We start from the raw sequence: 144,179 nt of genomic DNA, 5'->3' as shown, positions 1-144,179 counted from the left end.
GACACCAGCTGGGCAGACAAAAAAGTACTGGCATCACCTCTCCACTAATCCCAGGCTGCACAGCTCTAGATTCCAAAAAAGACCCCTTCCTGCCACTTGAGGAGGGAGAGGGAAGAGTGGGGAGGATTATGTCTTGCATCTAGGATACCAACTCAGCTACAGAAGGATAGAGCACCAGTCAGACTTGTGAGGCCCTCCCATTCCAGGCCCTAGGTCCTAGGCAACGTTTCTAGACACACTTTGGGCGAGAAGGGAGCCCACTGCCTTGAAGAAAAGAAGCCAGTCCTGACAGCATTCATCACCTGTTAACTGAAGAGCCCTTGTGCCTGAATAACCGGCACTAATACCCAGGTACTACACTGGGGGCCTTGGTGAGGCTCTGAGACTTGCTAGCTTCAGACAAGACTCAGCACATTACCAGCTATGGTGGATGTGGGGTAAAACTCGTTCTGCTTCAGAAAAGCAGAGGGAAAAGTAAAGGGGACTTTGTCTTGCACCTTAGGTACCAGAACTGCCACAGGGTCAAAGCACCAAGCAGGCTCTTGGAGTCTCCAATTCCAGAACTTGACTCTTGGACAGCATTTCTGGAACTGCCCTGGGGCAGAGGGGAACTACCCTGCAGCTTGAGTCCTGGGCCAGGTAGCATTCATGACAAGCTGACTTAAGAGACCTTAAGGGAACTTTAGTGATAGTCTATCAATATTCCTCATGGCCTGGGATGGTGGTGTCTATAGAGTGAGACTCCTCTGCCTTTGGAAAAAGGATGGAAGAATGGGAAGGACTGTGTCCTGCAGGTTGAGTGCCAGCTCAGCTGAAACACAATTGGACTAGTCCCTGAATCCTGGGTGGCACTTCTGGACCTCACCCCCCAGGGCCTTAGGGACCTCACTGTCCTGAAGGGTAGAATGCAGACCTGACTGATTTCTCGAAAATCCCAGGCCTTTGAGAAAATGTAGGCAGTAGTCAGGGAGTGGTTACAACAGCCCGTGAATGAGACTCAGTGTTGTGCTGGCTGTAGGTCTGACCCAGTGCAGTCTTCGTAGTAGAAACTCAAAGAAATTCAAGAAACACAGAGAAGGAATTCAGAATTCTATCAGATATATTTAACAAAAAGATCAAAATAATTAAAAAGAATGAAGCAGAAATTCCAGAGTTGAAAAATTCAATGTGTCTTTGAGTTGACACAAAGCCTCAAGGGTCCTTGTGTCACTCTACCACTAGCTTTAGGTTGCTCAGAACAGAGAGAGACAGACAGAGAGACTTTGTTATGTTTGGAGAAAGTAAGGGAGGAGAACAATAGTCTTTTCCTGGTAATCCAGAAAATTCTCCCAGATCTAGTAAAGACCATCAAGCCAGTACCCTTACAAGTTCACAAGAACCACAGTGTTACTGGGCTTGGGGTTTCTTCTAAAGTAGATACAGTAATATTGGGGTTTAGGGCTCAGTGGAGCCCTCAGTTCCCCTGAGAGGACGTTTCTTCAGGTTCTTTGTCTATCACTACCCAAGAATAGGAGAAGAGACCACAGCACAGTGCACTCATAAAAGTAAATGCTGGACTCAAAAGTGTTTGTAGAAGTGATTTATTTAGGTAGAGAGAGAAAAAGGAGGAGAGAGAAAGAAACAGCTAGCTCTCACACTGAATGAGAGAAAGAAAAGCTGCTCTCACACTGAGTGAGAAGGGTTCCCAGAGGGAGAAAACCAGAGAAGGAAAACTCCCCTCACACTGAGTGAGAGAATCCAGAAAGATGGAATCCAGGAGAGGAAAGACAGCTTCCACACTGAGTGGAAGGGAATAGAGAGAGAGATGGAGTTTAGGAAGGGAAAACAAGCTTCTACAAGAGAATGTGGAAGGGGACTCCAGAGGGGAAATCCAGGAGAGAGAAAGACAGCTTCCATGAAGGTGGAAGGGGATCCAAACATGGAATCCAAAGGGCTGTAGAAGAAGGGGATTTTTAACCTAGGATGAACTCCCGCCTTCTCCAAGATCTCTGGCCAATGAAAGGAGTTCCTTGGAACTTCCGCTGGAGTGATTGACTTTTGACCCTTTCCCGCACTTGTGAAAATTAAAACGGAGACCGTTAAATCTCCCTGGATGGAGAGAGATGGGAAGGGGGCATGGCGCTGGGAAGTTCTTGCCCTTAAAACTATGCCCCTTTTGGATCCGGAAAGGGAACACATTCCCTCAATACAGCAGAGGTCACAACACCCAAGTCTTTCCAAATATCTGGAAAGCCTTCCCAAAACGGATGCAAAAAAGACCAAACAGTGAAGCCTACAATCCCTAACACTTTAATGCCCAGACATTGAAGAGCATTTACTAACATCAATACCATCCAGGAAAACATGAACTCACCAAATGAACACCAGATGAACTAAGTAAGGCACCGGGGACCAACTGTAAAGAAATAGAGAAATGCGAACTTTCAGACAGAGAATTCAAAATTGCTGTGCTGAGGAAATGCAAAGAAATTCAAGAAACACAGAGAAGGAATTCAGAAGTTTGTCAGATATATTTAACAAAAAGATTGAAATAATTAAAAAGAATGAAGAGGAAATTCTGGAGCTGAAAAATGCAATTGGCATACTGAATAATGTATTCAAGTACTTTAATAGCAGAATTAATCAAGGGGAAGAAAGAAATATTGAGCTTGAAGACAGGCTACTGGAAAATATAGTTAGAAAAGACAAAAGTAAGAAGAATATAAAACAATGAAGCCCACCTACAGGATCTACAAAATAGCCTCAAAGGGGCAAATCTAAGAGTTGTTGGCCTTAAAGAGGAGGTAGAGAGAGAGATAGGTGTAGAAGTTTCACTCAAAGGAATAATAACAGAGAACTTCCCAAACCTAGAAAAAGAAACCCCCAAAAGTCAAGGATAAAAAGGGATCCTAGGCCAGATACAGCGGCTCATGCCCATAATCCCAGCACATTATATTAGCAAGATCATATATATGACGAAGTGAGATTTATCCCTAGGATGCAAAAATGATCCAAAATATGTAAATCAATCAATGTGATACATTATATCAACAGAAGGAAGGATAAAATCTGTATAATCCTTTCAATTGACAATGAATACACTTTTGCTGAAATTCAATATCCCTTCATGATAAAATCCCTCAAAAAACTGGGTATAGAGAAAACATACCAGAGCTTAATAAAAGCCATATATGACAGATGCAATGCTAGTATCATACTGAAAGGGGAATGACTGAAGGCCTTTCCTCTAATATCTGGAACACAACAAGGGTTCTCACTGTTACCACTGTTATTCAGCAGAGCACTAGAGTCCTAGCTAGAGCATACAAAGATACAAAGTGCATGCAGTTGGAAAGAAAGAAGTCAAATTATCTTTGTTTGAAGATAATATGATCTTATATTTGGAAAAACTTCAAGACTCAACAAGAAAACTATTAGAACTTATAAACAAATTCAGTAAAGTTACAGGATACAAAATTAACATACAAAGATCAGTAGCATTTCTACATGCCAACAGCAAATAATCTGAAACAGAAATTTAAAAAGTAATCTCATTTACAATAGCCATAGGTAAAATAAAATACCTAGGAATTAACCAAATAAGTAAAAGATCTCTATAATAAAAACTACAAAACATTGATGAAAAAAATCGAAGAGGATACTGAAAAAAATTTAAAAATATTCCATATTCATGGATTGGAAGAATCAATATTGTCAAAATGTTCATACTACACAAAGCAATCTACAGATTCAATGCAATCCCTATCAAAATGCCAATGACATTCTTCACAGACATAGAAAAAATATCCAAAAATGTATATGGAACCATGAAAGACCCAGAATAGCCAAAGCTATCTTAAGTAAAAAGAACAAAACTGGAGGAATCACGTTACCTGACTTCAAATTACACTACAGAGCTGTAGTAACCCAAACAGCATGGTACTAGAATAAAAACAGACACATGGACCAATGGAACAGACTAGAGAACCCAGAAACAAATCCATACATATACAGTGAACTCATTTTTAACAAAGGTGCCAAGAACATAAGCTAGGGAAAAGAAAGTCTCTTCAATAAATGGTGCTGGGAATACTGGATATATATATGCAGAAAAAAAACCTAGATCCCTACCTTTCACCATATACAAAAATCAAATCAAAATGGATTATAAGACTTAAATCTAACATCTCAAACTATGAAACTACTATAGGAAAGCATTGGAAAAAATCTCCAGGACATTGGTCTGGGTAAATACTTCTTGAGCAATACTTCACCAGCACAGGCGACCAAAGCGAACATGAACTAATAGGATCACATCAAGTTAAAAAGCTTCTGCAAAGCAAAAGATAAAATCCATGAAGTGAAGAGATAACCTACAGAATGGGAGAAAAGATTTGCAAACTACTCAACTCTTATAGCATTTATTTATAAGGCACTTTTCTGCTTGTTTCCTGATAGATGTAGTGCTAGTTATGCCTTTATGTATATGTTTTTGTCACTTGAAATAAATATCATGCTCTTGAGGGAGGGAACACTATTTTATTCCTCTAAATATTCTCTCCTTCACCTACATATGTGTGTTTTTCTCCGTTATAAATAAAATACAAGATCAAGTTTATTCTGCAGAATAATGTTCAATATTTATTTTTTCTCTCACTTTGCATCCAGTATTCTATAATTCTGTCTGATTCCATAGTGCCAATATTAATATTCTATTTTTATGAATGTATTTTATAATACCTTTTGCTTCTAAAGGCATTGGAAATAGTAAGGAAATTTTTTTTTAATTGAGACAGAAATTGGATGACCTAGGGAAACAGGATTTACTTGTTCCAGAACCTGATACTGAAATGCCTATGCCAATGCATTATTGAACTAATTTTTCTTCTTCCTTGTCTCTAAGATGAAAAGAAAACATATTGTATTACTTCTTTCCCCTGAACTGATGAAAGGAAGCTTCTCAGTTTTACATTTTTTTAAATGTGAATTTTATATGAATTTTATATGCAAAACATAATAAGCATTATCCTTAACAGCAGGTATGCAGAAGTTGTACAAATGTTTTTCATACCATTTTGTAGTTGGCAACAAAAACTGGCCCCCATATATGTCTGTGCCTTAATTCCCAGAACCAATGAATATGTTGTGTTAAATGGCAAAAACTATTTCTGGCTTTGAAGATGGAAGAGGACTAGGAGCCAAGTAATAGTGACACCTGGATTTTAGCCCAGTGAGACACTTTTGGACTTCTGACCTCCAGGCCACAAAATAATAAATGTATGTTTTTTTAAAGTCACTAGTTGCATTTGCTAAAGTGTCAATAAGAAACCAATACAATTGTCATGTCTGCTTTAAAAAATTTAGGAAAATGGCACTGTCACAGAGATAATGTTCATCAAATACTCTATTTGCATCCTCCTCTTAACATTTTCCAGTCCTTTTGAAGTAAGGTATTACTAATTTTGGCCAATGAAATGTGAGCAGAAGTGAAATGCCTCAGATGGTACGGCTACAACAAGATAGATCTTTACTCAGCATGAGCTTCCGAGTGAATTTGTATAGCATACCAAACACCCTTAAACCCTTATTAAACATGCACTGGAGGTAGAAATAGTTTTTTTTTTGAATTATTATATTAAGACACCACAATACGAGGAGTAATATGTTACTGTAGTATGACATAATAAAGCATATCCTAAAAAATACAGACATTAAATTATAGCTTATAAAGAAATTTTATTCAGGAGATAATTTCTCTCCTTTCTAGAGTTCTGGCCTGGGAGATGGGGCCTAAAAAATTTAGAAGACTTCATGGTGAACATTCCTATATTTAATCTGTGTTTATAGCACACAGATTTGTAATTCTAAATTGTGTTTTCTGGTTAGTACCTGAAGTGAAAACTGCATATCTCATTTATTATAAAATTATCTTTTTTTTTTTTTTTAATGATGTAGCTATACGTATTAAAAAGGCTGTATATTTTTTGTCTAGAGGTAATCCCATCTCCCCTTGGAAGTACCCAGGGCAGTCTACAACAATGCCTGACAAGGGGCTAATAATTTTCTGTTTTGAGCTTCTCATGCCTAAACAAATATTCATTTGACAATTCAGAGTTACCTCCCAGAGAACTAAAAGTTATTCCTTTTTTTTAAGTTAGTTGTTGTCATTTGACCAAGTCAATTGTAGATCAACTTTAGTGTAAATCTGTTATATAAATGAGTAAAAGATGATCCTTAGTTTGTTTATTGTTTCACAGCAGTCTAAAATTTGTGAGCTCAAAAGCCTACCGGTGGGAAACTCAAATTTTTACATATCCAGTAGTTTACAACATTGCCCAAATAAATTTTTAGCCATTTAGAGCCTGCCTGCTTTGTGTATCACAGGAAACTGTGCCCAGTATCTGCTAGCCATAGATAAGATCAATCTTGTAGCTATAAAATATCCCAAGCTGCTTCTGCCTTTTGCAGCTCTCTGACTCAGTCTCACTGCTGGAGTGTTGCATAACACTACCTACACACACAATGCCTCTGTATGATCGCTTCTCCCCTCTGAGTTTCCTTGCCCTCATCCCGACCCTTGCAAGTGCTATAGCCTCTGGATGGGATCATGCTGCGTGGGACTTAGCCCACATGCCATCTTGTCAAAATGTTGCCTAAATAAGGCTCATGTCATATCATTTGCCTTGATCAACCCTGAAATTCCACTAAATACTACCAACTCTTATAGAATGATTTTATCTATCATTATTAGGCCCACTAAAAGCTAATTTCCAAAAGTACCTCAAAGTAGCTGAGAGTATTTACTAGTTAAGATTACTTAATATTATTATTTGGATTACAGTGATAACCACCCCCCAAAATGTGGTATTACTTTGAGATAGATGTGAAGAAGTATTTTTGTCTGTATTGTTTTATTTTTATTCTTTTTTAAAGATAGGGTCTCTGTCACCTAGGCTGAAGTGCAATGGCATGATTGTAGCTCACTGCAGCCTCAAACTCCCGGATGGAAACAATCCTCCCCTTTCAGCATCTTGAGTAGCTGGGACCATAGACACCTGGCTAATTTATTTTTATTTTTACTTTTGTATAATGGGGTCTTGCTTAATTGCCCATGTTGGTTTCAAACTCTGGCTTTAAGCAATCCTTCCTTCCTGGCCTTCCAAAATGTTGGGATTACAGGCATAAAGCCACTGTGCCCAGCCATATTTTTTTCTTAAATTTATTTGGCAGTAGGTTCAGATGCTTTGTAAAAGTTTATCCTGGGTTAGAACAATTTCACTAGTAGAAATATAACTACCATTGTACAGGGCCTTGTGAGTACATTATAATGCAGCGACTAGGACCATAGACTGTCTCTGAAAGCCCAGGGTTAAATTCCAGTTTGTCACTTAATTATGTAACTTTGGCTAGTTATCTAACTTCTTTAAACCACTTTCCTCATTGTGAAAACAGAGATAATAATTGTACAGAACCATATGTGTTAGTTATCTATTACTGTATAACAAACTAATCTAAAACTTAGTAGCTTAAAACAACAGTTATGTATTACTGTGTAACAAGTTAACCCAAAATTTAGTGGCTTAAAACAACAGTTATCATCCGAGATTTTGTGGATTAGGAATCTGGATGCAGTTTATCTGAGTTGTGTGGCTCTGGGTGTCCCAGGGATGGAATCAATGTGTCAGCTATAAATGCAGTCAGTTTAATGCTTAAGTAAGGAAGAAACTTCAGGCTGGGCGCGGTGGCTCACGCCTGTAATCCCAGCACTTTGGGAGGCCGAGGCGGGTGGATCACGAGATCAAGAGATCGAGACCATCCTGGTCAACATGGTGAAACCCCGTCTCTACTAAAAATACGAAAATTAGCCGGGCATTTGGCACACGCCCGTAGTCCCAGCTACTTGGGAGGCCGAGGCGGAAGAATCGCTTGAACCCGGGAGGCAGAGGTTGCAGTGAGCTGAGATTGCGACACTGTGCTCCAGCCTGGCAACAGAGCAAGACTCCGTCTCAAAAAAAAACAAAACAAAAACAAAACAAAAAAAAAACCTCTTCCTTGTCCACTAATGTGGTTGTTGGAATGTTCAGTTCTTCAGGGTTGTTGGACAGAGGGCCTTGGCTCCTCACTGGCTGTTGACTGGAGGCCTCCTTCAGTTCTTTGCTATGTGGGCCTCTCCATAGGACAGCTTTTATGGAAGTTGCTTCATCAAATAGCAAGCAAGAGCTAGAAGCCAGGAGCAGTAGCTCATTCCTGTAATCCTAGCACTTTGGAAGATCAAGGTAGGAAGGTCGCTTGAGCCCACAAAAGGCATGATCATATAACTGTACTCCAACCTGGATGACAGACTGAGACCCTGTCTCAGAAAAACAAAAACAAACAAACAAACAAATAAAAAACCAAAAAACAAAAGGAAATTGACTTCCCATCACTTTTCTTAAAAAGCTAAATTACAACTTTACTCAGATTTCACCATTTTCTCTACCAGTGGAAGCATTTGTTTTCTGTTCCAAGGATCCAGTCCACATCACATTTCATTTAGTTGTCATGTCTTCCTAGTCTTTCTGATCTATGATCATTCCTGAGTTTTTTCTTGCATTTCAAAATCTTGATACTTTTGAGAAGGACTGGTAGTTATTTTGTAAAATGCCTCTCATTTTAGGTTTGCTGTATATTTTCTCAGAGTTAGGCTGAAATTTTGCATTACAGGAAGAATACCACAAAAGTGATTTGCCGTTTTCTTAGTATCATATTATGGAGTACATAATGTCAATATGTATTACTAGTGCTGTTGACTTTGATAATTGTCAAGTTCGTATCTACCCAGTTTCACATCAATAAAGTTACTTTTTTTTTGTCATCTCACCACTTTTGACATGTTCTGTTTGTTAGAAGTAAGTCAGTAGGTCCAGCCAGCACACACAAGGGGAGAGGATGACACAGGGCATGAGTGCCAGGTGGCATGCTTCATGGAGAACCATTTCAGAAGCTGCTTGTCACATCATAGAAGGTTTAGGGGAAAGGTTAGGATACAATAATACAGATAAAGGACTTAGCATATTGCTGTTGAAATGAATGGTAGCTATCATAATAATTTGTACAATGATACCTATTTTGTGGATCATTTTCACATGGATTCATTTCATTTAACACATGTTTATTGAATCCCAACTGTGCTAGAACTGAAAGTATAAAACTATCCTGGTTTAGGAAAGAGATAATAATAAATAAGTAAAAAAAACTAAATCATGTTAGAAGATACAAGTATGCAAAGTAAGCAGGACAAGACGACAGAGAATGCATGTTTGTGTGTATGTGGTGTGGGGGAGGAGGGGAGGGTGACCATTTCAATCAAGCCAGAGAAAGCCTCCCTGAGATAACATTTATCCTGAGATTGGATTTGAGAAAACATCAGTTTTAGAAGATCCTGAGAGAATAGCAAATTCAAAGGCTACAAGGCAGAAAGAGTTTGTCATGTTGAAGGAAGGAACAAAATATCCTTATAATACAGTATATTGAGAAAAGGATAAAGTAGTATGAGATAAGGTTAGAGAGGTAGGCAAGGGCGAAATACATAGGGCTTCCTAAGCCATGGGAATGGCATTTTATTTTATTCTGTCTATGATGGAAAGAATTGGAGGCTTTTACAAAAGGTCTTTTTTTTCAAATTTTATATTTTCAAATTTTGGTCTAATTGAAAAAAATTATGGAAAAGTTGTAAGAATAGTAAAAGGAAATTTCATATATCATTTACTCAGTCTTTCCAATTATTTATCTTTTTGTCACATTTATAGTTTCCTATTCTTTATCAATACATTAAAAGTAAATTTGAGAGATCACATCTCTTTCCTTAAAAAACTTTAGTATGTACTTCCTAATAACATAAACATTCTCTTACATTATCACAGTATAACTATTAAAACCAGAAAATTTAATCCTATGATTCTATTATTTAATCCACTGTCTATATTTAAATTTTGTCAGTTTTCCCCCTAATATATTTTACACCGTTTTTCCTGGTTCAGCATTGAAAATAGAATTCTGGCTTTGGATTTAGTCGTGATGTTTCTTTAGCCGCCTTCAATCGGAACAGTTTTTCAGTCTTTATTTGCCTTTCCTTGACCTTAACAATTTTGAAGAATACAGGACAGTTATTTTGCAGAATGCCTCTTAATTTTAGTTTGATAATTTTTTATTATTAGATTTAGGCTATGCATTTTTGTCAAGAATGCTACACGGAGGCATGACATCCTTCTCAGTGCATATCAAGACTCTTCAATATCAGTTTGTTCCAAATTTGTGACATTAACTTCGATCACTTAAGTTAATCACTGTAGTATTTTTCCACTGCTATATTTTCTTTTATAATTAGTGGAGGGATGTGTTGAGACTACATAATATCCTGTTCATCTATCTTTCATCCACTAGTTTTAGCATCTTCTGAGTCCATTTTTTTCTATATTATTAATTGGCATTTTATTGTACAGAAGGGCTTTCCCTTTTCCTTCATTTATTGTTGGTTTACTTATGTATATTGGTATAGATTCACAGATTTTATTTTTGCTATTGAATTATAACCCATTGTTAGGATTTTTATATTGATATTTAAATGTTTCTCATGTTTTAAAAGAATCACTGTGAGTTCTATGAGCAAAAACAAAAAACAAAAACAAACTGTAGAATTTAAGGAGAAGCATAGAAAACCACATGAGAGTCCATTATAGTAATTTAAATAGAAGATGGGTGACTTGAAGAGTTTAATGACAGTGAAGAGAGAACAAAGTATATGGATACAGGACATATTTTGGAGCTAGTATAAAAAGTTCTTGTTGATGGATTAATATTAGTCACGGTTCTCTAATCAAACAAAACCAATAGGATCTGTCTATCTCTCTTTTTCTCTCCCTCTCTCCCCCCCCGCCCCGTGTGTATGTGTGTGTGTGTGTGTGTGTATAAAGAGATTTATTATCAGGAATTGGCTCACACATTATGTAGGCTGGCAAGCCCCACATCTGCAGGTTGGGTCATCAGGCTGGAGACCCAGGACAGCTGATGTCCAGTTTAAGTCCAAAGGCAGTCTACTAGAGAATTCTCTCTTGCTTGAGATAGGACAGTCTTTTTATTCTATTCAGGCCTTCAGCTGATTGGATGAGGCCCACCCACACTGGGAATGACAATCTGCTTTACTCAGTCTACTGATTCAAATGTTAATCTCATCCAGAAACACTTTCACAAACCCACCAGAACATTGTTTTTCCAAATATTTTTGCACCTCATAGCCCAGTTAAGTTAGGCCATGGGGTCTCATAAAATTAACCATCACATATGAGATATGAGGAAATACAAAAAGTCAAGGTTTTTTTTTTTTTTTTAATCTGCTTTCTGGCTTCAGTGAGGCCATTTACTGAGATGAGGCTACTGAGGGAAGACTTTACCAAAGTGACTGTTCAGCTGAAGCTATTTGAAACAGGAAATATAAAAAAACATGCAATTTTAAAATAAAGTGCCTAATAAATGTTATTTAAATTTTCTTGATTTTTTTAAAAAATTAAGTTTATGACTTTTTAGGCCTGATCTTTATTCACGTATTTAAAAAGTGAATACCGAGTGTCCTTTTTGAAGAGCTTTAGTTTATGGGCCAAAGTCATTTGCACATCTGTACCCCTGATATCCTACTATTTTGGTTGTGGCGTATTATAAAACCTTAAGAACCTGATAGAAAAAGGCAATATCCAAAGGCGTTCTTTGACCTGGAGGAAAGCTTTCACTTCTTTGTTCTTTCTTTCCTTTTCTGAAATGACGTTTTGCTTGGATGAGAACATTTAGAAAAGAGGCTTTGGGGTTTTGAAGTATCTTCTTGAGAAATATCAGAAATCCAGAATGAGATACAGAAAAGTTTGATCATATCTCAAAACTGGTTCTAAGCCAGTAAATTTTAACTTTTGGAGGATAGAGAGATCATACAACTGAAAAATTTTGATGATAGGTACAAATCTGTTCTGAAAAAATTCACATCAATACAAAGATTTTTATATGACTTCAGGTATTTCCCAGACTTCTTAAATGCCTCTATGTACCTTGGTTACATGAGTCCATCAAAGGAAAGTGAAAGACTTTGGAACTAGGGTCAGTAGGAGGGCCTCACCACTAGGAAGCCTGAAGGACAAGAGAGGCAGTAGTGGTAGTAGGTACTAGGAACCTGCTGGAGCAGGTGGCTACCGATGGAACTGCATCCTTAGGTAGAGAAATGCATTGAATCCCAGTCTTTGTTGTGGCAGGGAGGAAACTGACCTTGCTAGCCTCACTAAAAATATATTTTTGATGAAAGAGATCATTGTCAAAACCACTATTTAAAGAAAAGGCTGGCCTGGCACAGTGGCTCCTGGCTGTTGCAACACTTTTGAGAGGCTGAGATGGGCAGATCATTTGAGCCCAGGAATTCAAGATTGGCCTGGGCAACATGGTAAAACTTCATTTCTACAAAAAAATATAAAACATTAGCTGGGCATGGTAGTGCAGGTCTATAGTCCCAGCTACTCAGGAGGCTGAGGTGGGAGGATCATCAGAGCCGGGGATGGTTAAGGCTGCAGCTAGCAGAGATTATGCCACTGCACTCCAGCCTGGGCACAGAGTGAGACTCTATCTCAAAAAAAAGGGGGGGATGGTGGCAGGGGAGTAATCTGCTGTATAACACTGTACAATCCCAAAGGAGAAATCTGCATCCTACAGCATAGTTCCATTAGAAAGAAGAGGCCCACCCAGCAATCTTTCACCACCACTGTGAATTCTCCTCTTTCAGTCTAAGTTATTATTTTTCACCATCTTCCAAATATAATTTATTCCTTCTTCCTTTGTAATTGAAATCTACATTATTAATGAGCCACATATCTGCTTATAATAAATGTTACCTTGCAGGCCTTCCTTTAGCCAGGTGTGACTGATTTCTGGCTTAAGGGATGTAAACAAATGTGGCCTGTGCAACTTCCAGTTAGTGTCCTTTTTTTTTTATCCTTTTCCTTCTTCCTTTTGGATGAAATTCAGATGTAATTTAATAGCAGGAGCTTTAGGAGTCATTTTGGGCCAAAAATTAATTTGGCAAGTGGAAACCACATATGGTAGAACAATAGGATGAGAGGATGAATCTCTTGACTCTTTGGACTACCATACCACCATGAACTGGTTACCTCTGAACGTCTTGAAAAAGAAATAAACTTATATTGTGTTTCAAAATAATATTGTTTTGTTTCTCTGCTGTAACTCACAACTGAACCTAATACAATTTCCTGATAGTTTCTACCTTTGGCTTCTCAAATCCAGTGCCATTCAGGAGCTGTGTTAATATTTTAAAGCATGAATTAAATAGTCATTTATCTATTTAAAAGCTTCCAAATGTTCCTGTGACCCTAATGGACAAAAATACAGTTGCCTTGGCTAACAAATCCCTTCAGGTTTGAGCAGGCTGTCTTTAAATATTCCCCATTCAGAGCTCAGTTTCTAGACAGGCCTGTCCTTACCACTCCAACTAAAGAAACCATCTGGTCTCTATCTACCACGTGCACCTGTTTTGATTGCCTGCCAAGCAAATACAGTTATCTTCAGATTTTTTTTTTTTACTATTAATATTTTGCCTCTGAACTAGGATATAGAGCTCCACAAGTGCAGGGATGTATCTATTTTATCCTCCACTGTATACCAAGGCCTTGGTAAAACAATTTCCATGTAGTAGATCATGATTTTAAGAGTGTGTGAATAACTGAATGGAGTCTTTCTTACATCTCCGACACTCTGCCAGGCATATTAATGAATTAACTTATTTAATTGTCACACCGCAGACTTATACCACAGCTGCTATTTTCTCCATTTTATAGAAAAGGAAATTAAGAGAAGTGGAATAACTTGCCCAATGTCACAAAGCCAACAAATGGCAAAGCATCAATATTGTAGATATGGAGATACTGCATTAAGACCTTTTGAAATACATGGTGCCTAGTTTGCGTTTTTAGCAAATTCAAACAGATTTTTAAAAATCTTTTTTATTTAGGTGTAATTTACACACAAAGCTCACCAATTTTACGAGTATAGTTTGATGAAATTTGCAAGAATACAGCAGATCCTGGAATAATGTCACTTTGTTCAACATCATTTTGTTATGACATTGATGAGGAAAAGAAAAATGCCCAGCTGGAGGCCCTGTCTGTGTGGAGTTTGCACATTCTTCCCATATCTGCTTGAGTTTTCTCTGGGTGCCTCTATTTCCTCCCACATCTCAAAGCCCCGGGGGTTAGGTGAACTGTCCTGTTTCAGTGGTGCCTGTCTGAGTGTGAGTGAACCTTCGAGTGCGTTCTGCAGGGTGACGGAGTCCTGTCCAGGGCTGCTTCCTGCCTTGCCCCTGTGATGCCAGGACAGGCTCTGCCCACTTACAACCCTAAAAAGAAATAAGCTGTCAATAATTATCTTGTTTTTTAAATTAGTTTTTCTTAAATATATGTATAACTCACTATTTTTTTCAGTGTTTAATATTAGAAATGTTTTGGTCTTTAGAAGTTTGTTGATGTTTTTATAACCAGAAATATGTGCACGAACTTATCACTTGTTTATATCAACTAGCCTAAGGTAAAACTGGTTTCTTTATACCTCCTTTAGCTTACAGTCAAGGTTTCCAAGGGCTAATGGACAACACTAAGTGAGGATTTATGCCACTGTGGTTACACAGTCATGCAACCACCACAATTGTGACACAGAACATTTCCAACACCTAACTGTATTGGTGAGTATTGATAAATGTACAACTGCTTAATAAGTGTGTATTACTGAATAGCTAGGTACAAAGACATGACATTTCTTTCTTCCTTCTTTCTTTGTTTTTCAATTTTATTTATTTTAAGTTGAAAATCAGTGAAATTGCTATTTGAGTGGTATGTTTACTTTCTTTGTGCAACTAGATCTGAGATTTAAAAAAATTTATTAAACCTTAATAGGTTTTTAAGTATTTGTGTTTTACCTTTCATCAAAACAGCCATATTAAAAAAATCTTGACATTTTTATGCGAGGTTCAAATTATATGACAATGCCAGCTTTGTGTTATTCTCTTTCTTCAATCTGTTCTCTTCAAAATATCCAAACTGGTATTCTGGTCTTTACTTTTTCAGGACTCAAAAAACCCCCCATTTCTGTATCTACTACATAAGAAGCAGGGATCATAATAAACGGGTCCTTTTCTTTCTAAATATCCAGATACTAAGTGCAAAAATGTTTGGAGATTATTGAAATTTCCTCTAGGGCACCTACTGGCAGTAGGAAACCGTCTTCCAGACCAGCCTCTACTGACTGGTATCATTCCGACTATCCAGTAGGCAGTTTTATTTTGCTGCCTTAACTTCACTTCAAAATTTGGGCTATATTCTTGATTTTTTTTTCAAGGAAATACAGTTATAAACATCTGAACCATGAAAATCTTAAAACAATATGTAAATGATTCCCAAACATTGACACAACAATCATGCTTGGATATTATGACAAATACATCACAGTAACTAATTAATGTCCATGCTTACAACATTTTTCGTGCTCATAAAATTCTATATTCACTGATTTCTTTAGGAAGTCTTGCAGAGCATCTATTTAGTATACCTTTTATATTCAGGCCTGTTATTTTGGGAAAGTATTTGTTGGTGTCCAATTGTATGTGCCTTAGTGTTTTATAACATCCCATCCAATAGATCAAGGGTCCCCAACCTCAGGCCAGGGACCAGTACAGGTCTGTGGCCTATTAGGAATAGGGCTGCATGTGAGATGGTAGTGGCGAGAGACCTAGCATTACCGTCTGAGTTCTGCCTCCTTTTAATTTCTTACATTAGAAATTAAATGAGTTGTTTTAATACTAAATTAATTCATTAATAATAAACCCATTATATATTAACACTTTTTTTAAATTAAAAATATGTTTTCAAAAATTATAGTGAGAAGAATGGAATGGTTTACCACTTTAAAAATTTCTTAAATTTCCATCTTAATAAAGGGTTCTTTTTTCTTTTTTTTTTTTTTTGAAACTGAGTTTCGCTCTTGTTACCCAGGCTGGAGTGCAATGGCGCGATCTCGGCTCACTGCAACCTCCGCCTCCTGGGTTCAGGCAATTCTCCTGCCTCAGCCTCCTGAGTAGCTGGGATTACAGGCACGAGCCACAGTGCCCAGCTAATTTTTTGTATTTTTTTTTTTAGTAGAGACGGGGTTTCACCATGTTGATCAGGATGGTCTCAGTCTCTTGACCTCGTGATTCACCCGCCTCGGCCTCCCAAAGTGCTGGGATTACAGGCGTGAGCCACCGCTCCCGGCCCCATAAAGGGTTCTTATGTTTTCTTTTTTGTGACACAACATGTCAGGTAACCCCTGGAAAACTCCACTGCACACTTGTAAGTAAATGATTGTTTTGTTGTTTTTTAAAATTTTTCACTGCAGACACTACAGTGACTTATGTAAGAAAATGAGAGTCTAAAAAGCAAATAACATCCTAATATTCTTTTTAATATAGTTATGAACTTGCAGACCCCTTGAAGGTCTTAGTTGCCTCTGGGGCTTCTGGATCACTTTTTGAGAACAATTGCTCTATTTATAAAGTAATTTTCTTTATATTGAGCCCATATTTTCCTTCTATATGCAGGGTACTTGTACTAATCCTAAGAAGCATAAAAAAATAAGTCTGATCACTGTATTAAATGATGCCCATACTCAAATACTTTATGACAGCTATCACGTTAACCACTACACATTTTCTTCAGGATAAAATTTCAAGTTATTTCAACTAATTTTTATGTGACAATTTTCAGGTTTTCTTTTTCATTTTAACTATGTTATTATTGGACCCACTCCCATTAGTCAATGGTTCTCTTAGTGCAACATTTATAATTCAATATAATATTTTGAGATAGTCTGAATAGCACAGAGAGAAAAATAATAAACTGGAATGGATACTTCAATTAATGTCCTTTACACTCATTTATTTTTGACCTATATTTTAACTTGCTGATGTTTAGATAAATCTCCCTTATCTTACAGTTTTGATTTAAGTTGATTTGTAAAAATTTTTTTAGCCTGTGTCAGCTAAATATGGATCATGGTTTTAGCTTGTTTGGTCCTGATGCTGTTATACAGAGTATTCATAGTATTTATGGCCGATACACTGCTATGTGTTTACCAAATTATTTTACTTTCCTCCTGGTGTACAGGACAACTACATAACCAACCCCCCTTGTATCTTGGTAGGGGAAGGGACTAAGTTTTGCTCAGTGGCTTATGGACAAAAATGCCATATGATCTATTTCAGTGTTGGGCAGAAACATCTAGCACAAAGATCTTCATCCTGTCATCAATTTACTGCTGGAAGAAAATAACTCTGGAATGAAAGAATCAGAAAACACGAGGGACTTGGATCCATGCATTCATAATTTGAAGGAAAATGTTCCAGGAGAGCCGTTATTTATTGTTTTTACCACATGGGACCTTTTGATAGCCTGTCCTTGAGAGCTTGTTTGGAGGTTCTAGCAGGGAAGCACAGCTACTTGTATCCTCTTGAAAGAAGACATTCTCCTCTACTGGAGATGATTGTCCTCTTAGACCCAGGACGCAGCTTCCAAAGCAACGCACATGGAGCAGTGAGGGAGGAAGGGCACACCGCCCCCCTCAGCCAGCCACATCAGCCAAATCAACCCTGGTGATCAATGAGGTGAAAGATGTTGCAGCCGGATGGCCCTTACATTCTTGATATCTTATCCTACTACATGTTCTCATTGTTTATTAAAGTTCTCTCTCCATGTTGACACTGATCTGCTATTCAGTCACTGTTTTGTTACAGTCGTTCAGTCAAAAAGAATTGTCTGTCTCAACTGTACTAATAGCTACTGTCTTTTAGCACACATTTATTTATCATAACCACAGGATAAAAGGTAATTTTGGGCGGATACTACGATGAAGTCCAGACAAATGATGAGTAATTCTGGCACCATAGAATGAGTTGGAATCACCTCTGATTTTCTGAAAGAATTTGTTTAGAATTGGTGTTAGTTCTTTCTTAAATGCTTGGTAGAATTCATCATTAAAGTAATCTAGCCTAAGGCTTTCTTTATGGGATGGTTTTAAACCACAAATTCAATTTCTTTAGTAGATAAAGTCTCATTTAAATTTTCTATTACCCACAGAGATCTTTGATTTGTCTTATAAGAAATTTGTCCATTTCATCTAACTATCAAATTTCTAGGCCATTTTTAATGTAAGCATGATTTCCCACTCTTTTACTTTTAGCCTATCAGCCTTTATACATAAAAGGTGTTTCTTTATTCTTTTTTTGGTTGGGTGGGGATGGAGTCTCACTTTGTAGCCCAGGCTACAGTGCAATGGCGCCATCTTGGCTCACTGCAATCTCTGCCTCCTGTGTTAATGAAATTTTCCAGCCTCAGACTCCTGAGTAGCTGGGATTACAGGAATATGGCACCACCGGGGCTAATTTTTGCATTCTTAGAGACATGGTTTCGCTATGTTGACCACACTGGTCTTCAACTCCTGACATCAAGCAATCCACCCTCCTCAACCTCCCAAAGTGCCGGGATTGCAGGTGTGAGTCACTGTGCCCGACCTAAAATGTGTTTTTTATTGGTAGTATTTAACTGGTTCTTGCATTTTATATCAGATCTGACAAATTTTTCCTTTTAAATAAAATGTTTACACTTTTTACATTTAGTGTGATTATTAATATGGTTAGGCCCAACTTATCATCTTACTACTGATTTTCTCTTTGTCCCAAAACAGTGTTTGTTCCCTTTGTCCTCTTTTGCTGCCTTCTTTTGGATTACCTGAATATCTTTCATAACTCCACTTTATCTTTTTTTCTGACTGTTTTTTATTTTAGCCATTTTAGAGGTTACTCTAAGGCTAATAGTATAAATCGTTATCATATTCGACCTTTGATATTACATCACTTCACTCGTAAGACACATATATCACTTTCTGTATAAGACATTTACCACAGCATACCTCTATTTCTTTTTTCCTGGCCTTTGCACTATTGTTGTCACACATTTTACCTTTACAGATCTTATAAACCCCGCAGTGCTTTATTATTATTATTATTATTATTTTGTGTATTATTTTTCTTTTTTTAACAGTGGCCACAGCCAAACTTATCCCCAGGTCTCAGAGTGGGCGACCCAGTGCTCATGAGCTGTGGAGCTTGCTGTGGCAGCCCCCACTATGACAGGTACGGGCACTGAATTTGACTTGACTGCATATTACTATTTTTAAGCAGTGACTTATCTTTTAAAGAGATTGAAATGATAAGAAAAAATCTGACATATTTATCTATGCATCTTTTGCTCCATCTCCTCATTTCTGGTGATCTTCATTCTTTCATATAGGAAAATATTCCTACCTGGTATCATTTTCATTCTGCCTGAAGGACTCCTTTTAACATTTCTTGGGTGTAGGTGCTTTTGGTTATTTCAGTTTTTTTTTTTTTCAATGTGTGAAAACTTCTTTATTCCACCTTCCTTAGGCCCTGTGTGAGTAAGCACTAGCCACTACTCCTTTAATGCCTTCAGATGACTCTTTCCTTGGACTAGAATAGTTTCTTCACAACCATCTGCTATCCGTATCTACTGAATACATGAGGGGACACTCTGCACATCCCCTTTACACAGCTTTCTCTTTTTTGGTGCTCTGCTCTGCAAATTCCAGCTGTCTTACTCTCCTTGGACGTTCAGCTCTGTCTCCTCAACTCAGAGAGTCTTCTGGGCCTTCTGCAATTTTTACACTAGTGTTTTACTATTTACTTTGTTTAGGATTACTGCATTAAATGTGGACATGTTTTTATTTCAAATAATTACTATCAGCCATGTTTATGGGTTTATTTATTTATTTATTTTTGTGAGACAGAGTCTTGCTCTGTCACCCAGGTTGGAGTGCAGTGACACAATCTCTGCTCACTGCAACCTCTACCTCCTGGGTTCTAGCAATTCTCCTGCCTCAGCCTTCAGAGCAGCTGGAACAACAGGTGCACACCACCATGCCCAGCTAATTTTTTGTATTTTAGTAGAAATGGGGTTTCACCATGTTTTCCAGGCTGCTCTTGAACTCCTGAGCTCAGGCAATCCACTTGCTTTGACCTCCCAAAGTGCTAGGATTACAGGCGTGAGCAACTGCATCCAGCCTACATATTTATTTCTTAATGATTTGTGATTAATAAGATGAAAAGAAAAAGGATAGTTGCATTTCTTCTCAATATGATTATATATTTATGTGTAATTACAATTTAAAACAATATTAAAAATAATACAGTTCAGTGTTAAATTTTTTTTCTTAGATTTAATTTATTAGCTATGTGTTTTGTAAAACATTTAAAATTGAAAAGATAAATCAATAATACTAAGATGGTCACTTAGATTGTCTGGTTGCTTTTATTTAGTTAATATAAGATGCTGTGATATTAATAAACCTTTAATACTAGGATTTGTAATGAACCGCAATAATATTCACATTTGACCATGTTTGTAATCAGCCACTGTCAAGATCCCTCTAATTTTAATATTCTGTGAGCTCATAGTGTTATACTGCTAAAGGATTCACATTTAGTCTAAAACCAGAAGGGAACTAGTAAAGTATTAAAAACATAGAGAGGAAAATGATAACGTACTCAAGATAGGCATATCAATACACTTTCATCCAGTATACATATCTACATAGAAGGCCCAAATCATAAGATTGCTCTTAAGCCTGGAATCAGAGCAAGGGGAGTTAGCAGGGCAATCTTGATGACTGCTGTCATTAAGCCACTTCATCTTGATTCATCCAATTCCCGATGGCAAAGACCTACTGCACATCCCAGAGAATGATATCCACAGGCAAGGACTGCTTCTGTTTACAGTGTTGGAGCTTTACTAAATTTTGGACATTGTTCTTTCTCTCATTCTCCACTCTTTAAAAACATAGTAAATAAAATGTACTACATGAAGAGTAACCTATCAATTACCTTCTGAAATTTAACATGGTATATTTTGACTGTGCTCATTAGAGGCAGATTTAACCTAGATTGACCAAATAATTAATTTTAAAATGGACCTTTTCCCATAGAATTACCAGAGGTGAAAACTACCAAGTTTTCTTTTCTATTTTTCTTTTTTTGTTTTTTGTTGTAAACCTGAGCCTCTTCCTATCATCATTGCAGCACAGAGAATGTAAGGGAACAGGAAAGTGGTGTTGGTAACACTTTGAGTAAGAGCAAGATGTATTTAAGATGAAGCAATAGTAATTTTGCTAATCTTTCAGCAAAATTCTTCCTCTAACACTGTGAGAGTTCTCCTTCGTATGAATGTAAGTGCATGATGATTATGCCACTCTGATTTTGATAATAGAGCATGTGTTTATTAATTCATAGCTGCAAAATAGTCTTAAGCCACGATTGTATGTAACCACATCTCATCAAAACAAAATTTGCTGGTTGTGTAAATTACTTCACATTCCATAGATAAAATGGCAATCTAAGTAGTTACCTACTCTGAGTCCATTTTTGTCAAAAGAAAGCCTAAGAGGATTACATACCATGCTTAATCTGAATGCCTCCAAAATCTGAGGTTTTCAAAGCAGCATTAATCTTCTAAACCTCACAAATATCAGAGACTTTTGAATTTTGATCTCTTAAAATTGGTATGTAATAATTTAACCTGATGGAGATACACTATCGTAATTAAAAGACAGAAAATGCAAAGTTCAGGGAAGATTTCTGGCTAAAAGAGCTGAGTTCATATCCTTAAATGGCAATTCGCTTATTAGGTATGTGATTTTGGGACAGTTACTAAACTTTTATGGGATGTGGTTTTCTCGATATGTAAAGTATACATGACAGTGCAGTTGCTTTTGTAAAGATTTTAATAATAGGGCATATAGCAGACATTTAAAATGTTAGCTCCTACTTCTACTCTATCTTTATGTTTTAGGCCAATCTATAATTTATTTTTATTTTTCTTCTTCTTTCTTTGAGACAAGGTCTGGCTCTATGGTGTGGGCTGGAGTGCTCACTGCAACCTCAGCCTCCCAGGTTGTAAGTGACCCTCCTACCTCAGCCTCCCCAGTATCTGGGACTACAGACGTGCACCACCACACCAGGCTAATTTTTCTATTTTTGGTAGAGACAGGTTTTGCTGTGTCGCCCAGGCTGTTCTCAAACTCCTGGATGCAAGCACCTGCCTTGGCTTCCCAAAGTGCTGGGATTACAGGCCCGTTCCTCCATGCCCAGCTGGCCAGTCTAGAGTTACTTGATTGTGAGGAAACAGAGGACAGAATGTACCTCTGTCCAAAGTAGGATGCATATTTTATATCTGTCTCTCAACTCAGTAAACACAGCACATATAATTGAAACGAAAGCTTCACAAAACAGTATTTATCACATTATGTGCCATGTATTATATATTATTACTGTCTGTTTCCTATTAAAACATAAGCACCATAAAGGTAGGGGCATTTCCTAGTTTTTGTTGACTTGTGTACTTCTAGAACCTAGAACAGTGTTTGGCACCCAGCACACAAGTATTTTTTGTGTTAAGTGACACACACAAGTATTCTGTGTTAAGTGAAAGAATGAATGAATGACTAAATTGTAACTATCATGACACAATGGTGTTAAGCTCTTCAAAGTGTTTTTCTTATTTATTCAGCAGGTAGAAATGTTTTATTATTATTATTGAGACAGAGTTTTGCCCTTTCATCCAGAGGGAAGTGAAACAGCACAATCTTGGCTGACTGCAACCTCCACCTCCCAGGTTCAAGCGATTCTCCTGCCTCAGCCTCCCGAGTAGCTGGGATTACAGTTGTGCACCACCATGCCTGGCTAAGTTTTGTATTTTTAGTAGAGACAGGGTTCCGTGTTGGCCAGGTTGATCTTGAACTCCTGACCTCAGATAATCCGCCCACCTCGGCCTGCCAAAGTGCTAGGATTACAGGCGTGAGCCACTGAGCCTAGACCGGTAGAAATTATTTACATGATTGTCATTGTTGTGTATTTGAGATATGCAATATACAGCAGAGAGACAATTTCTAGTCCTTCGGTTTCCGAGAAGTAAAACCAAAGCAGTAGTTATGTTGTGATGTTCATCATAGTGGTGACGGGGGTGGGGTGGAGTGGATTTCTTTTTCTAAGGAGGATCCAGGGAGGAAAATAGAGTCTGAAGGTAGGAAACATTCACACTTCAACTATAATAGGAAATATCCTCTTCATAGGGCGTAGGCCATAAATGACTTTGCAACTTAACTTCATCTTCTCCATTTACATAGAGCATACCCAAAGTAACCAATGGAAGAATACTCTAGGAGTTATTTAAACTCCCCCAAATTCTGTAATGGTCCCTTGAGCTCCTATGCTCGCCCGCTCCCACACTGTGGAGTGTACTTTCATTTTCAATAAATCCCTTCATTCATTCCTTGCTTTGTGCATTTTGTCCAATTCTTTGTTCAAGATGCCAAAAACCTGGACATCTTCTACCAGTAACAGGATGACAGACAAAAAGTCTTATCAAGATGCTCATGAATCCAAAGTATACCTCCAACATCTTGAATCTTGGAGTCCAAGCTTAGCCTGGTTTGGAAAGCAGGAAAGGAAGAAAAACGCAAGACATTTTCTTGAACAATCTTCTGATGCAACTGTGTTTACAGGTTTCACGCCAGCACCCAGGGGGAGCTTTTGGAAAGAGACTCCCACAATCTCTGTGTGTTACCAGCTCCTGGGCTTCAGGGAAGCGCGCTGGGGCTGGAGGCTCAGGTCAGAACCGCCCGAGCTCGGGCAGAGGCGGACTTCGGTGGACGGCGGTGAGCTGAGAACTCTCGCCCCCTCCACGGGGCAGCGGCCGGGTGGCACGCCCACACCGCGCCTTCCGGTTGGCACCTGCGGCAACAGGTGAGACACAGCTGAGCGTCAAAGCCACATCCTGTGGCGCTGACGCCCGGGCTCCGCGCTTTGGGCTCCACGCGGCCACGAGCTGGAGTAGGAGACTGGAGGGCCGGGAACAAGCACGCTCCCCGCACGGGGGCGCTGTCACCTGCCGGTGGGAGGAGCCACAGAGGGACCTGGCTCTTTGCTGCTCTGAAGCGCCGGAGTCGGGAGAATCCATCCAGACATGAAGAGCGCCAAAGGTATTGAGAACTTGGCTTTCGTCCCCTCCAGCCCAGACATCCTGCGCCGCTCGTCTGCGTCGCCCTCCCAGATCGAGGTCTCTGCCTTCTCCTCCGACCCCCAGAGAGAGAATTCGCAGCCACAGGAGCTTCAGAAGCCCCAGGGGCCCCAGAAGTCAATGGAGCCACCTCTGCCTTCAGCGCCTCCCAATGCCTCCGAAGAGCAGCCCCGGTCACTGTCGCTGTCCGAGTTTGAGGAGGGGCCTTGCGGGTGGAGGAACTTGCACCCCCAGTGTCTCCAGCGCTGCAACACGCCTCAAGGCTTTCTGCTTCACTACTGCCTCTTGGCCGTCACACAAGGTAAAGTCTAGCGCCCGCTCGAGGGGACGTTGGTCCAGCGGAGAGCTAGGTGGGCACGGCGAGCCGGACGGGGGAGAGGGCAGGTGCGCGGGGTCCGCGGGGCGGTGGACGCGCCCTGCAAGGTGGCCCCGGGTTTGGAACTTGCGTGCGTTCTCACGAACGTCAACCTACCCGCCCAGCCAGCCTTCCACAGTTCAGCTTCTCCTTTATCCCTACCGTTCAAACTTGCTATACAAGCCTTTTTCTCTTTTGTGTGTTATCTGTTTAGCGGATTCAGTACCTCCGGGGAAGATTACAAGAAGCTTCCTTTGGGAAAGGTGTACCCTGGGGGAGTTTATTTTACATAGACAGCAATTTACCAAGCCCCTCTTTAAAGGGATTTTACTTTTACATTTGTTTCGTTGCCTCAGGGGAAGGAGTAATACACTTGCAGGTGAGAGTGGTATGCCTTGCAAAGGAGAAAGCTATGCAAAATCTAGTGTATAAATTAGATACAGACATTCATCTTTTGTCAGTGTATTATTTAGTTTGAGAGTATGTGGGCACCAGAGCAGCCCACTGAGTAAATTAGCCAAGGCTCCCGACGTTGTTGAAGGGGAGCCTTAATCTTCATTGTGTTACGATAGTTATCCAGTATGTTTTGTTCTAGGATCTCTTTTAGGTTCTCTTGGGAGTTACAGATTAAGTTCAGATTTATACCCTCAGGGCTTTACAATCTAAGCTGAGTTTGGAGGAGTTATATCCCCGAGGGAGAACAGCTCCCTTGAAAGAAAGCACAGAGAAGGTTAAAGCTGCTATGATGTGTTTAATATAGAGGTTGAAAGAAAATAGGAAGTTATCCTGAGGTCACTTTGACCGGCCGAAGCTTAGTTGAATTGGCACGTAGGTATTTTTTGGTCACTTGAGTCATAGTCTGAGAATATTTTCTGTATAATCAGTCAAGGATTAATTGGAAGAAATACAACCTTAGAAATATTTTTGTAGAGGGCTGGAAATAGCTCATTTTTTAAGTTAATAGAAAACTAAGTTAAAAGCGTAAGTATACTTCTTGTTCTTATTCTTCCTCTTAAGGAACCCTGGGCCCCTTGCTTTGCACATTAGATGCTAAGTAACCATTTGTTGATTGCAAGTCAGCTGCAGCTCTTCTACTGAAGGTAGATTTCTGTTGAAGAATTGTTTCCCTGTCCACTTTTCTTGTCCCCACCAAAGTTCCCCTCCATTAATGCCTTGATCATACTTTTCCGAAATTGGTGAATGTGAAGCATCTCAGTGTCAAAGGAATGCAAAGGTAAAAAAGTTGGATACAAGTAAAAAAAAAAAGTCATATCTTTTGTGTATCTTAAAATTCCTCTGAAATTTCAATATTATTCCAGAATATATAATTTTATATTTAATATAAAATACTGCTTAAAATTGTTGTCAAATATAATTGTCACTTCTAGAAAATTGTGTCACGTTTCGTCTGGAGCAGCATCTACCCAGAGGTCCCCAATTTAAGAAGCTTAATCAGAGATAAAAGTGACCAACTAGGCCGGGCGTGGTGGCACACGCCTGTAATCCCAGCACTTTGGGAGGCCAAAGCGGGCGGATCGCCCGAGGTCAGGAGTTTCAGACCAGTCTAGCCAACAGGGCGAAACTCCATCTCTACTAAAAATGCAAAAATTAGCTGGGCGTGGTGGCACATGCCTGTAATTCCAGCTACTTCTGGGGCTGAGGTAGGAGAATCGCTTGAACCCGGGAGGCGGAGGTTGCAGTGAGCCCAGATCGTGCCATTGCACTCCAGCCCGGACAACAAGAGCGAAACGCTGTCTCAAACAGAAAACAAAACAAGACAAAACACTGCGCACATGTAGTTCCGGCCACTTAGGAGGCTGAGGTACCAGAATCACTCAAACCCGGGAGGTAGAGGTTTCAGTGAGCCGAGATGGCGCCACTGCACTCCAACCTGGGTGACAGGGTGAAACAAGGTCTAAAATAAAATAAAATAAAATAATAATAATAAAAAGTGTGACCCAATAGATTATTAGTTTATGTTTCAACTGAAGTTTGAATGGTTGAAAACTTTATTGCCATGTTTCTCAAAGGTGATCCTTAAGAAGGTCATTTCCATGGTATATTTAAATATACGTTTAATTGGAAAGAGAAGCAAAATTTGTCAAATGAATTTGTTTAACTCAGCATTTCTCAAAGACAAACAGGAGGTCTCTAATATTAATTTTCTAATGTACTTCCTATTGCCATTCATTTACAATAGAGAGAGGTAATATTCAGTGTTTCTTGATTTTTTGTTTTGTTTTGTTTTAAGTAGTGTTCTTGGAACCTGTATAGCATAGAATCCACTTTAAGAGTCATTGGATTAATGTGCTACACTTCCAGAGGAGATTACAAATTTTTTTTCAAAGAGAAGTTTTACCATAAAAACGCTTTCTAATAACTTTTTTTAAATCAGTATGGTAGGTGTTAGAAAAGTTGATTTTATTGAATGGGGAAAATTTTAGATAACTTATAAAAATGTCATCCCCAGGTACTTTAGGCACATTATTTTGAAATCCCAGGAATTGTAAATTGGCTTATAGTCTTATTAAGCTGTTATAAAAGTAAAAATTATGTTAAGAGTTTTGAAACTTGTTAAACTTGTTGGATTTATTTTTTTTTTTTTTGAAATATATTTTCAGCTATGGTCTTGATAAATCAAAATTTAAAGAGATTTGTGGAGATCATGACTTGTATGTGTATACTCATTATGTTATTGAATGAAAACAATTTATCATACCTAAATAAAAGGAGTATCTAGTTAATTCAATCAGATGTTTTTTATTTTCAATTTATAGTAATGTTTAAACTCTTGCAAGTTTAATCTGTACTGTTAATGAATAAAAGCAGTTTATTATAGCTAAGTAAAGGAATCTCTAGTTAATACAATCAGAGTTTCTGAATTTTCAATTTATAGTAATGTTTAAACCTTTGTAAGTTTGATTTGTATCTGGACAGGACATTTTTAAGTAAGTCAAAATTTTCAGATTTTCAGTCTTACCTTGTTTACATTCTATTCCTTCACTATAGTTATAATAAGTATATGGTTTTTTCTTTTACTTTGCATATGATTTAGAATGCAAGTGGTTGAAAGACTTATGTTTACTTTTGCTCTAAAATCTTTCACATGGTAACTTTAATATCTGTAAAAATGTTAGGAAAAAAGTAGGGGTTTGCTCACTTTCTCCTTCCTAAGACTAAATCAAGCTTGTCTCTTTTTGGGGGGATAGGGGAAAGGAGGAAGGAGATAAAGTAATAGTCAAAGTTATCTCTTGTCATAGATGAGTATGTTTAAGGATTGAGTAATTTGGGAAGCAATTGAGTCTAACAGTAATGACCTATTAGTGCTCTTGTGTCTTTTGTAGTCTTCTGATTGAGGTCCATGGGAGTATGACTTATTAATACCTGGAAACTCTAGCAAAATGGCTTCATGGGACTTTACCAGTCTGACTTTGTCATTTAAAGAAAAATGAATAAAGGCTAGTTAACTATAATTTAGTATGTAGCAAGCATGAGTTTTGTTGGACACCTGAAAATTCACAAGTGTAGAATTTAAAAAGCAAACTGATTTTTAGGTTGCCTAACTTTGAAACTTTACGACTTTAAATACTGGTACATTTAAAAAAAACCAAAAGAAGCAAATAACCAAACTCTACTCCCTTGTGTTAATAATCTTAAATCATATGGTAAAATTTTAATGATGTGCATACATTTTTCTCTTTTTTAGGCATGGTAGTTAATGGCCTAGTAAATATTAGCATTTCCACTATTGAGAAGCGTTATGAAATGAAGAGTTCCCTGACTGGCCTGATTTCATCAAGCTACGATATTTCATTCTGTTTGTTGTCTTTATTTGTATCATTCTTCGGTGAAAGAGGACACAAGCCGAGATGGCTTGCATTTTCAGCCTTTATGATAGGACTGGGAGCACTTGTATTCTCATTACCACAATTTTTCAGTGGAGAATATCAACTAGGGTCTCTTTTTGAAGGTAAGTTTCTATTTGTGTTAATGTTTGCTTTAATCTAAAGATGTGGATAAAAAACTAGGTCATTAACTTTATATTGCAATTCACTTATACAGTATGGTAAGGGTTTACATCTCTTTCACTGTTCACTGCTTTGTTCATTGTGTGAACCATGTGAGATAGGAGATTAGAGAGACTGTATATTATTCATTGTTTCAGTGGTTCTCCAAGTTTTTAAGCCTCTGATTCTTATTCTCCATGTTATACACGGTCCTCCTCAAAAAGAGATGACTTGTTTTCCTTTGCAGGTTGTGACCTCATTGGAATTCTGAGATCTTTAGTTTTTCCCTTTGTACTTTTATTTATTTATTTATTTATTTATTTATTTATTTTGTAGAAAGTGGTTTATTTAGAGAGAGAGAGAAAAAAAGAACAGGAGAAGGAGAGAGAAAGAAACAGCTAACTCTCACACTAAGTGAGAGAATCCAGAAAGCTGGAATCCAGGAGAGGAAAGGAGCTTCCACACTGAGTGGAAGGGAATAGAGAGAGATGGAGTTTAGGAGGAAGGAGACTCCAGAGGGAAAATCCAGGAGAGAGAAAGATGGCCTCCACGAAGGGAGTGTTCGTGGAAGGGGATCCAAACATGGAGTTCTTGTACTTACATTTGATGTGTTTACAGCTCTGCACCCTGGACGTGTTGATTCCTGATCTGAGATAGAGGTGACATTTAGAAAAGTGGAACTTACTCTAAGAAATGAAACCAGCTCTACCTTTGGACTTAGATAAGAAGCACAGAACTTTAGAGCAACCTACAGTATAGGTTGCTCTAGTTAGATGGAGAAATATATTATTAAAGGCTCAAAAAGGAAATTTGATGATATATTTTTTTTCCAAAATAGCATTTTTAATAAAAAAATAAATGTAGTATAGCCAGAAGAGTGGACTAATGAAAGTAGGCCTTAATATTTTTATGTCCTTTCTGGGAATTCTAATAGCAAATATTGAAATAATTAGGAATAAATTCAGATGGTTACCAATTCAGAAGCTTTATTCACTTACTTAACCCCTGAAAATAAAAGGAGAATTGGAGCCTGTAATGCTATAGGTATTATTTTTAAAAAGTTAAGATTGTTAGATTTGTGTGTTAATATTGAAAATTAATATTTGCTATAGTGTGGATGTTTGTCCCCCTAAACATTGATCCTAGTGTTGGAGGGAGATATTTGGGTCATGGGGGTGGATTGCTCATGAATACATTAATGCCCTGGGGATGGGGGTCAGTGAATTCTCACTCTGTTCCCAAGAAAACTGTTTGTTAAAGAGAGTTGGAGCTAGGTGTGGGGGCTCATGCCTATAATCACAGCACTTCGGAAGCCTGAGGCGGAAGAATCCCTTGAGCTCAGGGGTTTGAGACCAGCCTGGGCAATATAGTGAGACTTTCTACAAATAAAAAAATGATTCCAGCCCCTCCCCTATAGCTCTCTTGCTTCCTCTCTCCCCATGTGATCTCTGTGATCTCTGGCTGGCTACCCTCTGCATTCTGCTCTGAGTGGAAGCACCTGGACACCCTCACTAGAAGCAGGTGCTGGCATTGCGTTCTTGTACAGCCGGTAGAACTGTGAGCCAAATTAATTTATTTTCTTTATAAGTGCCTCAGATGTTCCTTTTTAGCAACAAAAATGGACTAAGACAATATTAAAGTATTAATCTTTCCCAAGATCAATTTTCCAATTCTAAAATGATAACAAACAGGAAAATATTGTCAATAATAAAGTACATATTATGTAGCATAGTTTTAGAAGTGCACTTACTTGGTAAGTAGACTTCATTTTGGAAGTAAAAATAGAATATGTAAGTGGATGAATGGAGAGTATTTTTAAAATGTGGTAGAGTTTGGAATGAATAAGATAGGAAGAATATGTTATCAGCAGCAAAACCACTTACATAGATTCTAGCACATGATCCGAGATTGGACAAGACGCACAAGGCAACTTGAGATAATTTCACTGGGAGTAGTTTTAGGAACAAGCCACATATTGCAGCGTAGGCTTTAGGATAACACTATTGAAATCTAAACAGTAAGGGAATACCTAAATTTTAATCTGCCACACAAGAAAACATGATACTGATTCTATGATGGTTACTGGTTTATAGCATTTAGGTGGTAATCTTTGTGCTGTATCTAGGTCCTCACTCACCTTTCAGTTGCTCAGATACCTTTCTTGTTCTCAAGTACACAAACCTTGCTCAGAATACTATGACTCTCTAAACTGAAACATAAATACTTCTTCCAGTACAAAGCCTGATCTGTCTTCCACAATCTTCTCAACTTCATCTCTTGTCATTTATACTTGGAGTTATGGCCATTCTAAAGAACTTATTTTCTTAAAGGAAAATTGCCACAAATTAAAGTGTTTGTATGTGACCAGAGACACAGCCAAGATCGTTGAAGCGATTGTAAACTTTTAGTACTTTAGTATGTATTGTGCAGGTTTCACCAAGTTCTTGTTGAGCTAATTGACATTTTTCATTACTTTAGAAGATTATTGAAGTAGGTTAGATAGAGGAATTGGCTAATCTAAGATTTTTACTTAGATTTACTTTTATTGATTCATAATTTAAATAATAACTTGTATGTGGCAAATGAAAGCAAAAACTCAGCTTGCCCTTATGTTATTCTGCCATTTATACAACATATATTGATTGATATGTTGAGATAATACCAGTAAAACAGTTCCATGTCATGTGGATTTTACGTATTAGTGGGAAGAAATATGCAATTAGTAAACAAATGAGCAAAGTAAGTGAAAATTGAGGTGAGTGGCTAAAGGGGCAAATAGTATGAAATAATACTGTGTCAAAGGGTTAATATGTGGGCCAGGAAAGACTACAGTGATAATATCTGAATAAAGAAGAGCTAACCTTGAAAGATGCTTTCCAGGCTGTAGAAAAATATGATTAAGGGCCTTAGAGCAGAGGAGGGCTTGGTAGGTTTTAGGAATTGTCAATTTTGGCCAGCATCATCAAAGCAAGAGAGGCTGTTTTGGAGAGGCACGTAGGCACCAGGGAGGCATTTAGATTTTGCTTGAAGTGCAGTGCACAGTTGTGGAAGAGTTTTACACGGGAAAGTGCATGATCTTACTGGAGTTTGAGAGACAAGAGTAAATGGGAAGCAATCACTCTGGAAATTTGTATTGTAGTCCAGTTGAGAGATAAATGTGGCTGAAACTGGGGTGGTAGCAGTAGAGATCCAGAAGATGACTGATTCTCAGTGTGTTTTAGAGGAAAAAGAAATAGGACTCTGTTGGATTTATTGCAAAGGAGGAATGAAGGACTCTGGTATTTTGCTTGACCAGCTGGGGCCATTTTTACTAGAAGGTGGAAGACTAGGCAGAATAGAATTGGAGTGGAAATTAAGAATTGGGGTTTGGAGTTTTTAAGTATGAATCGCATATTATATATCCAGTGTTGCAGTGTATATCCTCAAACATATGTGTTTACATAAATGTGCAAGTCCTTCATTTGGTTTGATTCCTAGAGTTGCAAATATTGGATTTGAAGGGCTTCCTTATTCTAGTTTTTGGTAGATAATGTCACACTGACTTTCAGGAAGGGATATATTAGTTACTCTCCCATTGCTGGTAAATGAAAATGTATCACTGTTGTGTTGAATTTTTGCATTTTTTTCCCGTGTAAGTTTTTCTTGTGGTGTGCATAGGTGTTTATAATAATATGACAGACACAGAATTCAGGATTGAAATTACGTTATACGTTTTAGGGAATCCAGACATTTAGAAATGGAAGGGATGTTAAAAATGATAAATCCCTTATTTTTATAATGTAAGCCTTCCGGAAAGAAGCGAAGTGATTTCATAGACGGTCAACAACAGCTAAAACTAATCCTAATTTTTATGGTTTCTTTACTGTTTTTCAAATTTGTACGCTTATGACTCATACTAAGTTATGACTATATTGAATTTTTTTTTTTAATGAATTTAAACCATTTCTTCCCCTATTTCTAGTAGTTAGGTACAATGGTTTGTATTAATCTACTTTTGCAAGTATAGGAATCTTTAATGAAAAATCTGAATTATTTGTGAAACTTTAAGGAGAGTAGAAAAGAAAACTTATGAAAAGGAAACTGGAAAAGGAAAACAGATTAGTTGAAAGCTTCCTGTAAATTAATTAGAGGCAAGAGGATATATAGTCTTCTTAAGTAACTTAACAAAACATAGAGCATAATATTAATAAATCATTTTATTTGAAATTACACATGTAATTTAATTTAAAATGGACAGTGAGAAAATTAACATACCCTTGTGTACTTTTTCTGTTGTTCTTGTGTTTTGAACTTGAGGGAAACCAAAGTCGAGGCTCACTTTGGTTGGTATAATCTCTATAAGAGGAGACTAAAGTAATGTAATATAGTTAGTAAATAGAAGAAAACAAAACATACAATATGATAAGCACATATAATTTCTACAGGTGTGAGAATAACACAAAAGAACGTTAAGAGCAAAAGTTAGGAAGGTATATTTTGAAACAGCTTGGATTTTCTATTGTGTTGTAAACGATACATTTAAGTAGGTTGGAGAGAAAGTTTCTTTTAAGGGAAGCTTTTAGAAACACTTATGCATTCGAGGTGATTAACTTTGGAGATGATCAAAGGGAAGTTGTGGTTGTTATTAGGTTAAAAAAAAGAGGTAGTATTAAAATTAAGAGGAACAAATACATATTATTAAGGGCTATTTTTTTTGTACAAGTTAACCTGAAAGTAGAATAGTGTCAAAACACTTTCAAATGAGTCATATTTGACATTCATTTTTGACTGACTTTGACATAATATTAATATGACACAGCATACTGCAATATGACTTTAAAATATTTAAAATGCAATAAATAAATCTTTACCACATAACTTTTTTTAATCTAAGCAATTTTAATTTCTTTTAGATGAATATTATTTTAATTTACCAAGCAAAATAATCTTTATGTCTCTTTGAGACTTTGGGAGAGAGGTCATTATTAAATACTGAGGAACTGTAGAAAAGTAGTTACTAAATCCAGTAAAGCTCTTTTTATTTATTGACCAATAATTGGATAATTTTTCCTACATTACACCATTTCTTTGTTTTTCTTTTCTATCCCCTTTCCCTCAAAAAAACCGTCAATGACAGAAATTCACATTAGCTGTAGCACTAAATTTCTAAGGTTTTTTTATTTTTTTTTGATTGGCATTTCAGAGAGAATGCTTCATCAAAGGACTTTGGTTATGCTTGGTAACTACTTACAGAAGCTGTGTAGGAAAATGATTAGAGTAGGACTCAAAGTGGACTTTATTTCTAGTTATTATTTTATCTTTTATTCTTAGAATACTTTTTTTTCTTTAATGGAATGCTTGCCTAGATTTGAGAAGACCTAGGACAAAGAATCTTAGAGCTTTTCAACCGCAAGTTCAATACAGGAAGCTTTAATTTTGCTTGGCTTTCGAGTATTTTTCCTTTTTTGATATTTTTTCCTTTATGGAAATCACTTATTTTTCTTACATTTTGCTTCTTTGTAACTGAAATGAATGAAGAAATAATGAGGAGAGGTGATTTAGGTTAGAAGTTACAATGGTTTAATAAAACAAATGATTCCAATTTAAATTCAATATATACAGTAAAAGGCCTAGAGCTACCTTTTAGCAGTAGTCAATGCTAGATGAAACTATCACAATTTTTTCTAGCAGAGAATTTTCAGTCTTTCCCATACTTCCTAGATAATATGAATTACCCTGAGCTGGGCAACGTGGCTCACACCTGTAATCCCAGCACTTTGGGAAGCCGAGGCAGAAGTATCACTTGAGGCCAAGAGTTTGAGACCAGCCTGGCTAACGTGGTGAAATCTTCTCTCTACTAAAAAATACAAAAGTTAGCCAGGCGTGGTGGCGGGTGCCTGTAATCCCAGGGTAATACTACAAAGTGGAAAGAGAAAAAATCCAATTCACTGTTATTCTTTTCTCAAGGAACACAACTCTGGAACTGTCTTACTGTTTTTCTGTGCCTATTTTTTAATAAAGTCAATAAAATATATTTCAACCTGTGAGCATTTTTATTCTTGCATAGCATTCTGTTTTACATTTTAAACATTCTCATAGAACAGGATTTTTACATATAAAAAGATTTTTTAAATTATAAATTAATTCATGATAAACATTTTTATGGTTAAAGGTTTTACTATAATTCAGTAATATCAGTATATAAGATTTTGGGATTGACTTTTTTTAGTCTGAGTAATTTTCTGAATATTCATCAGGTTACTGTATATATCAGTTGTTCTGTTCTTTCTACTGCTAATTAGTAATCCATGGTATGGATGTACCATAATTTGTTTAATCACTTGCCTATTAAAGAACATCTGGTTTGTTTCCAGATTTTGGTTATTACAAATAAAGCTACAAGTATTAGTATGTAGATTTTTGTGTGAACATAATTTTCATTTTTCTGGACTAGATGCCCAGGAGTAAAACTGCTGGGCCATATGAAAATTCTACATTTAGTTTTTTGAGAAACTGCCAAATTGTTTTCCAAATTCACTGTATCACTTTATACTCCCATCAGCATTATTGAGTGACTCTTTATTTGAATCCTTGCCAGCATTTGGTGTAGCCATTCTAATAGGTGTACAGTAAAATCTCATCGTATTTTAATTTGTATTTCTCTAATAGCTGATGACACTGAACGTCTTTGCTTGTGCGAATTTGCTATCTGTGTATCATCCTTGGTGAAATGTCTTTTCATGTCTTCGGATTTTTGTTTCTTTACTGTTGAGTTCTGAGTGCTATTTGTCTTCTAAGTACTAGAACTTAACAAGCTAGTTTGAAAATATTTTCACCCATTCTTTAACATGTCTTTTTATCTTCTTAACAGGGTCTTTCACAGAGTGAAAGTTTTCAATTTTAATAAAGTCTAACTTATCAATTTTTCTTTTTATAGATTATGCTTTTATTGTCTAGACTACAAACACTTTGCCTAGCTCCGATCCCTAAGATTTTCTTCTATTTTCTAAAAAAGGTTTATAGTTTTCTATTTTACATTTAAATCTTCGATATATTTTGAGTTAATTTCTATAAAAGATGTGAGGTTTAGATCAAAGTTCATTTTTTGTCTATAAATGTGCAATTGCTCTAGCACCATTTGAAAATTCTATTCTTTGACCACCGAATTGCTTTTATAGCTTTTTCAAAATCAGTTGGGCATATTTGTCTATCTATATTTCTGGGATCTCTACTTTTTTCCATTGATCTATGTGTCTCTCCACCAATATCACATTCTTGAGTATTATATAAGTCTTGAAATCCTATAGACCTTCCTCTCGCTTCGTTGTTATCTTTCCATATTGGTTCTCCTCCTTCCTTTACATTTTCATACAAATTTTAGAATAATCTTGTCTATATCTACAAAATAACAGGATTTTGATGGTAATTGTATTAAACCTGTGATATGGTTTGGTTTTGTGTCCCCACTCAAATCTCATCTCAAATTGTGATCCCCATAATCCCCACACGTCAAGGGAGGGACCTGGTGGGAGGTTATTTGATCATGGGGGTGGTTTCCCCGATGCTGTTCTCCTAATAGTGAGTGAGTTCTCATGAGAGCTGATGGTTGTATAAGTGTTTGACAGTTCGTCCTTCACATGCTGTCTCACCTGCCACCATATAAGATGTACCTGCTTCCCATTCTGGCATGATTGTAAGTTTCCCGAGGCCTTCTTAGCCATTTGGAACTGTGAGTCAATTAAGTCTTTTTTCTTTATAAATTACCCAGTTTCAGGTAGTATCTTTACAGCAGTGTGAAAATGAACTAATACAAGCTGCATATTAATTGGGATTGAATTGCTATAGTTAGTATGTTGGATCTTCCAATTCATGAATATGTATGGATTTATACTCCATTTATTTAGATTTTTTTAAAATCAGTATTTTGTATTTTTAGCATACAAGTTATGTACATGTTTTGCTAGATTAACATCTAAGTATTTCGTTTTGCTTTTTTTTTTTGAGCGATTGTAAATAGTACTGTATTTTAAATTTCAGTTTCCATATGTTCATTGCCAATATATGGAAATACAATAGATTTTTGTATGTTTCATTGTGTATTCTGTGAACTTATTGAACTACTTGGTTCTTGACATATTTTGTGGATTCCTTGGTGTTTTCTAGGTAGACAATCATGTCTGCTGCAAATAGAAACAGTTTTATTACTTCCTTTATCTTCTGTATGGCATTAATTTTCTTTTTTCTTTTTTTTTTTTTTGCTTTATTGCACTGGTTAGAACTTCCAGTTCTGTTTTGAGTAAGAGTGGTGAGAGTGGATGGATGTTCTTACTTTCTTCCCTATTTTAGGGAAAAAAGCTTTCAGTCTTTTACTACTGCTGCATGTTTTCATAAATACTCTTTATCAAGTTGGAAAGTTCTACTTTATTCCTCTTTTTCTGAGAATTTTAAATCAGGAATCATTGTTGAATGTTGTCAAATACTTGTTCTGTATCATTGTTCATGTGATTTCTGATCATGTGATTTTTCTTCTTCAGTCAGTTAATATGGTAGGTAACTTTTTTTATTTATTTTGTTTTTTTGATGCCAGCCTTGCATTCGAGAATAAACCTCACCTGGCAATGATGTACAATTCTTTTGATAGGTTTGTGAATTCTGTTTGGTACTATTTTGTTAAGCACTTTTGTGTCTGTACTCTTATATTAGTTTTCATTTTCTTTTTTGTACTGTCTCTATTTGGCTTTGTAGTTTTTGTGAATTTTAAGGGATTACAAACTTCATACAATAAATTGAGAAATGCTGCTCCTCTACTATTTTCTGGAATTGATTTTAATTTTTCATTATATATTTGTTAGAATTCTCCAAGTGAAACTACTTGGGCCTATAGATTTCTGTTTGGGGAGTTTCTCAGTTAAAAAGTCAGCGTTCTTAATAGTTATCTTTAATAGTGATTCAAATCTAGTAGGTTGGTGCAAAAGTAATTGTGATTTTTGTCATTACTTTTAATGGCAAAAACTGCAATTTCTTTTGCACCAACCTAATACTTCACTTTGGGTGAATAGATATAATGTATGCTTTTTATGGAATTGCTCCTTTTCATGTAAAGTTTTCAAATTTATGTGTATGGAGTAGCTGTTCCTAGTATTTATTTAGTATGTTTTCTTTGTCTGCTGGATCTGTCATGAAATCCTTTGCTTGATTCCTGGTATTGATAGTATTTGTCTACTTTTTCTTATTCTTTGTCAGCCTGCTAGATGAAGCCAATTAAATTCATCTTTTCAAAATATGAACTTTTAGTTTCATTGATTTATCTCTATAGTTTTCTGTTTTCCAATTTATTGATTTCTGCTCTTTATTTACTTCCTTCTGCTTGTTTTAAACACATTTTATTATTATTTTTCTTTAGGTGGCTGACATGGGAGCTTAGATTATTAATTTTATTTTATTTTTTTATATATGCATTTTAGTGCTATAACATTTTCTTTCAGGTCTACTTGAGTTGTATTTCACAATTGTTATATATTGTGCTTTCTTTTTTTATTTTTAATTTTTTCCCTACCTCCCTCCAACTTTTTTTTTTTAATTTTTGTGTTTTCATTTTTACTTAATTTAGTGTATTTTTAAAATCTCCTTAGAGACTTCCTTTTTGACCCATAGATTATTTGGAAGTGTGAAAGCATGTTGTTTACTTTCCAATATTTGGAGATGTTCTTGTTATCATTTTATTAATAATGTTTAGTTTGATTCAATTTTAGTCAGAAAACATATTATGTAGGATTTGAATTTTTAAAAATTTATTCATGTTTATGGTGCAGGATGTGGTCTATCTTGGCATATGTTTGCTGGGCAGTGGGAAAGAAAATGTATTCTGCTAGTGTTTCCAGCGTGTTTAGAAAATGTTGGTTAGATCCTGTTGGTAGATGTGGTTAAGTTAGTTTATGTCCTTGCTAATTTTCTGTTCTATCAGTTGCTCAGAGAGGGGTTTTGAAATCTTTAATTGTAATTGTGGGTTTAATCTGTTCCTCTTTTCATTCTTTAAATTTCTGCTTCATGTTTTACAGCTCTGTGTTGGTGAATGTGTGTTACTATGTCGGTAAATGGACTATTTTTTCATTATGTAATGTCTCTCTGTGTCAAGTAATTGTTTTTGCTCTAAAGTCAGTTTCAACTGATATTAATATGGCTATTCCTACATTATTTTGATTAATGCTTGGATGATTTTTTTCCCCCAATCTTTAAATTTCAGCCTGCCCACATTATTGCATTTGAAGTGAGTTTCTTGTAAATGGCACATAGTGGGGTTGTTTGTTTTATTCACTCTGTCAATATCCTTTAATTGTAATATTCAGACCATTTACATGTAATACAAATACTAGTATGTTAAAGTTTAAACCTGTACTTTTAATATTTAGTTTTGTGTTCTGTTTTTGTTTCTCTATTATCTGCTTCCTGCTTTTCTGAATGTGGGTTGCTTGAACATTTTTAGAATTCCATTTTTATTAATCTATAGTGTTTTGAGTGTATTTTTTGGTGTATCTTTTTTAAAAAGTGTTGTTTTCTAGATATTGCATATGTACATAAGTATAGTCTTGGTATATTATTAGACTCTTGCTTCTTATTTAAACCTTCTGTCTTAACTACTTGATGTTGCTCTGATGGCTTTGAGGTAGGGGTGGGTGTTGTCTTGTTTGCCAGGTGGCATTGAAGTCCAAGTTCACCTCTTGGCCTCAATTGACACCTGGGAAGAAGACAGCCTCTTTGTTATTGTTGGGTGGTGGTGGCAGTCCTGGATCTTCACTAGAACTCCACTGATATCACTTTCTCTGGGATGGGTAGAAGTGACTTGTTACTGTTCTACTGACACCACAGAGGAGAGATATGACCTAATTCTAAGTGGACTAAAGTTCTGACTCTTCACTAGGCCTCCTCTTGTACTAGCAGAGAGGGAGAGTGGTGCTTCTGGGTTTCCACAGAGCTGGAAACCCAGACTACCTTCTCTGACAACACCCTGGAAGGGGGAATTGGGCACCTTGTTGCACCGTTCTATATTGCAGGGGTGAGTGTGGGTGAGACTGCAGGTTTTCTCTGTGGTATTTGACTAGAGTAGCATGGTTACTAATTTTTCTGCCTTGCCAAGCTGCTTCTTACTTAATCTTTTGGCTAGAATGATGAGAATTTTCTTGTGGCCTTTTTGTTTCCCGTCTGCAGCCTTTGGCATTTGAGGGTTGCTAGCTTATTCAGCTGCAAATCTGGGATAGATTAAACAAAAATAAAACCCAGGAAACTCACCACAATGTCTGTTGGGTACTGTCTGGGAACTAAGGAGGAGCATTGGATTGGTGCTTTTCACTACTGTATCTAATAATCCAGTTAATGAAATTCTTACTTCCTCCCTTGTTGAATTCTAGTGCCCAAGGGATGCAAGTTTCCATCAAGGCAGTCATTATTTCCTTAAATTCAAAGCTTAACTATAATTGTTCCCTAATCTTTTTTGATCTCCTCATAGTAAATATTCAACAGGGAGAGAAGTTCACTAAATTGGTAGTGCTAATGGATCCTAGTTACCGAGGGAAAATTGAGTTGTTCTTTTTCAGTTGCAAGGAACAGTGCATTTTTGGACTGCAAGATTGACTTGAGTGCCTTTTAATACTCCCATACCCAACAGTACTTGTTAAAAGAAAACTTCAGTAACTCAATAGAGAAAGAACAGCTGGAGACTTTTAAAAGACTGTACAGTACCAGACCAGTTAAGCAGTGGCAAAGGGAACAAGAACTGGATGAGAGAAGGAAGTGATGCTTATCACTCAGGCTGTCTGACCAACTATAGAAAGAGAATTACAGAGCTGGTTAATTGCTGCCCTGCTCTTGTTTTCCTCTGCCACGCTGGATGCAGACCACTGCTGCCGCTAACACTTCAGTGTTGCTTTCAGGTGGGAGAATAACTTAATGGATGTTACCTCATGACGACATTTTACTGAGAGCAAAATGCTGATAGAAATTTTGCTGACAGCTTTTTGTGGGTTTCTTCTATGGGACATACATAGATTTTTAAGTTCAGACAAAGATAAAAGTGGATGCAAGGTACAAAAAGGAGAGGGAGCTGTGTTGGATATTCTGTGTCCCTCCAGAGCCAATATTTATTATTTATCACTTTTGCTTTGCGCTTTAGTAGAAAAACCTGACAGGCTATGTCAATCTGGCACTTTTCTCCCCACTGGATTGTAGTTGGGTTTAGCTAACAGGAATCTGCATGTTGGGAACAAAGAGGTCCTAAGTGTGTATTTTTCTGGTGTCCTCCCCACTGGTGTGGTTTGGAGTGGCTGTGTGCCACTGTAACCCTCTCGGATTTAAGTCTGTTTGTATAAGGGCTAAATTTAAATATTTTTAATGACCTAGGGATGGTTTGTTTCTTTTGTTATACTTCTAACCACTCTTTTTCGAAAGTGATTTATAGAGCACTGGTTCTGGGAGATGTTAGACATTAATGAAGAAAAAATCTAACTTGAATACATGATAGATGATTTTTTAAGGTAACATTCTTTATCATATTACATATAAATATGTACATTCCATTGTTATATTCTCCAAGAAGGAAGATACAAAGCACACAAAGCCTTTGTTTGCCTGTGCATTCTGAAATTATTTAGAAGTGCTAGTGACACTTGATATACAGTGTACTGCTGGTGTTCGTTACAAAGATTCTCAATAGTGCAAGTGTGTGTGCAACTTGGAGTCTCTCTTCACAGTCTACTCTAAGCTATGTCCTGGTGATGACCATTCATGTCATAGTTCCCTGGCCTCCAGTTATGCAGGTTGACCCATAGAGATTTACATACATATTTTTAAATTACAGTGACATTTCCTTAAATTATATGTTTCGGTATTTTGTTCTACGATTTTAGTTTTCTTTCTTAGGTACTTTGACTACGTGCATATATTCACCTTTGGCTTCCTTATATTAACACTTCTTTTTTTTATCATTGATCTTGCTCACTTTGCTCGTTTGTGTTCTTTATGCCCATAGCTGTGTTTTCTCAGTTTACCCATGTGCTCCTTTCCATTGTATCTTCATTTCTATGAGGTTTTAATTTTTTCCTTTTACTTTTTTCTCCCAGCATGTCTTTGATCTCTTTCTTTCATCATTTCTTTTCTGCTCCTTCATTTCTTTATATAAATAATTAACTCATTTCATGATGAATTATGTGTTCACACTTTTCATCTGCTTCACGAAAATATTTTTGTGGTCAATGCCCTAATCTTTTCTTAAATAAAATTATGCTGCTTTTTTTTTTTTCTTATGACATCTTTCTGTAGATGCTGTGGTAGCTCCTTTTGAAAATCACTTTATTGACTCTGTTAGGCTCCCATAGGAGGAGAGTGACTTATCTGGCATCCCAGGCAGGTTGGTTGCACAGGTTGGTTACACAAACTCTTGGCTTTTCAGTTCCCATAAAGAGGACTGAATTGTCTGTAAGAGTCTTTGTGCAACCTCTTCTCACCCTACCCTCTGTTTTTATGAAGCACAGCAACCCAGAAGGTCCCTACTGACACCTATTACAGGCAAGAGATATAAATCTTAATTTAGAGTGTTTCTCATCACCTTTAGGAGGAGTATTTTTCTTGGTGCCTTCTTGGGTCTTCTACCACCAGCTGACATGAGGCCCAGATAAGAAGGGTCCTGCCCTGAGCCAGAGGGATCAACATTATCACAAACATTGAAACTTGAAGATACTTTGCTTTGTTTTCTCAAGGTTTTATAAGAGGGGTTTTTGAAAGATTGGTAACAGGGTAAGTGAACAGAGATGACAGGAGAGGAATGTAGGATTAAGCTAAATTCTCCAGGCCAGAAGATGCTGTTTAAACTTGGGAGTGGTCAACTATAAACAAAAGCAGCAGCCCTTTCTGCTTCCTCAGAGAAGTGGTTAGGAGATTAGGAGATGAGGAGTGAGGCTGAGGGAGGAAAAGTACAGCTACCCCTTGGGAAAGGTAAAAGAGAGATTGCGTTTTTTCAGTTAGCTACCTCAAAGCACCTGATGCAGGTAATTGGGGAGACTAGATTCCCTGAAAACTAGACTTTTTCACTCCCCTCTCCAGGATGCATAGATAGGCATGTTCTGGGAATCCTATCAAATCTGTGGCTGGGGAAGTAGAATCACATCACAGTAGAGTCCACTCTGCTACCCCCGGTAGCAGGATAGGCCCAGGGGAAAAGAGGTACATTTAGCCTCTAGGTCTTTAGGGCAGATGCCTGGAGAGCAGCCGGCTGTGGGTCTTTGAGTGGGATTAAGCATTTGGCTGAGCTTGGTATTTATCTTCTAAGTATTTTGACATATGGTATGTGGATTTTCTTTTGTCCTTTTGTCATAGCCCTGCTAATATTAGTGGGTAAGACTGGCCATCTCTTTGTTCATTAGGTAAAGTTCTAGTCCTTAATTTTATCAGCAATGTTCCTCTAAATTTATAAACAACATAGGAGCTTCCTCTTGTGGTGTATTGTCAAATCACTTGCCTTTTAATTAATGTCGAAAGTACAGTATCCATGGGAGATTGGTGCCAGGACCCCCATGGATACCAAAATCTGTGCATGCTCAAGTCCCTTCTATAAAATGGTGTGTTATTTGTATACAACCTACCTACATCCTCCTATATATTTTAAATTATCTCTAGATCGCATCTAATACCTAATGCAGTATAAATGCTATGTAAATAATTATACTATATTTTATTTGTATTTCTTTTGTTGCTGTATTGTTATTTTTCCTCCCTGAATATTTTTGATCTGTGGTTGGTTGAATCCACAGTTGTGGAAACTGTGGATATGGAGGGCTGACTATATTTGATCAGAAATTGTTTGATTTTTCATTAGAAGTTGAAATTCTAGGTTCAAATAGTTTCTCAACTAATAGTCTCACAAAATTCATTGAATAGGTAAATCTAGCTATTTTATAAACTGTATTATAAAAGTAGAATTTTCTTCAGATTATCTTGAGGTACACATGGTATCTCTGAATGAAGTTTTTCTCCATCGGATAAAATGTACCCTTTAGTAGTATTTTCAGGACAAGTTCATTTTCTGAGATTTAGTATATTTAAATAATGTAGTCTTAAATTTTTTTCTTTGTCTTTATATTTGAATGACAGTTTGGCTAAGCAGCATACAATTTGAGGGTCACATTATCTTGTACTGGTTACTTTTTTGGCATTCCTTTACTGCCTCTATGGGGTTAATATTGCTTTAGAGAAGTCTGAATGTAAGCTTACTGTTTTTTATTTCTCTCTACATAAGTGACTTATCTTCTTGTTTAGCTGTTCAAAAAAGTCTTTTCATCTTTAAAATTCACAAACTTTACAAGAGAATATTTTGGTACTGAAAGTCCTGCATCAAATTTTCCTGGGATCTCTATATCTTCTAAAATTATATATTAATCTTTATTTTAGAAAATTTTCTGTAACTTTACCTTTAAACATATTTATTATTCTATTTTGGTTGATTATATTCAATTGCCTTTGTCTGAATTCTATAATTTTCTCTGTAACCTTTTAAATCTTGGTGTCTTATTTTTTCCTTTAATTTTGTTCATATTTCTCAAGTCTATATTCTCCATCATAATTCTCACAAGTCTCTGGTTTTTTTGGTCCATTCCAGGGTGGCCTCCCTTTCTAATAGTTTTGTTCTTTTATGTTTCATAGAACAAAACATGATAGTCTTTGTTGAATTATTTTAGCCCAAGTTTGTGTGTGTGTGTGTTTTTCCTTTCTTTATTTCACCACATTTTTTTTTTTTTTTGAGATGGAGTGTCACTTTTTTGCCCAGGCTGGAGTGCAGTGGCACATTGCAACCTTCTCCTCCCGGGTTCCAGCAAATCTCCTGCCTCAGCCTCCCAAGTAGCTGGGACTATAGGGGTGCACCACCACACTCAGCTAACTTTTTGTATATTTAGTAGAGACGGGGTTCACATTTTGGCCATGCTGCTCTCGAACTCTGACCTCAGGTGATCTGCCCACCTTGGCCTCCCAAAGTGCTGGAATTACAGGTGTGCACCACCATGCCCCACCTCACCACATTTCTATGAGCTTATTAAATCTCTGTTGCAAGCTCTGGAATTTCAGAAACAATTGTTTTCATTCCTTTTTTTTTTTTTTTGTATCACAATACAGTAATTTTAAAATCTACATTAATTATAGCACTTTTCTGGGACCATTCTCCCATATTAGCCATTTGCGTTTTTTGTTGTTGTTGTTGTTATTATTCACCTTTGAATGAGGTGAATGATTCCTTGGCAGCTTTTTATGAGATGTTTGTATTAGATTTCATAAGACAGCACTGCCTGTATTATGAAAATGGATCAATTAATGAAGGGCTTTAAAATGGGTTATAGCTGGGTTGACGTATTGATGCCTTTACACCTTAGAAAGCTGAAGTAATCACAAGAGATTTGTGCTGGAGTGGGATTGCAGAGATTAGTGACATAAGATTAAATAAACACACACATAATAAAGTTAGTAAAAGATGTGGTTTTTGGTTAATGCAACAGAATGCTAACAGAATGCTGGATCTCTGTCTTCTCCCACTGTAAAATATTACATATGAATTAACGTAACACTTCACAGCCCTGCTTCCTTTTTCAATGTATGCCTGTATTATTCACATTTTCTTTCTTTCTTTTATATGTGTGTGTGTGTGTGTGTGTGTGTGTGTGTATTTTTTTTATTGCACTTTAGGTTCTGGGGTACATGTGAAGAACATGCAGGATTGTTGCATAGGTACATACATGGCAATGTGGTTTGCTGCCTCCATCCCCATCACATATGTCTGGCATTTCTCCCCATGTTATCCCTCCCCAACTCCCTACCTGCCACTGTCCCTCCCCTAGTCCCCCTCAACAGACCCAGGTGTGTAGTGCTCCCCTCCCTGTGTCCATGTGTTCTCATTGTTCAACCCCCGCCTAGGAGTGAGAACATGCAGTGTTTGATTTTCTGTTCTTGTGTCAGCTTGCCGAGAATTATGGTTTCTAGATTCATCCATGTCCCTACAAAGGACACAAACTCATCATTTTTTTGTGGCTGCATAGTATTCCATGGTGTATATGTGCCACATTTTCCCTGTCCAATCTATCATTGATGGGAATTTGGATTGGTTCCAGGTCTTTGCTATTGTAAACAGTGCTGCAGTGAACATACATGTGCATGTGTCTTTATAATAGAATGATTTATAATCCTTTGGATATATACCCAGTAATGGGATTGCTGGGTCAAATGGAATTTCTATTTCTAGGTCCTTGAGGAATCACCACACTCTTTCACAATGGTTGAACTAATTTACACTCCCACCAACAGTGTAAAAGTGTTCCTATTTCTCCACATCCTTTCCAGCATCTGTTGTCTCCAGATTTTTTAATGATTTCCATTCTAACTGGCACGAGATGGTATCTCAATGTGGTTTTGATTTGCATTTCTCTAATGACCAGTGATCATGAGCATTTTTTCATATGTTTGCTGGCCTCATATATATCTTCTTTTGAAAAGTGTCTGTTCAAATCCTTTGCCCACTTTTGAATGGGTTTGTTTGTTTGTTTTCTTGTAAATCTGTTTTAGTTCTTTGTAGATTCTGGATATTAGACCTTTGTCAGATGGGTAGATTGCAAAAATTTTGTCCCATTCTTTTGGTTGCCAGTTCACTCTAATGATTGTTTCTTTTAGGGTTTTTATGGTGTTAGGTCTTATGTTTAAGTCTTTAATCCATCCAGAGTTAATTTTAGTGTAAGGTGCCAGGAAGGGGTCCAGTTTCTGCTTTCTGCACATGGCTAGCCAGTTTTCCCAACACCATTTATTAAACAGGGAATCCTTTCCCCATTGCTTGTTTTTGTCAGGTTTGTCAAAGATCAGGTGGTTGTAGATGTATAGCATCGCCTCTGAGGTCTGTGTTCTGTTCCATTGTCTATATCTCTGTTTTGGTACCAGTATCATGCTGTTTTGATTACTGTAGCCTTGTAGTATAGTTTGGAGTCAGATAGCGTGATGCCTCCAGCTTTGTTCTTTTTGCTTTGAATAGACTTGGCTATGCTGGCACTCTTTTGGTTCCATATGAAGTTTAAAGTGGTTTTTCTAGTTATGTGAAGAGGGTCATATGTAGCTTGATGGGGATAGCATTGAATCTATAAATTACTTTGGGCAGTATGGCCATTTTCATAATATTGATTCTTCCTAACCATGAGCATGGAATATTTTTCCATCTATTTTTTTCCTCTCTTATTTCCTTCAGCAGTGGTTTGTATTTCTCCTTGAAGAGATACTTTACATCCTTTGGTAGCTGTATTCCTAGGTATTTTATTCCCTTTGTAGCAATTGTGAATGGCAGTTCATTCCTGATTTGGCTTTCTTTAAGTCTATTATTGGTTTATAGGAGTGCTTGTGATTTTTGAACGTTGATTTTGTATCCTGAGACTTTGCTGAAGTTGCTTATTAGTTTAAGGAGATTTTGGGCTGAGACAATGGGGTCTTCTAAATATTCAATCATGTTGTCTGCAAATAGAGACAATTTGACTTCCTCCTTTCCTAATTGAATACCCTTTATTTGTTTTTCTTGCCTGATTGCTCTGGCTAGAACTTCCAATACTATAATGAACAGGAGTGGGCATCCTTGTCTAGTGCCAGATTTCAAAGGGAGTGAGGGCATCCTTGTCTAGTGCCAGATTTCAAAGGGAGTGCTTCTAGTTTTTGCCCATTCAGTATGATATTGGCTGTGGTTTTGTCATAAATAGCTTTTATTATTTTGAGATACATTCCATCGATACCTAGTTTACTGAGAGTTTTTAGCATAAAGGACTGTTGAATTTTGTTGAAGACATTCTCTGTATCTATTGAGATAATCATGTGGTTTTTGTCTTTGGTTCTGTTTATGTGGTGAATTACGTTTATAGACTTGCATATGTTGAATCAGCCTTGCATCCCCGGGATGAATCCTACTTGATCATGATGGATAAGCTTTTTGATGTGCTGTTGCAATCGATTTGCCAGTATTTTATCGAAGATATTTGCGTCTATGTTCATCATGGATATTGGCCTGAAGTTTTCTTTTTTTGTTGAGTCTCTGACGGGTTTTGATATCAAGATGATGTTGGTCTCATAAAATGATTTGGGAAGGATTCCCTCTTTTTGGATTGTTTGGAATATTTTCAGAAGGAGTGGTACCAGCTCTTCTTTGTATGTTTGGTAGAATTCGGCTGTGAACCCATTTGGACCTTGCCTTTCTTTGGTTGGTAGGCATTAATTGCTGCCTCAACTTCAGCCCTTGTTATTGGTCTATTCAGGGTTTTGGCTTCTTCCTGGTTTAGGCTTGGGAGGGAGCAAGTGTCCAGGAATTTATCAGTTTCTCCCGGGTTTACTGGTTTATGTGCATAGAGTTGTTTGTAGTAATCTCTGATGGTAGTTTGTATTTCTTTGGAATAGGTGGTGATATCCCCTTTATCGTTTTTTATTGCATCTATTTGATTCTTCTCTCTTTTCTTTTTTATTAATCTGGCTAGTGGTCTATTTTGTTGATCTTTTCAAAAAACCAGCTCCTGGATTTGTCAAATTTTTGAAGGGTTTTTTGTGTCTCTATCTCCTTCAGTTCTGCTCTGATCTTAAGTTATTTCTTGTCTTCTGCTAGCTTTTGACTTTTTTTTGATCTTGCTCCTCTAGTTCTTTCAATTTTGATGAGAGGGTGTCAATTTTAGCTCTTTCCTTGCTTCTCATATGGGCAGTTATTATTATAAATTTTCCTTTAGACACTGCTTTAAATGTGTCCCAGAGATTCTGGTACATCGTGTCTTCATTCTTGTTCGTTTCGAAGAACATCTTTATTTCTGCCTTTATTTCATTGTTTATCCAGGCAACATTCAAGAGCCAGTTGTTCAGTTTCCATGAAGTTGTGCAGTTCCGAGTTAGTTACTTAATTCTGAGTTCTAATTTGATTGCACCATGGTCTGAGAGACTGTTTGTTATGATTTCCATTCTTTTCCATTTACTGAGGAGTGATTTGCTTCCAATTATGTGGTCAATTTTAGAGTAGGTGTGATGTCGTGCTGAGAAGAATGTATATTCTATAGATTTGGGGTGGAGAGTTCTGTAAATGTCTATTAGGTTTGCTTGGTCCAGATCTGAGTTCAAGTTCTGGATATGCTTCTTATTTTTCTGTCTTGTTGATCTGTCTAATATTGACAGTGGAGTGTTAAAGTCTCCCATATTATTGTGTGGGAGTCTAAGTCTCTTTGTAGGTCATTAAGAACTTGCTTTATGTATCTGGGTGTTCCTGTGTTGGTGCATATATATTTAGGATCATTAGCTCTTCTTGATACATTGATCTTTTTACAGTTATGTAATGCCCTTCATGGTCTCTTTTGATCTTTGTTTGTTTAAAGTCTATTTTATCAGAAACTAGGATCGTAACTTCTGCTTTTTTTTTTTTTTTTTTTGCTCTCCATATGCTTGGTAAATCTTCCTCCATCCCTTTATTTTGAGCCTATGTGTATCCTTGCATGTGGGATGGGTTTCCTGGATATGGCACACCGGATGGGTCTTGACTTTTTATCCAATTTGCCAGTCTGTGTCTTTTGATTGGGGCATTTAGCCCATTTACATTTAAGGTTAATATTGTTATGTGTGAATTTGATCCTGCCATTTTGATGCTAGCTGGTTGTTTTGCCCATTAGTTGATGCAGTTTCTTCATTGTGTTGATGCTCTTTACTGTTTGGTACATTTTTGGAGTCACTGGTACTGGTTGTTCCTTTCTATGTTTAGTGCTTCTTTTCGGATGTCTTGTAAGGTAGGCCTGGTGGTGGCAAAATCTCTCAGGATTTGCTTGTCTGTAAAGGATTTTATTTCTCCTTTGCTTATGAAGCTTAGTTTGGCTGGATATGAAATTCTAGGTTGAAAGTTCTTTTCTTTAAGGATGTTGAATATTGGCCCCCAGTGTCTTCTGGCTTGTAGGGCTTCTTCAGAGAGATCTGCTGTGAGTCTGATAGGCTACCCTTTGTGGGTAACTGACCTTTCTCTCTGGCTGCCCTTAGCATCTTTTCCTTTATTTCAACCCTGGTGAATCTGACAATTATGTGCCTTGGGGTTGCTCTTCTTGAGGAATAACTTTGTGGTGTTCTCTGTATTTCCTGGACTTCAATATTGGCCTGCCTTGCTAGGTTGGGGAGGTTCACCTGGATAATATCCTGAAGAGTGTTTTCCAGCTTGGATTCATTCTCTACATCACATTCAGGTACACCTATCAAACATAGATTAGGTCTTTTCACATAATCCCATATTTCTTGGAGGCTTTGTTCGTTTATTTTTACTCTTGTTATCTAATCTTGCCTTCTCATTTTATTTCATTGAGTTGATATTCAGTCTCTGATAACGTTTCTTCTGCTTGGTCAGTTCAGCTATTGAAACTTGTGTATGCTTCATGAAGTTCTCGTGTTGTGTTTTTCAGCTCCATCAATTCATTTATTTCTTCTCTAAGCTGTTATTCTTGTTAGCATTTTGTCAAACCTTTTTCAAGATTATTAGTTTCTTTGCATTGGGTTAGAACATGTTCTTTTAGCTCAGAGAAGTTTGTTATTACCCACTTTCTGAAGCCTGTTTCTGTCAATTCATCAGACTCATTCTCCATCCAGCCTTGTTCCTTGCTGGTGAGGAGTTGTGATCCCTTGGAGGAGGAGAGGTGTTCTGGTTTTTCATCCTTTTTGCACTGGTATCTTTCCATCTTTGTGGATTTATCTACCTGTGGTCTTTGTAGTTGGTGACTTTCAGATGGGGTCTCTGAGTGGACATTGTTTTTGTTGATGATGAAGTTATTTCTTTCTGTTTTTTAGTTTTCCTTCTAACAGTCTGGCCCCTCTGCTGGAGAACTGCTGGAGGTCCACTCCAGACCATGCTTGCCTGGTGATCACCTGCGGGGGCTGCAGAACAGTAAGGGTTGCTGCCAGTTTCTTCTTCTGTTATCTTTGCCCCAGAAGGATACCCGCCAGATGTCAGCCTGAGGTTTCCTTTATGAGGTGTCTCTTTGGATATATAGGGGTCGTGGAGCTGCTTGAGGAGACAGTCTGTCCCTTATAGGAGCTCAAGTGCTGAGCTGTGAGCTCTGTTGCTCTGTTCAGAGCTGCTGGGCAGGTGCATTTAAGTCTGCTGCAGCGGAACTCATAACCACCTTTTTTCCCAGGTGCTCTGTCCTGGGAATGTCGGGCTTTATTTATAAGTTTCTGATGTATTGCTGCCTTTTTTCAGAGATGCCCTGCTCAGGGAGGAGGTAGCCTAGTCACAGTCTGCCAGCATAGGCGGTGCTGAGCTGCCATAGGCTCTGCCTAGCTGCTGTGTGAACTTCCTTGTGGTTTTGTTTATAGAGGTATAGTTTGAACTGCCTCAGTAATGGCAGACTATCTCAGTAGTGGCGGAGTGCCTCGGTAATTGCAGAGTGCCTTGGTAATGGTGGACTGCCTCGGTAATGGCGGATTGCCTCGGTAATGGACTGCCTCTGCAATGGCGGACTGCCTCGTTGGTTGTGTATTGACTTGGTAATGGCAGACGCCCTTCCCCCCACAGAGATGGACCATCCCAGGTCCAGCTTGCTGTGAAACTCTCAATCCAGAGAATTTAAGATTGCTGGTCTTTGTGGGGATGGGACCCACCAAGCCAGATCACCTGGCTCTCTGTTTCAGCCCCCTTTTTTTCAGTTAAATGGTCATCTCTGTCTCCTAGGCGTTCCCAGCACCAGTTGAAACAGCGCCCACATTTGTGTGAGTTTTTGTGTGGAGATCCACTGCGTTGGCTAAAATAGCCATGCTGGAGACTTGTGGCACTTTTCTGCCTGGGAATCTCCTGGTCTGTGGGCAGTAACAATTCATTTGGAAATGCAGTAATCACTCACCCTCTGCATTTTCACTGGGAATTGCACTCCAGACCTGTTCCTATTTGGTCATCTTGGATCATCTCCCTCACATTTTCTACTTAGGGCCTAACCTGGATGCCTCTGCTTTCAAAAGTTAGCTAATTGACTGATTATATTAACCTGAGCTTATCTAATTGGCTTATTGCAATCACCTGGGCTGAGCTAATTGGCTTAATACAATCACCTGGGCTGAGCTAATGGGCTTAATGTATTTGCCAGAGCTGCAGAAGATGACCTCTGACCTACTTTTCTTCTAAGGCTTATTTTGCTATATATGCATACGGATTACATAGACATAGCCATGTGATCCATTCCATTTGTATATGTTTATCCACCTGTCTTATATTTAAATAAAATAATAAAAATGCTAAAATAAAACCATTGTGTAATTATGGAATAGGAAGAGTCATATAGCAAACTCAGAACCTAGGAAAATTGAACTAATTGAAAAATTAGTTCATAGAAAAAAATGCAAGTGATAACAAATGTATGGAAAAATGCTTAATTTCAGATGATTTTTAAAAAGGAAATGAAAAAATTATATATATATATTTTAACCAATGTGATTGATAGTAATTTAAGTTTTATTATGTAAAGTGTAAATGACTTGTTGGGGGATTGTATATTTGTATGACTTTTTGATAAAGCAATTTGGCAGTATCAAAATACAAATATTCATTCACTTTGACCTAGCAGTTTCACTCTTCATAACCTGTCCTATAGATAGGCTTGCACAAAATGTACCAGGGTAAACTTAAAAAAATATATACATCACAACATTCTAATAGAAATAACAAAATGATCTAAACCTATGTATAATACAATATAATATTAACAATATTTATTATTAGATACATGTGTTGGACTAAGTAATAAAATTACAGGACATTTATGCTGTGGAATATTATGACAGTGCCAACAAATAAATTTAAATACAGGTTTAAGTGCAAATATCAAAGATGCTCAGGACATAATGAGTAAAAAGTAAACATTGTTGAATATAAAGATAGTGTGTTTTATTATGACTACAACTGTGTAAAAAAAAATTAAAGGGGTATACAACATGTAAATGTGTGAGTAAATGTCTGAAAAACTGAAAAGAACTCTTAACAGTGGTTACTCCCATCTAACTGACAGAGACAATTAGGGGTTACCTTCATAAAATGAGGGTAGGCTGGGGTAAGAAAGTATATTTTTCTTTCCATGTATTTTTTAGTAGTTTAAATCAAAGTAAAATGATTGGAAGAAATAAATAATGTTATATTATACTAGGCAAATATAATTTATATGATAGAAATTTAAAGTATTAGCTAAATTTCTATAAATTCACAATTTTATTTTATTTTTCCTCAAAGACACTTGCATAACAACAAGGAATAGCACCAGTTGTACCTCTTCAACTTCTTCACTTTCTAACTACTTGTACGTCTTCATCTTGGGACAACTATTGCTGGGGGCAGGAGGAACTCCTCTCTATACTCTGGGAACAGCCTTTCTTGATGATTCTGTGCCAACACACAAATCTTCCCTCTATATAGGTAAGTTTACTCTCTAAACTGTCTTAGTTTCACTTTATCTTATTATTTGTTTACTTTAGAAGTAAAGTATAACATATGCTTATTAAAAAGTTAGTTGTAATGCCATAGGCATTCCCAGTAAATAAATGCAGTATTCCTTTCGTTTTATTTCCTGCCATATAATGTCAGTAAATATAAATCATAATAATTTTTGTTGATGCACTGCTGTATTTTTTGCTCTGGGCATGCTAGCTTTGCAGAATAGGAAGAGCCATTTAAGTGGCATTCTCTCTTGATCACTTGAATCTCTGGGTAGCAGAGCATTCCAAAGAATGAACCAAGTAGAAACCTCTGAAGGAAAACCTCTATAAACATTCCATTTGGCTTATGAGGAGCTTCAAATTTAGCTCCCAACTGAAGAATTTGTTTCACCTTCAGTACCTGGTTAGACTTGCATTACCTTACTCCAAGGACCTCTTCACCCCTTTGGCAAAGTCTAAATTTCTCACAGATGTGGGACATAGAAGTGAATCTCTACAAGGTGTAAAAATTCAGCTCTGCCATTCTATGTGATTTATTATATCCTATATTGACTTACAGTCCACAAAAGAAACCATAAGATAGTACCCAGATACTCTGTGGCATTTTCCATTTCAAATAAACCCTTATATATATATATATGACTCAATTTTTTCTCCTTTGTGATCTAATTCCTGGTAGCATAAGCTTCTTGTAAATTCCTTCTTATATGTTCCTGCCAGGTAAAGCTAACTAGACAATGTACAGCCCTACATCTAATTATTGCATACTTAATTTATGTATGAGTTTTCTCTTTATCAGTCTGTTAATCTAACATAGGAGATTCATTGCCACAGCATTTGGAAGACAGTATGTTCAGTGCAGCCTAAGACACTGAGGAACTCACAGATACCATTGGCCTTGATTACAGCCATAGTATTTAAGTGGAGACTACACTGCTACACCCACCCAGAATCAAACTCAGAGTACCTACCCAACCAATACCATAGATATATCTATAGGAAAATGTCTTACCCTGTGAAAACTACTCAATAAAATTGGAAGGGTGACTGTTACTCCAGCTGTGTAGACATCAATATAGTAACAAGCCAAAAGAAAAACATGAAAAAGCAAGGAAACATGTCACTTTGAAAGAAATACAATAATTATTCAGTAACAGAACCAAAAGAAAGTAAAAATCTGTGAAATGCCTGAAAAGGAATTTGAGCTAATGGTCTTAAAGAAACTCAGTAAGATATAAGGGAACTCAAATAAACAATACAAAGAAATCAAGGAAACAATTCATGATCTGAAAGAGAAATTCAAGAGAGATAGATATTATTAAAAAGAACCAAACAGAAATCATGCAACTGATGAAATAAATGAATGAAATTACAAGTAGTTGAAAGAAAAATTCCAGTTGAGAACTTTAACAATAGACTAGATCAGACAGAAGGAACTTCTGATCTTGAAGAGAGGTCTTTTGAATAACCCAGTCAGAAAAAAACAGAAAACAAAATGAAAAAAAATAATAATAAAGAAAGGAAGCTTATGTGACATATGGGCACTATTAACTAAACAAATATTTGAATTTTAAGAATTACAGAAGGAGAAGAAACAGGAAAAAGTATAGAAAATCCATATAATGAAATAATGCTGAAAATATCCCAAGTTGTGGATGAGAAATTAGACATCCAGATACAGGGAGCTCAGTGATTCCCAAATAGATTCAACCCAAAAGGGTCATTTTCAAGGTATATTTTATTCAAACTGGCAAAAGTCAAAGAAAAAGATAATTCTGAAAATAGCAAGAGAAGAGTATCAAGTCACATATGGAGGAATTCCCATCAGAAAGATTTCTTAGCAAAAACCTTACAGGTCAGGAGAGAATTGGATGATACATTTAAGAATGCTCAAAGGCAGGGGTCTGGGGGTTGGGGGAACACAGCTGTCAGTCAAAAATACTATATCCAGGAAAGCTATTCTTCAGAAATAAAGGTGAAATAAAGTCTTTCTCAGGCAAGCAAAAACTGAGGGAGTGCATCATTACTAGACCAACCTACAAAAAATGCTTAAGGGAATCCTATATCTGGAAGCAAAAGGGTAATTACCATCCTGAACACAAGTAAAAGTATAAACCTCAATGGCAGAGAAGATACTCAAGAAAAAGAAAGGAATCAAATATGATCACTGCAGAAAACTGCCAAACTACAAAGATGAACAAAAGGGGAAGAAATGAACAAAACATATATAAAACGATCAGAAAACAATTAACAAAATGACAGAAGTCCTTACCTATCAATGATACCAACCTTGAATGTAAATAGTTTAAATTCCCTGATTGAAAATATACATAGGCTGAATGAATTAAGAAAGCATATCTAACCATATGCTGCCTAGAAGAAACTCATTTCAACTGTAAAACACACTTAGACTGAAAGTGGAGGGATAAAAAATATATTTAGTGTAATTGTAAACCAAAAGTTTGTGGGAGAAGTTATACCTAAATTAGACAAAATAGTCTAAGTCAAAAAATACAAGAAACAAGAATGTCATTTTATAATTACAAATTGATAAATTCACCAAGAAGATATAGCAATTATAACTGAATATGCACCCAACACCAGAGAATGTACATATATAAATCAAGTATTATTAGAGTTAAAGAAATGGACCCCAATATAATAACAGTTGGGAACTTTAACATCCCACTTTTAGCACTGGGAAGATCATCTACACAGAAAATCAGTGAATAATATTGGATTTAAACTTCAATATAGATCAAATTGATCTAACAGGTATTTACAGAACATTTTATCCAACAGCTACAGGATACATGTTCTTCTCTTCAGCACATGGAACATTCTCTTGGGTAGGCCATATGAAGCCACAAAACAAGTCTCAACAAACTTTTAAATATTGATACTATATCAGGTATATTCTTAAACTACAATGAAACAAAACTAGAAATCAATGAGGAACTTTTGAAACTGTACAAATACATGGAAATTAAACATCATGCTCCTGAGCAACCAATATGTTGATGAAGAAATTAAGGAATTCGCATGAAAGTAGAGATACAATAAACCAAATCTTATGAGATACAGCGAAAGCAATGGTAACAGGGAAGTTTATACCAAGAAACACTGACATCATAAAAATGGATTTCAAATAAACTGCCTAATGATGTACCTCAAGGAAATGGAAAAGCAAGAACAAAACAAACCCAAAATTAGTAGAAACAAAGAAATAATAAAGACCATAACACAACTAAATGAGAGTTAAAAAAAAATACAGAAGATCAAAGAAATAAAAATTGGTTTTTGGAAAAGATAAAATAAAACCATTAGCTAGACTAAAAAAAAGAGAGAAGACCTAAATAAGTAAAATCAGAAACAAAATAGAAGGGATTATAAATGATACCATAGAAAAACAAAGGATTATTAGTCTTATGAACAAATACATCCAAAAAATTGAAAAACCTGTAGAAAATGGGTAACTTCCCAGATACATACAACCTATCAAGATTTAACCAGGAAGAAATAGGAAACTTGGTAAAATAACATATAATGAGATTGAATCAATAATAAAACGTCTCCCAAGAATCGAAAGCCCAGGGCTGTATGGCTTCCCTGCTGAATTCTATGAAACTTGTAAAGTAGAACTTAACACCAGTTCTTTTCAAACTATTCCAAATTGTTGAAGAAGAGAGAATTCTTAATAACTTTTTCTAAGGCCAGTGTTACCCTGATGACAAAATCAGAGAAAGACAGAATGTAAAGAGGAGCTACAGGCCAATATCCCTAATCAACATAGATATAGAAATCCTCTACAAAGTTATAGCTAGCCAAATTCAATGGCACATCAAAAATAATATACTGTGATCAAGTGGAATTGATCTCAGGGATGCAAGAAGTAGTTCATCTTATGGAAATCAATAAATGTGATATATCACATAAATAGAATGAAGGACAAAAAATATCACATGATCATCTCAATAGATGCAGAAATGTTTTTGATAAAATTCAACATTCTTTCATGATGAAAATTCCCAAGTATAAAAGGAATGTACATCAACACAATAAAGATGATATATGGCAAACCCACAGCTAACATACTGAATGGGAAAAAGCTGAAAGCCTTTCCTTTAAGAACTGAAACACAAGAAAGCCCACTTTCTTTTTGTTTTGTTTTGAGATGGAGCCTTGCTCTTGTTGCCCAGGCTGTGGTCCAGTGGTGCAATCTTGGCTCACTGCAACCTCTGCCTCCCTAGTTCAAGCAATTCTCTTTCCTCAGATTCCCAAGTAGCTGGTATTACAGGTGTCCACCACCATGCCTGACTATTTTTTGTATTTTTAGTAGAGACAGGGTTTCACCATGTTGGCCAGGCAGGTCTCAAACTCCTGACCTCAAGTGATCTGCCTGCTCCGGCCTCCCAAAGTGCTGGGATTACAGGCGTGAGACACCAGGCCTGGCTGAAAGCCCACTTTCATCACTTTCATTCAACATGGTACTGGACGTTCTATTCAGAGCACTTAGGCAAAAGAAAGGAATAAGGGGCATCCAAATTGGAGAAGAGGAAGCCAAATTATCTCTCTTCACAGATGACATAATCTTATATAGAAACATCTAAAGACTCCAACAACAACAAAAATCTTAGAACTATTAAATAATTTCAGTGAAGTTTCAGGGTACAAAGTCACATAAAAAATTGGTAGTGTTTCTTTACACCCATGGTGAACTAACTGAAAAAGAAATCAAGAAAGCAATCTCATTTATAATGGTTACAAAGAAATGCAAAGGAATAAATTTAACCCAGGAGGTGAGAATTGTTAAAGAAAAACTAAATTACAAAACATTGATGACAGAAACTGAGGACAGAAAAAATGGAAAGGCATCCTGTGCTCATGGATTCAAAGAGTGAATATTGTTTAAATGACTGTATTACCCAAAGCAATTTACAGATACAGTGCAATCCCTATCAAAATTGCAATGTCACTTTTCACAGACATGGAAAAACAGTCCTAAAATTCATATGGAATTAGAAAAGATGCCAAATGGCCGAAGCAATTCTGAGTACAAAGAGCAAAGCTGGAAGCAACACACTGTCTGATTTCAAATTATACAAAGTTTTAGTAACTAAAAAAGAATGGCATTTGTATCAAAACAGACATATTGATCAATGAAACAGAATTGAGAACCTAGAAATAAATCCATGTATTTATGACCAACTGATTTTTACTAAAGTTTCCAAGGATATACACTGGGGACTCTTTAATAAATGGTGCTGTAATAACTGGATATCAGTGTGCAGAATACAACTAGACCTCTATCTCACACGATATTAAAAAAATCAACTGAAAAAGGATTCTAGACTTAAATGTAAGACTCAAAACTACAAAAATTACTGGAGGAAAATATAGAGGAAACACTTTAATAATTGGTCCGGGCAGAGATTTTATGGTTAAGACTGAAAAAACATAGGAAGCAAAAACAAAACAAGACAAATGGGACTATATCAAGCTAAAAAATTGCTGCACAGCACAAGAAACAATCATCAGATCAAAGAGACAACCTATAAAACAGGAGGAATTATTTGCAAACTGTTCATCCAACAAGGGACTAATATCCAGAATATATAAGGAACTTTAACAACTCAAGAGCAAAAAGTCCAAATAATCTAATTTAAAAATAAGCAAAGTCTACGTAGCCATTTTTCAAAATAAGATATACAGATGGCCACCAGTTATATGAAAAAATGATCAACATCAATTATGATCAGGGAAATGCAAATCAAAGTCGCAATGACATTATCTAACCTCAATTAGAATGGCTATTATCACAAAGACAAAATATCAAATGCTGGTGAAGATGCACAGAAACGGGAACTTTTTATACACTGTTGGTGAGAATGTAAATTTGTATAGCCATTATGGAAAATAGTATAGAGATTTCTCAAAAACTGAAAGTATAATTACCATATGATCCAGCAATCTTACTATTATGTAAGATCCAAGGGAAAGGAAATCAGTGTATTGAAGAGATAGTTGTATCCTCATGCTTTTTTCACAATAACTAAGAGATGGAATCAAGCTATTCATCAAGAGATATAGAATAGATAAAGAAAATGTGAAATGTGTATACAACAGGATACTATTCAGACATAAAGAAAAGGAATCCTGTTATCATAGTAACATGGATGAGCCTAGAGAATATCCTGTTAAATGAAACAAGTCAGGCACAAAAGATAAATACTGCATGTTCTCACTGATCTCTGGGAGCCAAAAAGAAAAATAAATCAGCTTATAGAATTCAAGAGTAGAAATATGGTTACTAAAGACTGGGAAAGATATGGGAAGTGGGGGTATGTAGCACCAGTGTTCCATGTAGCACTACAGATTGGATATAGTTAACCATTACTTATTGTATATGTTCAAAAAGCTAGAAGAGAGGATGTTGAAAGTTCCCAGCACAAATCATAAATGTATGAGGTAATGGGTATGCTAATTAGTGTGATTTGATCATTACACATTTTACAGATGTGTTCATACATAACTCTGTACCCTCTAAAATGTACAATGGTTATGTGTCAACTAAAAAATAAAAGGAAAAAAAGGGAAACTAGATTCAACAGACTTTCCAAGATACTTGGAAGCTTAAATAAACAGCAACAACAACAATAAAAAGACATGAGTGATCAAATAAGTTTTGTTTTATAAAAATTTAGAGTTATATATGGCAATATTTAAAATATCTCACAGATAGAAATAAACTCCATTTAATTCTACTGCAAGTAAAACTGGGGAAAGTCCCTAAGAGAAAAAGTTTAAACTAATGGCTTACTTTTAAGAAAGGGACTTCTCAGCAGATCCAGATTTGAAGTCAGCTGCTATAGTGTAAAATAAAAAATTCTGTCTGAGTTCTGCAGAGTGGAAAAGGCTTCTTGTTTCAGTTTGCTCACATTGTTTTCTTCCATGATATTATAAACAGTACTTATGATCACTATCAGTAAAGGAAAAATATACCACTTCTACCACCAGTTACCAACACTTTCCATGGATTTGTAATTTTCAGTTTTGTTCTAATTATTACTACAAATAACTTTTACCCTGAGTTATATATTTTAGGCTCCTTTATCCTGATTCAAATGGTATTGTTTTAGTGAAAGTATGTGTGATTTTGATATGTTTAATTGTTTATATTTTTCTACTGTAAAACATTTGTTTTCATTGTTAGGCATGAAAAGTGAGGTTGTACATATGACTGTATTCAATGTCTTTGTTCTTCTTCTAGGTACTGGTTATGCTATGTCAATCTTAGGCCCTGCTATTGGCTATGTATTGGGAGGACAGCTGCTAACCATGTACATTGATGTTGCTATGGGTGAAAGGCAAGGCGATATCAATTTTTCTTTTATTTAAATTTATTTTATTTTAATTATGCTAACATCATAGACAGAACATTTTCACAATACTTGCTTCAGCACAGCATGAGAAATTATTCAGGAAACAAAACTAAATACAAAGAATTCTTATATTTGGCTGCATTGCCTTTTGGATCAATGCCATACCATCTTTTATTATAATAACATTTTCATAAATAAGGATGTTTAATAAAAATCATCTGGTGAAATGTTAAAAAACACATATTTAGGACCTAATGCATTGTTCAAAAATAAGAATTCAATAGAAATTAATAATATTTTCCATAGATTTAGTTGGGACTAGATAGTCTGGAGAGTCTCAAGAGTTTATGATCCTTTCTTCCTTCCTTCTTTACTTCCTTCCTTCCTTCCTTCCTTCCTTCCTTCTTTCTATGGCATTATCAGAGTTACTGTGGAACAACTCTGTTAATGCCATAGAGATCACAATTACACCATTTTAACAACAGTGACAATGAAAGATAATAATATAATAATAGATAATATTTATTTGTCCTATACTATGTACCAGACACCATATGTTTTGTGTGTTAATGTATTTTACGTGCTATCTTATTTAATGATAGTTGATACACACAGGTTGGTAAGTGGCTAAGACATAAAGTGATCTCTTTGATTCCAAAATTCAACACTGAGTTAGTTACCTTCTCCATTTTTTGGTTAGAGAAATTTGTGCCTTTGCTGAGGTCATATTTTTTTCATTTTGCCACTGGGAATAATAACTGTACAATCCTCTACATGACCTGCACTGCAATTCACTGTATTGCAGTGAATACAAAAATGTGGTCATAGGTATGTGATTTGTTTTCTAAAGTCTTAGTCCTAGGTTAATCTTTCACAGCCCTTAAAAAGGCATGCAGAAGAACTCTTGAAGTAGTAAACCCGGAGATTTAAGAAAGGATATTTTAATTTTAGTGGAAAATTACATGAGTTGTAGGATTAGTGTATTTTTGGAACGGGCCAAAGTATATTAAAATATAAGACACCTGGCTAGGCATGGTGGCTCATTCCTGTAATCCTAGCATTTTGGGAGGTCAAAGTGTAAGGATCACTTGAGGCAAGGAGTGGTTTGTAGCTACAATAGCTTACAAGCTACTTGGGAGGCTAAGATGAGAGAATCACTTGAGCCCAGAAGTTCAAAGCTACAGTGAACTATGATCATGCCATTGCACTCTAGCCTGGGTGACAGACTGAGACAATTTCAAACAAATATATAGATAAATAAAGTCACTTTAAGAATAATTTTGCATTAAAAAAATGCACCAGTTGAATAAAGCACACTCTATGGGCTTTTAACATAGATCAGTGATTGCTGTGATATATATTTAATTTAATACAGTAGAGATGAAAATTTAGCCAAAGTTAAAGAATGTTGAGAAATTCTATGTATCTTTCCAAATAGTTCTCAATTTACTATTAGATATTTTAAACTTTTATGGCATATTTGCCATTTTTAAACATGTAACTCTCATTTATGCTTGCTAACTATTTTCTGATTCTTCACAATGGCACCATTAAAATGTTGAATATTATAATAATATTCTATTAGATGAACTTGAGTATAAAGTGTATAATTATCTTAACTGAGTTTTAATAAGGTAGAGTGGACTTTTACCTCTTGTTTTTCTATCATATAGCACTGATGTCACTGAGGATGATCCACGATGGTTGGGAGCTTGGTGGATTGGATTTATTCTATCATGGATCTTTGCTTGGTCTTTAATAATACCTTTTTCTTGCTTTCCAAAACATTTACCAGGTAAATGTGCTTTCTTTAAAACCAGAGAAATTTATTTTAATTGTAGGCCAGTTGTTATTTTCCATATGATTAATAAGAACTGTAGATTCACCCTGTTTGTTTTATAGAATCTCAAGTGTCTGCCTTTGAAAACTTTTGAATATTCTTCATTCTAGAAAATATTGGGTAACAATTTTAATATTCATGGGGTTTTTCAATTCCCAATTAATAATGAAACTATGAATATTCATCTTCTTAGTACTTAATAAATTTGTTTCTTATGTTTTATCTGGAATTCTGCTTTATGTGTATGCAAGGTACAATATCTTTTAAACTAGTAGTTTGTATTCAATTAGTCATTAATTTCAATCTGCTTTAAATCATTCATGTTAATTACTTGTAGTTAAAAGTGCAAGTGCTTATTTTTTTTCAATTATCACCAAAGTCATTCTGTAGCGTACTTATTTACTTTTATACTGTATGTAAATATTAAACATCACTTTCTTTCTTTCTTCCTTTCTTTCTTTGTTCTTTTTTGTTTTTTTGAGGCAGTCTCCCTCTGTTGCCCAGACTGGAGTGCAGTGGCGCGATCTCCGCTCACTGCAACCTCTCACTCTTGGGTTCAAACAGTTCTCCTGACTTAGCCTCCCGAGTAGCTGGGACCACAGTCATGTGCCAGCATACTCGGCTAAATTTTGTATTTTTGGTAGAGACGGGATTTTGCCATGTTGGACAGGCTGGTCTCGAACTCCTGACCTCAGTTGATCTCCCTGCCTCAGCCTCTCAAAGTGCTAGGAATACAGGCATGAGCCACCACGCTTCACTTGAATACTGAACATTCTATATAACAAGAAAATGTTAATAAAAAAGAATATTAATTTTTCTCTATGAGCTCTTACTTCTCTATAATGATGAAGTTAAAATACATATCTGTAGAAGTATTTTTCTTTAGATTGAAGGTATTTAGTTGTTTACATTGTTATTTGCAACAGGATAGATGATTACCTTTTGGAAATGGGCAAGAGAAAATCTGACAGACTATGAGTAGGTAGACTTATTAACTTATTTCTACCCTGAGCCATTCATTTATAATTCCATATGTTGACTATTTTCTCAGATTTATTGGCAGTACCATTATTAAAAATCCAAGGGACATGGTAATAAGATGGTAAATATTTCATTTGTCAAACATGTTAGGATTAAGAGAGCAGAGGAAAAAAGCCACAAAAATACTTTAATATGTAAAGGATCAAAAAGAGAACCACTTGAAAGGAAGAAAAAATGTTAAGAGATTTTAAATGAAAAGCATAGATACGTGATTGGAGCAAAATTGTCTCATTTTAATGTTTAGACCGGTTGGAACTTCCTTAACAAGTGGTAATGGATACAGTTCTTGGGGTATCCTGATTACAGACATAGATATTTGAAGAATTTTATTGACAGAGAAGAACTGGCCTCTTATAGCATTTATATACTAGTGGAAGTCTATGTCAATTAAAAGGTAAGCACTTTTTACATAAGGAATAAAGTGATAGAGTAAGTTCATTTACTATTGTTTTTTTCTTTTTAGGTACAGCAGAGATTCAAGCTGGGAAAACTTCCCAGGCTCATCAGAGTAATAGTAATACAGATGAGAAATTTGGAAAAAGTATTAAAGATTTTCCAGCTGCTCTAAAGGTAAAATAAAACTCTTCTCTGTCTCTCTCTCTCAGTCTTATACACACACACATACACACACACAATCACATGTACATATGTGTAGATGTGTGTATGTATTATATATACACATATAACCACACATGTATACATACATATAAACACCCACATAAACACACACACACACCATCTTTTCATAATACAGTTTTGTTTGCTTATTTACAATAGTTTGAGCTCTTATAAACAACTCTTTGGATTCAGTTGTATTGTCTTTTGAGTAAATGAAAACTATTCCAGGGTAGAATGGTTGAAAGAGCATGAGTTGTTTTATTGGCAGTATCAATATTCACTGATTCCTTGTTAATACTAATAGCCCATTATTCCATGACATTTTCCTTATGAAATTGATTTGTCAATTATCACTGAATTGTAAATATATTTGAGAATTCCGAACCAATATTTTTATTTTGTGAAAGAGGTAGTTAATGGTAACTTGTTTTGAATTTGATGCTAAAGAACAAAAGTGTTATGGTTCATTCAGTTGCACTCAGCAGAAGAGTATTCTTTCTATTTAGTGTTATAAAAATTTTATTCATAAGGGACTTTATAATTTTTCTTTTTCAAAAGGTGAAATTGTTTGCTTTTCATTGTTTTTGGCTTCTTGTCAAATAAAAACCTTAAAATGTTTTTACTTCTCCACTTAGCCCATCTTTCAACTCTCCCCACCATACATGAGAATTCTTGTGTTTGGCTGATATTGTTTGTGCTTTAATTGCAACTACTGTTATTTTCTCCTATAGTAGTTCTGTTATATTTCATCATTCCTATTTAATTTATCTTATAAACTTTAACTAGCATTACTATTGAGAGTCATTACTGACCATTACTTTTTTTTAATCCTTATGTCCTCCTGCTTAGAGATTTCTATTCTGATTTCAATCTCTATGAATTCAAGATTTTGTTGGTAGTTTTCCTTAGATAAGATACTGCCTACATATCCTTGAATGTCTGAATAATATATTTGACTAGGTGAATACCTTTGGATCATTCCTCTTTAATCCCAGTTGTCTATGGATATTGTTTGCTTTTTTCTACTTAATTGTGTTGTATTTGAGAAGTTTCATGTTAGTGTGATTCTGACATTCTTTTCATCTGTATGTTGGTAAGTTTTTTCATTTATCTTTGATTACAGGAAATTTATTTCATTATGTTGAAGTATATGTCTTTTTTCATTAATTCTTCTCGAGAATCCATTATTTTCAATCTAAAGACAATTTTTTAAAATATTATTTTAAGTATTTTAAATTATTGCATATTTTCAGGTACTTTTCCCTCCTTTTGTCAGTCTTAGGTTATGTGGCTCTGACTTCTAATGCTCTCATCTTGCTTTGTGACCCGTGTGTGTGTGTGTGTGTGTGTGTGTGTTTTGCTTGGTTTTATGAAAAAATTTTTGGCATTTGATATTTGAGAACTATAATTTGGTTTTCATTTTCTGGTTAAATACATTCACATAGTTAACCTCCAAACTTTCCTTTGTCAATAAATAAGATTCTGAGAGGTCTAGCCGTATAGACATCTATTTAAAGTTGCTTAACTGTGTTTCTAAGGTTCTTAATTGCTAAGTCTAATCATGGAACAATACTATGAATTTGATGCTTAGAGACCATTCTCATCTGTGCTCATAGTCTCAAATTCTTTGTTTACTGGACATAGGAATTCAAAACACAATAAAACACCAAATAGGTGGTAGATTTATAGTGTGAAGATTTACAGTAAGACTGGGGAAGGGAACTTTTCCAAGAAGGCCTTTACCTTCTTTCCCTGATCCTTTGAATGCAATAAAAGCATAACCGCCATATTGAGGAATCATCTATCAATTTTCTATGTATTCCACATATAAATTTTCTCATCATGTATATGTAAATCTATTAATTATCCATTGTTATATTTTTGTTCTAGAGGAAATGATGAAATTTTATAGATGATTGTATTACATTTATTAAAAATTTGCCATGCTAACCTTCTGACTCTGTACTTTGCAGTATAATCATAGCTATTCATTTGAGGAACTATATCTTTTTCTTTAGAATTTGATGAAGAATGGTGTCTTTATGTGTTTAGTTCTATCAACTTCTTCAGAAGCCTTAATTTCTACTGGATTTGCTACATTTTTACCTAAATTTATAGAAAATCAATTTGGATTGACATCCAGCTTTGCAGCTACTCTTGGAGGTAAAACATTTTCTTTATTTGAACTTAATCTAAAATTTTTACTTTACCATATTAAATGTTTATTAGGATAATGTATAATTTGGGATAGCCCCTCATTGAAATTTAAACTAAAACCAGCCTGGCAATCATGGTGAAATCCTGTCTCTGCCAAAAAACATAAAAATTGGCTGAGCATAGTGGCACATGCCTATAGTCCCAGCTTCTCGGAAGGCTGAAGTGGGAGAATAACTTGAACCTGGGAAGTGGGAGAATGCAGTGAGTTGAGCTTGTGCCATTGTACTCTAGCCTGGGTGACAGAATGAGACCCTGTCTGAGAAAAAAAAAATTAATTTTGGTAAAAATTTCTGATTTTCTGACATTTGGCAATCTATTGTATGAACTAGAGAAAGACAAAGGCTAAAATGACTAAAGAGAATGTGTATTAATCTTAATGTTCAATACATTAATTTGATTAATTCCCTATTGATGGACCTGTTAAGTCATTTGTACACGTATTTCTATATCAGGGGAATACTTTTATGTGTTAAAACCATATTGGCACTTGTTTTTGATGTTTTCCAATGTCAGTATGGGTGAGTTTATGTTTTCTCACAGTCTACATTCTTTTTTCTTATTAGGGGCTGTTTTAATTCCTGGAGCTGCTCTCGGTCAAATTTTAGGTGGTGTCCTTGTTTCAAAATTCAAAATGACATGTAAAAACACAATGAAGTTTGCATTGTTCACATCTGGAGTTGCGCTTATGCTGAGTTTTGTATTTATTTATGCCAAGTGTGAAAATGAGCCATTTGCAGGTGTATCCGAATCATATAATGGGTAAATACATTTCAGTGCTTTTTGATAATAATACCAGAATAATAGACTAAGCATTTCTAAGCATATGTTTTCTTTAATGGTGAGAAACTGGAGTTTTAAAAAATTGGAAGGCTTTTTTTCCTATGTGAGAACATGTAGTTTTGTTTTTAGTTTAGATAATTGATGTATTATTAAAAGTTGGGAATATTTATACAAAGGGCATTTAAGAAGCAACTTTCATATACTGGGTACTATACTTGCTGAGGGATACAAAGATTAACACAGTGGGATTTTTGCTTCTAAGGGATTCATATCCTAGGAAGAATTTTACTTTATATGTTTTTATTGGTTTAAATTTTAAAAAACTGAAATAACTCCCTATGATAAAAATTCTCTTATTAAGTTGGTTGCAAATAGGCAAGAAGAGAAATTAGAATAAAGCTAGTCCTAGCTAATACTAATTGTTATTGTATCTACTTAGAAGGTTATGCTTGTTGTAGATAAATAAATAACTTGTTCTCACCTGTACACGTTTCTAGCTATAATTGATTTGATCATTTATATTTCTTTGTTTTGCTTTGACATTTTAAACCATAGTAGGTGGTCAGGCAAGAGGGTGTTGCACAGCAGTGCATTTTATACCTCATAGTGCTGCTTTCATTGTTTCATTACATGTGTTTGAGGCTGTTAGGTAAGGTGATACACTAGGTCAAGACTCCATAATTTTGTATAATATGACATTCAGATGATATAAATATAATCTACTTTGTTCATTTGCCAGTAGTGATGATCATGATTTTTAGTTACTACTAACATATCTGTGATTCTTTTACATTAATGCTGAGCATGATAAAGCAGTGTTTGGTTAAGCTCCATTACATTTCTTTTCTTTTCTTTTCTTTTTTTTTTTTTTTGAGACAGAGTCTTGCTCTGTCACTCAGGCTGGAGTGCAGTGGCATGATCTTGGCTCACTGCAACCTCCACCTTCTGGATTCAAATGATTCTCCTGTCTCAGCCTCTGGAGCAGCTGGGGCTACAGGTGCACACCACCATGACTGGCTAATTTTTGTACTTTTAGTAGAGATGGGGTTTTTCCATGTTGGCCAGGATGATCTCAAACTACTGAACTCAAGTGATCCACCCACTTTGGACACCCAAAGTGCTGGGATTACAGGCATGAGCCACCACACCTGGCCAAGCTCCATTACATTTATTCAACATTTGTTGAATACTTCCTTTGGCAGAACTTTATAGCAAAAATCCCTGTTCTAAAGGAGAAATTGCAAAAGAAAGAAAGAATGAATAGTTAACTTGGTAATGGGAAATATACAAAGTGCTATGGAATTGAAAAGAAGGTGAGCTTTTCGATTTTATTTGATTAGAATCTGGAAGGGCTTCAGAGCATAATAGTGAAATGGGGTTTAAAAATACTTCAAGGATACAGAGTTTTGAGAAATAAGATTTGAGAAGAGAGAAAGGGAAAGGGAATATGCTAAAACAAGGTTTTAAATGCTATAAAATAGGAAGGCTAGATTCAGGGACCAGTTTGAATGGAACTTAAACTATGTGTCTAGAAATAGTAGAAATATATTTTGGAATGTTGAAAGGTAGGTAGAGGCTAAATTGTGTAGACCTGACTTTCAGTCCTTTAAACTTCATCCAGACCTATCCCAGGAAACTTTTTCTGTATGATCCTTTTAGAAAAAAAACAAAAAAGGAAGTTCTGGTTAGTGTAGCACATGGTTTATCACCTTGAGTAAAAAAGTACATTGTCTACCTTAAATAAATAAGAGTTACTGCCAGGTGTGCTGTCCTTAGTGTAATCAGAAAGGAAGGCACATGTGATAGGGTAATTCTGAGGTTCATGTAGGGTTTGGCCATTAAAATATATTAAGATCTGGGACACAGTGTTTCATACAAGTACACATTTCTTATTGATGACAAGAACTGAAAGTTAATACACATACACACACATAAATATCAGTAAATGTATGTGGTTTTACTCATATTTACTCATAAATATTTACTCATACTTATGTATGTGTGTGTGTATATATAGATAGAAATAGGGACAGAATTTAATGTCACTAAATAGGTATGACATTGTCAGATCATTTTTTCTCATGGCCCAAATTCTTAGTTTTAGCTTCTGTACCCTAAATATAAAAATGTATATATTACAAAAAGGTCAGTCAAACTAGTCTAATCTAAGAAACATGTATAAAAAAAAGTCCAGACATAGGTTGAGGATATTGTGGGTTTGGTTCCAGACCACCAAAATAAAGCATATATTACAATAAGCAACTCAAATGGGTCTTTTGGTTTTCCAGTGCATATAAAGGTTATGTTTATCCTATACTATACTATATTGCCTATGCAAAACCTTATGTCTAAAAAAGCAATGTATAATGTACATACATTAATTAAAAATTATTTATTGCTGAAACATGCTGACAATCATCTGAGCTTCCAGCCAGTTGTAATTTTTTTGCTGGTGGAAGGTCTTGTCCCAGTGTTGATGGCTGCTGACTGACCAGGGTGATGGTTGCCAAAGGTTGGGGTAGCTGTGGCAACTTCTTAAAGTAAGACAATAATGAGCAGTCAGAACACACACAGCATTCACTGATTAAGTTTTACATCTTAAAGGAGCATGGTTCATGGTGTCCCAAAACAATTTTAATAGTAACATCAAAAACCACCTATCACCGTAACAGAAATGATAGTGAAAAACTGAAATTTTGCAAGGTTATCAAAATGTGAAGTAGACATAAAATGATCATATACTCTGGGAAAAATGGCACTGATAGACTTGCTGAATACTATCACTATCACTAGGTTGCCACTAACCTTCAATTTGTAAAAAAAAAACACGGTATTTGCAAAGCGAAATAAAACGAGATAACTCTATATCCTCAGAAACTCTTCTGTCTCTCACGCCCTAAAAAGGTATTCCTTGAGCTTCTTAGAGTGTTCTTTCCATTGTTGCCAGTTTTATTCCATGAGTACTCAGTGATTTTTAAGTGAGGGCATGTGGTATTTGGTTTTCTGTGCCTGTGTTAATTCGCTTGGGATAATGGTCAGGATATTTTTCAATAATACTTTAATTTATTATTAAACCTTTAATTGGGCACAATACTAAATTCCATTGCATGAAGACTGTTTATTTTCCCACTGTTTCGCACTGTGTTTTTGTTGCCTTGACAATCTATAGGAACGTTGAGTCTTGTTTTGGTGATCAGTGGTGGTAATAATGACTTTTGTTTTACTTAATAATTAAACCTCATAGAATATAGAAATACCATAGTATATACATACAGTATTTTTTTCTGTATCTGGCCTTTAGCTAGAATTTCATTGATTATATGAAATAATATCTTAAAGAGGCATATTAATATTTTGCAATGGTTTTAGGGAAATTTTAGCTTGTTATGGAGGTATAATTATAGAATAATACTTTGTATTTAAATAAGAAATTAATGTTTGAATACTACTTGTGAAAACCATAAATGTTTATACACATACTTTTATTTTATTATATTAAAAAAGCTATTAAACCTTTTAAAATATATTATAAATATTTTTTAAATAATATGGATACACTAAGAAAATTTAATAATCTTCACAAGCATCTGCTATTTCTCTACTAATAGTTTTCTACTTACCTCATGAAGTAAACCTTTGTAAAATACGTAGACTAATGTGACCAACCCTTGATATTAGGGAATATAAGCTATATTTCTTTGTTTCTACTATAATTTGCATCATGCTGTCTTAAACTATGATCTCAGTAATTATTTATCAATAGTATGAGAATTATACACTGGGAACTTTAAAAATTATTGTGTAAAGGCTATTTCTAGAGTTGCAGGGATGGTTTTCCTCTACTTATCTTATTTCTGCATCTATGTTATGAGCTCTGTGAGCAGACACTCTAGTGATTGCTTTTGTGAGTAGAATCATCACACTTGATAAAGATAAATCTGGCAGCGTCCTGTGGAATAGATTTGAATAAGATGAGACTGCAGGCAGACTATTTTGATCACTTTTTCTTCAGACGCCCTACTGATTTAGTCATTTCTGTGTTTGATCCCTGATACAAGAAAGCATCATGGTACAGGAGTTTCCTTCTCTCCCTCCCTCCTTCCCTTTTCCTTTCTTTTTCTCTTTCCCTTCCCTTCCTTTTCCCCCTTCCTTTCCCCGCCCTCTTTCCCTTCCTTCTCTCTTCCTTCCTGCCTCTCTTCCTCTCTTCTTCTCTCCTTCTCTCCCTTTTTTCTTCCTTCCATCATTCTCTTCCTTCCATCTATTTATCTCTCTCTCCTTCCATCTGTCATTTCTTGTTCTAGCTGTAGCTCCTTCTTTCTTTTAAATATAATTCTACCACTTTGAGTAGACTAGCACATAACTGGTGTTCATTATATGTTTATTAAATAAGTGGACTCCCAAGACCTCAGTACTCTTCTCATTCCACACACTATATGGCTGATCTTATAAATGCTTATGGTTTCAGCTACATCTATGTCCAAAAGGTTATTAAGAAATCTAGCTCCATGCAAGATTTCTTTACTAAATTTGAGAGACTCTTAATTTTAATATGTACAATACCATACTCATCATCTCTTCTCCAAAACTTGTTCTCCTGTACCTAAACACCAAGTTAGATGCTAGCAGTCATCCTTGACTCTTCTATTTTTCTGTTTTTTTTTTTGAGGAGCAGTGGCACAATAACTCACTGCAGCCTCAAACTCCTAGGCTCAAGTGATCTTTCTGCCTCAGCCTCTTGAGTACCTCTTCCATTCTTAACAGGAAGAGTAGTCTTCAATCAATCCATCACCAAATCTTACTGATTCTATGTCTAAAACTTTTTAAAATCTGCTTCCTAGGTTCTGTTTTAGTTCTCCTTTATATTGTCATCACCTACTGTCTGGGGGTATGGTGACTGGTCCCCTTTCTTCAAATTCATACTCTGTACAACTCCTAGAATTATTTCTTTAAAGCAAACTTTTGACAGTGTCACTTTCCAGTGTAAAAACACCTTAATGATTGTCTTTTGTCAGGCCTATGTTGCTCTCAATTAAACTGGTCCTTATCTCCTCTCCAGCTACATTTCCTGTCACTTGGCCTCAGATATCATTCACATTTCTGCACAGAGGATGCTGTTTCTATACTCTATGCCTTTGTATCAGCTTTTTCTGAAGTGTGTTTCCCTTTTCCCATTTGACTGGCTAACTCTTACTCATTCTTTATTTTTCATTTTTTTTTGAGATGGAGTCTCACACTGTTGCCCAGGCTGGAGTGCAGTGGTGTGATTTTGGCTCACTGAAACCTCTGCCTCGTGGGTACAAGAGATTCTTCTGTCTCAAACTCCCAAGTACCTGAGACTACAGGTGCCTGCCACCACACCCAGCTAATTTTTGTATTTTTAGTAAAGACGAGGTTTCACCATGTTGACCAGGCTGGTCTCGAATTCCTGACCTCGAGTGATCCGCCCGCTTTGGCATCCCAAAATGCTGGGATTACAGGCATGAGCCACTGTGCCTAGCCTTTTACTCATTCTTTAAATCACATCTCAGGCAGTAGCTCCTCCTCCAGCCCCTCTTCTTTAAACTTTAGCTTGTGTTAGGTGTCCTTCCTTTGTACTTCTAAAAGGCACTTTGCAGATATCTGTAACCACCCTTGGCATATTAGTGAATAATTTTCTATGTCCATCTCTACTTCTACACTGTGAAATCCTTGAGGATAGAAACTGTCTTATTCAGCTTTGTATTCCTGTTACCTAGCATAGGGCCTAGCAGTTGCTCAATATTTGTTGTTTGAGTGTATAAATAAACAAATGAGTTACTAGGGATGCATTTTTGATTAGTGTAACCCTTTATATTAGAGAAGGTGTTTTCTGTAAGAGGCAGTTTGAAATGATACTGGGCCTGGGGACCTAGAAAATTTTATTTGATAGGGAAAGAAAAGTAAGTTAATCTCCTTGGACCTCAGTTGATGAGATGATTATAATCAACAGCATGATTTTGTTCATCCTTCCCAGTTTAAACACTGTCTGCATCCTGGAGCTATTTGGCATTGTGTGGAGACATTTTGGTTGCTGTAATGAAGGAGAGTGCTACTGGCATCTGGTGAATGTCAGGGATGCCGTTAAACATTTTACAGTCCACAGAACCAATCCCACAAGAGAATTATCTGGCACCAGATGAGAATCTCTGTTTTCTTCACTTATTCTGTCTTATATTTTTGATTACTGACAGATACTATACTATATGACTATTGTTTTTACTGCTTTTCTCTGACAAGAAGTTAAGCTTTATGTGCAAAGGAAGACTTTTTATTTGCTTTATTTGTTTAGTAATTATGTGTTGAGTGAGTGAATAAATGACTGAATGGTAAGATATGACAGTGCTTCTAAACTGTTAAAAGTTATGACATAGCTCATTTACCCTTTTTTCATTTCTTATTTACAGGACTGGAGAATTGGGCAACTTGGTAGCTTCCTGTAATACCAATTGCAACTGTTTGCGATCATACTACTATCCTGTCTGCGGAGAAGATGGAGTCCAATATTTTTCTCCCTGCTTTGCAGGTTGTTCAGACTCAGTTTCACATAGGAAACCAAAGGTAACTTATATCTCCTGCTTTTCCCTTAATGAGGCAATGTGTTTCTGGATCTCTATCTTGACTTCTCTAATGGGGTTATGTAATGCCTGTTCTTGCCTTCCTGCTCCACTGCTTCCATGAAGCAGCTCATGATGTCTCCAGCTGAAATAGACTGTTTTTTCTTCATGCTTCTTGCAGTAATTGTTGAAAAGTCAATTTGGAAGTTACAAATATTTTAGTAACATCACTTTGTTGCAGTTGTGAAATATCTTTTATCTTTTCGTATTGTTTTATGGTCATGCCTCAGAATACATGGGGGATGGGTTCCAGAACCCCTGCACATACCCAAATATGCCATACTTCAGTCCCACCAATGGCCTTGAAGAACCCGTTTTAAGCCAGTGCCTCATTATATGTGGGTTTTGCATCTAGTGAATACCATATTTTCGATCCATGTTTGGCTGACAAAAGTCCACATGTAAGTGAACTGGTGCAGTTCAAACCTGTGTTGTTCAAGGGTCAATTTTATTTTTCTTTAACTATACTTTAAGATCCTTGAAGGCAAGAGTCTTTTCCCATTTTTGCTAGGTACAGTTTTTACAGTAGAAACAGTATTTGTTTTATTTGATGTATCATGAATACATTTAAAAATACTCAAATCAATTTATTTTCAAATACAAATTCATGTCTACTTCTGGATCTGAATACTAATCAATGTGCCCAGATGTTATTTCTTTTTTAGTGTAGTTAAATAGTTTAAAAGAACTCAATACAATTTGATTGTACTATATCTTACAATCTAATATTTCATCTTAGCTAAATTTAAGAGCCTTATAAATGAATAGTATTCAGATTATGAGTAGTGCACAGTATATTATGCATTGGTAGATAATGTTATAACTTTAAAAGAATCTGCAGGAAGTATATACTGTGGTGTAAATGAAAACAATGAATAAGATGTGTAAGAGTTACGTGACAATTTTGAATATTTGAATTTTTTTCTTTATATATGACCAATAAATGCTATGGCTAGCTTGAATTAGAAGTAGATTATGACAAGGAGTTATTAGAAGGATTTTATTCACATAATATGTATAGACACAAATATCATCCTACACAAGGAAATAACACAGGAAATCTAATACCCATAGTGTACTTAAAATAGTTTTGGTGATTTTGATATGATTAATTTAATATTTATATTTTTCACCAAATGCTAAGGTAATTACTGTCTTACACAGCATGTTGTCTTCTAGAATTTTTTAGGAAGAGCAAATGATTTTGACTTGTAACTTTTCTATTTGTCCTGACTGTTTTATGTCCAATCAGTCCATGGAATAATCATTGATTCACAATATGTTTTTCTCATGAAATATTTCAGATAGGCAATAAACATTTATAATACTTTAAATAAGCATCCATATACATTTGTTCACAGCAATACTGTTTTAATCTTGTATTTCACACCAGTGATGCAAACTACAAAAACGGACCTTAACTAACTGCTATATTGCAGGCAAGACTTGTAAAGTTTCATTAAGATAGAAAATGCTCTTCTCAGTTGCTCTCTTTAAAATTTGTAAAGGCTTAATTACCTCATTATTTGATATATCTGATTGCTAAATATGTAATAGTCAATTTTGGAGGTGTCATCTGCATATATGGTTTTCCTGAATCAGTACCAGTTGTCTTGGAATGGCTTTAGCACCAAAAAATAATAATAGTAAGTTTCTAACCTTTGCCACAATAAAAGTACTGCTTCTCTATGATTTCTCTGGCTCTGCTCTGATTTCATTGAGGACTTAATGTCTGAAAAAGATTTATAGTAAGGATAAAGGCTATGGAAGGATTCAGTTGAGATGTAAAAATGGGTTTAAGAAATAATTACTGTTGAAAGAAGTCTGGAATGTGCAAGATCATGTAACTTATATTCCCATTCAATTGTTTTGTAAGTCAGTAATTACTATAGCAGGTTACAAGCTGAAGTAATGGCCACAATAGTCAAATACAGATGTTTCTACTTCATAAATATGGTTTGTTTCTACTTGCTTAATTTCTTATGGGTTAAGTATTCTCTCAGTGCCATTTGTTGTATGTTTAAGTCAGTATGAGTGTGTTCGCCATGTCTAGAGAATACCTAATTTACAATAATTTATTTTCTGAATAATCACTTTCATTATTTGTCTATATTTTTAGGTATATTACAACTGTTCCTGTATTGAAAGGAAAACAGAAATAACATCCACTGCAGAAAGTTTTGGTTCTGAAGCTAAAGCTGGAAAATGTGAAACTCATTGTGCGAACCTGCCCATATTTCTTTGCATTTTCTTTATTGTAATTATGTTTACATTTATGGCTGGAACTCCTATAACTGTATCTATCCTAAGGTAAGTAGTAGGTTGAGAAAGTTTCATTCACTAAGGCAATATGTTGATGGAAAGAAAATGGACTCTGGGCTCATTTGGGGTTTATATTGATAATTAGTTCAATACCAATCTAGTCCTTACAAGATCATTAGTTCTGTAGCATTGGATAAGCTCCTCTGTAGAACCCCAGATGTAGAGATTTAAATGATACGCACTTGAAAGTGTCTTCACATTGCCTACCTGGCTTGTGCTTGGTATTTTTTTCTGCTTCTTTCATGAAACTTCAGTTGTGAGCTGGAGATAATGTTCTTTTGAGTATCACAGAAATAAAATGCATTCCAATATGCCAGAATCAGAATGGCATGCATTCTACCTTATGCATTAGGTACTGTGACATTAAATCTTTAAGCAGTGCTAATCAATAAGAAACAGGTTGTCACCTGGTTGTTCACCTGTGTTTTATGTTTCCAGTTGCTTTTCCTTCTTCTATCCCAGTATACAAACACATTTCATACCTGTCCTTCCATGGAGTCACCAGTCTTTGTATATCTTTTCTAATGAATTCTAGCTTTTTTTCTTTTTTTGTTCCTTAATATTTACCCACTATCTTTTCTTTTTTTGTTGTTTATTTAATTTAAGTTCAGGGGTACATGTACAGTTTTTTTTTTGTTTTGCTTAGGAAAGCTTTGGCTATTCTGCAGTGAAGCCATTGGGTCCTGGGCTTTTCTTTACTGGGAGACATTTTATTACACCTTCAATCTTGCTACCTGTTATTGGTCTGTTCCGATTTTGGATTTTTCCTGATTGCATCTTGGTAGGTTGTATGTATCTAGGAATTTGTCCATTTCTTCTAGATTTTCCAATTTATTGGCATATTGTTGCTCATAGTAGCCACCAATGATCCTTTGAATTTCTACAGCATCACTTGTAATGTCTCTTTTTTTATTTCTGATTTTATTTATTTGAATCTTCCCCTTTTTTTCTTAGTCAGGCTAAAAGTTTGTCAATTTTGTTTAATTTTTCAAAAAACCAACTTTTAGTTTCATTGATCTTTTGTATTGTTTTCTTCATTATTTCATTTATTTCTGCTCTGATCATTATTTCTTTTCTTCTACTAAATTTGATTTGGTTTCCTTTTGTTTTTCCAGTTCTTTAAGATGCATCATTAGATTGTTTATTTGAAGTTTTTTTCTTTTTTGAGGTATAGCTATAAACTTCCCTATTAGTACTTTTTTGCTATATCCCTGAGATTTTTGGCGTGTTGTGTTTTCATTATCATTTGTTTCAATAAATTTTTCAATTTCCTTCTTAATTTCTTCATTGACCCACTAGTCATTCGGGAGTATACTGTTTAATTTCCATGTATTTGTATGGTTTCCAAAATCCTTTTGTTATTAATTTCTTGTTTTATTTTATTGTGGTCAGGGAAGATGGTTGATATTATTTCCATTTATTTGAATGTTTTAAGACTTGTTGTGTAACCTAACATATGGCCAATCTTTGAGAATTATCCATGTGCTGAGGAAAAGAATGTGTATTCTGTAGCTTTTGGATGCAATGTCCTGTAAATATTCATTATATCCATATTGTCTCTAGTACAGATTAAGTATGATGTTTCTTTCTTGATTTTCTGTCTTGAAGATCTGTCCAATGCAAAGCATGCGGTGTTGAAGTCTCAAGCTATTATTGTATCAGGACCTTTCTCTTTAGCTCTACCGATATTTGCTTGTATATCTGGATGCTCCAGTGTTGGCTACATATATATTTAAAATGGTTATATCCTCTTGCTGAATTCACCCTTTTATCATTATATAGTGACCTTCGTCTCTTAAAGCTTTTGTCTTAAAATCTATTTTTTCTAGGTATAGTGATGACTCCTGTTCTCTTTTGATTTCCGTTGGCATAGACTATGTTTTTCCATTTCTTTATATTCAGTCTATGTGTGCCTTTATAGGTGAAGTGTCTTTCTTGTTGGCAGCAGGCCAATGGGTCTTGTTTTTTCATCCATTCAGCCAGGCTGTGTTTTCTGATTGGAGAGTTTAGTCCTTTTGCATTCAATGTTATTGATAAGTAAAAACTTACTCCTGCCATTGTATTATTTGTTTTCTGGTCGTTTTGTGGTCTTCTTTCTTTTTTCTTTTCTTCCTACCTTCCTCTAGTGAAGGTGATTTTCTCTGGTGATCTGATTTAGTTTCTTGCTTTTATCTCATTTTTTGTGTATTCATTGCATGTTTTTTTTTGGTTTGAGGTTCATGAAGTTTGCAAATACTATCTTATAAGTCTTATTTTAACCTGATAACAACTTAACACTGTTTGCATAAACAAACAAGTGAAAAGAAAACTAATAAAAACTCTACATCTTAACTTTTTCTCCTGGCTTTTTATCTTTTTTTTCTGTTTCTGTTTATATCTTATTGTACTGACTTTGTCTTGAAAAGTTGTTGTAGTTATTTTTTTTTATTGGTTCATCATTGAGTCTTTCTACTGAGGATAAGGGTGGTTTACACACCATAGTTACAGTGTTATAATACTCTGTGATTTTCTTTGTACTTATCATTACCAGTGAGTTTTGGACCTTCAGGTGATTACTTACTGCTCGTTAATGCTCTTTTTGTGACTGAGGTACACCCTTTAGCATTTCTTATAGGACAGGCCTGGCACTGATGAAATCTGTATCTGGGAAAGTCTTTATTTCTTCTTCATGTTTGAAGGATATTTTAACTAGATATACTACTCTAAGGTAAGAGTTTCGTTCCTTCAGCACTTTAAATATGTCATGCTGCTCTCTCCTGGCCTGTAAGGTTTCCACTGAAAAATCTGCTGCCAGATGTATTGAGGCTTCAATGGATGTTATTTGTTTCTTTTCTCTTGCTACTTTTATGATCCTTTCTTTATCCTTGATGTTTGAAAGTTTGATTTTTAAGTGGCTTGAGGTCTTCTTTGGGTTAAATCTGCTTAGTGTTCTATAACCTTCTTGTTCTTGGATACTGGTATCTTTCTCTAGGTTTGGGAAGTTCTCTGTTATTATCCTTTTGAATAGACTTTCTAACTCCTCTTTTTCTCCACCTCCTCTTTATGACCAATAATTCTTAGATTTTTCCTTTCTAGGCTATTTTCTAGATGCTATAGGCATGCTTCATTGTTTTTTATTCTTTTTTCTTTTGTCTCCTATGACTGTATATTTTCAAAAAGCTTGTTTTCAATCTCACTAATTCTTCATTCTGCTTTATCAGTTCTGCTATTAAAGGACTCTGATGCATTATTCAATATGCCAATTGCATTTTTCAGCTCCAGAATTTCAGCTTGACTTTTTCTTCTTTTTTTTCTTTGAGATGGAGTCTCTGTCAGTCTATTGCCTAGACTGGAGAGCAGTAGCTGTGATCTTGATTCACTGCAACTTCTGCCTCCCAAGTTCAAGCAATTCTCCTGCCTAAGCCTCCCAAGTAGCTGGGATGACAGGCATATGCTACCGTGCCCAGCTAATTTTTTTATTTTTAGTAGAGATGGGGTTTTGCCATGTTGGCCAGGCTGAGTCTGAAACTCCTGACCTCAAGGGATACACGTGCCTCGGCCTCCCAAAGTGCTGGAATTACAGACATGAGCCACCATGCCCGGCCAATATTTTTTCAGTCTTTTTGTAAAATATATCTGATAGAATTCTGAATTGCTTCTCAGCATATTTTGAATTTCTTTGAATTTTCTCAGCACAGCTATTTTAAATTCTCTGTCTGAAAGGTCACATATCTCTCTGTTTCTCAGATTGGTCTCAGGTGCCATGAGCTCATTTGGTGAGTTCATGGTTTTTTAGATGGTGTTGATAATAGTGGATGTTCTCCATCATCTAGGTATTTAAGAATTAAGTATTTATTGTAGTCTTCATTGTTTGGGTTTATTTGTAACCTCCTTCTTCGGATGACTTTCCACATATTTGGAAGGACTTGGGTGTTCTGATTTTAGTTGTGTCTGCTTTCGGGGGCACCCCAAGGCCAGTAATGCTGTGGTTTTTGCAGAGTGTCTCACTCTGTTCTGAGCCACCTAAAGCTGAGGGTGGAGCGACACAAACACCTCTACTGCCACCACCACTATGATTGCACTGGATCATACCTGAAACCAGCACAGTGTTGGGTCATTCCTAAGGCCTTCTGTAACCACTCCTTGGTTACTGGCCCTGTTTGCTTAAGTGCCTGGGGCTCTACAATCAGCAAGTGGGAATGCCAGCCAAGCCTGTGTCCTTCCCTTCAGGGTGGGGCGGTTCCACAGGTACTGGTGGATCTAGAAGTGCCACCCAGAAGTCAGAGACTAGAGGCAAAAACCTTAGACTCTTGTATTGTATTGTGGCTAAGCTGTCATGGAAACCACGCAACGTAGTCCTTCCCACTCTTCTTTCCTTCGCCTCTGCAAAGACAGAGAAGCCTCACCCCATAGACACCGCCAAGCCAGGCCATGAGGAGTACTGCCAGATTACCACCAATGTTCCCTTAAGGCCCACTGCCTCTTTAAGTCAGTTTGTCGTGAGTGCTGCCCGGCCTGGGACTCACCTTTCAGGGCAGTGGGCTCTTCACTGGCCCAGGACAGGTCCAGAAATTCTGTCAAAGAGTCAATTTCTGGAACTGGGGACCCCAAGGGCCGACTTGGTGCTCTACTCCACTGTGGCAGTGCTGGTACCTAAAGTGCAAGACAAAGTCCCCTTTACTTTTCCCTCTGCTTTTCTGAAGCAGAATGAATTTTGCCCTGTAGCCACCACAACTGGTAATTTGCTGAGTCTTATCTGAAGCCAGCAAGTCTCAACCAAGGCTCTCAATGTAGTACCTGGGTATGGGTGCTGGTTATTCTAATCACAAGGCCTCTTCACTTAACAGGTGATGAATATTGTCAGGACTGGTGTCTTTCCTTTAAGGGAGTGAGCTCCCTTCTGGCCCAAAGTGTGTCTAGAAATGTTGTCTGGGACCTAAGGCCTGAAATGAAAGGGCCTTACAACTCTGACTGGTGCTCTGTCCTCCTGTAGCTGAGTTGGTATGCTAGATGCAAGACAAAATCCTCCTCACTCTTCCCTCTCTTCTCCTCAAGTGGCAGGAAGAGGTTTCTTTTGGAACCTGGAGCTGTGCAGACTGGGATTAGTGAAGGGGTGATACCAGGACTCCCTTATCTGCCCCAGCGGGTGTCTCAGTATGTCAGGTGTGCCTCCAGTCCACTGTCTTTAAGCCTAATTCACTAAGACTTGCCCAAGAGTTGCAAGTCCTATGGCCTAGTCTGCTTTTCAAGTTAACTTGGAGACACAGTGCTGTAGTCCTGTGGTGAAGTTGTTTCTTAAGCAGTCAAGTTTGGACTGCTGCATAGAGGATTACCCTCTGGCTAGGGCTGGTTTAAATGCTCCCTCTCTGGGCAGGTGTCAGGTGAGTTGGTCTGGTTTTCCTTTCTGCTCTAATAGGACAGCACCAATTTTATTGTCTCACAATTGCTATGTTCTCCCTCCCCACCCTCAGAGATTCTCTCTGTACCACACTGCCACTGCCCAGGTTGAGGAGGGATGGTGTCCAAGAAAGTGCCTCTTTCAGGGATATAAAGTTCAAACCAAGTACTGTAAACGCTCACCTGACTTGGTTCTTATTAAAGTGTGTGTTTTTTTTCTGTGCAGATAGTTATTAATTTGGAGGTTTTTATTCCCTCATTTTGCATTTTGTTCCATCCTCTGGCTGTTTTAGCTATCCTGGATCTTCTATCATTCCATTTGAAGTTTAGGATTCTTTTTTCTATTTCTATGAAAGATGTCATTGGAATTTTGATGGAAATTACACTGAATCTATAGATCACTTGATGTAGGATATTTTAAAATATTTATTCCTCCAATTCATTAATGAGATATCTTTCCACTTATTTGTGGCTTCTTGAATTTGTTTCATCAATGTTTTATGGCTTTCAATGTACAAGTACTTTACCTCTTTGGTTAACTTTATTCCTAAGAATTTTATTTTTCAATGTTATTGTAAATGTTATTGTTTACTTGATTTCTTTTGTTCATTGTTGATATGCAGAAATGCAGTTGACTTTTGTATTATGATTTTGTGTACTGAAACTTTGCTAAACTCATCTGCTAGTTGTAGTGTTTTTTTGAGCAGGATCTTTAGGGTTTTCTACATATATAATCATGTCATTTGCAAAGAGACAATCTTACTTTTTAACTTTCCAATTTGGGTACCTTTTATTTTTCTTGCCTACTTGCTCTGGATAGGACTTCTAGTACTACGCTGAATAGAATTGTGAGAGTGGGCATTCTTGTCCCATTCTTGATCTTAGAGGAAAGGCTTTCAGGTATTCACCATTGAGTATGATGTTAGCTGTGGATTTGTTATATTTGGACTTTATTATATTGAGGTACACTCCTTCTATACATAATTTATTGAGTGCTTTTATGGAAAATATGTCTTATTAATGAATGCCCTTTCTCCTTTACCTTTATTGAAATTAATAAAGACTAGTGACTCTTTAGTGTTATTTGCAATATTTTAGGTCAGATAACATTTTTCTTCTTTTATAATTCCAGGAAGAGTAAACCATTTATAAGCTCTTACAAATAAATTATCCTGTGTTTACAATGTTTACTTTAATATAGAAATGCTAAACAGTTATAAATGTGAACTTGCTCAAAGACTGAATATACTATACCACCTTTTTTTGGTCTCATATGTATTTAATATTTCCAGGTGTGTTAATCACAGTCAGCGGTCCCTAGCCTTGGGAATACAATTTACACTCCTTCGATTATTGGGTATGCCATTTTTCTTTATTCATTGGTAACTGTTGGCTATTTTGGTTCATTAGTGTTATCGATTTTTAAATTTATGGCATGTGGCAAAAAAAAATTAAAACGTGGTGGAAGAATACGTCATTCTTTTTGAAGGAAGCCGTTTTCTAATGTTTCAGATATAGGATTTTTTACATATTGCATACTTTTAACCTACTGGTTACCTGTTCCAACTCTGTTGCTAATAAAACCTTAAAAGGTGTATCATGTCTATTTGAAATGTAAAATATCATCATCACCACATAATTACTTTTCTGTCTGCTTTTATCCCTATTTGCTAATGTGTTACATTAGCAACTAAAAATGATGTTAAAATATTTCAATAGCAACTGCAGTATGGGTATTGTAACTAGTTAAGAATTATTGGAAGAAAGAATTTATACCAGAGAATTTTATAAAGTTCCATATGCAGGGCAAATTATAAGAAAGACAGACATAGTAAACATAATATTAAGGTTATTTATTAAAACAAAAACAAAAAGTTGGGACACTAGAGTTACCTAGTCCAACTTTCCAAGTTTTTCAGATGAGTAAATTAAGGCCCTGAGAAGTGCAGGGTTTTGCCTGTAGTTATACAAGTTGTGGTAGAAATGAAACTAGGAAAATGATTTCTAACAGATTGGATGTAGCTGAAATCTTTGTCTAAGAATTACTACCTCAAATGATTGGAAGTTCCTTAACTATATGGAAGTTGAATTCCTCATGTCTTTTTGGAGATAGTGGTGGGTATATAAGATAGTGATATTACTAGATATGGTATTATAAGACTGTATATCTGTATATATACACACGGATACACACAGAGGCCCATGTTAGTTTATATGCACATGCACACCTAGATGGATTTAACATATACTGTAGTTCAACAGATTTATTCGTGCATCATAAATTGTTTATTATGATTTTTAAAAAGTATAATAGCTAATTTCAAAGACATATTTATTATATTAGAAAAACAGTGAATTATATATAAATATTAGCCCAATATATATTAGTTATTTCTATTAAAATACTTTTCTGAATTGATTAGAAATACATAGTAATTACATATAATTATTTTATTTTAGAATATTATATCTGTGCTTTGTATTCCTTTGATTTGTACATGAATTTATTAATTTGCATGTGGACAGATGAATACCTATTTTTATTTCTATAAAATATATGTATGACTATGTATAAAAAGATCTGTAATTATGAACTGTAATCTTTACCCATGTGTATTTCACCCATAATTCTTTTAGGAACAATACCTGGACCAATTATATTTGGTATCACAATAGACAGCACATGCATTCTTTGGGATATAAATGACTGTGGAATTAAAGGAGCTTGCTGGATTTACAATAACATCAAGATGGCCCATATGCTAGTAACCATAAGTAAGTGGTAACTTTTTGATAATTCTTGATAATTTTAGAGTAAACTAAGAATGTAAAAAAAACACGTTGTTGGTTACTTAGAGTCACAGTTGTTTTGGAATATTCGGTCCACATTGTTGAACTATTCAGTAGTTTTCCTGAAGCAGAGAACAATTATCACAGAATGTTATGAAAGGCTTTGAACGGATGAAGTCTGAAGAGCTCAGTATTACATACAAGAAAATAAAATTCTAGTTTTCATTACATCACACAGTATATACTTTTCTTTTAACAGCTTATCTCAAACATTTTTGAAAAGTATACTTGAAAGCTAAAAGAGAATTCTGACAAACTCCCTGGAATGATTGTCATCTAGGTATTTAGGTGTTGTAAAACACGTACAGCTGAGGTAGGGAAGCATCCTTTTTCTCTCAGGCACATTGTAAGGAACGTTTTTATAGTTTAGAAGGTTAGCTGTGATGTTTAATTCTTTTTGCCTTTTGCAGTTTATATTGTCTTATTGAAACAGTGAATGAAATCTAAGGTAAGGTTGAGGAAGTAGAACAATGTATTTAGTTTTTACTAGTAAAATAAAAATAAAAATTTAAAATTTGAAAAATAATCTTAAGAAACTAAAATATCTTAAAATAGGGAAATGCTGAATGTATACATGCATATGTATTTAATGTGTGATTTTCACTGTGATTCTTTTGACACAGTATCAAGATAGGCTTATTATTACTCTTACATGCATGTAAATCCAGAGTATATTTTCTGAGTTGATAGTGACAGAGTAATAGAATATTTGCTGAAGAAATAAATGTATAAATCTATAAAATAATTGGGGAGTAAGTATTAACAAGTATAGGTAAAATTAATCATCCCATAACTTTTACCAGTGGTTGAAAACCATTTTTTATTCAATGTTTTTTTAATTACATATTTTTACCACAATTATGACTACATACAATATTTTTATGTTTAAAATCCATTTAATTAGTTTTGTTTGTACTTTTTGGTCAAAGATATTGATAATGAATTGTTCATTTTCCTACTCAATGATGGATGTGAGAATTTCCCTCATAAAATATATACAAAACTTAAAATTTTCAGAAACAAATAAATGTTGTAACTTGTACCTATGTAACTATTCTACAAATCTAGTAATGCCTAGATGAACAAGCATTCCTGTTTTCAAATACATGATTTAAATACAATATTAATAATCAACAAAAGGAACCCAGCTACTACAAGAGCTATACTGTGAAACCACATTTAATTTATTTGGCTGGCACTTATTAAACGCTTATACTGTGATTGGAAATAGTTTCTCTTCATATAACTGAGCTCAAAATCAGATTTACTTGAAAACAAATCAAAGTTTGTAAAGTGAATCTTAATGTTTCTTATTTTTATCTGACAACAAGAGTAGATTTGGTTAAGTATTGAGTGTGATATACTCCCACAGAGGTTTTCTCTTAAGAACTCTAAAATCTGTTTTATTTTTAGAATTATTTTCTAGCCTAGGAATGTTCTGTAATATATTCAGGTTCACGAATGTTATGAACTAGTTTCCCTTATTAACTTTTGATAATTTTTTATAGATACAATATTGTGTTAGCAAATCATTTATTTATTTATTTATTTTTCCTTATCTACTGGGACTATTTTACTGTATTACAAATTATTTATTTTTGAGACAGGGTCTTGCTCTGTAACCCAGGCTGGAGGGCAGTGGCATGATCTCAACTCACTGCAACCTCCGCCTCTAGGGGTCAAGTAATCCTCTCACCTCAGCCTCCCAAGTAGCTGGGACTACAGGCTCACACCACTACACCTGGATATATTTTGTACTTTTTTTGGGTAGAGACAGGGTTTCCTATGGTGCCCAGCCTGGTCTTGACCTCTTGGGCTCAAGACATCCACCTGCCTCAGCTTCCCAAGGTACTGGGATTATGGGCATGAGCCACCCACCTGGCTTGTGTTAACAAATCTAGAAGTAGAAGATGGATTTATTTTGTCCTATACAACACTTATTTTACAAGAATGCACAAACATAACCAAGAATAAGATAATTATTATACTTTATTACTGCTTAGAAAGAAAATAAATACTAATGCACTGAATCATATACAAATGTTTTTTCTTTCCCCCTAATGTTTTAAAAATTTTAAACATTGAACTATAATGGCTATGTAATTATTCTCTTTAATATGTTTCTATTCATGAAGATGTTTCGCAGTGATAATTTTTGTCACTGAGAAATTAAAGACAAAAACGTGTGACTAATTTTTTTTTTTCTCTTAGGTGTTACTTGTAAAGTTATCACCATTTTCTTCAATGGATTTGCAATCTTTTTATATAAACCACCTCTATCAGTCACCGATGTGTCATTTCACAATCAGAATGCAGTTGTGACTAATGTTTTAGCAGAACAGGATCTCAACAAAGTAGGAAAAGAAGGGTGAAATGGAAAAAAAAAAAAAAGAAGGGTGAAATGGAAAAATAGAAGACTGTTTTACACCTGAAAAATTTACCTCGATTTTCAAGAACACACATTGCCATGGCAGCATTATCTATCCAATATGGACAATCATATTTTAAAAATTGATGTTTTTATAATCAAATGTCTTTTTATTTTACATAAGTGGTTTTTGTTTCATGCAAGAAACAGACATGTGCCTTCAAAGCCCACCAAAAGCCTCAAAACACACACACACACACACACACACACACACACACCCCTTTCATTCTTCTGAATTCTGGGAATTATTACTGAAAGCCTATGAATTTAAAACCAGGTTTATTATGTAATTTGTCTTTAAATTTACGTATACTAGTCTGGCCTTGCTTTCTCAAAGCAAGTTATTGAACTGTTAGAATATGTTAGTTATTTTCCCTGTGTCCTGGTATATAGTGAATACAGAAACATCAGCATTATATACACATATTTTCACTTTAACTCAAGAATTTCAGGAAATGATTTATTGATATTACAATTTTTAACACTTTTATGATTCTGTGATAGTATTATTCAATTACATATATTTCAGAGGAAAGTACCAGTCAGTAAAGAAAAATGCCAACTAAACATGAAACTGTTGATCAATACTTATATACCTAGTATGTTAATTTTTCTTCTTTTAAAAGCCAATCACTTAACACATTACTCATAGCACCTAAAACAGTGCCTTGCATATAGTAGTCATTTATTATTGTTGTTTAATTAAAACATTAAACCTTACCCCTTAACTCAGCAGTCCCCAGCCTTTTTTGCATCAGGGAACATTTTTGTGGAAGACAATTTTTCCATGGAGGAAAGAGGGTACAGTTTTGAGATAAAACTGCTCCACCTCAGACCATCAGGCATTAGTTAGATTCTCATAAGGAGAGAGCAACCTAGATCCCTCATATGTGCAGTTCACAATGGGATTTGCACTCTTATGAAAATCTAATGCTGCTACTGACCTGACAGGAGGTGGAGTTCAGGCCATAATGCTTGCTCACCTGCAGCTCAGTCACCTACTGTGTGGCCTGATTTCTAACAGACCACACACAGCCAAGGGTTGGAACTCCTGCTTTAACTGATGCATTGATTTAATAAAGTATTTTATAAGCCTGATTATGTTATAACCCTATTTATTCAGGTCAGATTTATGCCAACTTTGCTGAGAATATGGAGGGTATAGATCAGTGAACATCAACAAATACAACTTCTACCATAGTTAAGAATTTTACTTATTAAGAAAAGTATTGAAGTTCAAATCCAGATATTATTGCATTTGAAATTTTTATAAGGGTTATTCATTTAATAAAATTCATTATCACATTTCCCATATAAGTTTGTCCTAGGTTGGTTTTCCACAAGCAGTGTTTTATATACACCATAATCAGGGTAACCCAAGCTTAGTGTTAGTTAGATCTTGTAGGAAACCAGGGTTAGAAATACTAGAAATTTGCAGAATTTAAGAAATTATGTTTTATGTAATCTATGGCCAAGGATGATAGAGCCTAGTGCAATTGTAAAGTGAAATTCAAGGAGAAGGAATGAGAAGCTAGGCAAGCAAGCACGCTTGAATATTAGAGAAGGAGAGGAGTCAGAGAGACCTACTAAAACCAGACAGATATAAACACCAAAGACAGAAGCCAAATAGGTAGCCAAAAATCCAGATATTTGAGAAGCAGGAAATTTATAGCAACCAAAGAAACAGGGCAAGATAGGCAGGGGAACACACATGCTACCTCAATTGACGGTCTCCCTCCCGCCAAGCCAGATTGTAAATGCTGCTTCCTATTAGAGTTCAGAAAAAAGGAAAGTTCAGGCTTTCTGTGTCCTATATGTGGAAGCAGGAAATTGGATTGAAGGCTTTCATGGTTGTAAAATAATGGCAAATCCTGAGGAACTCACTGATAGAGATGTGAAATGACAGTAGGAAGAAAACAGAATAACTATACAAATATATTAGTCTAGGGCCACTTAATTTAGAGGAAGAAAAATATAACCCCATCCATAGGAATAATTTGATAAACAGGTCATTAAATATTCAGAATTTATAAAGATTCTTAGTTATCAAGGGCTGTGTTGTATTTTATATGCTCAATTTTATAAGGTGATACTTTTTAAATAAGCTTTTTAATGAAAGTGGTTAAACTGAAAATAATTTTGGTACTTAAAGGGGGTCAGGAGCCTTTATATATAATATATATATTTTAAAAGAGTATCTCCTTTATAATAGGGCTTTACAGACACTACTGTAATTTATAATAATTGTTTTTTTACTTTTGGGTTCATCTTGATCATATGAGTTGGTATGATACTTCTGGAACAAATTATTCATAGTGTGTTTTTTATAATTTATGATTTTTAAGTAAGATTGACATAAGTTGACATTGTAATTTTGTACATAATTGGATATATATCTTAAAATTTAACATCTAAATATATTTAATTGTAGAAAATACAAATGTAAAACTTATACATGAAAAGAACTGTATACAGTTGACTTTACTATATAAATTGGAGGAAAATAAAATTTTAGATCCATTTTCTTTCAAAATTTTCTTTTTTTTTTTGAAAGAAAGAAAGAAAAAGAATAAAGAAGAGGAGGAAAAAGGAAGAGAAAGAGAGAGAGAGAGAATGGGAGTATTGCTTTCTTACCCAGGCTAGAATGCAGTTTAGTAATGGGTATTGAAAACCTCTTTTATACCAATAATTATACTTGATGTAAACAGGAAGGAATAAGGGGAGAAAATAACAAACGAGCAGCCAACCAATATTTCATTTAAACCTATGAAATGCTATGCGATTACTGAGGAGTGATTTACTTCCAATTATGTAGTCACTTATGGAATAGGTGTGAGGTGGTAATGTATGTTTTATGTAGTTGAAGTGGAGAGTTCTATAAATGTTTATTAAGTTTACTTGTTCTGGGTCTGAGTTCAAGTCCTGGATGTCCTTGTTAATTTTCTGTCTCGTTGATCTATAAAATCGCTAGCTCTTCTTGTTACATTGATCCTTTTGCCATTATGTAATGTCCTTCTTTGCCTCTTTTGCTCTTTGTTACTTTAAAGTCTACTTTATCAGAGGCGAGAATTGCATCTCCTGCTTTTTATGTTTATTTTTACTCTCTGATTGGTTGATAAATCTTCCTCCTTCTCTTTGTTTTGAGTCTTTGTGTATCGTTGTATGTGAGATGGGTCTGGATGCAGCATAGCAATGGGTTTTGGCTTTTTATCCAATTAGAATATATATAACTTTAATACTAGCATTTGGTGCTAGCTGGCTGTTTTGCCCATTAGTTAGTGTAAATTTTTCGTTGTGTTAATGTTCTTTTCTTTTTGATATATTTTTGGAAAGGCTGATATTGGTTGTTCCTTTATATGTATAGTGCTTCTTTCAGAAGCTCCTGTAAAGCAGGCCTGGTGGTGGTGAACTCTCTAAGTACTTGTTTGTTCGCAAAGGATTTAATTTTTCCTTCAATTATAAAGCTTAGTTTGGCTGGATAGGAAATTCTGGGTTGAAAGTTCTTTTCTTTAAGGATGTTAAATATTGGTCCCCACTCTTTTCTGGCTTGTAGGGTTTCTGCTGAGAGATCTGCTGTAAGTCTGATAGGTTTCCCTTTATGGGTAACCTGACCTTTCTCTCTGGCTGCCCTTAGTATTTTCTCCTTCATTTCAACCCTAATAAATCTGGCAATTATGTGCCTTGGGGTTGGTCTTCTTGAAGAATATCTTTGTGGTGTTCTCTGTATTACCTGGAGTTGAATATTACCCTGCCTTACCAGGTTGGGAAAATTTTCCTGAATGATATCCTGAAGAGTATTTTCCAACTTGGATTCATTCTCTTCATCACATTCAGGTACACCTATCAAACGTAAATTAGGTCTTTTCACATAGTCCCATATTTCCTGGAGACTTTGCTCATTCCTTTTCATCCTTTTTTCTCCAATCTTGTCTTCTCGTTTCATTTCACTGAGCTGGTTCTTGACTTCTGATGTCCTTTCTTCTACTTGATCAATTCGACTGTTTAAACTTGTGCATGCTTCGCGAAGTTCTCGTGTTGTGTTTTTCAGCTCCATCAATTCACTTATATTCCTCTCTAAATTGTCCATTCTCGTTAACATTTCGTCAAACCTTTTTTCAAGGTTCTTAGTTTCTTTGCATTGGGTTAGAACAAGTTCTTTTAATTCACAGAAGTTTCTTATCACCCACGTTTTGAAGCCTGCTTCTGTTATTGGAACACACTCGTAATCTATTAAGCCTTGTTCCGTTACTGATGAGGAATTGCGATCCCCTGTAGAGGGAGAGACATTCTGATTTTGAGTATTCTCTGCCTTTTTACGCTGATTTCTTCCCTTCATTATATATTTATCCGTCTGTTGTCTTTGTAATTATCGACTTTCTAACTAGGTCTCTGAGCAGACGTCCAACTTGTTGATTCCCAGCGCCGAAATCTGAGCAGTCCACTGCACCGGCCAAAATAGCGGTGTTAAGATTGATGGTGCTTTTCTGCCCGGGAATCTCCGGACTCTGCACCAAAAACTGGTGCACTAAGGCACCAGCAAAACCACCACGCCGGCCACAAGAGTCGTCCTGGTGACACGTGGGGCTCCTCTGCTGGGAATCTCCTGGTCCGTGAGCAACAAATATTTGTCTGAAAGTGTGGCATCCTCTCGTTCTCTGCGCTTTCACTGGGAGCTAGGAGCCTGAGCTGCTAGTGATCAGCCATCTTGGATCTCCCAAAATTTTCTTTATTGTAAAGTATGCAAAATATATATTTATACTATTAATTAAATCATAATGTTTATGCTAAATTATTGTAAGTGTTTGAGCTTATTAAATGACACAGGTTTGAAACTTGGCTTATCTCTGTGAACATAAGCACATTTTATGGATGGGAAAGGGAAATATACTTTTAAACTTGGTGAATGTATTAATAATTTAATCCAGTGATTTCTTGTATCTCAACAGATGTTTCTAACTCAATACAAACCACATTTATTATGAAATATATACCAGGAAAATTCTCTTACACAATAGTTTCTATATATGACAGATTAATATGTAAGATTTATATGAGTAGGACACATTTTGCAGATTATTTGTAAATATCTGATACAAAAGTGTGGGATATATTTAATTTATCTCAGTTTATTTTAAGGAAATAATATTGAATGTTAGTTTGAAATATAATGTTCCCATACATTTAGGTTCTTTCTGCTTTTATGGCAGCAAAGTCCAATAAACATGCACTTTTACAGTACATATGAGTAATCAAAAATAGATAAATGACATAATCCACTTTGGAAAACTCAGTAGGTATATTGAGATTATAATGTTTTAGTGCTTCAGCTAAAATTAAGTTTATAAAAATTATCAAGAATTGATATGTTTTTTCTTTTCAAATTTAGTGTGTCTGACTTCCTATTTAAAACCATTTTGTAATGCTTTTAGACTTTGCAAAATAGCACACATAAAATTCCTCTATCAGCTTTCCCTGGTGTTAATATTTTAAAAATCCATAGAACAATTATCTAAAACTAGAAAAAATTACCAAGAAATTAGCATTGGCATGATACTATTAACTAATCTACAGATTTTATTATAATTTTGCCAATCATAACACTAGTAGTGACAGGAACAGGAGGCAGGGAAATTCTGGGCAGAAGAGAGAGGTCCCGGCGAAGGCCCCACCCTCAGGCCTGGGAACCACAGCCCAAAGTGAGAACATGCTTTCCTGTTTTCTTGTTCAAATGTTGCCTTTTCCAAAATCACCCATGGCCCACTCCCGTTACCATCCTGTGCACAGAAAACCCCAGATTCTGCCAGGAAAGCAGGAGAGGAGAAGAGGAGAAGCAGCTGGACATTGGAGACTACGGTTTGCAGTTGGGGAGAAGAAGTCTGGGGTGGCTGGACTTTGGGAAAAGATTACCTTCCCGCTCAATCCCTTTCCAGCTCCCCTTCCAGGTGAGAGCCACTTTCATTGGCAATAAAATCCTTTGCATTAAACACCCTTCAATTCTTTCATGCAACCTAATTTTTCCTGGGTGTTGAACAAGAGCTCAGGTGCCACAGGTGCAAATGCTAAAGGTTATCACACTGATCCTCTGCCCTCACTTGTGGAGAGCAACTGCCTCACACCAAAAGGCAGAGGGGCCCACTGAGCTGTTTCACACTTAAGCCGTCTGTGGATGGCAAAGCTAAAAGAGCACTGTAACACATGCCCCTGGGGCTTCGGGGGTCACAGGTACTCCCCACTAGATGCTGCCATGGGGTCTGCATGGAGTTTTCTGTTGGTGCCCAAAAGCACTCGCCCTGGCTCCTGCACCCACTCACTTATGTGCTCTCTTCTGCAAGGGTTGAGCACAACAGGTTCTAGTGAGTGGAGTTTGCCCCTGCTGGCACCAAAGCAACCAGCTAGCTCCAGTGCCCACACTCCAGTTTCCGCTTGCAAAGGGATCAGGGTAATTTCCTGCTTCAGTGGTCTTTCTCTGATCTGAACCCAGTCAAGAATCTCATGTTAAATTTATTTATTACTGCTTCTTAATCTTTTCCAATCTGGAATGGTTCCCCAGTCTTTTTCTTCAGGATATATTTCCTCTCTATTTCTATGTATCAAATAACTCTAAACTTTAGTGGCTTAAAACAGGAAACATTTATTATCCTACCATTTCTGTGTGTCAGGATTTCAGGAGCAGCTGTGCTGGATGGTTCTGTTTTGAAGTCTCTCAAGAGATCTCAGTAAAGATGTTGGCTGGGGCTGTAATCATCTGAAGGCTTCTCTGGGATTGAATAATCTGCTTGTAAGAAAGTGTGCTCACATGGTTGTTTGAAAAAGAAGAATGAAGTTATTCTTCGACATGTGAGCCTCTTCATAGGTCTTGTGACATGGCTGCTGACTGCCTCCAGGTTAATGACACATAGGAGAGTGAGAGCAACCAAAACTGAAATCACAGGGTCTTATATGACTTAATTTTAGAAATTAAAATTAAGTATTATCTTTTCTACCACAGTCTACTGGTCATATAGATGACCTTAGTAATCTTAATTCTAGCTGGAAAGTCTTTAAAAGGATTTAAAAGAACTTTTCAGTAAACTACAATGCCTTGATTCATATTTGGTTGAATAATGCATGGAGGAGAAGATGTCTTTACAATTCTGCCTCCCACATCTGGTACTGGGTGGGAAGAAAAGATAAAAGGTGAATAACAAGAGGCATGAATGTTGTGATTATCATTGGGATGATATTGGGGGCTGGCTACCATACATTACCTTGACAATTTTGAAGAGGATCGGCCAGTTATTTTGTAGAATACACATCAATTTGGATAAGTCTGATGTTTTCTTATGATTATATTAACATACTTTTTTTGTAAAAATGATATCAGGCTTTTCTCAGCACACATATTATTGAGTATATATTGTCTAAATATGACAGAACTTCGATCACTTGGTTAAGGTATGTGTCTGCCAGCAGTGATCACTCTAATTTTATTTTCTCCTGTGTTATTAATAACTAGCTCTTGAAAGGAATACTTGGAGACCATAAAAATACCCTGTTTCTCAGCAAACTTTCATTCACTAATTTTAACATCCATTTATGATTCTTGCATGCTTAATGTGGTTTTTGCTAATAGTGATTTTCCATATTCATCACTTCTTTAACGTTTATTAATTGGCATTATAATCTAAAAAAGAAGTGTCCCTTCCTCTGTTACTCGATTATTTGTATAAATAAAAATTAATTGACATTTATTTTATTCTATAAGGTTATTATCCACTAGTTTTGTCAAATTGTTTAATATGTGGTCATTGGAGCCCCATTACGTTGGCTCCTGCATTTTTTGTACATATTTACATCACTATTTGAGCACATCTTTACTGTTTAACACCACAAGATACTCTAGGCTCCTCTTATGCTTTCTGTTATTTAGGGATTGAATAATGGCACTTGAAAACCAAGATGTGCATGTTAACATACATATCATCTATTTCCATATTAATTTATGTGTGTATGAATATGGATACCTCCAAGTGCAATCCAAAGCCATAGAGTTCACATTAATCTTCCGTTTCCTCATTTGTAAATACTTTCTCTAAGAGTGAGAAACCTGGCTCTTATTATCCACAACACATTACTTGTCCAATACTAGATAATTAGTTTCTATTGCTGACATGACAGATTACTACAAATTTTATGTCATAAGATAATACCCATTTATATCTCACAGTTTTGTAGGTGAGAAGTCCAGGCATAGTGTGGTTCAGTTAGTTCTCTGTTCCAGGTTTCACAAGTTGAAATCAAGTTGTTGTCCAGGGCTGCATTCATTTCTGGAGGCTCTGGGGATGAATTAACTCCCAAGCTCATTCAGGTTGTTCAGCTGCATGGTGATATGGTTCGGCTCTGTGTCCCCACTGAAATCTCATGTCAAATTGTAAACCCCACATGTTGAAGGAGGGGCCTGGTGGGAGGTGATGGGCTCATGGAGGCAGTTTCTAGTGGTTTAGCATCATCCCCTGGTGCTGTCTTATGAGTGAGATCTCACAAGTTCTGGTAGTTTAAAAGTGTTTAGCACTTCCTTCCACCCTTCCTCTTCATCATGGTAAAACACGCTTGCTTCCCCTTCACCTTCTGTTATGATTGTGAGTGTTTTGAGACCTCCCAGTCATGTGTTCTGTTAAGCCTGTCAAACTGTGTCAATTAAAGTTCTTTTCTTCATAAATTACCCAGTCTCAGGTGTAGTGTGAAAACAGACTAATACGTGTGGCAATGTAGGACTAAGGTCCCTGTTTTTTTGCAACATTGGAGGTTTTCTCTTTGGCCTTAGAGAACATCCACATTTCCTGGTTTATTCAACCCCCTTACTAACTCCATCTTCAAAACCAGCAATGACATGTGGACCCCTCAAGATTTGAATCTGTCTGACTTCCCCTCTGTCTCATCTTTCTTGCTCTCTCTTTTGCTGCTTCCTTATGACACTAGTTGGATAAAATTATCTCTGCTTTTAAGAGCTCAAGTAATTAGATTAGGCCAACCTGGAAAACTCAGGATAAACTCTCTAAGATCCATCATCTTAATTACATTTACAAAGTCTCTTTACCACAGTATCCAGTTAAGAGCTTCTTTGAATAGGCCAGGGTGTGGGAATGTTGGGGGAAGCATCTTTAGAATTCTGTCTACTACACTTTATAGGCACACAAATTAGTTCCAGCATTTCTGCATGTGCCCTGTAAAAACCTGATCTACTGGAATGATGGAATGAGGAGTTCATCAAATCCTCTCCTAAAATGCAGGAATACAACAAAACTAGACAAAATTGTCAAAAAAAACAACCACTTCAGCACCCTGGAAATCAAACACAGGCATATGACAGACTGGGAAATATTTATTCACCAGAAAAACCTACGAAATCTCGTGTAAGAAAAGTGGAGCAGGCATGGTGGCTCATGTCTACAATCCTACTAGCTTGGGTGGCTGAGATGGGAGGATCACTTGGGCCCAAGGGTCTGAGACCAGCCTGGGCAACAGACTTTAACACAACTATTACAAATATGCTCAAATAACTGAAGAAACCATGTTTAAAGAGTTATATGAAATTATGATAAAATAGCTTAAAGAGAATATTAATAAGAAATAATTATGGAAAAGAACGAAAAGGAAATTTTGGAATTGAAAAGTATAGTAACTGTAAAGAATGAGAAATTCACTGGGGAAGCAACATCAGATTAGAAATGTCAGATGAAATAATCACAATCTTGAAGATCTCCCAATTATTCTATCTGAGGACTAGAAAATAAAAAGAACAAGTAAAAACAGGAGCCTCAGCAATTATGGGAAACCATCAAACATACCAATATATAAGGTAATAGGAATCAGAAGGAAATAAAGGGACAGAAAAATATTTTAAGAACTAATGTCTAATAGCTTCCCAAATTTGCTGAAAAATTTAAATTACATAGCCAAGAAGATCATCAAAGTCCAAAGTAGGGTGAACACAAAGAGATTCATAGCTAGACACATCCTATTCAAACTATTGAAAGACAAAGAGAACATGCTGAAGACAGCAAATGGAAACCCAGTCAACATGCACAGGAGGAAAACAATGCAACTAGTGGCTGACTTCTCTCCAAAAATAATTGAGGCTAGAAGGTAGGGGGAAATGATAGAATCAAAGTATTGAAAGAAAAAAATGATTATGAAATATATATTTAGCAAATATATGCTTCAAAAGTGATGGTCAAATGACATCCCCAGATAAAGTAAGACTGAAAGAATTTCCTCCTATGAAACCTGCCTTACAAGAAACACTCAAGTTAAGTTCTGAAAGAAATGAAGTGACGTGCTGAAAGGGCTGAAAAGAAATGACATTAGATTTTAACTAAATTACATGAATAAACAAATAACACTAGAAAAAGTAAGTGCATGGGTGAATATGAAAGACTATATAAATACATATTTCCTCGCATTTATCTTTTTTTTTTTTTTTTTTTTTGAGACAGAGTTTCGCTTTTGTTACCCAGGCTGGAGTGCAATGGAGCGATCTCAGCTCACCGCAACCTCCGCCCCCTGGGTTCAGGCAATTCTCCTGCCTCAGCCTCCTGAGTAGCTGGGATTACAGGCACGCACCACCATGCCCAGCTAATTTTTTGTATTTTTATTAGAGATGGAGTTTCACCATGTTGACCAGGATGGTCTCGATCTCTTGACCTCGTGATCCACCCGCCTCGGCCTCCCAAAGTGCTAGGATTAGAGGCGTGAGCCACCGCGCCCGGCCCTCACATTTATCTTAACCGAGTTAAATGATCACTTATCCATATGCAAAAAAATGAAGTTAGATCCCTACTTCACATCTTATATAAAACTAAATTTGAATGGACTGTACCCTTAAATGTAAGAGCTAAAACTTGTAAATGTTTCTTCTAAAACATTAAGAAGGAAAAAAAGAGGTAAATCTTGGTGACCTTGTGTTAGACAATGGTTTTTTAGATATGACACCAAAAGCGCAATGACGAAATTAAAAATGGAAACAGTTGACTTAACATTTGTAAACAATACCATAACAAATAAAAAGATGATCCAAAAATGGGAGAAAATATTTTCAAATTATGTATCTGATAAGGGACTCATTTGAATCCAGAATATATAAAGAACTGTTACAACTCAACAATAAAAAGAAATGGGCCAATAAATAAATGAGCAAAGCATCTGAATAGACATTTCTTTCTCTTTCTTTCTTTCTTTTCTCTCTTTCTTTCTTTCTTTTCTCTTTCTTTCTTTCTTTCTTTCTTTCTTTCTTTCTTTCTCTTTCTCTCTCTCTTTCTTTTCTTTTCTTTTTGCACTCTCCAGGCTGGAGTGCAATAGCACAATCTCTGCTCACCACAACCTCTGCCTCCTGGGTTCAAGTGATTCTTCTGCCTCAGCTTCCTTAAGTAGCTGGGATTACAGGCATCCACCACCACGCCCAGCCAATTTTTTGTATTTTTAGTAGAGATGGGGTTTCACCATGTTGGCCAGGCTGATCTCGAACTCCTGACCTTGTGATCTGCCCTCCTCGGCCTCCCAAAGTGCTGAGATTACAGGCGTCAGCTACTGCATCCCTCCCCAAATAGACATTTCTCCAAAAAAGATACATATACACATGGCAAATAAGCATATGAAGAGATGGAATAGATTTTGTTTGTCAAAAAGGCTACAGATACTGGTAATCTAGCAGTAATGAGCACATCTAGCAGACACATGTTGCTTTCCATAAACCACTCTTTATAAAGAAAACAAAACAAAACTAGAACTCTCTGGTAATATGGATTATGCTTTATTGGAGAAATAGCTACTATCACATCTGCAAAAGGGCATAGGAGTGATGACAATGTTAGTGTCTTTTCAAAAATCATTGAACTGTGTACTTAAAAATGGTGAATTTATGATACGTATTTTTCCCCTAATAACACTGATTTGAAAATTTTAAAAAGTAATATTAGAAACAATGTTTTTCCTTCTTCTTTTTTTAAAAGCTATTGAAGGGTTCCACCAAATTGAATCAGAAAGTCCTAGTGATGAAGGTGTGAGACAGGAGGCTGTTAAAATATTTCTAGTTGGATGCTTGTCGAATTACAGTCCCACCCGAATGGAGTATGAACCCGAATATATTGAAGGGGTAAAGGAACTTTGAAATGGGTTACTGTCTTCAGCCTACAGATCACAATGCAAAGAGAGGGAGTCTTACAGGAATAGCTGCATTCCTAACATCTGAGGATGAAAATTTCCTGTGCAATGAGAGTCCATGAAGCATTACTATACTTGATGGAACTCTGCCTCAGGTGCTCCTTGCTGTGAGGTCCTACTAAAGTATGGAACCAAGGAGGATAGTTCTGTAAGAAGTCAGCTCAAGGGAGCGTCAGTCTGTCCAGGAATTGATCAGTTCAGAGATAAACATGGACCTAACAGTGCACCTCATAAATGAAGCAGAATTTGAAGCCCGGCCATAATGGAGGGCATGGAAGTCAGCCAGTGTCAGCCAAGAGAAGATTATGTTGGCCTTAGTCATGTAAGGATTTTGCCTCTCTTCCTGTATTTCTCTCATCCCTTCCCTGATGGAAAGAACACAGAAAACAAAAGAGATTAATGAAGAACACCCTCCCTTACTGGTACCTTTTCCATGAATGCGTTCTAATTTGGTGGCATGAGAGAAATTAGACTTTTCTAATGCCTAAGATTGCCATATAGTTATGGAGTCTAAGCTTTTTTGCACAGGGCTCTTCCTTTCAGAAATAAGCACAACAACAAATTAGAGAAAACTGGTAAATTTCTTCTTTCTTGGGATTCATGAGCTACTTCAGTAATAGTATAAACATAATATTACTGGGTATTTCATGAACAGATGCAGAAGGAGTTTGATAGAGTACAGGCAACATGTGGTGATAGTAACGAGAGAAATCCTGAAAAGGAAAATGGGGCAGGTTTGGCATGACTAAGGTAGAGGTGCTAAAGACACTCCACTCAAACAAAAAACAAAGATATCCTAGGACATGCTCTGTAGCTATATTCTTGACATCTTTCTAATAACATGGAAACAACGGATCTGTCTGGCTACACAATGGCACAATACTTTGACTGGTCTCTGCTTGTAATTAGCAAAGCTTACCCAAAGAAAGGAAAAATAAATCACAATATTAAGTATGTTTGAATTTTTTCCTTCTTCTCTCTCTTTTCCTTGTCCTATATACGTCCCATTTGGGTCCTGGTAAGATTCAATACATCTATTATTGGCTTTCCTTTTATATAAGTAATGAATTGATAATTACCATATGTCTTTTTCTTTTTCTTTCTTTTCTTTTTTTTTTTTTTTTGAGACATGGTTTCACTTTGACACCCAGTCTGGAGTGCAGTGGTGCCATCATAGCTCACTGCAGACTAGAACTCCTGGGCCCAAGAAATCCACCTGCCTCTGCCTCACCAGTAGCTAGGACCACAAGTATGTTCCACTACACCTGGCTATCATATATCTTTGACAGGTGATTTGAAGGTCTGAAATTTACAAACAGTAGTTTCAAAAAGTGGTCAAAAAGCACTTTCTTCTTGCTTTTCAGTGCATGTTCCTGGTTTTACTCTTTCGGGTTCTTCTGTAGGAAGTGGTCTAGCAACTCGTTCTTTGGATGTAACTACGCCTCTTCTCATCCTTGTCTTTGTATTCTTCCTTGATGGACTCGTCCAATTTGGCTCTTTCAGACTCTTCCTGAGGTTTTTGTTTGGCAGGGCCCTTTGCGAAATGAGATGTGATAGTGGTCTGCCTGGTGCTTTGCCTTGTAATCCTGGGGCTAGGTGAAGGTTCAGGCTTAGTCTCTCCATCAGACTTGCTCCTCCTGGGCGTGCGAGGTTTGGAAACGGGTTTGGCGGGGCTGTTGGCATCTGCCATTCTCACTTGACGGTGTACAGCAGAAATCAGGCAATTCTAGTGAAAATAAGGTAGTTATCAGTTTTTGCTTATCGACTAGGTATGACAAAATGTACTATATACTTATGACACCACTGTTAATTGTTTTGCATGTGAAACAACTGAAGTCCAGGGAAATTAATTTGTCAAGGCCACAGAGATAGAATCAGAGGTAGAACTTGAATCCAGGTATCTGTGGCTTCAAAGTTCAGGCTTTCTCTTTTAACTAGCATATGCTGAAGTTCACTTTATAAATTAAAAGGAAAACAACCCACAACTTTTAGTCATGGGTATTACACAGTATCTTTTTTAATCCTAAAAATCATATTTAATTCAGCAATTGAACAAATTTGAGGCACTAGACATAAAAATATAATATTCTCAAGGAAAAAATGTTCACTGTGTTTTGGACTATCAATAAATTTAAAAAAGAGAAAAAAGAAAATGTTAAATGTAAATCCTTTGATATTCTTCTCTGGGATTGAAATTTCTATTTTTACCAGAAGGTGGCGGTGTTGCTTTTCTAATACTAAGACAATAAGGTACTTTGTTTTTAAACATTTTTCCTGTTCTTGATGGAGTAAAAATTGCATTTGCATTTGCTCATTTTCATTTGTTCCCATACTCTCACTAATTTTGCAAAAATTCTTTTCTCATTGCATGTCATTGAAAAGATTTCCAGTTAAAAGAAAAACTAGTAATGAATTAGAATTATTTTGTGGATGCTGCTTTCACTATTTTCACTTCCTTTCTAGGTTAGAAATAGAATAGCACATGGTTCTCATTTCACAGGTTTCACTGTACATGTTGACCAAAAACAAATTTTTTATACTATTCTATAGTTTATTTTAAAATATCAAATAGCTATTTACATTATCATCCAAAAAAGAATTTGGAAAAATATACTAAAAAATAAAACATCAATATTTTTTTCAACATTGTCTTCTCACTGATAAGCATGAATTCTGTATATACTAAATATATTAACATTTTCTACTATTAGTACTAGCATTTCCACCCATGAGTACTAGCATTTCCCCCCATGAATATCAGCAAGATTGCTTCAAAATAAAATTTTAAAAATCAAATCTAAAAAAATCAATATGTTCTTATACTTATTATATAATTTCTATTAAAAATATTTCCATTGTGCTTACAATACTCAAACCATTTTTGGCTAGCTGTGGAGTGGATTATGTAATGTGATTTTCTTACAAAATGCCTTTCACAAAGTTTTCTTTTTAAGTTAGTTCAGGCTTTAATATGGAGTGTCGTAACTAGAGTTACTCTCTTCAAAAACTTAAAATCTAATTGGTGAAATAAATATGTGAAAGTTAAAAAGTAAAACAATACAAGATTTAAACAAAAAGTCAAAGATAATACAATCAGTTTCCAGAAACATTTATTGATGCTTTACTTAATGTGAAGAACTGTTTTTAGCTCCAAAAATGATTGAACAAAGGGAGATAGGAAAAGAGAGGTACTCTGTCAATATTTATTCTCAGAGATACAGACATACCTCAGAGATTCTGTGGTTCTGGTTCCAGATCACTGCAACAAAGAAAATATTGTGATAAAGCAAGCCACATAAATGTTTCTGGTTTCCCGTGCCTATAAAAGTTATGTTTACACTACACTGTAGTCTACTAAGTGTGCAGCATTATTTCTAAAATTGAATAAACTTAATTAAAAATAGTTTATTGTTAAAGTAATACTAAGAATCATCTGAACCCTCAGCAGGTTGTAATCTTTTGGATGATGAAGGTTCTTGTCTCAGTGTTAATGGTTGCTGAGTAGTTGAGGTGGTGGTTGGTTGCTGTAAGGCTGGGGTTGCTGCATAAAACAAGACAACAATCAAGTTTCCTACACTGATTGATTGTTTCAGGAAAGATTTTTCTGCAGCATGTGATGCTGTTTGATAAATATTTGACAAATGGTAAAACTACTTTCCAAAATTAAGGTCAATCCCCTCACATCCTGCTGCTGCTATTTTATCAACTACATTTATGAAATATCCTAAATCCTTTGTTGTCATCTTAATAATATTGAAAGCATCTTCACCAGGAGGACATTCCATCTCAAGAAACCACTTCCTTTGCTTGTCCATAAGAAGCAACTCCTATTCCTTCAAGTTTAATCATTAGATTATTAAAATTCAGTCACATCTTCAGGTTCCACTTCTAATTATAATTCTTTTGCTGTTTCTACCACATCTGTAGTTACTTCTTTCACTGACATCTTGAAGTTCTCAAAATCATTCATGAGGGTGACTCCATTAGAGCCTTTGTCAATGTCATTGGTGCATTGTCAATGAGCAGTAACATTTTGAAAGGCAACTATTTTTTTTTTCTGAGTAGTAGGTCTCAACAATGGACTGAAAATATTCAATAAACCAAGAATTTTTTCAGTTCATGTGTTGTCATCCAGGTTTTGTTGTGCTATTTGTAGAGCACAAGCAGAGGAGATTTAGCATAATTCTTTAGGGCCTTAGGATTGTCAGAATGGTAAATGAGCATTGACTCCAAGAGTATAAGCAGAGGAGATTTAGCATTATTCCTCAGGACCTTAGGATTTTCAGAATGGTAAATGAGCATTGACTTCAATTTAAAAATGCCAGCTACCTCTAACAAGAGAGTTAGCCATCCCTTTGAAATTTTGAAGCTACATGTTGACTTCTTTATAGCTAGGACAGTCTTAGACCCTAAGAACTGGAACAAGACAAGGATGCTCACTCTCACCACTTCTATTCAACAGAGTACTGGAAGTCCTACCCAGAGCAATCAGACAAGAGAAAGAAATAAAGGCACACAAATTAGTAAAAAGGAAGTCAAACTGTTACTGTTTACTGATGACGGAATTGTATACATAGAAAACCCTAAAGAGTCCTCCAAAAAGCTCCTAGAACTGATAAATTAATTCGATGAAGTTTTAGGATACAAAATAAATGTACACAAATCAGTAGCTCGGCTATAAAACAACAACAATCAAGCTGAGAATCCAATCAAGAACTCAACCCCTTTTGTAATAGCTGCAAAAACAACCCCAAAATACTTAGGAGTGTACCTAACAAAGAAAGTCAAAGATCTCTACAAGGAAAATGACAAAACACTGCTGAAAGAAATCATAGATGACACAAACAAATGGAGACACATCCCATGCTCATGGGTGGTAGTGTCAATATTGTGAAAATGACCATGCTGCCAAAAGAAATCTAGAAATCCAATACAATTCCCATTAAAATACCACCATTATTCTTCACATAACTAGAAAACACAATCTTAAAATTCACATGGAACCAAAAAGAGCCTGCATAGCCAAAGCAACTCTAAGCAAAAATAACAAATCTGGAGGCATCCCATTATTTCACTGCAAATTGTACTATAAGGCAATAGTCACCAAAACAGCATGATACTGGTATAAAAGTAGACACATAGACCAATGAAACAGAATAGAGAACCCATAAATAAGGCCAAATACTTACAGCCAACTGATCTTCAACAAAGCAAACAAAAACATAAAGTGGGGAAAGGACACACTATTCAAAAAATGGTGTTGAGATAATTGGCAAGCCACATGAAAAAGACTGAAACAGGATCCTCACTTCTCACCTTATAAAAAAAAAAAAAAAAGACCTCAAGATGGATCAAGGACTTAAACCTAAGACTTGAAACTATAAAAATTCTAGAAGATAACATCACAAAAACCCTTCTAGACATTGGCTTAGGCAAAGACTTTATGACCAAGAACCCAAAAGCAAATGCAACAATAACAAAGATAAATAGATGGGACTTAATTAAACTAAAAAGCTACTGCACAGCAAAAGGAACTATCAGCAGAGTAAACAGACAACCCACAGAGTGGAAGAAGAAAATCTTTGCAGTCTATACATTTGACAAAGGAATAATAACCAGAATCTGCAAGAACTCAAACAAATCAGCAAGAAAAAAACAATTCTAACAAAAGGTGGGCTAAGAACATGAGCAGACAATTCTCTAAAACAGACATACAAATGACCAACAACCATATGAAAAAAAATGTTCAACATCATTAATAATCAGGGAAATGCAAATAACACTTTACTCTGGCAAGAATGGCCATAATAAAAAAAAATAGATATAGGCATAGATATGGTGAAAAGGGAACACTTTTACACTGCTGGTAGGAAGGTAAACTAGTATAATCACTATGGAAAACAGTGTGGATATTTCTTAAAGAACTAAAAGTAGAACTACAGTTTGATCCGGCAGTCCCACTACTGGATATCTATCCAGAGGAAAACAAGTTATTATACATAAAAGATAGTTGCACATGCTTGTTTATTGTAGCACAGTTCTCAATTGCAAAATCATGGAACCAGCCCAAATGCCCATCAATCAATGAGTGGATAAACAAATTGTGATATATACATACCATGGACTACTACTTATGGCTAAGTATGGAATACTACTTATGGTTAGTAGTATGACATGGTATGTATATACCACAATTTGTTGTATAGAAGGAACAAAATAATGGCATTTGAAGCAACCCCCGGAATGGAATTGGAAATCATTATTCTAAATGAAGTAACTCAGGAATGGAAAAAACAAACATTGTATACTCTCACTCATAAGTGGGAGCTAAGCTAAGAGGCAAGGCATAAGAATAATACAATAGACTTTGCAGACTTGGGGGAAAGGATGGGAGAGGGGCGAGGGATAAAAGACTACACATTGGGTCAGTGTAGTCTTCTCAGGTGATGGATGTAACAAAATCTCAGAAATCACCACTAAGAAACTTATTCATGTAACCAAACACCACCTGATCCAAAAAAACCTATTGAAATAAAAAATGAATTATTAGATGTAAAAAAAGAAAAAGAAAATCTGTTGTTTAGTTTAGCCACCTTCGTCAATGATCTTAGCTAGATCCTCTGGGTAGCTTGCTGAATCTTCTCTATCAGCACTTGCTGCTTCATCTTGCAGGTTTTTTGTTGTTGTTTTTTGAGATGAATTATCCCTTTGTTACCAGGTTGAGGTGCAGTGACCTAATCTCAGCTCACTGCAACCTCCGCCTCCCAAGTTCAAGTGATTCTCTTGCCTCAGCTTCCTGAATAGCTGGGATTACAGGCACGAGCCACTACACCCAGCTAAGTTTTGTATTTTTAGTGGAGACGGGATTTCACCATGTTGGCCAGAATGGTCTCGATCCCCTGTCCTCACGATCAGGGCCCTCGCCTTGGCCTCCCAAAGTGCTGGGTTTACAGGTGTGAGCCACTGCGCCCAGCCTCACCTTGCACTTTTACGCAGAAAGATGGCTTACTTCTTTAAGCCTCGTTAACCAATCTCTGTTAGCTTCAAACATTTCTTCTGCAGTTTTCTCACATCTTTTAGTCTTCACAGAATTAAAGAGAGTTTGAGCCTTGCTTTGGATTAGGCTTTGGCTTAAAGGAGTGTTGTGGCTGGTTCAGTCTTCTATCTAGAATACTCAAATTTTCTACATATAACTTATAAGGCTGTTTTGCTTTCTTATCATTTGTGTGTTCACTGGAGTAGCACTTTTAATTTCTTTCAAAAGTTATTTCTTTCTGTATTGACAACTTGACTGTTTGGTGTAGGAGACTTAGCTTTTGGCCTATCTGACTTTTTGACATCCTTTCTTCACTAAGCTCAAAGATTTCTAGTTCTTGATTTAAAGTGAGAGATGTGTGACTCTTCCTTTCACCTGAACACATAGAGGCCATTGTAGGGTTATTAATTGGCCTATTTTGAATATTGTGTCTCTGGGAATAGAGAGAACTGAAGAGAGGGAGAGAGATGGGGTAATGGCCTGTCATGGAGCAGTCAGAACACACACAGTATTTGTTCATTGTTTGCCATCTTAAAGTTTTATGGTGCATGGCACATCAAAACAATTATAATGGTCATGTCAGAAAGCACTGACTACAGGTCACCAGAACAGATAATAATGAAGAATTTTGAAATATGGAGAGAGTTACCAAAATGTGACACAGAGACACAAAGGGAAACTAGGCTGTTGGAAAAATTGCACTGATAGAGTTGTTCAACACAGGTTTGCCACAAACCTTCAATTTGTAAAATTGCAAAACTTGCAAAGGGTGATAACGTGAAGCACAGTAAAAAAGATATGTCTGCAGATGTGTAATTAATCAATTTTATTAAAACAATTTAATTTTTCACATGGCATTTTATTGAGGAGGTGTTTAGAGAGTTAAGCTTAGCACCAGTTATACAGATATACTCCACCCCTGCCAGCCAGTGCTTGCACACAGTCAATAAAGCAGTGAAGACATACAACACAGATTGTTCAAATTGTCAGCACAACACACAATGAAAGTGACTCACCAACTCTGAGATTTTTATGCAGGACAATGACAGCTGTGTTAGTAATTTTGAAAGTGATGAATTGACATAATGTTACAAGGCAATACCTGATTACAAATGACTTGCACAGCTCTATGCTGAAACTGGTTTAGTTAGAGCTATCTCTATAATGCAGCAGACATCTAGAAGCTTCTATTGTGCTTTGCATCCTAATAACATTTGCCCTGGGTGTTAACTTTTTACTTTAGAGAGAAAAGTGATACTATTAAATAGAATCATTCTCAGCTTTCATTTACACCACTTTACACAAATTAACATATTTCTATTATTTCATCTCATCTCAGTGGCAAAGAGGTCCCTTCTTTTTAAGGGTAATCTACTAACCTAGTCCTTTCATTCTATTATGAATCTTCCAAATTGTTTTCTTTGGGACCTTGCTCAATTCATTTCTCTATGCTCTCTAGAATATATTAATCTCTCTTTCATCTTTTTCCCATTTGAAAACTTGAAGTTCTTTCTTATGTAGAATATTCTCCCCCATCCCCTTATGCTTACCAAATGCCCAATTCCAAGCCTAATCTGTCTTCTCGTATCTTTGCTCATAGTAGACATCTTCTTTGGGATAAATCATAAGCATCATAAACTCAATTTGTCAGCAACTGAACTCAACATCCAACTTCCCTTCCAACCATTCTATCTTTCTTGCTTTCTTCATTTTGAGTAATGGCAGTACCTTACCTGTTGCCTTTGCATTCTAAACCCATCAGCAATCCCTATGTCAACAGTTAACTATAAACTAGCATCAAATGTTGCATATAGTGACTATGATTTCAAAGAAAGGATAATATATAAACATTATTTGAAATTTCTTCATTGAATATATTGGATTTTACTATGTCAATGCACAGTTAATGGAATGCCTATATAGATATAAACTAAATGTTTTCTTCTATTAACTATATATATTTTCAAGAAATAGAGAAAAATCAAGAGTGACAAAGTATTTAATTTAATTTCTTGGTTTAATTTTTATTTTCAAGCATTATTTCTCTCATGAATATATGACAATTTAATAATCTTCAATATGAATCACTTTCTGATGTAAGCTGGAAATTGAAATGCTTGTTCTTTTGAATTCTTATTTTCCAGCTTTACAATACTTGGCTGATAGCCCAGAACCAGTCCCAGAAAAAGCCATAAAGTAAAACTGATAGTTTTAAAATTTTTTTATACTTTTGTCCAGCAATGGGGTGGTCAAAGCAAAAACTGCACCAGGCAAAGTTAAATAGACAAGGAAGACTTCAGTCAAGGAGATTGCAGGAAGGAACGGGAGGAAGACCAGAACTCAATTCTGATCAAACAAAAGCAGGTAGGGTGTTTAGGAGCTGAGATAAGAGGAAAATCATAGGCCATCTGTGTTTGCCAGCTGGCTTTAATCCAAGACAAAGTAAACTTTCTTTTACTTTCAAGACAGGAGGTAGTTTTACAACTTGGAGCGAGGAGCCCATTGAGGTTAGGCTCCTATTCTCCTGCAAAAACTGGGAAATAGGGGCACTATCTTCCCTGATGATTGACTTTTCAAGGAATGGCCCCTAGCTATTTGAGAAAGACATTCCTGGGTTGTAAAACCAGCAAGAGACCTTTAAAATTATTTACATCTCAAAGCGGCAGGGAAAGAATGAATTACAAGTTTTTCAAAGTAAGTGCTCTGGGGAAAGAGATGTCTGGTGCCTATGGTCAGGAAGGAGAAAGTCTAAAGTTTAGTCAAACCGAGGGAAATGTGAAAGCTGTCAGAGTAAGGAAGATGCAAATTCTTTGACTTGGTTTCAATTTGTCTAAAGTTTCTCTAAGCATGTTTTGTCCTGTAGTTGCTAGGTATTTTATTTTGGATTCAGGTACTCACTAATATAGAAGCCGTTCTTAAATCTACTCAGACTTAGCCTGTTATTTCTCATTAAACTGCCTATCTGTCAATGGATTTGTGATTTTAATCAAATGAGTACAAAAGAGCAATTAGTTGCAAGAAACTGAGAAACTAAGCCACAGTGTCCTCAACAGACATTGATTCTATTTTTCTGCTTTGAATTCTAATATAATAAGAGTACTCATAAAAGACTACTGTGAACAGAGCAGGCTGAGATAGCACAGGCTCAGACACACTAAAGCTAATTACCTACAGTAAATGGCTTGAATGTGGGCCAATAAGAGATTGGGGAGTAAGCATATTAAAACCACTGTAATAGAAGACATGAGATGAGACAAAAGAAATGAGGGATGGAAGTGTAATGCGTGAAAGGAAACTCATAGAGGAGATTAAGAAAATTACATTGCTATTGTGTTTTATTCCAGTTAAAGTGAATGACCTTCTCTGGCAATGGTTCATGAATCTAGTATTTATGAAAGAACACAGAGTCATACAATAGCTGATGGCATACAGGTTAACTCCTTTTTGCTTTTCCTTGTTTCTTTCCTTATCTTTTTCCCTTTATGGGTTGGATAATTAGCTACATTGCAGATACACAATGTATATACATAAAATCACCTAGAATGGAGATGCAATAGGCTATACTCACCTAGCTGAAGATTGGACTTTTCCAACGTCATATCTTCTTCACTAGTCAAAACACTGCTGTACTTATACATTAATATTTGGTTTATGAAGGGATATGTTTTCAGAGCATTTTCCCAATTTTGATTGAATTACTAGGCCCAGGTGGTCTAGTAATTCACTGAAAATTGGGAAAATGCTCTGAAAATGCTCTGAAAAAATGCTTTGTTGGAAGGATGTTTCTATTTTGGCAGAAAGTCATTTTTACACAAATTTGCTCTCATGCACATATAAATGTGAATAATATGCCTTGTTATTCCCATGACAATAGAGCAGCGGACCCCTGCTGGGGATGGAGGTGGTGAACAAAGCCTAAGTCGGGTGCCATCTTAGATATGTGTTTTTTCCTCCTAGGTAAAAAGCTTGTCTTCAAACTATTCCCATTCTAATGAATATGACCTTAAGTCTCAGAGGATGGGAGGGAGCAAATATCTTTCTGTCATTAATATGAAGAAAAAGGCTGGGCGCAGTGGCTCACGCCTGTAATCCCAGCACTTTGGGAGGCCAAGGTCAGGAGTTCGAGACCAACATGACCAACATGGCGAAATCCTATCTCTACAAAAATACAAAAATTAGCTGGGCATTATGGCGGTTGCCTGTAATACCAGCTCCTCAGGAGGCTGAGGCGGGAAAATAGCCTGAATCCAGGAGGTGAAGGTTGCAGTGAACTGAGATTGTGCCGTTGCACTCAGCCTGGATGACAGGGACGACTCCATCTCTAACAAAACAAAACAAAAAAGAAGAAGAAAAGGTGTACACACTGAGGTGAGTTTACTATAACCCTATAAAGTAGTACAGCAGTTTTCCAGAGATTAGGTACTAGACCAGGGATGCCCACATTTTCTCTGTTCACAGCAAACAGTGTCTCTGTATTTTTTTTTCCTGGAATACCTAGACCCTAAGAAATGGCTAACAATTGTTTTTTATTAACTAAATAGGTCCAAAAATTTGTAAATATTGATTTCCTAAAATTTGATAGTTATAGGAAAACAGTGGTCATAAAGTACATTTATTAATATATTTTTCACTCTTAAATAATCACAATGACTAATGTGTGTACCTGTCAGAGACTGCATATCTTAAACCTTGGATTTGGGTTGGATACTGACTTCCTCCTTTTATATCCTACATTGATTTTCAAAGTAATTTCTTTTTATCAGAGCAGTTGTTGAAGACTCAACTTTGCAAAGATATGATGTCACCTAAGGAATACAGTACAATTGAATATTAAGACTCTGAGTTCCTCAATCTAGCAGTTTGTACAGAGTTCAACAGATGTGAAGTATTGCTTTGCTTTTTTAAAAGCTTTAAAAATATTCCACAGGGCTTTTGTGAGTTTGCTACTTCACAATGGGGTATTTAAAGGCGAATACAAATTAAAAATAAAAGATTTAATTCTCCCTGTCGAAAATAAGGAAAGAGACTTCTCTCCCTTCCCTTTGCTTAGAGAATTTATTTTAGAAAGCCTGCTATTATAACTTATTTCTGTATCCTTGAAATGTATGTAAATCTTTTCAAAAGCTAAAAGAGCCTCTTGCCCAGTTAATGATCTAGGAATGCCTTTCTTCAAAACCTGGGAACCATCTCTTCAAAATGTAATCACCAAGGAAGATAGAGCCCCTATCTCCCAGGTTGTATGGAAGGGAAGGAGACTAAGGTAGTCAGGTACTTGGTCTCAAACTACCTCCTACTATAAAGATATGAGAAGTTTGTTTTTCCTTTGGATAAAACCAATTCAGTTACTAAGTATATTTACAAACCTTAATCCTACTTGTGACAGATGATGCTGATAGTTCCTCTTACTTGGGAACTAGTTATTGTTTATTTTGAGAACATGCATGTGAGTTGTGTCTATTTGGCTATATAGCAGTGCGATAATTCTGCTCTTGCAATCTCTGTAGTGGATTATGCTATGTTGCACATCACATTCTGATTTTAATGTTTATTCGACAATAAAATTGCTTTATTTCTCTTCCATCTTTGTGAAGAAGTTTTCTGAATGGGGACGAGATTTTATTTTAATTATATTTTCCCAAGAGGTGCTTTTAGGCTTATTATGGGAAAATTGTCCTGTTTCAGAAAAAAACTGCCTGTGGTTCAAAAATAAGTAATATGCAAACAAACAAAAATTCCAGGCAAACAATACCACAAGGGTTGACAGGAAAGGACACATAATTGTAATATACTATTTAGCGAAGAAATATGTGGTAATACAAACCATACATGAATAAATAGAGATTAGGCAAAAATTATATTAAGGTGGGTAGATGGATGGAGGGCAAGATAGATTATAAGGGACCTGATATTTCCACTTACTGCAATTGGAAGCAAATGGATAATAGCTAGAAGCAATGAACAAAGATCTAACAACAAATATTAAGTAATAGAGAAGTAAATAAATAAGAAATAGACAATAAATATGAAAATGGTTGCCTATGGTCAGTAGGATGGTGTTTGTGTACAGGAGAGGTGAAGAGGTAGGCATTCGTGAAAACTTGTTTTTGTTAAGCTTTCAGAACTATTTGACATTTCAAACTCTTTGAATTTTTTTTAATAAAGACTAAATTAAAGTTAAATAACCTTGATTCTTAGAGCAGAAATGATTATTTTAAGGGAAAAATTACTTATAATGGTTTAGTGAAATTTTTAGTGCAATGTCTAGAATTTTCCCTCAGTTATGATTGCTGAAGCTTTGAGACACCTTTCGTAGGATATCCTCTTTCACTCTACTTCTCCCGTGTACTTAAGAAAAGGTTGCCGGCCGCTCACGGTGGCTCATGCCTGTAATCCCAGCACTTTGGGAGGCCGAGGCGGATGGATTATGAAGTCAAAGATGGAGACCACCCTGGCTAACGCAGAGAAACACTGTCACTACTAAAAATGCAAAAAATTAGCTGGGCTTGGTGGCATGTGCCTGTAGTCCCAGCTACTCGGGAGGTTGAGGCAGGAGAATCGCTTGAACCCGGGAGGTGGAGGTTGCAGTGAGCCCAGATTGCGCTATTGCACTCCAGCCTGGGCTGCAAACAGAACCAGACTCCATCTAAAAAAGAAAGAAAGAAAAGAAAGAAAGAGAGAAAGAAAAAGAAAGGAAGGAAGGGAGGAAGAAAGGAAGGAAGGAAAAAATAGGTCGCCCAAAAACTGATGGATCTCAAAGTGAAACATGGAGTTTGAAGACATTGTCCAAGTGCCGATTTCTGAGATCTGTTATTTGTCTATAAATTTGGAATAGACAAAATACAAATACTATGTCTACAATGTACATGATGCCGGAATAAACAGTTCCAAAGTGAAGAATTTAGACAATCAAGGGAATGCAAAAAAGCCTTTTGTCTCATTGCCAAGTTTTTTTTTCAATCTTTTATAGACACACAGTCCTTTCTAGCATCTATGCAAAAGTTTTTGAAAGTAAATTTGCTTTGTGATTGGTTAAATGTTATAACTCCTAGCTTTTGTACACACACACACACACACACACACACACACACACACACACACACACAGCCACGTATATATTTTGAGATGTAGTCTCACTCTGTAGCCACGCTACTGGAGTGCAAAGGCGCGATCTCGGCTCACTGCAACCTCTGCCTCGCGGGTTTGAGCGATTCTTCTGCCTCAGCCTCCAGAGTAGCTGGAATTACAGACATGCGTCACCACGCCCAGCTAATTTTTATAAATAAAGACGGGGTTTCACCATGTTGGCCAGGATGGTCTCCATCTCTTGACCTCGTGATCTGCCTGCCTTGGCCTCCCAAAGTGCTGGGATTACAGGCGTGAGCAACCGCACCCAGCCTATTTTTTTCTCATAGGAGTAAACATTTTAAAACAAATAAACATATGTGGAAGCAGAATACTTTATGTTTATGGTCAGAAGCAAGACCTTAAATTTATTTGATTGAAAACTAAATATTGTCAGCTTATGGCATGAAAATAATCAGGAATTGGTCAGAAAGGCAAGTTCTGTGATTTGTTAATGTGGGATAAATTTTGGCTAAATATTGTCTTTAAGAATTACGTGCTCCACATGTTTTGTTAATCTAAAATCTGTGGATACATTACCATACAACACTCTGAACAAAGTAATCATTATTTTTCCATTACTGATAAGCAGGCTTAAGCAAAAAGCTGAAAAAATGAGAGCTAATCTACTAAAATTATCACTGAGTTCATTTAATATCTGGATATTAGAAGCTTTAACATTAAACAAAAAAAGAAAAATAGTTCATTATGCTACTAAAATACTACAATGAGAGATAATAAGCCTGAAGAATCTCTCAGAAAGGACTTCATTGTCTTTTTCCTCTTTCTTCCTGATAGCACATTTCTGACATGCTTTTATTGCCGTATATTTTCTCTAGTCACAAAACCGTTAGGCACCTGGGCCTGAAGTATGATACCGATTAGGAGAGCAACATTTGCAATCCCAACAATAGCTAACTTTGCAGTGGCAGTGTCATTTTAAGTTCTTTCTGAATCAGGAAAATATTGAAACAACTTTCTTATCAAACAAAGGCAAAAGTCATTTGGATCAAATGACTATATTATGGATATGTAATCATAAATACAATGGCTAGGATTATAAACTAGCTTTTAACAAAATATGCTGTCTTTAATTTAAAGTTTTTCCTAATCATTGACTTATGTGTATGTGTCTGATGAGAACATCTAAGGTCTACTGTCTTAGAAAATTTTAAGTGTACAATACAGTACTGTTAACCATATTCACATTGCTATATGTAAGGTCTACAGAACTTGTATAACTAAGACTTGCATAACTGAAATTTCAGACCTCTCATCCTCATTTCTTCATTTTCCCTTTCCATTATCAGTCCCTGAAAATCACCATTCTACTTTATATTTCGGTGAGCTTGATTGTTTCAGAATCCACATGTAAGTGAGATCATGCAGTATGTGTCTTTTTCTGTTTGGTTTGGTTTATTTCAATTACCACAATGACCTCCAGATTCATCCTTATTGTCATAAATGTCAGGATTTCCTTCTTTGTAAAGACTGTATAAGATTCCATTGTGTATATATACCCACACTTTCTTTATCCATTCATTCACGGATGGACACTTAAGTTGATTCTATATCCTGGTTATTGTGAATAATGCTGCAATGAACAGGAATAAAGATATCTCTTAAAGATGCTGATCCCATTTTCCTTGTATTTATACCCAGAAGTGGGATTCCTAGGTCATAAGGTAGTTGTAATTTTAATTTTTTTGAGGAAATTGTGTACTGTTTTTTATAATGGCTGTACCAATTTACATTTCCACTAACGGTGTACAAGGGTTCCTTTTCCTTCACATCCTTGGAACACATCTTTTCTTTTTCATAATAGTCATTTTAACAGGTGTGAGATGATATCTCACTTCCATTTGATGTGCATTTCCCTGATGATTGATGATGATGAGCTCCTTTTCATATATCTGTTGGCTACTGGTATGTCTTTGGAGAAATGTCTATTCCAGTCCTTTGCCCATTATAAGATTAGATATTTGTTTTCTTGCTACTGAGCTGTGTGAGTTTTATATATATATAGGTGTGTGTGTGTGTGTATGTGTGTATGTGTATATATACATACACATACACATGTAAGTATATATGTATATTTTAATAAAGATATATATACACATATATGTATATGTTAATAAAACACACACACACACACACACACACATATATTTTGAGACAGAGGCTTAAAAGGAAGACGTGCCCCCATGATTCAAGGCTGGAGTGCAGTGGTGCAATCTTGTCTCACTGCAACCTTGGCTTTCCAGCTTCAAGCAATTCTCGTTTCTCAGCCTCCCGAGTAGCTGGGATTATAAGCGTGTACCAGCACGCCCGGCTAATTTTTGTATATTTAGTAGAGACGGGGTTTTACCATGTTGGCCAGGCTGGTCTCAGACTTCTGGCCTCAGATGCTCTGCCCGCCTTGCCTCTCAAAGTGCTGGGATTACAAGCATGAGCCACTGTGCATAGCCCTGCCTATATATTTTGGATATTAAACTCTTATCAAATGTATAGCTTGCAAATATTTTCTACCATTCATAGATTGCTTTTAATTTTGTTAATTGTTTCCTTTGCTCTGCAGAAGCTTTTTGGTTTGTCTATTTTTGAATGACAGTCATACTTTTGGTACTATATTTTAAAAATCATTGCCCAAACCAATGTTAAGAAATTTTTCTCCTGTCTTTTCTTCTAAAAGTTTAATGGCTTCCAGTCTTCCTTTTAAACTTTAATACCTTTTGAATGGATTTTTGTGTATTGTCTGGAATATGGGTCCAATTTCATTATTTTGCATGTGGCTGTCTAATTTTCCAAACACCATTTATTGAAGAGACTATTCTTTTCCCCTTGTACATTCTTGGCATCCTTGTCAAAGATCAATTGACTAATAACTAAGTACTTTTATTTCTCAGGTTTTATTCTGTTCTGTGGGTCTATATGTCTGTTTTTATGTCATCATCATACTGTTTTGTTTATTTTACTGTAGCTTTGTAACATATTTTGAAGTCAAAAAGTATCATCCCTCCAGGGTTGTTTTTCTTACTCAGGATTGTTTTGGTTATTCAGGTCTCTATAGATTTCCTATGAATTTTATAATTTTTAAAGAATTTCTGTAGAAAATGGCATTATGATATTGATGGAGAGTGCATTGAATCTGTAGATCACTTTGGGTAGGGTGGAAATTTTGGCAACACCAATTCTAATCTATGAACAATGGATGTCTTTCTATTTATCTGTGTCTTCTTTAATTTCCTTCGTTAATGAAATTTATAATTTTTACTGTATAAGTATTTTACCTCTTTTGTTAACTTTATTCCTATGTCTTTTATTCTTTGTGTTGCTATAGTGAATGGGATTATTTTCTTAATTTCTGTAGTTTGTTGTTATTGTATAGAAATGCTACTGATTGGCTGGGCATGGTGGCTCATGCCTGTAATCCCAGCACTTTGGGAGGCCGAAGTGGGTGGATCACTTAAGCCCAGGAGTTTGAGACTAGCAATATGGTGAAACTCTGCCTATACCAAAATTACAAAAATTAGCTAGGCATGGTGGCACACGCTTGTAATCCTAACTACTCGGGAGGCTGAGGCAGGAGAATCTCTTGAACCCAGGAGGCAGAGGTTGCATTGATCTATGATCATGCCACTGCACCACTGTACTCCAGCTTGGGTGACAGAGTGGGACTTTCAAAAAGAAAAAGAAAGAAATGCTGCTGATTTTGTATCCTGTAACTTTACTGAATTTTTATTAGTTCTAATAATTTCTGTTGAGTCTTTAAGGTTTTCTGCATATTTTATTATATCAACTGCAAACAAAGATGATTTTACTTCTTTTCTTATTTAGATACCTTCTTTTTTCCTTCTAATTGCTCTGCTTAGGACTTCCAGTACTATGCTGAACAGAAGTGGTGAGAGTGGGCATACTTGTCTAGTATCAAATCTTAGATAGAAGCTTGCAGTTTTTCCCCATTGATTATGCTATCAGTACTTTTCATATATGATCTTTGTTGTGTTAAGGTAAGCTCTTTGTATGTTGATTTTGTTAAGGATTTTAATCATGAATGAGTATTGAACTTTTCAAATATGTTCTCTGCATTTATTGAGGTGATTATTTTTCCCCTTTTGTTTCGTTGGTGTATGTATCACTTGATGGATTTGTGTATGTTGAACCTTACTTGTATCCCAGGAATAGATACCATTTTTGTCATGGTGTATAATCCTTTAATGTGCTGTTGAATTTGATTTGTTAGTGCTTTATTGAGAATTTTGCATCTATGTTTATTGGGGATTTTGGCCTCTAGCTTTATTTACTTGTGTTTCGTTTTTTCTGATTTTGATATCAAGGTGATGCTAGCTTCATAAAATAAGTTTTTTAAAAAAAAAATATTTTAAGTTCTGGGATATGTGTGCAGAATGTACAAGTTTGTTACATAGATAAATGTGTGCCATGGTGGTTTGCTGCACCTATCAACCCATCACCTACGTATTAAGCCCTGCATGCCATTAGCTATTTATCCTGATGCTCTTTGTTCTCCCACCCTCTTGACAGGCCCTGGTGTTTTTTGTTCCCCTCCTTGTGTCCGTGTTCTCTTGGTTCAGCTCCCATTTATAAGTGAGAACATGCAGTGATTGGTTTTCTTTTCCTGTGTTAGTTTGCTGAGGATTATGGCTTCTAGCTCTATCCATGTCCCTGCAAAGGATGTGATCTTTTTCTTTTTTATGGCTGCATAATATTCCATGTTGTGTATGTACCACATTTCTTTATCCAGTCTGTCATTGATGGGCATTTGGGTTGATTCCATGTGTTTGCTATTGTGAATATCACTGCAATGAACATACCTGTGCATGTGTCTTTATGATAGAATGATGTACATTCCTTTAGGGATATACCCAGTAATGGGATTACTGGCTCAAGTGGTATTTCTGGTTCTAGATCTCTGAGGAATTGCCACGCTGTCTTCCACAAAGGATGAACTAATTTACATTCCCACCAACAGTGTAAAAGTTTTCCTATTTCTCCACAATCTCATCAGCATCTGTTGTTTCTTGACTTTTAATAATCACCATTCTGACTTTGTGAGATGGTATCTGTGATTTTGATTTGCATTTCTCTAATGGTCAGTGATGTTGAGCTATTTTTCATACGTTTGTTGGCCACATAAATGTCTTCTTTTGAGAAGTGTCTGTTCATGTTCTTTGCCTACTTTTTGATGGGGTTGTTTTTTTCTCATAAATTTATTTAAGTTTTTTGCAGATTCTGGATATTAGACCTTTGTCAGATGGATAGATTGCAAAAATGTTCTCCCATTCTGTAGGTTTTCCGTTTACTCTGATAATAGCTTCTTTTGCTGTGCAGAAGCTCTTTAGTTTAATTAGGTCCAGTTTGTCAATTTTTGCTTTTGTTGCAGTTGCTTTTGGTGTTTTCATCATGAAATCTTTGTCTGTGCCTATGTCCTGAATGGTATTGCCTAGATTTTCTTCTAGGGTTTTATAGTTTTGGATTTTACACTTAAGTCTTTAATTCATCTTGAGTTAAGTTCTATATAAGGTGTAATGAAGGGGCCCAGTTTCAATTTTCTGAATATAGAAAATTCCTATTCCTGCCAGTTCCTAGCATCATTTATTATGTAGGGAATCCTTTCCCCATTGCTTGTTTTTGTTAGGTTTGTTGAAGATCAAATGGTTGTAGATGTGTGGTCTTATTTCTGAGATCTCTGTTCTGTTCCATTGGTCTCTGTGTCTGTTTTGGTACCAGTATCATGCTGTTTTGGTTACTGTAGTCTTGTAGTATAGTTTAAGCTGAGTAGCATGATGTCTCCAGCTTTGTTCTTTTTGCTTAGGATTGTCTTGGCTATTCAGGCTTTTTGAAATTTAAAGTAGTTTGTTCTAATTCTGTGAAGAATGTCAATGGTAGTTTAATGGGAATAGCATTGAATCTGTAAATTACTTTGGGCAGTATGATCATTTTCATGATATTGATTCTTCCTATGTACAAACAAGGAGCATTTTTCCATTTGTTTGTGTCCTGTCTTACTTCTTTGAATGGTAGTTTGTAGTTCTCCTTGAAGAGGTTCTTCACATCCCTTGTTAGCTGTATTCCTAGGTATTTTATTCTCTTTGTAGCAATTGTGAATGGAAGTTCACTCATGATTTGGCTCTCTGCTTTTCTATTGTTGGTGTATAGGAATGCTTTTAATTTTTGCACATTGATTTCATATTCTGAAATTCTGCTGAAATTGCTTATCAGTTTAAGGAGTTTTGGGGCTGAGATGATGGGATTTTCTAAATATAGGGTCATGTCATCTGCAAACAGAGACAGTTTGACTTCCTCACTTCATTTGAACCTCCTTGATTTCTTTTGTTGCCTGACTGCCTTGGCCAGAACTTCCAATACTATGTTGAATAGGATTGGTGAGAGAGGACATTCTTGTCTTGTGCCAGTTTTCAAAGGGAGTGCTTCCAGCTTTTGCCCATTCAGATATTGGCTGTGGATTTGTTATAAATGGCTCTTATTATTTTTATATATGCACCATCAATACCTAGTTTATTAAGAGTTTTTTACATGAAGTGATGTTGAATTTTATCAAAGACTTTTTCTTCATTTATTGAGATAATCATGTGTTTTTGTCATTAGTTGTGTGTATGTGATGAATTACACTTACTGATTTGAATATGTTGAACCAGCTTTGCATCCCAGGGATGAAGCTGACTTGGTTGTGGTGGGTAAGCTCATAAAATAAGTTTTGAAGTGTTTCTTTTTTGTTTTTTGAAAGAATTTAAGAAGGATTAGTATTAATTTTTCTTTGAATGTTTGATAGAATTCAACTGTGAAGCCATCTGATCCTAGGCTTTTCTTTTTTGGAAGATTTTTAATTACCAATTCAGTCTCCTTCTCTTATATTGGTCTGTTCAAGCTTTATTTTTCTTCTTGATTCCGTTTTGATAGGTTGTGTGTTTTTAGGAATTTACCTGTTTCTTCCAGCTTATCTAATTTGTTGGCATATGTTTGTTCATTATAGTCTCTTATGAGTCTTTGTATTTCTCAGATATCTGTTGTAATGTTGCCTCTTTTATAATTGATTCTATGAATTTGAGTCATCTTAGTCTAACTAAAGTTATGTCAGTTTAATTTATCTTTTTTAAAAAACAAACAGTTTTATTGATTTTTTTCTGCGTGTTTTTTTTTTTTTATTCTCTATTTGGTTAATTTGTGCTCTAATATTTATTATCTCTTTCCCTCTGCTAACTTAGGGCTTAGTTTGTTCTTTTTCTAGTGCCTTAAGGTATACATTTAGGTTGTTTGGGGCCTTTTTTTCCTTTTTTATGTAGGCATTTATATAAACTTTTCTCTTTTTAGTTAATTCCAAGTAATTTAAAATAATGAATTTAAGGTGGTATTTAAAACTAGATTTTATTTTAGTTAATATCAAGTAGTTAAAACCTTGTTTAAAATAAAACCTAGTTCTAGGTTTTTGATATTTGTTCTACAACTCTCCTGAGGATAATGTTTCTGAAAGTGGAAGAATATTTAGCAGTGTTAGAAAACTGAATCTCAGGAAACAATGTCTACTTTTGAAAATATTAATCTATATATTTCATCTTATTGCTATTCCGCTATTCTATATGTATATATATCAGCAATAGGTGCAACTTAATATCCTAAAACCTAATATTCCGTAAACTTTGGTACATCTCTGAATTATTAATGGTGCAAACATAATTGCTATTACTTTCGGTGGCAAAAGTAACAAATACTTTGTCCCAGCCTAATAATATTCAAGAAAAATTAACTTGGATAAAAATTCTGTGTTACAAAATTAGCATAATGCTGTTAGTTCAATGCCAGTAAAAATTTCTGGCTCTCTTTTAATCTTTATGATTATTTTTTAGGGGGTCCCTTTTCTTCTTGCCTCCTAGATGTCAATTTTTCTGTTACAAACCTCAGTCTTATTCATGCTGTGTAAGTATTACCCACATCAGTTCTCAGGTTTCAGACACATACTTCGATTGTCCCAATAGCCTCACTTGCCCAGTGCTACCAAGACTATATTTAGAGTGCACACACTGCTGTTCTTTTTGACTATTCTTATTCCATTACTTGCCTCTGAGTCACACAGATTCAAACAATCTTAAATGTATTTGACTTGTTAGCATTTACAGAGCAGAAGCATTGCCATGAATGTTGCTTCTATCTCAGCCAATTAGGCCTAGTAAGAAACGCTGTAGAAAAACTTAAAGAAAGGGCTAGAAAGCTAAGAGAATATCAAATCGACCAAATAGATTATTGGTTTGGGAACAAAATCATATCATGGTTCATCCCATTCCTGGGCCCTCTCCTAATGATATGCCTAGGACTAATGTTATCACCCTGCCTTGTTAACCTTTTTCAATGATTTTTAATAGACAGTATCATGACCATCTCACAGACAACTACCCAAAAATATCTACAGATGGCATTACTCCTCCAGTCAATCTGAGACCAAAAAACTCTCTGCCCCCACCTCAGCAGGAAGTAGCCAGAAAGTACATGCCACCCCTTGTCTTTTTATAACTGTAGGGTCTGGACTGACAGAGCAGGACATTGCTATCTTGGACAAACACCACCATTTTAAGTTCCCCTTGATTAAAAATTGCCTAAATCCAGCCCCCAGACTGCCTAATGGCTAATGTCAGCATGACCAGAAACATTCCAACCCTGAGATAAACCCCTCTCTGACCAGAAAGATGCCAGTTTCACGATAACCTCCCCACCGACCAGAGACATTCCAACCCCTCAATAAAACTCTCCTTCCCACAAAAACATTCTGAGCCTGTGATAAATCTCTCCTCCCTAAACCCTTAAATATCCTTGGTCTGTAAGAGAGAATGCTCCTGACTAGATCAGCCAGAAGCCCTTCTCATATTTATTCTCCAAAAAAAACCTGTCTTTGACTGTTAAGCCATTTTTCATGTTTCTTTTCTCTTTCTTTAACTCTTAATAAGCATTCCTTCCTCTACCAAGATACTGTCAATGCCCAACCATATCCCTTCAGTTCATTCCATGAGGGAAGTCTCTGATGGTGGGAGTATGCTTGTGTCATGTATGGGGCAAGCTGGAAGTCCCAGGTTGTTGATGGCTTAAAATTTAAACTAACATTTAAGAAATATGAACTTTGAAAATATTGAAGTTAATCACCTAAAGTTTCTATGATTTTCTATAGATATAGAATCATAATTTTGTATACTTAGCTACTGATTTATGAAAACATTAGAGAGAAACTTGTAAAACACTAGTCATAAAATGAAAAGAAATGTCAAGCTGTCCTTACAGTGCTAGCATAGCACATACATTTATTTTATTGTATTGCCTAATTTTTTGAAGAAGATTTGGACATTTTTGCCGTAAACAGATCACAAAAATTACACTCGTTGTCACACAAATCTAGCAAATGGGTTACCTATCCACCTCGTTTCTGTAGCAGGATATTATCTGTCAGTCATTTTGTTCTATGGCGTATTTATTATGAGGCTGCTATTTTCTATGCAGCTTATCTATGACCTGTTAGAATTTTTTTCCCTAAGCAGTAAAGCAAGGTCATGACTGGAATAATAGTAAAGCACCATGGGTCAGGGAAGAGAAGCATGGTGGAACTGGAGCCAGGGTGCCTCATACAGACCTCTAGCCCAGTGAGAGTCTTCATGTGCAGCAGATGATGCTGGTATTGTTCATTAGTCAGTGCTGTAATAGTTCTGAGTTTCTGGTAGAAAGGCTCCCAGTGGCCGAGGCAGGAAGTACGTAAGGGACTTCTCACAAACCATTATTAGGGACAGAATGCTGGTATGTAACAAGGTTACTTGGTCATGTTTCAGTTCTGCTACTGACCTAGTCATGAATGTGCCTCAGAAATTTAGAGTATGAAATATTCCAGTATATATCCTTGCCTACTTCATATGGGCACTTAATGAACCAATAAAGATGAGATATATTAGGAACCTGTTTTGTGCCTGAAACCATTTCAAGAGTCTTCACATGTACTAACTTCTTTAGTCTGCATAACTGTTTAGGGTGGTTTTAACAGATAAAGAAATAAAGATTTGAGAAGGTTAAATTGCTGCTTGTTATATAAACTTACTACTATAAAATGAATGAAAGATATACTTTAAGGCTGTATAGGTACAATAACATCAAGATTTCACTCCTTTTTCCCTGCAGTCAACACACAGAAAAGATGTCTTTGAGCCATTTTGGGTCTAGTAAATTTTTGTTCTTAACAGCTCTATATAACTACAGATAGTTCAGGAAGTGAGTTTCAATACTTGTAATTAATAGCATATATCATAAAATTTACTGTATACTAATGGAAACCCTGAATAAGTAGAAAAGAATAGAAATAATATAGATTATTTAAACATATTTTTGACTTCCTTTTTCTTGTAACTCAAGAAAAAGAAACAACAAAATGAAATACATCAATTGCAATCACTATTTATATTTTGTGACTTTTACTGTTCTTCAAAAAATAACTCAGAAATTAGGTTATATTTGTATCAAAGACATCTAGGCCAGCATTGTTCCTGCAGGGAATTGATAATAGAAATGTGAATGCTACTTTCTCTGCCAGACACCTCTTCACCTTCCACTGATCTACAATTGACTTCTTCCCCACCCTCTCAATCCATTCTCTTGGCTTTTATCGCCACTGGCAAATACAAAGAGCTGGGAAATTGTGAAACATCCCTAGAGAAGCTCTGCAAGGTTGCTGTCTCAGAAAAAGGATGATTGCATTAGATTGTTCTCCTTTTCTTTTGATTTACTTCTCAATAGCCCATTTCCCAGTATCAAGGGTCGTAATCTTCTTAAAGATTTGGTTCTTTCTCTCCCCTCAGTCACACTTAAAATAATCTCTTCATTATACTAGTATTTTTCAAAACTCAGAGAAAAGTCTTCAAGAAGATTTTGGTTTTGTTCCTTGAAAAACTCTCTTAGAAGAGAACTATTACAGATCTGGTGATTTCCTTGATAGTAGAAAAAGATAAACTATAACAAGTATAAATACATTGACTTGTTTTTATTTATCTAATAAAAAAATGTTGCTCGAAAATTCCAAATTCAGAACTTAAAAAGAAAGGTTTGATGATCGATCTTTTTTCCTCAAGATTAAACACATTTTACTCTGTGGAATTAGATAGTTAAATGGAATAAATATTAGGAAATAGAGGTCTCAATTAAGATTATTCTTTTATTTTTAATTAACTATATCCTTAATTAAAAGGAGCTCTTAAATACAGTCATTATTCTTTATTCAGTGGTAAGATTTAATGAATATGTTGAAAGTATCCATAGATCAGAACCTGAGTGCTTGTATGCCTCTAGGCATTGAACTAACATCTTTTCTTCACAAAATCAGTTTTCTAGAAATAAGAAATATCCTATGTGAAATCATGTGTAGTAGGGTTAAATATTTATGTTTGATACTTATCTATTTAAATAAAAGGGTTTCTTTACCTCCTACTTTTTTTTTAAGTCAAATACTTTAAAACCCTTTAGCCGTTTATAGTATTCCCAAGTTGACATTTCATCATTTGAAATTTGAAAGTAGACAAACTAATATTAAGGTAAAGCAAAATTCTAACATTACAAGTAAAACCAGCTATTTGAATTTTTAAAACATTTTTCTGTGGGACCGCACTATTTGTATGGTTTCTCTCTTCCTGTTAGAATTCAGGCCACATAACAATCTTTGACTTAAAGATGAAAATTGCATTGGGATTGGTTTTCTATCTTGATATATAGGAAGGGTGCGCAATTGCCAGTATAGGCATTGAACTAACATCTCTTCTTCACAAAATCAGTTTTCTAGAAACAAGAAATAGCACATGTGAAATAATGTGTAGTAGGGTTAAATATTTATTTTTGATACTTATCTATTCAAATAAAAGGGTTTCTTTACCTCCTATAATTTAGGTGATCTTTACAATGCCTTGACCCTATAGAGTGAAACAGAGTCCCTGTGTCCTCCCAGCCACACCTCACTTGTTAATTTACAATACAGTAAACTCATTCAAATCCAGCAGTTTAAGTCCTTTTTTTTCCAGTTAACTTGGAAATTTATTCTCTCTGGGATGATTTGACTTCTCAAATGTTTTTTTCTGTCATCCTCAGCTGTTTGCCAATATGCCTTCTGGTAATATGAAATGGGGTTTATGTGCCCCTATGGCGGTGTCAGGACACAAGGTCTGTGGAATCAGGTGATTTTCTTTGACCTCTGCTGTTGTGTGACTAATTGTATAGAGTCTATGAACTAGTGATTACTGTGGTGAGTCAACGGATGCTTGGGCATTGTGCTGACATCCATTATTGAAATACATGGAAACCACCTTTTGCCACCAGTCATAAAATCCGTACTCATAGTATTCTGTTTATCCTAATCCTGTATTCTTCTGAAGGTCCACTGTATCTTTTCAGGAGGTTTTAAGAAAACTATTGAAACCTCTTTAGGTCACCACAGTTAGTGGGGAGCCAGAGGAGAGGGCAACCTTAGGCAATCTTTCTAATCACTTCCTGCTGCCAACACTTTATGATTCCTGACATGCCATGTTAAACGTGGCCACATGCAAGTTTTTCATTAGAACGGGGGTATGCAAACCGTAGCCTATAGGCCAAATCTGCCTGCCACCTGATGTGAAAAAGTGTTGTATTTGAACACAGCCACACATTCATTTATATGTTATCTATGGCTGCTTTCATGCTAGGAGCATAAAGTTGAGTAGTTGGGACAGAGATCACCTGGATCACAAACCCTAAAATTATCTGGCCCTTCATAGACATTGGCTGACTCCTGCTCTAGAGACTTATAGCCTTCCCAGGGTATCCTGGATAAAATGTGTCGCTATCCTCTCTCCTGTTCTCAAGATCCACCGTGCCCATTAGGATTTTTCCAGAAAGGAAAAATGAGGACATGAGTCGACCTCTTTCACCATCTTCTTTTCTTCGTGGGGCCTTAAAGGGTACTTCTCTGTTCTCTTCTTGTCTGCCAGCAATTACCTTAAGTCAATATCTCTTAATTGTATTCTCTCTGCCTTTTTCTTGATATCCAAATCATAGGCAGGGAGTATGGAGGGGGGAAGCAACTTCATAAAGGGGATCATATAAATTGGAAGATGTTTCAACAGATGTTATTCTTTGATTTTCCTACTTGTGTAAGTAAATACCAATAAACAGGCACTTGAAAGACTAAATTGTTACTTTGGTTTTACTAGTAATGCTAAAATATTCACATCACATCATTCTTTTTTCTCAAATAAATTAAGTAAAACATAATGATCATGAATGATTTAAGTAAATGAGAAACTAATCAGAAAGACAGCTTAGGAATAATATTGTAGCATTAGCAACTAGATGCAGTGCTCAAATTGTGTTTACACCACACACGGTGTATCAGCTTCTAAAATTTATAGTTTATATTCTTCCATCAAAACATATTTATATATTTATAAACCTCATATCAAATTGGATTGACTAATATTTCGATTCTTATAAGTGGTAGAGTTTCGATATAATTACTGCATCAGAAATTATTCTCACAGCATGAAATTTGGATACTTGAACTCATATCTGTTACCTGGTTTCTACGGTTTCCATGAGCTGATCAAAAGCTATTTTGATTTGTCAGCATATGCTGTATCGTTGCCTCCTTCATGAGAGTTCATCTTAACACAGTTCAAAAACTTTGAGATGCTTGTACATAGTACGCTCAAGCATACAGCAATTTGTGACATGTGCTATGTTTATCTGATGTGTGTGTGTGTGTATGTGCGCATGCACGTGCATACAAGCAGTGTGTTGCCAGGGTAGCAGGAAGCATTGATGATGATTAGCTGAGAGGACCTGAAGTAGAGAACCAGCTAACTCCTTTGCTTTTCTCTCTATCAGTTGTACTCAGTCAGCAAAATAGTGATCTTCTAAAATCCAAATTTCTATCCACTAGCTACTTGCCTCCAACTAGCTGAATGTGGTTAGAGAAAAACATTCAATTATTGCTCTCATTTTAAATTTATGATCATAAATCTTCAGTAGTCCTCAGGATTATCTGCAAAACCATTACCCAGTGGAGAAGAAGACATTGAAGATGTTGAGGAGCAATGGTCTAGCTGCAGGAGATTCTTGATGTAAGAGTTGATGATATCCACTGGTCACAGGATGGGCCAGACTTGAGTAAGAGCATGAACTACATAACCACAGTTATAGAAGTAAAGGCAGAGTGTCCACTCATTCTTCTACTTACAAGAAAACTATTTGCCCATTTTGTCTCATCTCAAATGCCTAGACTAACTCTTCCTCATCTTAACTCTTAGCTGATTTTATTTCTAATTTTCCCAAAAAAATCTGAGCAACCCAAAGAAACGATGTTGTCTTCACACCTCCAACTCTGCATACTGACTTGCATCATCATGTTTTTACTCTGCCTTCTCTTCCATGACTGTGGTTGAATAGTCTGTGTTTCCACCCAAGTATTGCTCATTATGTGAACAGTCGATAACATTCACTCGAATATCATGAACCCCCTGCAATTAGCCTACTGCTTCTCAGCATCTGTATTAGTCTTTGTTCATGCTGCTGATAAAGACACACATGAGACTGGGAAGATAAAGGGGTTTAATGGATTTGCAGTTCCACATGGCTGGGGAGGACCCACAATCATTTGAGGAAGGCAAAGAGGAGAAAGTCACATCTTACATGGATGGCAGTAGGCAAAGAGAGAGCTTGTGCAGGGCAACTGCCCCTTTTAAGACCATTAGATCTTGTGAGACTCATTCACTATCATGAGAACAGCATGGGAAAGACTCGCTCCCATGATTCAGTCACCTCCCACCAGGTCCCTCCCACAACACATGGGAATTCAAGATGAGATTTTGGTAGGAGCACAGCCAAACCATATCAGGATTTATTTATTTCCTCCTGTAATCTTAAATGATGCATCTCACTTAAAAACTATTTTTCTTCTCATATATTTCTCCTTAACCTAAAACTAGAAAGAAAAAAAAAACGACTATGGAAGAAACAAAACTGAAAGCAAAGTATGTGATAAGAATTGATGGTATTAGTATGTGGAGATTCTGTGAGTGATTAATTAGATCATGAAGCTGGGGCCTTCATGAATTACTTTAATGCCCTTATAAAAAGAGAACACAGAGACCTAGCTAGTTCCTTGCACTGTGTGAGGGCATAATGAAAAAGTGTCAACCATGAACCAGAAAATATGCCCTCATAATATACTGAATCTTCTGGTATCTCATTCTTGAAGTTTTCAGCCTCCAGAATTACAAGAAATAAATTTCTTTTATTTATAAGTCACCTAGTTTATGGTATTTTGTTATAGCAGCTAGAATGAACTAAGACAGTCTTTTTTTGCTATCCTTACCATACAGCTTTCATGCATCAAAATCCACTCCTGGAAAATTATCTGTATGTTTCATTATTAAAGGATATCTTTATTTGTAAGAGTACAGGTGTTAGGCCAAAGTTTTTCAAAATTGAGTCATTTTAGCACCGTTTCCAACTTTTTACCACATACCACTTGTACTATTACTTAATTAACTAACACCTTTATTTTATCTTAAATAGACTTGGAATTATTCTTGGCAGTAATCTGCTTGACATCTTAGATTTAATACTTTAGTTATGTTTTTTCAAGTACATGTAGAAAGAAGTATAATATGTAACTGTTTCAAAAATTTATTAATAGTTCCTTTCAAATCAGTTGTACACACTTAGTTGTCCATATACTATCTGTAATAACATTATGAGTCAACATAGCTTAGCTATGGTGCCAACATGTGTGGTCAAACAGTAGTCTAGATGTTGCTGTGAAGATATTTTTCAGATGTGATTAACATTTATGATCAGTAGACTTTAACATTTATGATCAGTAGATGCCAATTATCCTCCCTAGCCTGCTTCATCCAATCAGTTGAATGCTTTAAGAACAAAGATTGAAGTTTCCTGCAGAAGAAGAACTTTTGCTTCAAGACTGCCACATAGAAACCCTACTAGAGTTTCTTGCCTGCTGGCATGGCCTACAGACTTCAAATTTGCCAGCCCATCACAAGCACATGTGCCAATTCCTTAAAATAAATATTTCTTGATATATAGCCTATTGGTTATATTTCTCTGAAGAACTCTAATATAGTATCCCTTAAAAAGTATTGCCTTAACCCAAGAGAATAAATCAATAAAAGTCAAATTTTAATTAATATTCAAAAATTATGTTTGAAAAGGTAGTATTTGTTCACAGAATAAAATTCAATTAACATGTAGGATATAAGATAAAAAAAATAATACTCCCTTCAACTTTTCTGTCTCCAAAATATCTGTCTCCTTCCTTAGGGAAAATCCTTATTACCACTCTCTCTCATACCTCCAGGAATATGCTGTATATATAATCAAGCATATGTGTACATAAATAATTGCACATACATACATACATATTCCCAGATATTTAACATTTCTGAAATCAGGGAGATTTTTCCTGGCAATAATGATTATGCTTGCCATTTCTGCTTGATTTTGTTTTTTCGTGTCATAACTGGACAACCTAACTGAAATATATTTATATATTTTAACAGACAAACAAGTTTTAAGAGTTTTTACAGGCTGGGCATGGTGGCTCACACATGTAATCCCAGCACTTTGGGAGGCTGAGGGGGTTAGATCACTTGAGGCCAGGAGTTCGATATCAGCCTGGCCAAGATGGTGAAAGCCCCATCTCTACTAAAATACAAAAATTAGCTGGGCATGGTGACATGTGCCTGTGATCCCAGCTACCCCAGAGGCTGAGGCAGGAGAATTGTTTGAACTGGGGAGGCAGAGGTTGCCGTGAGCCCAGATTGTGCCACTGCATTCCAGCCTGGGCAACAGAGTGAGACTCCATCTCAAAACAAACAAACAAACAAGCAAGCAAACAAACTACTTACAACAGGGATATGATTTTGATTATTTGGAAAAGAAATTTGTTGATGCATTCTGGGAGATCAAGAAAAGACTATTATTAAACTCTGCAGAATGAGCGTCAGCCCCTTGAAGGAAAATCCCAGGGGTAACAACCACTCTAACAAGTATGAGGTGATACCTCATTAAGGATTTGATGTACATTTCCACAACAATTAGTGATGTTGAGAGCCTTTTCCTATTCCTGTTGGCCATTTGTTTGTCTTTTTTAGAGAAGTGTCTGTGTTTTCATAGCTCCTTTGCATATTTCAAAATCAGGTTGTTGTTATATTTTGCTACTGAGTTGTATGTGTTCCTTACATGTTTTGGATGTTAACCCTCTATCAGATGTATAGATTGCAAATATTTTCTTCCATTCTGTAGGTTGCCTTTCATTTTTTTTTTTGACTGTTTACTGCAGAGAAGCTTTTTAGTTTGATGCAATCTCATTTGTCTATTTTTTCTTGGATGACTGTGCTTTTGGTGTCATATGCATACAATTGTTGCCTAGAACAATGTCAAAGGAGCATTTTCCTTGGTTTTCTTCTTGAGTCTCATGTTAAACATTTAAGTTTTTAATCCACATTGAGTTGATTTTTGTGTCTGGTGTGATATAGGGTTTCAATTTCATTCTTTTGTATGTGGATATCTCATTTTCCAAACATCATTTATTGAAGAGACCATCTTTTTCTCTTTTGTATTCTTGGTGTTATTTTAAAGATCATTGAGCCACATATATGTAGGTTTATTTCTGGGCTTTCTACTCTAGTTCATTATTCAATATGTCTATTCTTATATAAGAACTGTACAGTTATCATTACTGTAGCTTTGTAATGCATTTTCAAATCAGGTAGTGTAATGCTTCTAGCTCTTTTCTTCTAATTCAAGATTGATTTAACTATTCAGGATGTTCTATAGTTTCATATGAATTTTAAATTTTTGTTTTATTTCTATTAAAATTGCCATTGGAATGTTGATAGGAGTTGTGTTGAATCTGTAGATCATTTTGAGTAATATAGACATTTTCACAACACTAATTCTTCTAATCAATTATCATGAGATATTTCTCCATTTATTTGTGTCTTTTTAAATTTCTTTCATTAATTTTCTTTTTATTGTACTTTAGGTGCTGGGGTACATGTGCAGATCATGCAGGATTGTTGCATAGGTACATACATGGCAAGGTGCTTTGCTGCCTCCATCCCCCTGTCACCTATATCTGGCATTTCCTCCCGTGTTATCTCTCACCAACCTCCCCACCCCTCCACTGTCCCTCCCCTAGCACCCACCAAACAGACTCCAGTATGTGATGCTCCCCTCCCTGTGTGCATGTGTTCTCATTGTTAAACATCCACCTATGAGTGAGAACATGTGCTGTTTGATTTTCTGTTCTTGTGTCAGTTTGCTGAGAACGATGGTTTCCAGGTTCATCCATAGCCCTACAAAGGACACAAACTCATCATTTTTTATGGCTGCATAGTATTCCATGGTGTATATGTACCACATTTTCCTTGTCCAGTCTATCACTAATTGGTATTTGGGCTGGTTGCAGGTCTTTGCTATTGTAAACAGTGCTGCAATGAACATACGTGTGCATTTATAATGAATATATGTGTCTTTATAATAGAATTATTTATAATCCTTTGGATATGTACCCAGTAATGGGATTGCTAGATCAAATGAAATTTCTATTTCTAGATCCATTAGGAATCGCCACTGTCTTCCACAATGGCTGAACTAATTTACACTCCCATCAACAGTGTAAAAGCATTCCTGTTTCTCCACATCCTCTCTAGCATCTGTTGTCTCCAGATTTTTTAATGATCATCATTCTAACTGGCGTGAGATGGTATCTCAATTTGGTTTTGATTTGCATTTCTCTAATGACCAGTGATGATGAGCATTTTTTTCATGTTTGTTGGCCTCATATATGTCTTCTTTTGAAAAGTGTGTGTTCATATCCTTCGCCCACTTTTGAATGGGTTTGTTTTCTTGTAAATTTGTTTTAGTTCTTTGTAGATTCTGGATATTGGCCCTTTGTCAGATGGGTAGATTGCAAATATTTTTTCCCATTCTGTGGTTGCCAGTTCACTCTAATGATTGTTTCTTTGCTGTACAGAAGCTCTGGAGTTTAATTAGATCCCATTTGTCTATTTTGGCTTTTGTTGCCAATGCTTTTGATGTTCTAGTTATGAAGTCCTTGCTTATGCCTATGTCCTGAATGGTGTTGCCTAGGTTTTCTTCCAGAGTTTTTATGGTGTTAGGTCTTATGTTTAAGTCTTTAATCCATCTGGAGTTAATTTGAGTGTAAGGTGCCAGGAAGAGGTCCAGTTTCTGCTTTCTGCACATAGCTAGCCAGTTTTCCCAGCACCATTTATTTAACAGGGAATCCTTTCCCCATTGCTTGTTTTTGTCAGGTTTGTCAAAGATCAGATGGTTGTAGATGTGTGGCATTGCCTCCGAGGCCTCTGTTCTGTTCCATTGGTCTATATCTCTGTTTCGATACCAGTACCGTGCTGTTTTGATTACTGTAGCCTTGTAGTATAGTTGAAGTCAGGTAGCGTGATGCCTGCAGCTTTGTTCTTTTTGCTTAGGATTGTCTTCACCATGTGGGATCTCTTTTGGTTCCATATGAAGTTTAAGGTCTTTTTTTTTCCAGTTCTGTGAAGAAGATCATGGGCAGTCTGATGGGGTTAGCACTGAATCTATAAATTACTTTGGTCAGTATGGTCATTTTCACAATATTGATTCTTCCTAACCATGAGCATGGAATGTTTTTCTATCTGTTTATGTCCTCTCTTATTTCCTTAAACAGTGGTTTGTAGTTCTTCTTGAAGAGGTCCTTTACATCCTTTGTCAGTTGTATTCCTAGAATTTTATTCTCTTTGTAACAATTATAAATGGGAATTCACTCTTGATTTGGCTCTTTGTTAGTCTGTTATTGGTGTATAGGAATGCTTGTGATTTTTGCACATTGATTTTGTATCCTGAGACTTTGCTAACATTGCTTATCAGTTTAAGGAGATTTTGGGCTGAGGTGATATTTTGTGGTTTTTAATGGACAGACCATTTGCTTCCTTACCTAGATTTATTCCTATTATAATGGATATTTTATTCCACATAATTTTATATATGTTTGTTTCATTTTTAAAATATTGTGTTATATTTTCACTAATGACATACCATAGTTTAACAATTTGCTCTTGACCACTATTTCAGTTTGGTTAGGCTATTTAAAATATTTTACTGTTTAAGATATTTCACATATACAAATTCTATACAGAGTGAGTATATCTTTAGAGTGAATTATTAGAAATGGAATTGTCAGGTCAATGATAATTAACTCTGTTTACCCCACATCCCCTCATCTCTACTCTAATAAACAGTTAGAGTAGAGATGAGGGGATGTGGCTAATAAATAGTTAGAGTAGAGATGAGGGGATGTGGGGTAACAAACTTAATTGGGAAAGCCAATTAAGTTTCTCCCTAACTTAATGGACTGGCCAGCACCTTTGGCTTGCCCCAATAAAACCTTTCAGCCTTCCAAAATGTTTGAGACTAATCCATCACTTTTCCTAATATATCTTTAATATTTTGCCAGCCTTCCTGAGTGAATATCAACACAGAGTAAGATTCTATTTAGCCTGGTTCATGTCCCTTGCCTCAACCTTAGCAAATATGAATAGGGTGCTGTTAGGGGCCCAGCCTTGATCACCTGTCCACAGATCATCTGGACAGTTAGAACTGCTGCCACTGCAGAGCTATTATTTGCTCATGAGTAGCTTCCATTTCTTTCTCAGATCACACTGTATAGGGAGAACAAACTTCTTAACTAACATCTGGCTCTAGAGACAGCAGAACAAAAAGATTCTTGTGGCTGTGTGTGAAGAAGAGCAGGAAGAAGAGAGAAGGACAAGGATGAGGGGAGGAGAGAAAAAAGACAGTAAAGCAACACCAATAAATGAAGGAGAAAGACGGAGAAACTCGAGAAAGCAAAACAATGGTGGAGGATGGAGGATGATTAAACAAAGATCTTTACAGTAGTAAATAAAAAAGTGGGCCAGGCGTAGTGGCTCATGCCTGTAATCCTAGCACTTTGAGAGGCTGAGGTGAGTGGATCACCTGAGGTCAGGAGCTCAAGACCTGGCCAACATGGCGAAACCCTGTCTTTACTAAAAATACAAAAATTAGCCAGGCATGGTGGCATGTGCCTGTAATCTTAACTACTTGGGAGGCTGAGACAGGAGAATCGCTTGAACTCAGGAGGTGGAGGTTGAGGTGAGCAGAGTCATGCCATTGCGCTCCAGCCTGAATGACAGGGCAAGACTCTGACTCAAAAAAAAAAAAAAAAAAAAAAATGTTGGGGAAGGAAAGAACATGAATTGTTAACAAATTGAATATACAGGCCTGCCTCAGAGCTCTGTGCTCTAAGAAAAACTTACATGTCTATGGAAAATTGCAGCTACACTTTGAAAAATACATCTGTAGATGAAAAAAACACAGCTTATTTGGAAGAGTAGGAAGGAGATTTTGCTAAAATCACTTTTGAGTATTGCTGCCTGACTGGATATAATTGAAATTGTTATTATCTTTTAAGTGTTTCATAATATGTAGTGAAATGTGCCCTGAACTCAACCCCTTCAGCACACTCTATACATCTCTTAGCTATGAAGAGCAAAGCACCAAGTACATTTTTCACTCTGCTTTAAAACCATGCATAAGAGGGAGAATTGGCCTGCATATCTGAATTTTTTGACTAAGGCCATGGAGAAACATGAAAACATCTAAGCCAGTTATTCCTCTCAAATCAATGATAATATCAGAAAATCACCCAAGTATATCATGTAATTGCCTTTGTTTCTATTTGTGAATACCTACCTCCCTTCCTTCCTTCCTTCCTTCCTTCCTTCCTTCCTTCCTTCCTTCCTCCCCTTCCCTTCCCTTCCCTCCCCTCCTTTCCCTTTCCTCTTTCTTTTCTTTCTTTTCTTTCTTTTCTTTTCTTTTCTTTTCTTTCTTTCTTTCTTTCTTTCTTTCTTTCTTTCTTTCTTTCTTTCTTTCTTTCTTTCTTTCTTTCTTTCTTTCTTTTTTTTCTGTCCTTCTTTCTTGTTTTTTTTTTTGATGGAGTCTTGCTCTATTGCCTGGCTAGAGTGCAGAGGTGCAATCTTGGCACACTGCAACCTCCGCCTCTGGGGTTCAAGCAATTCTCCTGCCTCACCTTCCCGAGTAGCTGGGACTACACAGACCACCACACCCAGCTAACTTTCGTATTTTTGGTAGAGATGGAGTTTCACCATTTTGGCCAGGATGGTCTCTATCTCTTGACCTCGTGATCCACCTGCCTCAGCCTCCCAAGGTGTTGGGATTATAGGCGTGAGCCACCATGCCGGGCTAGTGAATAGTTTTCTTAAGAAGCTTGTAGACACATACGTATTTGGTGGTTAATGCAAAGTCAGTTTCCATACATATAAACATGTTGTCTGATAGAAGGGAGGCTGGAAATCTTGGTGGCATTTGGCTTTATTGATGTAAAGTGACATGAAATATTTATGTACAAATACACTTTAAAACATATTGCAATAAGATTTTTGGCAAGGAATTATTTTTTGAATGTCAAGCTTAAAGTTTTCATCACAACACTTTGGAGCAAAAACAGATACTGCTTCTTTATGACTAATTAGATGACTCTTAAATCTGACCATCTGTGTCCACTGTTGGAGTACTGTTGTCTGATGAATGTAGTCTTCTTTCTTCCAAAATGATGGTGCATTCATTGAAAGCAGAGAGAATACATAATCTTCCATATGCTTTTAAAAATGTCTGGTGGAGATCTAGGCATGTGGTGTATACTTAATACATCTTCATTGACTTGATGTGGTCTACCTTATCTTAACATGACTGTCTGTAAGATGATATGGGTCAGCCCATGAAGTGATTTTCTTCCAGAAAATAAGATTTCCTAACCCCTCTGTCCTTGACATTCCTTTCAAGCTATCCAATAAACTATCCCTGACCCTAAACTTGGTGAAAGCCAAAGAAGGTCATGAGGATATGTGTGTCACTTTATATTCTTTCTCTTTATATCTCATTTTTTTTCAGTCTGTAGGAATATATTATATGACTTTTTTTTTACTGCTTGTATTACTGAAACTTCTCATTATATTCTTAGATGGATTAATGGCTTGCTATTTCCTCATTTATATTTTCATAGTGGAATCAAGGTTCATGGCTTCAAATTATGTCTTCTCATCTCCCATTTGGCAAAGCAAGTCACATGGCTGGTCCTAAAATCAGAATTGGTCCAGCTGTGGACTAAACTATGCCTTCCCCTTCATCTTCTCAAACTAAAATTCACATGCAGAAGCCTTAATCACCAATGTGACTATATTTGGTGGTAGAGCCTTTTAAAAGATAATTTAGGTTAAATAATGTCATAAGGATGAAGCCCTAATTCAATATGACTGGCGTCCTCATCAGAAGAAAGAGAGACACCAGGGATGTCAGTGACAGAGAAAAGGCCTGATGAGAACACAATAATGAGATAGCCATTTGCAAGCCAATGAGAGAGACCTCAAAAGAAGCCAAACTTGGTGACACCTTGGTCTTGAACTTCCAAACTCCAGAACTGTGAAAAATTAATTCCTGTTGCTTAAGCCACCTAATATGCAATATTTCTTATAATAGCCCTAATGTGCTAATATAGGTGGGTTGTGTAAAATTTCAGAAGAAAACGCATGGATGTGTTATAGATAGGACATTAGTGCCACCAATGTATAAATAAATCTACAAGGATTTTTTTTAGTGTATTCTAATATTTCATGCTAAATATTTACTACATAATATATATACTATCACTACATAAATATGTAAAATTTTACAAATTTATGTAACATAATATGACATATAATAGACATGAAGAAAAGTACACAAATAATGAGTGTGAAGTATGACTTCTGCCCAAAGTTAACACACCCATTAATTACTGTCAGGATTAAAATATAGAACAGTGATTTCTGTTGTGTGTGTTTTGAGATAGCAATCAATTCATATTTAAATGGATAGCCAATAAATCATAAAAAACTAATTAGAAAGATATCTGTTCTCTACTGCATGCCCACTTTGCTGTAAATCAGGTAGTCTTAATTGCTATAGTCCTACAAATGTACTGTTCTTGCTTAAGATTGTCTGAGGCATATCTGCTTTTTGGTCTTTTCATAAACATTTTAGAATCAGCTCGTGCAAAAAGACCTGCTTAGGTTCTGATTGGAATGATATTAAATCTACAATCAATTCAGAAAAACAGGTATCTTTACAATATTGTAAAGATATGTTCCAATATCTTTACAATATTGTAAAGATATGCTCCAATATCTTTACAATGATGAGTTTTATGATTCATCAGTGTTTTATATCTTTATTTATTGTATCTTAATTATACTAAGGGCTTTTAGTGTACCCATCTCCCAAACAGCCTACATTGTACCCATTAAGTAATTTTTCATCTCCCACCCACCTACTTTCCGCTTCTTCACTGTCAATTTCTCCACCATTTATGTTCATGTGTGCACATCGTTTAGCTCTCGCTTACAAGTGAAAATGTGGTATTTTGACATTCTGAGTTATTTCACTTAAGATAATGGCCTCTAGTTCTATCCATATTGCCACAAAATATGTGAGTTTATTCTTCTTTTTAAATGGCTGAGTGGTAACCATAGTGTGTGTGTGTACACACACACAGACACACACAGACACAAACTCTACACACAAACATGCACTCACACACATTCTTCTCTACAACATACACAAACACATACCATATTTTCTTTATCCAATATTAAAATACTCCGTATCTTTGCTATTATGAATAGGCTACAAGAAACACATGTGTGCTGGTGTCTTTTTGGTATAACGATTTCCTTTCCTTTGGGTAGATACACAGTAGTGATATTGCTGGATTGAATGAGACTATTATTCAGTATTTATTGTAGGAGAACTATCCCTTCAGGTTCTTTCTATCTAAAAACATATTTATTGTGCATTAAATCCTGACAGACTTTAATACATTATTAGACTTTTTATTTTAAGATAACTGTAGATTCATGTGGTATTGTAAGAAATTATAAAGGCATTCGGTGATCCTGTGTATCTTTTGGCTGATTTTCTCCAAAGCTAACATCTCATAAAACTCAACTACAATTTTGCAATCAACATATTAACCTTGATACACTCTACCAATCTTACTAAGATTCCCCCAATTTTATTAATGTCCTTGAGTATGTGTTTGTGCATGTTTTTAATTCTATGCAAGTTTATCACATGCACAGATTTAAGTATCTGCTGTTATCTCTTGTATTCGTCCATTTTCACACTGCTTATAAAGACATACCTGAAACTGGAAACAAAAAGAGGTTTAATTGGACTTACAGTTCCATGTGGCTGTAGAGGCCTCAGAATCATGATGGGAGTCAAAAGGTACTTCTTACATGGTGGCAGCAAGAGAAAATGTGGAGGAAGCAAAAGCAGAAACCCTTAATAAACTCATCAAATTTCTTGAGACCTATGAACTATAATGAGAATAGCACAGATAAGACTGGCCCCCATGATTCTATTATCTCCCCCTGGGTCCCTGCAGGGGCATAGCCAAACCATATCACTCCGCCCAGCCCCTCCCAAATCTCGTGTCCTCATATTTCAAAACCAATCATACCTTCGCAACAGTCCTCCAAAGTCTTAATTCATTTCAGCATTAACTCAAAAGTCCACAGTCCAACATCTCATCTGAGAAAAGTCCCTTCCACCTATGAGCCTGTAAATTTAAAAGCAAGTTAATTACTTTCTAGATATAATGGAGGTATAGGCATTGGGGTAAATACAGCTGTTTCAAATGGGAGAAATTATGAAAAACAAAGGGGTCATAAACCATATGCAATTCCAAAATTCGGCAGGGCAGTCAAATTTTACAGTTCCAAAATGAACTACTTTGACTCCAGGTCTCACATCAAGGTCATGCTGATGCAAGAGGTGGGTCCCTATGCTCTGGGGCAGCTCCACCCCTGTGGTTTAGCAGGGTACATTCCCCCTCCCAGCTGCTTTCATGATCTGGTATTGAGTGTCTGTGGCTTTTCCAGGTAAATGGGGCAAGCTGTTGGTGGTTCTACCATTTTGGGGTCTGGAGGATGATGGCCCTCTACTCACAGCTCCACTAGATGGTGCCCCAGTAGGATATCTGTGTGGGGATTCCAACTCCACATTTCCCTTCTGCACTGCCCTAGCAGAGGTTCCCTGTGAGTGCCCCGCCCTTGAAGCAAACTTCTGCTTGGACATCCAGGCATTTCCATATATTCTGAAATCTAGGTGGAGCTTCCCAAACATCAATTCTTGAATTCTGTGCATCTGCACACTCAACGCCATGTGGAAACTGTCAAGACTAGGGATTCCACCCTCTGAAGCCACAACCTGAGTTGTATGTTAGCCTCTTTCATCCACAGCTGGGTGGCTGGGATACTGGGCACCAAGTCCCTAGGCTGCACACAGCACAGGGACACTGGGACCACCCATGAAACCACTTTTTCCTCCTGGGCCTCCAGGCTTGTGATGGGACTGGCTGCTGTGAAGTTTTCTGACATGGTCTGGAGACATTTTTCCCATGATCTTGGGGATTAACATTGGCCCTTTGCTAGTTATGCATATTTCTGCAGCTGTCTTGAATTTCTCCTCAAAAAATTGATTCTTCTTTTCTCCTGCATCATCAGGCTGCAAATTTTCCAAACTTTTATGCTCTATTTCCCTTTTAAAATAGAATTATTTTAACAGTACTCAAGTTACCTCTTGAATGCTTTGCTGCTTAGAAATTTCTTCCACCAGATGCCCTACATTATCATTCTCTAGTTCAAAGTTCCACAAATCTCTAGGGCAGGGGCAAAATGCTGCCTGTCTCTTTGCTAAAACATAAAAAGAGTCACCTTTGCCACAGTTCCCAACAAGTTCCTCATCTCCATTTGAGACCGTCTCAGCCAGAACCTTATTGTTCATATCACTATCAGCATTTTTGTCAAAGCCATTCAACAAATAATCTCTAGGAGTCTCCAAACTTTTCCACATTTTTCTGTCTTCTTCCGAGCCCTCCAAACTGTTCCAACTTCTGCCCCTTACCCAGTTCCAAAGTCACTTCCACATTTTTGGTTATCTTTTCAGCAATACCCCACTCTACTAGTGCCAACTTACTGTATTAGTCCATTTTCACCTGCTGATGAAGACACACTCAAGACTGGGAAATTTACAAAAGAGAAGTTTAACTGGACATACAGTTCCACATGGCTGGGGAAGGTGGAGACTTATTCACTAACATGAGAATAGCATGGGAAAGAATGGCCCCCCATGATTCAATTACCTCCCACTGAATCCCTCCCACAACATGTGGGAATTCTGAGAGAGACAATTCAAGCTGAGATTTGAGTGGGGAGGCACAGCCAAATCATATCACATTTGATACAGAACAGTTGCATCACCACACAAGGATTTCTCATATTGACCTATTAAACCACATCCACCTCCCTCTAACACCCTGATCCTCACCCCAGTCAATAGCAATTGAAATCACTAATCATTTCTTCATCTGTGTATATTCTGTCATTTCAGAATCTTATATAAATGGACTCATACAATATGTAAACTTTTGGGATTGGCTTTATTCACTTGGTGTAACTGCCTTTACATTTATCCAAGTTGTTGTGTATATCAGGAATTATTCAATTTCATTGCTGAATAGCCTTCCATGGTATAAATGTACAAGACCTTGCTTAATACCCCCTCATTATAGAACATCTAAGTTGTATTTAGTTTTGGCCATAATAAATAAACCTGCTATGAACATTCATATACACATTTTTCTTATGTTTTCATTCTCTGGGAAAAACCACATATAGTTAGAAATGTTATTTTAAATTTAATATTTTTTATTATTAAGGAATAGCATGTATACCAGGAAGAAAGTATACAAAATAACTATACTCATGTAATCACTCTCCATGTCAAGTCACTGCAAAGATAACACCTATCTCATCTTTGAACACTCTAAGTTAGTTTTGCATGGTTTTGAATATTCAAGAGTTAAAACATGACATTCTTTTGTGTTTTATTTCTTCACAAAATATAGTTGTCATATTTATCCAGTGATTTCATACAGTTACAGCTCATACAATATTATATTATATAATATCACATAATTTAAAAATTGACATTGTACTTGCTAAGTTGGGGAAATTATAGAAAATGCTGCTATTAATATTCTTATACGTGTTTTTTAGGCATGTAGTTATTCATTTCTGTTCAGCACATACTTTGGATAATTTCTTAGATGTGTAATATGAGTATGTTCATAAACATGAGAAATTGGGAGTTTAAAAAATAATTTTATCTATTTACTCTCCTTTAGTGGTAGCTAAGATTGCAAATTTGGTTTCATTTCATTTGTGCCAACATTTGAAAACGTCTTAAAAATGTTAGCAAAACGTGTGGGGGTATAATGTTATCTTTTGTTTTAATTTGCAATGTCCCAATAAATAATGAACTTAAGCACCTTTTTAAATGCTTACTGATTATTGGCATGTCCTTTAGAATATACCAATGCTTATGCTATATTGTAGAGTGCCTTTGTAAGTCTGGTTTTTATTTTTCTGTTAGATTGTTTGACATTTTGCTGAATTGTAGAGATTGTTTTTGTATTTACATTTTAAGTGATTGTATTACAAATATGTTATTTAAATATGTAGATTGCTCATTCATTTTTTCAATAGGTTTTTAACATACAAAAGAAATTTATTTGAATACAATCCCAGTTTATAATCTTTTTCTTTTTATGCTTTTTATGCTCCACTTGAGAAATATTTTTCTGCACAAAACTGTGAAAATATCTCTCTCTTGCTATATTTCAGAAACTGTATTTCTTTTATTTTTTACATATAAGTCAACAATCCTCTTGGCACTAAGTTTTGTGTATGATGTAAGGTATGAATTAAGATTCATTTTTTTCCCTCTTTTTGAATAAATGATTAACTCAATACCATTTATTCTGAAAAACATTCAATGTTCTACATTATGGTCTTTGTAATTAAATAATAAATCAATATGTCAATTCTGTTCATTAATCTATTTGTTCGTTCTTGCACCAATATCACATGCTTTTAATAATTAATCTGAAAATGAAATTTCTGTGTCTGAGAAATTAAGTCCTCCACTTATTTTCTCCTACTTCAATAATATTTTCTTCAGCTTTATAAATTTTGAAGTCAGTTCATCAATTTTTATAAAAATCCTACTGAGGTTTTGATTAGGTTTACCCAATTTAAGAAGATACTTTTGTAATGAGTCCTCTAATCCATGAACATGGTACATACCTCCACTTATTCTTATCTAGTCCTTCCTTTATTTCTTTCAGTAATATCATATACTGTTATTAGTATTAATATACACTACATAATAGGGTATATCAATTAATATATAATAATATATATTACTCTGTATATATTATATAGTATATCAACACACATATTATTATAGCCATGTTTTCCTTAACAGTGGGGATACATTCTGAGAAATGCATCATTAGGTGATCTCCTCATTGTGTGAGCACCACAGAGTATACTTACACAAACCACATATATTGTATAGTTTAGGATATATCATATAGTCTAGATGTGTAGTGGGCAATACCATTTGTGGTATTGCTCCTAGGCTGCAGTTTGTACAGCATGTTACTATGCTGAATGCTGAAGGCAATTGTAACACACTGATAAGTATTTGTGTCTCTAAACATATAACATATACACATAGAACAGATACAATTAACATATGGCCTAAAAGATAAAAATTGTTACACCTATATAGGGCACTTACCATGACTGAAGCTTGCAATACTGGGAGTTGCTCTGGGTGATTGGGAGTTGCTCTGGGTGATCAAAGAAGTGAGTGGTGAGTGACTGATAGCCCAAAATGCTATTATAGAATTTGGAAATGCTGTACATTTAGTTTACACTAAATTTATAAAATAATTTTTTAAATAATAAAATAACCTTAGCTTACTGTAACATTTTTACTTTACAACCTTTTAATTTAATTTAATTTTTCTTTGTGAGACAACATCCGGCTCTGTTGCCCAAGCTGGAGTGCAGAGGTGTAATCATAGCTCACTGCAAGCCTCAGCCTTCTTGGCTTAAAGGCTCATCCCTTGAGCCCTTGAGCTTCTACTTAGTTCAGCTGAGCTACTCAGCTCAATCTCCTGAGTAGCCAGGACTACAGGTGTGCACCGCCACACCCACCTACTTTTTTGTAAAGGTGAGAATCTCACTTTGTAGCCCAGGCTGCTCTTGAACTCCTGAGCTAAAGTTGTTTTTTAAGTTTTTGACTCTTTTGTAATAACACTATGCTTCAAACACAAACACATTATACAACTGTACAAAAATATTTTCTTCATTTAACCTTTATTATATGTTTTTGTGTATTATAAAGAGTTTTTTATTTTTACTCTTTAAACATTTTTGTTAAAACTAAGACACAAACATACATATTAGCCTAGACCTACACAGGGTCAGGATTATCAAAGTGTCTCTAGGCACTAGGAATTTTTCAGATCCATTATAATCTTATTGAATCATCTTTGTATATGCGGTCCATTCTGGACTGAAATGCATGCTGTGCACAACTCTATTATGCATAATATTGTGTTCCTCTTCTTTAATTAGGTTTATTTCTATTTCTGAGATATATATATACACATCAATATGTCAATTCTGTTCATTATATGTGTATATATATATACATATATGTATGTGTGTATATATATATTTCTTATTTATTATTATTATTTTGAGATGGAATCTTGTTCTGTTACCCAGGCTGGAGTGCAGTGGCACAATCTCAGCTCACTGCAGCCTTAGTTTTTCTCTAATGTCCTTTTTCCGTTCCAGGATCCTATCCAGTAGCTATGTTTCCACACGATCATCTGGATTTTGACAGTTTCTCAGAATTTCACTTCTGATAGCCTTGACAGTTTGGAGGATTATTAGTCAGAAATTTTGAAGAATGTATCTCAACTGATTTTTGTCTGTTGCTTTTCTCATGATAAGACTATAGTTGTGGATTTTGGGGAGGAATATGACAGAGGTAGTGTCATTTTTTTTTTATCACATTATATCAAGAGTATCTAATATAAAGATGTCTTATTACTGTGATGTTACCTTAATGTTATTTGTCAGTGTTCTTTTTATTTTTAAATTCAGTCTGCCAATCTCTCTCTTTTAATTAGTGTATTTAAATGAATTTAGTTAAGGCAATTATTGGTATCTTAGGATTTAAGTTTGTCATTTTATTATACGATATCATTTTGTTCCCTC

General features: G+C 35.9%; 2 protein-coding genes and 1 non-coding gene across 3 annotated transcripts; 1 reads left to right on the top strand and 2 right to left on the bottom strand.

The window, feature by feature from the left end:
* Window positions 1-19,124: 19,124 nt before the first annotated feature.
* Window positions 19,125-19,248, bottom strand: LOC135275024 (small nucleolar RNA SNORA5). Its single transcript, XR_010342747.1, has one exon. It is a non-coding gene; the product is annotated as a small nucleolar RNA SNORA5 (small nucleolar RNA).
* Window positions 19,249-24,079: 4,831 nt separating this feature from the next.
* Window positions 24,080-88,997, top strand: SLCO4C1 (solute carrier organic anion transporter family member 4C1). The gene is made up of 13 exons (XM_012459482.2): window positions 24,080-24,477; window positions 28,238-28,501; window positions 52,789-52,971; window positions 60,262-60,358; window positions 62,047-62,168; window positions 63,718-63,824; window positions 65,891-66,035; window positions 66,653-66,848; window positions 73,292-73,445; window positions 75,621-75,811; window positions 82,492-82,556; window positions 83,837-83,974; window positions 86,261-88,997. Exons 1-13 carry the CDS (start codon window positions 24,123-24,125, stop codon window positions 86,419-86,421), a joined length of 2,178 nt encoding a protein of 725 aa, XP_012314905.2. The 5' UTR covers window positions 24,080-24,122; the 3' UTR covers window positions 86,422-88,997.
* A 9,541-nt stretch (window positions 88,998-98,538) lies between these two features.
* LOC135274814 (DNA (cytosine-5)-methyltransferase 1-like) lies at window positions 98,539-138,264 on the bottom strand. Its single transcript, XM_064375797.1, has 3 exons — window positions 138,214-138,264; window positions 101,903-101,934; window positions 98,539-100,401 (listed from the first exon to the last, which is right to left on the bottom strand). The coding sequence occupies exon 3, from the start codon at window positions 100,363-100,365 to the stop codon at window positions 100,087-100,089; it is 279 nt and encodes a 92-aa protein (XP_064231867.1). The 5' UTR covers window positions 100,366-100,401; window positions 101,903-101,934; window positions 138,214-138,264; the 3' UTR covers window positions 98,539-100,086.
* Window positions 138,265-144,179: the final 5,915 nt, after the last annotated feature.

The sequence above is a fragment of the Aotus nancymaae genome, unplaced genomic scaffold (assembly GCF_030222135.1).
Source record: "Aotus nancymaae isolate 86718 unplaced genomic scaffold, 86718_ANA_hifiasm-v0.15.2.pri h1tg000014l, whole genome shotgun sequence".
Lineage (NCBI taxonomy): Eukaryota > Metazoa > Chordata > Mammalia > Primates > Aotidae > Aotus > Aotus nancymaae.
Note: the sequence above shows the minus strand (reverse complement) of the source record. Positions and strands in the feature narration are given on the sequence as shown.

Bases quoted from the DNA above. Each gene is read 5' to 3' on its own strand.
- SLCO4C1 (XM_012459482.2), top strand. From the start codon at position 24,123: ATGAAGAGCGCCAAAGGTATTGAGAACTTGGCTTTCGTCCCCTCCAGC. The intron at 66,036-66,652 runs GTAAAACATTTT...TTTTCTTATTAG, and splicing joins CTTTGCAGCTACTCTTGGAG to GGGCTGTTTTAATTCCTGGA. The intron at 75,812-82,491 runs GTAAGTAGTAGG...TAATATTTCCAG, and splicing joins ATAACTGTATCTATCCTAAG to GTGTGTTAATCACAGTCAGC.
- LOC135274814 (XM_064375797.1), bottom strand. From the start codon at position 100,365: ATGGCAGATGCCAACAGCCCCGCCAAACCCGTTTCCAAACCTCGCACG.